Genomic DNA, 103611 nt, shown 5'->3' on the forward strand with positions numbered 1-103611 from the left:
TATCAAGCTTTTTACGTAGTTTTTTTTTTTTTTTTTTTTTTTGCATTGAATGACGTGTTGTGTAAAAAGGTGTGATTTATTAACTTAATTAAGCAAAGTAGTGTTATCAAGAAATTGCTAAGCTTTTTATAAAGTATGTTGCTACGTGTGCATAAGAATGTCTGCTGCTTTGTACTATTATTGATTAATTCAATAGAATTGGACGTAGTGTTCGACCGTCTAAGTTACACTGAGATTATGTTTTGGCCGGGGGGTAACGGATAAGAGTATAACACACGAAATTGAATTTCGTTTACATTGCATAATTAGAGTGTCGAACTTAATATGATGCTTTTAAAATTTGCGTTCGATAATTATTACCTATATTATGAGATTGCTTCTAGAGTTCTGGCTAATTATCATCATAGGCCAAGGATTGATTCTTTGCCCATTGGAGGTTGGATTATATTTATTTTCCAGTTATTTCATGGAATGCTACTGAGCAATTGCAAAATTCACCAAATGCTATGAACCTTTTCAAAATTCACCAAATGCCACCAAGTTTTAAAAAAATTCACCGAGTGCCATTAATGACTGATAGCTGTTAGTTGACCCCATCACTTGCCACGTGTCATCTTCTGATTGGTCCGTTTTTTAAAATAAAAAGAAATTAAAAAAATTAAAAATAACAAAAAAATTAAAAAAAAAAGGAACTCAGAGGTGGCCAGCCACCACCTCCTCCCTGCCGTCGAGCCCCCTGCCCACCCCAAAACCCTAGCCACCACCATCCCCTGCCGCTGGGACTAGCACTGGAAGGCGCGCCGGCCGTCAGCGACCCCTCTCTATCCCGTCGCGACCCCCTAACCCCCAAAACCCCACCCCCCCTTCCAGTTTCTACAATTCCACCCAATCAACATCCCAATCTAACAACCCACCAACAAAAACCCACCCTAACCTACCCATAAACCCATCTCAACCCTTTGAATTCCACCCAAAGTCCACCCCTGAATATTCTTGTGAATCTTGTTGATCTCTTTTGCTATTTTGCCCAACCAAAAATAAGTTCTCCTCATAAGTATCTACATAGTCCATTCTAGGTGTTAATTTTGTCTCGAGACTCTGAATTTATTGCAGATTATGATCATAATATAGCCAACCATCACACATAGTTTTTACAACCACTTCATGATTTCGCGGGTTAGGGGGTCGCAACGGGATAGGGGAGGGGTCGCTGGCGGCTGGCGCGCCTTCCGGTGCTAGCCCCGGCGACAGGGGGTGGTGGTGGCTAGGGTTTTGGAGTGGGCAGGGGGCTCGACAGCAGGGACGAGGTGGTGGCTGGCCACCTCTGAGTTCCTTTTTTTTTTGTTTTTTTTTTTGTTTTTTTTAATTTTTTGTTATTTTTTTTAATTTTTTGTTATTTTTTTTATTCTAAAAAACGGACCAATCAGAAGATGCACGTGACAAGTGATATGACAAGTGAATTTTTTTAAAACTTAGTGGCATTTGGTGAATTTTGAAAAGGTTCATGGCATTTGGTGAATAATGCAATTGCTCAGTGGCATTTTATAAAATAACCGATTTATTTTCCTACAATTATAACCCTAGATTAGAAAGCCTCTATTGAGCTTCTATCAAGACTACTCCCTCTCCCCTATTATTTTTTTGTCACATTTGACTTTTCACGATTTTAAGACGCGTTTACAAACGCATATAACTTCATTTCTATATGCGTAAAAATTATAAAAACTTGAAATTAATAAAATATACAATGAGACGAATTTAACAAGACCCCACTTGACTAAATTATCTCTTATAGTTTAATGAGAATTTAAGTAAAATATTTTAAAGTTTGGCCCAATTATTTAGAAGGCAAAAGCTAAGGAACGCCCCGAGGGCGTTGGATAAGATAACTAAAAGTAAAAATATTAAATTAAAATGAACATTAATTAAAAATGAACATTAATTACACCAATTGACTCGTGATTTTGGCATGCGTTCCCAAATTAATACTATTTTAGGAAATATTTTAAATGCTTATCTAACGCCCCGAGGACGTTCGTTAGCAAAATCCTATTTAGAATAGGGCAAAAATTAGGAACATAGGGAGTATTATTTAACCTTGAAAAAAAATATCTCATTATTAGATTTTACTTGGCCTGGGTCATTCAGGATTCAATAAGTGGCTTGTCAAGTTTATATCTCAAGTCGAGTTTTGACCAAATTAAGCTCTAGTAATTTACGAGCTATATCATCTCATATCATCTCTAAGCTAATCTTTGCTTCCTTTCCCCCCCTTGTATGTAGTTTGCCTTACAGTATTACCAACAAGTTTATCAAAAATACATAACAAGTTTACAACAACAATAAAGACTTAATCCTAAAATGATTTAGGGTCGGTTAACATAAAGCATCATCGTCGAATATAAATAGTTTAATTTGCCTCACATTCTTATCAACAAGTTTATCAAATCTTCCTTTTTATACTTGTAAGTAAATTGCTTCATTCATCTAATCTACAAGTTTATCATAAGTATCTGAGAAACCCCACAACAACAAAACAAACTCCCTGAAATGTTGGCTTTTTATTTTTAATTTGATTTCAATTTAATGTACTTCGTATATATAATTTCTATCTTAAAAAATAAAAAGTGAAAAATGTTGATGTGAAGCTTGTGAACCCCACTAAAAATGAGCAGTCTATATCAAACCATAATCGCAACCATCTTTGGTTCCCCCACCTTGCAAGTTGCTAGGAAACCTCTTCCAAATAAAGCAACATACTTTTTCTTGAAAATGTTAGCAATCATAATATCAAGTGTTTTTAAATAATTTTCTAACTAATTTTAATTTTTAACGTAGAGTAACTCTAATGGTTGTTCTGAGAGATTTGATTGCAATTTTATAAAGAATTTATTAGCTTTTATTATGATGAATTTGTGTTGGCCAAAGCAGTTGACGGACACAGTTGATCTAGTGAAAGGTTTCTAATAATTTCAAAAAATAAATAAAATAAAATAAAATTACTCCTACATACAAATTGTGTATTTGTTAGAAATTAATGATGTTTGTAGGGTATGGTAAAAATATGGAGGAATAAAGTTAATAGAGAAGTCTACGTTACATGAGTTGGGTGTAAATTTATCCGTTTAAAGCTAAGTAATAATACTAGGAAGATTTTTTACGGACATTGTAGAAACATATAACTATATACATTTTATACATGAAGATTAACGTGATCGGATGACAAGAAGCTAATCATTGGAGCAAAAATTAGCTAGAAAATGTTGTAGGTTGAGCATATGATGTGGCAATACAAGCTATAAAGTTTATCAATTACTAATACCCTAAAAATGAAATAGGGGTAAGTTTTATCATAAGGTAAATCAGGGTTTGTTTTTTTGTTTTTTGTTTTTTGTTTTTTTTTTTAATTTTTTTCGTAGCTTCAATCCTGAAACAATTAGGAAACAAAAATGCAAAAAAAATGGAGAATATTAAAGTAATTTCTATATGTGATAAGAAATCAAGAATAATTTAAGGACCAATTATAACAACATATACAAGTATGAAAGTAAAATTAAACTTTAAAATTGGCCTCACATAATTACATTTGATCATCATTAATTAGGGGACCCATTTGATCATTACAAGCTACAACCCATATCATTACAAGCTACAACCCATGATTATAGATTTCTAGTGAAAATGGAGTTATTGGACTTGTTAAATGCAAATAAAAATTACTCTATTCATTTCAAATTAATTGCAAATTTAATCTTTTTTTACCTGTTTCAAATTAAGTATTAATTATAGGACGATCATTTTTAATGATTTTTCTCTCTATCTTTTGTCCTAAGGTGGAATTCTTACTCATTTTTACACTCTACTTTTTTTACTTGAATTTTTTGATAAAATGATTTGTATCAATCAAAATACGTTTTTAGGACTAATGCATTAAGAATGATGAATGGCGGGCTCTTTCTTTCTCATGTGTTACTATGTACTAAAACCTTAAATAGGAAAGATTCTTACCTCTTTTTAAAACAGGGAAAAAAGGAAGAATAAAAGGCAAACAAATCCCACTTACTATATATGTCTATAGTGGATTAGTGTTTGTTTAAAAAAAAAAAAGAAAAAAATAAGTAGTGGTTAGTGTTAAAAAATCTTTAAAGAATTGAATTAGATTGCAATGAAATTTTGTTTGCATTTTTAATTATTTTTTATATTGTATGGATTTCTTCACTAATTATAAATAGAGTTGTATATAAAGTAATTGATGCAAAACATTATACGCACAAATGTAATGTTACACTCAAAATTGTATAAGAGTGTAGGAGAGTGTAAGATTACACTAGAGAGAATTATAAACAATACGGTAGAAAAATAGGAGGATTACAATTTCATTTACCTGTTCTTTTTATTTTCTTTTGAAAAAACCTATTTTTCTTAATTAAGTGTCTTTGAGACTTGAATCTACCAATTAAACATAATATTTTTATTCATATAGTATCAGTTCAGATTTACATGACAATATTACGTGTTAATGTCATGTATTATTTTCCTTTTGACTACACAATTGTGAATTTTCTAATTGAAATCATATTTATTAAGATTGTGGAAAAAGTGTTTGACAACCAATTTAGGATTATACTAGTAGATTATTACTCATATAGTCATACTCCTCAAATTTAAAATTTGGAAGCACTACTTGCCAAGATCTAAATTGCTCATATGCCAACATACCATTTGTGGAATAGGCAAGTCAAAACATAATGGAATGGCCCACATAAACAATCAAAAGCATCTTGTTGGATTTGAAGTTATGTGAATCTCAACTTTTTCACCTTTTTCTTGAAATCTTCATCCATTCTTGGTGCATGTAATTTGTAAGCAAGTAATTTGGTGTATTTACATAATTAAATATTTTTATCAAAAAATAAATTAAGCCTAAAAATAATATATACTCTCTCCCATTTGACCTTTTTTTTTTTTGTTTACTCTTTCAATTTTTTTTCTTTGTTTTTTTGGGAGTAGAGTTCATTTTCTCTCTCCTCAATTTCAAACAAACAGCAAACTTCCAAAGCTTACACAAATTATTCCACCGAGTAGTTCTTGGGGTTTTGCTCTGATAAACTTACCCACCCAAAAAATTTGGCATCATACCCATTAAAAACACCCTTTAATACTTCATAGTGGTTTAGGTTTAGCCGATTTGAGGCCTCATTTCATCATCTTTTTTTATAAGTTTCTAATTTCCAAACATTGTTTTTCTTGTTTAATTGCATCTTTTTTTCTGGGTTTCTTCTCACTCATTGATTAATTTCACAAAAAAAAAACCTTTATTTTCACCTTTGTTGCTTGCATTTTAAAAAAAAATTCAAAAAAATTCAATCTTTACTTGGGGGGTAATTCAGAATTTTTTATATAATCGAAAGCTTTTAAAGTGGAAGTTTGATATTTTTTGTGATGTGGGTTTATTATTTTGGAAATGGGTTTTATAGATTATGAGCTGATTATGCTTAGTTTGTTACCAATTTTGGTAAAAACTTAGGGGGAAATTTGTTTTTATGGGTTTTTTGCCTTGCCATTGAATTTCAAGAAGTGAAAGAATTGTCAGCTTCAATGACCTAATTTGTGGGTAATTTAAACCTTTTTTCTTTTGAATTTCGTGCTGTAAAGATTACATTTTAAATTATTCTGTTGAACTTTTGATGTTAAAATGCTATGAACATTGTAATATCACTTATATGTAATTTGGTGTAATTACTTTTTGCAGGGACTGGAAAATTTTGAACAATTGAGGAGAAATTGGTGATGAATGAGAAATGGATAATAAATTTATTCAACCTCCTTTGGTAAGTTGTTTTGTCCTGCATATTCTAGTCAATTTTATGATAGGTAATGTTTTGGTGAATTTCTTGTTTATATGAATTTTGCTGGTTAATTTTAAGTTGCAGTGCTTGTTCAAATGCTAAGAAGTTTCAATCTTTCATAGTGTAGATCTACATTATGGATGATTTTATTCATTTATTTATTCTAATTTATTTGTATTTTTATTTATTTATTTGGTGAAGGGGTGACTGGGTGGGAAAGTGAAAGTTAGCAGTTTAATTGTTCATGTGTGTGAAACTATTTTTTATCGGAAATTAATGTATTCTTTACGCGAGGTGGTGAGGAAAGGAGTGTTAGCAATTTACGCGGGGTGGTAGGGAAAGGAGAGTTGCAGTTTTGTTGTACATGTGTGTGAGACTAATCAATATTGAATGTTACCGTGTATTTTACGTGGAGTAGGGGTGGGGGGCGGGGGGTGCTGAACATTCTTAGTTAACTCTTGGCAAGTCAACAAGTCAAAAACTGATCATTATGGAAAGGTATTCAAGCTGGGGATTCATACCAAGTCGAGTAGTCAATACTGGATGCCAGTTGAGTGAGGGAAAGGAAATTTTGAAATTAATTGTTGAGTAAGATTGTCAATCATATTGTCAGTCAATAGTGGTACTAATTCGGACATAGAAGTTCATTTTGAATCTCGATTTAGAAGATTCAATCATAGAGTAATTGAGATGGTCATGCTGTGTTTATCATTCAATGATTAGATAAGGGAAGTGGTTTTAGGTTGAATTTTTCTGAGGGGGTAAACACATCAATGGTGGGCCTGAATAAGTGTTATACAAGTGAGCGCTTTGTTTTACGCAGTATGCTCAGTTCTTGCTAAACTCTAATGATGGCACAAGAACCAAAATCAGGAACAACTCTTGTTCAGGTTGGCATGATTGATTACTTAATTACTTTCATCTTGAGTCTGATCTTTGACTTTCAATTATATTTGCATTCAGTAACATGATTAGCATTAAGCAGAATAAGTATTGCTAAAATGTCTCCTTTATATAAATCTCTAGTTGATTATTGTGATGCCAAGTCTAGTCTTGAAGTTTACTATAATAGATGGATCATATTCTCTTTTCTTGCCGGATATAGTGGAGAATTGCTTAAGAATATGCTAGGGAATTTATGTATGTATGCTGAATGGTAAGAATGAATAAGAACAGATGATCTTAATTTATAACAATCAGAAAAATTATCTTGTTGCAGGTTGATACAACAGCATGCTTGTGTAGAGTAGATGCTGGTTTAAAATCTGTAGCTGGAGCAAAGAAATATGTCCCTGGAACAAGGTTGTGTCTTCAACCTGACATCAAGCCTTCCATTCATCCTACACGGCAGAAGCCTTCACGTGGTGACAGAAGTCGCAGTCAGTCTCCTCTCCTTCCAGGCCTCCCTGATGATCTGGCCATTGCTTGCTTAATTAGGGTTCCTAGAGTAGAGCACCGAAACCTCCGATTAGTCTGCAAAAGATGGTACCGTCTTCTTGCTGGCAACTTCTTTTATTCATTAAGGAAGAGTCTAGGAATTGCAGAAGAATGGGTATATGTCATTAAGAGAGATCGAGATGGTAAAATATCATGGCATGCATTTGACCCTGCCTACCAACTCTGGCAACCCCTTCCACCTGTTCCCAAAGAGTTCTCTGAAGCTTTAGGATTTGGATGCGCAGTTCTTAGTGGCTGTCATTTATACCTCTTTGGAGGCAGGCATCCCCTTAAGGGCTCAATGAGACGTGTTGTATTTTATAGTGCCCGAACAAATAAATGGCATCGAGCTCCAGATATGTTACGCCGTAGACATTTCTTTGGTGCATGTGTCATTAACAACTGTCTGTATGTAGCAGGTGGAGAGAATGAGGGTATACACCGTTCCTTGAGATCAGCTGAAGTTTATGACCCTAACAAGAATAGGTGGTCCATAATCTCTGATATGAGTACAGCAATGGTGCCTTTCATCGGAGTTGTTTATGAAGGAAAGTGGTTCTTAAAAGGGCTTGGGTCACATCGTCAAGTTTTAAGTGAAGTATATCACCCAGAATCTAACAGCTGGTGTCCAATTTATGATGGAATGGTTGCAGGTTGGAGGAATCCCAGTGCTTCTTTGAACGGGAAGCTCTATGCCTTGGACTGCAAAGATGGATGTAAACTTAGGGTATATGATGAGGCGAGTGATTCCTGGAGTAAACATATCGATAGTAGAGTTCATCTGGGAAACTCCAAGGGTTTGGAGGCAGCAGCCCTTGTTCCTCTTAATGGGAAGTTAAGTATTGTACGTAATAACATGAGTATTTCTTTGGTAGATGTCTCAAGATCTGAGCATGCAGGAAGTTCAGCAACTGCTGATGACCTGTGGGAAACAATCACAGGGAAAGGTCAGTTCAAAACTATGATGTCGAATATCTGGTCAAGTATTGCTGGTAGGAAGCGACTAAAAAGCCATATTGTCCATTGTCAGGTTCTTCAAGCTTGAAACTAGGGTATACAAAAAAGAAACGGTAATAGGAATTTTGTGTTGTGTTTATGGCGACTTTTGATGTAGCAACTTTTAGGCACATGATGTGCCTTAGTATTGCTATATTAGAGCGAGTAATGTAGCCTATTAGCGTTGTGTTTTTATTATATTGTAGCTCAGCACCAAATAGATCTTCTGTCTATTGCACATAGCTTATATAGTGAATCATGCTCTTCATGGTTTATGCCTTGTAGAAGATGTTATTATGAAAGTTATTGATCACAAACTTAACATTTTGATGCAATGATTTGGTGCATGTTACGATTGAATGATCTTGATTAGCATTATAACTTTTAAATAAGGTGAACTAAACATAGCTTAAACAATCCATTTTTAAAACAGGTTAATCAAATGATGGAGAGATGACAAATAATTCAACTATTATACATGAATAATTTGTAAGATCATGTCATATCCTGTACAATGTGATTTTCTTCTAATCCTGGATGGACCAACATTTTTGAAACAAACTTCCAATTAGTTATTGCAACGATTGAATTGCTGTTTATAGTTAAATAATTATGATAATCATCGTGCTACATCAGGCTAGAAAGGAACAAGAGCATTCCAGGATTACAACTACCTAAAAGAGTTCGTAAACAAAATAGCTGCTGTAGTTTGTGGCTGACACACAAGGATGTTTCAACCACATCTTCAACTCGTTAACGCAGACATTTTCTGTAAATAGTTAAATACTCCATAATAGCAGTAGTTAGCCACAAAAATCAAACTGGTAAACTTATTTGTTGAAACAGACACAAAAGTACAGGTTTTCGGGAATCAGATCCAGAAAAATCTCAGTTCCTGGGAACGTTACAAGAAGTGGTGCTAAGATTTTAAAAACCAGACAACCAGGTACCAGGAGCATTTCAAGGGGGAGAATTGAATCAGCCTCATTTATTAATTATTATGATAAACCAATGTTACAACAAAACCAGAGACACGTACATTATTCATCTTTGTATATAATGTTCTACAACACAGTACAAGACCAAACCATACAACCCCATATACCCTCTAGGTGCTTGAAAAATACCTTCAGCACTTCGTTACCTGGCTAGAAAGAACATCTTCAAACAGGGTGAGAGACGCAGGAGGGGGGAAATTGAGAAAAGACAACTTTGGAAAAGAATAGCCAAAAAACACACTAACAGCTGAGAATTCAAGGCTTCTGTTGCTGCACTACATTAATATTGAGTGACCTGCAAGCGGAACTCTCAGGAACTTCTCCCTGAAGCACACATTGAGCTGACCATACCAACTCAGAACATAAAAGAATACAGCACCTGTACACAATCTAGGCCTGAGACTTGCTGAGGTAAGATTTTGCTGAAGAGAAGACATCTTCTTTCTGCTTTTTGTATTCGTTGTACCGCAGGAAGAAGTAACTGAGATAATCAAAGTCGATAGGAGACATCTTTGCCTGTCCATTAATTAACAAGGAGGAATTAATAGAAAATATAAAAGTTCCAATGAATCTTCCAGTAGGTGCCTTTGCATTAAAATACCTGTATCAGAGCCCATAATGCCCAACTCAAATGCGAAGCTAACATGAAAGCATTTGCCTCAACATAAAGTGCTTCTAGATCACAGTCAGGTACCTATAGCAATAAAAGAACCATATAAAAATGCTAATCATGTTCAAATTGTAGTTCTTTCTGAGAAAGATCAAAATAGAATACTTACATTTAACTAGGAAGTTCTCCTTTAAATAAACAAAGAAACGGAAATGGTGGGTGATATTAGATAAATGAAATGCTCTTTCTGTTTCCTTTAGTTCTTCCCTATTACTATTGCAACTAAAACCAACAAAATGAGGAAGTACAGGGAAAGTGAGTCCCTTATTCTATTTTTTTTGGTAGGAAAATGAAAGTTGTTTAGAGATGTGGGTAATATTTAAAAATATAATAGGTGGAACCATGTGGTGGAGTAGAGGAGGGTAGAAGAGAGATTTTTTCTAGCCATAAAAAGATAAAGTGAAATATGAAATAATTCAAAGGAACTGATTTAAATGGATAGAAGCAAGAACTAGAAGGAATGAAAAGAGTGGACAAATTTATGCCCAAAACAAAGGACGTAATTTATTTGTGGGTTTGTTCTGAAAATTGTGGCACTGCATGTTCAGCATATCTTTCAATAAATAGGTTTCACAACAGCCATCTGATAATTTCTATATCAACTAGCAGACTCTGACTGCATCTGGTGTCAATATATTCAGGTCTTTTGCCTACCATTTCAGTAGTTTCAATCAGAGAACCTATACTCCTAAAAGAAGAGAACATGGGAACACTACTGTTCAAGATCCTCAAGAACTTTCCTTTCATTTCCTTACATTAAAACCCTAACCACTTTCCATAACCACCATGAAAAGCCTGCTTTTGAAACAAATGTCTGTTTCATGTGCTGCAATGAGACAGGACAGATTAAATTTCAGATCCCCGCAGACCACATAGGGAGACCGAAAATGACTTGGTTGGAAAGGAGTTAGGAAGGATATGAAGCATATGGATTTACGTGAGAATGAGGTATTTGACCGTAAGGGATGGAGGAAGATTTTTATGGATGACTATACAGAATAATCACTTTTGGTTCGTGTAGCCGACCCCACTTATGGGATTAAGGCTTTGATTAATTGATTAAGCAGACCACATAAGACATTGGACCGAAAAAATGACTCTGGTGGAGCAACACAAAATGCCTAAAATAATGATTATCTCCACTATTGGTTTCTAGTGGAGATAATACATGAAGCAGAGAATCTTCTTTGACGGAGGCTGAATTTCACTAATATCACTAAAGTTGAAAGAAAGCATCATAATATACCTTTTCTACATGATGTATGATAGATATCTTCATCTTCTATATTTCATGTCAAGTGGCACAGTACGCATACAAAAGATTTCACTAAACTCCCAAAAGTCAAAACCCTTGAAACCATTAAGGCTACCCATATGCATACTCAAAAGGAGCAAATGTGACTATAGGAGAGAACATGGGGGGTGCAAGGAAAGAGGTTAACAATGAGGGTAATACTGCTATTGCATTAAGACATGGACACAGATGGGGAGAAGTGCACACAGGAAAACATAGCACATTTCATTTTATAACAAAACCTATATACCTTTTTTTTTTGGGGGGGGGGGGGGAGATTAGGCTAGAGAGACATAATCATCCTTGGGCAGTGCAAATGCCAAAAATTCCACTAAAAGAGAAAAACAAACATAAAAAAAATACAAATTATCATGGAGGAGATGATCAAGATGTGTGGAAGCACAAAACACCCACGGCTAATGGCATCTTGCCATCTGTACATACCTCTGCTGGTGCATTTGGACACAAGTAGTGCCTGAAGAAGTGGTACTGTTCATCCTTGCTAGGGTATCTACAGGAACACCAAATTCGAATATTAGCTGTCCACATAGAAAGGCATCAAGATGCTAGTCTACTACATGCCTTAATGGTAGTTTACAAAAACAGATATGTTACGTACAGGGTGTAATCGCAGTCATAGCCTGCATATTCATTGAAATGATTTCCAATATCAAAACCTCTGTAATTATAGGAGCCATACTCAAAGTCTATTATGTACAGCTTCCCTGCCAATCAGAAATAAAAGTATTAAAACAAGTAAATAAGGCGCATAAAATATAATATATTTTGGGATACGGAGTATATTACTAAGTACCTTCCTCTTCGTTCAACATTAAGTTCCCAGAAAGCAGGTCATTATGAGAAAATACCACCGGGGCATCAAGACAGTCTGTTAGTGCCTGGTATAGATCTAGAAAGTATTACTAGCAATATTTTGCACATTAAAAGAAAATGGATAAATAAGGAAATAGGTTACAGCCTAAGATTGATAAAGAATCCTCAAAAAAGGCAGAGTACATTGTAGCCCAGAATTTTAGATCTTAAATGGAAGTTGTATGTGAAAACAAACTTAATCACATCTTTAAAGGAAGCTAGCCAGCAACACTAAATCCCGAAGTCAGTCAATTGAAAGAGGGACCCTCTTGGCATGTTTAGCTTTTTATAACTACACCTTTTCAAGCAGCCAAGAATATAGTTAAGCCAAATAATATATAGGAGGTAGATAAGGAAGAAGAAGGTGAAAAGCTGAATAGGGTTTAAATTTCGTTCTAATTTGGCTTCATCTGTATCTACTAAATCAGATGATAGCACAGAGATTTAAGTTTCATAGAACTGCACAAATGCTTTTGTTTAAAACAGGAAGGCCTATAAAGTTCAGTGAGAACAAGACCAAAGACCTAGAACCAGTAAAGATTGGCGGAGAAAATTAGGGAGCCACTCTGACTAATTCCATGAATAATATAGAGAAACGAGCATATCTGCTACTGGGCTGCCAAAAAATTTCCATTAAGTTACTTATTTCATGGTCTTCACCCATTCAACCAGGAGATAAAACAAGTGGATGTTGAAAAAAAGGTTTTGGTAAATTAGGCCTGTAAGATCAAATGTGCACAAAGCCGTTCCAAGAAAAAGTAGTGTACCATTAGTGATTAATCAATATTATCGGATGCACAAAATGAAAGCAAAACTCCATACAGGCCTTGAGCTGAGGGAAGGAACATATCCCATTTCCTAATTATGAGACAGTGTTGAGACTGTCAACCTTAACAATGAAGAACAGCATTTTGATAGGCAGGTTGCATTTCAAGAACACCTTATTACATCTTAATATTTTTCACTTCAGCAACTCAAAAGGTTTATAGACATCTATATCCTAAGCATGAAGCAGATAGTCTGCAATATAACATACGTGGATGACCATATAAAAAATTTTAGGAGCATATATTGTTCTGTATGAAATTCTCCAGGTTGGTTCACTATAATTCTAAATGGGTTTCGGAAAAAAGTATCAAGTTAATGAATGTAACATGGAGAGATTAGGTTACCTTAAGCTCATTAACCTCACTCTGAAGTTCTTCAAATGAGATGGTTTGATATTTCTCCTGCTTCTCATTGTCGTCAAATTTGAGTTTAGATGCTGCAACAAACAGCTGAAGATTAGACATGGGGTTTAAAAGCTAATGTCACAAGAAAGCTAAGTGCACCAGAATTGGCGACCACTCCATCAGAAATCTATACACTAGCAATCCAGCTTCAAACAAGGGACTTTAAGACTTCTGTTTTGAGAGAGAGGGGGGGGGGGGGGGAAGGGGTTAAGGTATAAAGTTATAAACAGAGCAGTTCAAACTTCAGATGTAGAGAAGGCTACTTATACAAAATGAAAGGGAAAGCAGGGCAAGGAAAGCATATGTCATATTGACATGAACCCTTCAAGACCTCCATATAGTTAATTTAACATAGCCATATTTGAAACTTGAAAGTGAAGTAAATGAAAGCAATTTAGACGTGGATTAGCACAAAGATTAAGTGCCAAAGAATTATATAGAGAAGTGAGTAATAGGGACATCAAAACAACAGAGGAAAAAATTGTTCCTTCCTAATCTTTTTGCCCATCGGAGCACCGGCAGACAAGCCTGGATACCAGCTACATCAAGTATAAAACAAGTTTTAGTAGTGAACCAGTCAAGAACAAACCTTTCTCAAAGAACTTCGACAAGTCAATCCACAGTTGGGACTCTTTAGAACCAGGGATTTCCACTTCATGAAACTTACTAAGCTCCCTAGCTATCATAGCTGCCAACTTTGGATCCCTCATGTCTGCCAATTATTTGAACCAAAAAAAAAAGAAAAAAAAAATATCAGAGAGAGAGAGAGAGAATTTAGAAAAAAGTTAATTACACAAGCATAAACATTATGCATTTCCAATCTCCCCATACCCAAGGGAAGAAGCAATTGGCAGTACAGATACACCAATGCCCACCAAAACCCAGAATCTCTACAAATAAACTTGGTATGGTACCCAGACAATGACAAGATCTAACATTCAGAACCACAATCTACCATTTGTTTCCTACAAAAGTACAAAGAACTTTAAGGAACAATACACCCAGCAACATGTTAGGATTTGTAGCAGAAGAGCCTATATTCAACAAAGTACAAACCTATGTCACTATTACACTTCTTTCCCTGTTCTTCATCAAACTAGTAAAAACTTTTGTAGACAGGATGATGGAAAAATCAGTAAGCTATGGTTGAGAGCCTTTGTATGCTTTCAAGCCACTTTTGTTCTAAGATGTTGGGGTGCAAGAAACCATAATTGTAGAGATCCCCAAAAATTGGCTCATACAAATGAGCAATAGAATTAAAGAGAATTAAGGAGTCTATACTTAAACTGACATGATACATACCTGGTGGTGTAAGAGTCCTTGCATTGATGAAAGATTGAACCATGCCATTCCCAAAAAGTGCAAGCAATTTGGCCCCAAATCCTGCAGCTGAGAGGTATCTAATGGCCTACAACCAATATGTATTAATGAATCAGTTACCGAACATGCAATGCGACACAACAAAAAGAGCTTAAGATAAAGTAATCATATCAGCACAAAGTAGCTTTTCCAGAGAGAAGATGAGATGTATGATAATGCATGAAAGAAAATTGTATCAGCTAAAAAATAACTCAAAATAGATGCTGCATTCAAGTCAAACTGTTCCTAAAATTCTTTTCAAAATTGGACAAAAACGATGCATTTTACAACCCATAAAATTCCATGTTTTTTGCCCTACAAACCAAGTAAGATTAGACTTCCCAAAAATAATACTTGACCAGCAGAAAATGTTTATCCTTCAGTGCACAGAAAAGACACTAGGGACACAATTATAAAGAGAGGGATATAATACACCCATGATACTTATAATCGAAGTAGTGAAACCTGCCTCTAAGAGCACCTTAATACTGAAAAGTGTGAAATCCTTCCCAAAAATCACTAAGACAAAATTTATTTGTCAACTGTTAACCCATGTTTATTTGCGGCTACCTTCACCCAAGTTATAAATTCAATAAACATCATGCTTCAAAGTACACAAATAATCCATCAGGAAATTATGTAAAATAAAGTGAACTCGGATAAGGCAGCTTATTCTCTCTGCACTCTGCAGTTCCTAGATTCATGTTTTGCATCACTATAAGTGATCTGCTAAACAATCAACGCTTACTAAAATTAAGTTTCACTAGAAGCAATAAGGGAAAATAGTACAACACCTACCAGTAGTTCCCTCTCCCGATTGACAACATAGTCGGTGTTTGGCCCATACAACCTAACCGTAATGGACACCTCATTGCCATCCTCCTCCTTGACCGTAACCTTCAACACTAAAACAAATGTTAGACAAAAGGATATCTTTCACTGCATCAACTCAAAATCTACTCCAACAAATGAGCCAATCTAGTGTGATACTCCCCCTTACAACCTTGTTCCAAACTCCTTATAATTAGAGATATGCCACAATATGACTAAAATTAACCCTTTATAATTGTTGTGTCATTGTCAAATCGTCATATTCTCCCCATCCATAATATAATTAAGGGTATCTTGAAGATTCAATCACAAATCATTACTATTTCACAGCTTTTTTTCTAGATTTCCAAAATAAGCTTCTTTCCACAGAACATGTAGCCTATCAGGCAAGAATTCAAATTCATCACATCAACCTTTGACCAATTGCTTTACAAATACTTGTATATACTTCCGTATTTACAAATAGAAATGTCATTATACTAATAATTTATAATAAATCTCGATACATATTTTTCAAAATTCGAAATTACAATTTTTACTAATAATTTAGAATAACACATACAGTAATAAAGTTCAAATGTTAGCACTGTAGTCTAATTCAGCAGCTAAAAAGTAAGTATTCCGTATATACTAAAACAAGATAAGTTCTGCCACTTACAAAGATTGGTGATGCCTCCAGCAACAGTATCTACTGAAAAGCATGAATCATCCAAATTCGACCATTTCTCGAAAATATCCTTACACAATTCTCTGAATCAAATCATATTAAATCAAATCAAACCACAATTTACCAGTCAAATAAAATCAAAATCATACTTAATCAGTCATACATCAAACTAAATTTCATCTTCCAGATTCCAGAAATCACATTACATTACTCAAAAGTAGCAGCAACGTTCAATTATTAAGCTCTCGAAAAAGAAAATCAAAGATTTCTCAATCATTAAAACCCTAATTTAACAGGTGAAAAAACGAAAAACAAAGAAGAGAAAGAAGAGTTACATGATGCGAGGTTTCATGGCGGGAAGAGGAAGAGAAGTATCAACGGAGAGAGAAGAAGAGAGAACATCAGAGCTTCCATTAACTGGAGCTTGAGAAGCTACTTCCATGGCGTCCGAGATAGTCGCAGTTCCCATGGGGTATTCCAAAGGTTTAGGAGAGAGAAAATAGAGAAGATTTAACAATGGCGGAAAATTTGTTAAGGACGTGTTTGGATACCGGGAAGTTTGTTAAAGGCGTGTTTGGATACATATTGGGAAGTTTTTACCGAGTTTTTTAGAAAGTTTAAAGTTTCTTAACGCAATTAAATAATATATTTGTAAATTCTAATAAAATTAAATAATTCAAATGAATAATATTCGGTAAAATTGGCAAATGAGATTTCAAAGTTTAAATTAATTAAATATAAAATATTATCTTTTGAGATTAAAAATTTTATCTAAATATATAAAAAGGAGAGGAATTTCACAATTTATTTTAAGATAAAAATATTAAATGATATACGTACAACGAATAAACTAACAAATTTTATCACATAAATACAAAAATTATCTGTTTTTAAAAAATACAAATAAACCATGCATTGTACGGGCTTCGTTTGATAATTGTATATATGAAGCTTTTTAATGTGGGATTTTTTGTGGACAAATAAACGGTTGTGGCCCTTATTTTATTTGGAATGCCAAACGTGTCCTTCTAATTGGAAATTGACATTGACTTATTTTGTTTCGCTATATTATAAAGTACACGAAAATAAAATTTTATAAGTTTTTGTATGTAAAAATATGTGAATTTGGTTGATTGGTTAAGGATTTATGGCTTGTAATGAAAAAGGGCCCTTATAAAAAGAAATATGAAAGGTGACAATTTGTAATGTAAAAGAAATATGGAAAGTATTTTGTTGCTATTGTAGCACTAGAGTGATTTATTATTGGTTGGGTGTTATTTGAAATTTTGGGATTGTCCAAAATTTTCAAGAGTCAAAATGTACTGTACTAATTTGGTCTTGTAATTGGCAAGTCTTGTAATAAGTAACTAAGTAATAACATATTTCGTATTACATACTATTATAGTAAATTACTCCTTCCGTCTCTAAAAGATTATTCATATATTAAATATATTAGTAAAAAGTTGCACCATGTCTTAACTGATAAATTCTCATTTACAATCTCACTTACTCATCTATCTATTCTCGAATTCTTGACAATAATTATGCTCACTTATATGCATAAATTGTAATACTTGCTTCTTAAATAAGTGAAACAAAAATATTAGATAATCTTTTAGTAACGGATGGAGTAGTAATTTAGTTTATTCACGAAAGTAAATAGTAGTATTTGGTCAATGTAGAGACTAAAAGTGATATATACGTCAACATTTGTTCATCTTTCGTATTTTCTTCTTATTATCCATTGAACAATGGACTTGCTTATTTATCTATCTTGCCGATTTAGAATCAACGTATTAATTTAGTTGCTTGTACAAGTATATAATAGTAGACCACCTTGTCTCTGACGTAATTAAGCTGCTTGGTCACCCTATATTTTGTGTAGTACTACAACTTCATCATATTCAAAGGTTATTTAATAAAATTAATGTGAACATCAATATTTCTATGGAGTATATAAAATACGGAGTATGTGGTTATTGGACAACACATGACTTTGGACTGCAAAGCTTTCTAAAACGACCTACATAACATTATGCAATAGAACATAGAAGAACATTGAGAATTGAGATTACAAATCATTTTAATTACTCCATACATTACTGTCATTTTATTTTAAAAGGACGAATTAAATAAGATATATTTCCTATGTTTTAAGATAAAGGTCGACGGAACTTTAATCAATTATATCAATAAAGCATAAATAGAGGTCAATATATACAAATAGAGCAAAAGTCAAAGTACGACATTTAATTGAAAAAAATACTTCCTCCATTTATTTTTAGTTGACACGTTTCTTTAGTCACGTTTGTCAATGCACAACTTCAACCATTAATATCTCTAATTACCGATAAACAAAAATTATAAAAAGTTGATATTTTGAAAATATATATTGCGACGAATCTAACAAAATCTCACATGACTATATTTTTCATTAAGTATAAAGCACAAAACACAATCGAAAGGGAGTCAGTGAATAGTGCTAAAGTCAAAACGTGTCGACTAAAAAAACGGAGGTAGTAGATAAATAAGCCGACATCTATTGATCCACGTACCATAATCATCTATGTCCTTAAATTCTTGGCATATAAACGTGTATTGAACTAGTGATCCATAGTCCAAGTTTATTTAAGTTTTAATCAAACAAAGTCCAAAATTCAAGAATGTACTAATAAAATAAGTATGGACTATACAACAAATTCAAGTGAAAAAAAAAAAAAAACTAATCGAGATTAGAGAGCAAGGGCATACATCTTCCCTTTAAAGACGACTTTTAAAAATTGGCAAAAATAGAACATAAGATGTAACTAAATAAGCCAATATCCACTCGATCAGGTACCATTACCATATCCATATTCCATACCTCTATAAAATGTTCAACAAATCAATTGATACAAGTAAAAAAATGTGTAATTGTGAGATTTGTGACTTGTGTCTAGAGGTATCAAAACCACACCGATCTGATTCGAAACCGACTCATAAAATATTCGATTCAGATTTCGACTCGCGTAAACATAATAATTTAACATGACTTTAACTTTAAAAATTAACTCGATCCGATCTCATCAGACCCAATCCGAATATCCGAATTGACAACCCTACTTGTGTACTCCAAGTTAAGTCCAAGTTAATCACCTCCATTCAGGTGTGTACAAATACAACAAATTCACAAAACTAATTCTCAGACACAACCGTTTTTGCCATTTACCTATTTTTGTGCTCTGCTTCTCTCACTAAACCCACAACAATGGCGTTTCTTCCAATGGAGTTAATCACCTCCATTCTCACCCGTTTACCTGCAAAATCACTAGCTCGCTTCAAATGCGTTTCCAAAGATTGGAATTCTCTACTCAGAAAACCCCATTTCCTCAAACTTTACCTTGCTCAATTTCTCTCCTCCAACAATCGTCTCCTTATTCTCAACTATGGCAGTCACTTGGAATCAACGCCATTAAAGCTGAACTCCGAGCTCGACCCTTCACCTAATGCTACTACTTACTCCAGGTTTGATCTACCCACTTCATTTTCTGGTTACGAGTTCTCGATTTTGGGTCTTGTAATGGATTAGTAGCTTTGAGTTGTAGAAATGTTGATGATCCTCAATTGTTTGAGATTATGTTATGGAACCCATCTACTAATACCCATATCATACTTCCTCATCCCCCTCATAATGATGAATTGGCTCCGGATTTTATGAATATTAATTTTGGTTTTGGGTATGTTTTTGAGTTGGAAGATTATAGGATTGTGACTAGTGCTGACTATTTTCATCCTGATAATTCTGATTGTGAGGATGGTTGTAATTGTGGTGGTGATGGTAGTGGTGGTGATGATGGTGGTATCGATAACGGTGATGACGGCGGTGGTGGTGATAATGGTGGTATTGGTACTGGCTTCGGCAATGGTGGTGGTGGTGATGATAACAGTGGTGAAGATAACAGTGGTGAAGTGCAGCGATAATGGTAATGGTGGTGGTAATGATGGTGATAGTGATGGTACTAATGGTGATAATAATGGTGATGGGAGTGGTCATAGGTGCAACTTTGGTTATATATTCAGGGAAGTTAGGATTTATAGCTTGAGAGCGAATCAATGGTATATAGGTCATATTTTAGGTTGTACTGATGATAAGATGATGTGAGATAGCCCTGGTGCAGTGATTAACAACAATGTAGTTCATTGGATGTTCTGGAAATGTGCTGAGAGAAAGCCTCGGGTCAGAGGGTTTAATCTCTCGGCCTTAGAATGGACTGATTATTTGGCATTGCCTGATCTCACAGGATCAGGGAAAAAGGGTTATAACTCTGATGATGATTCGCGGTCTAGTTATGGCTTTACACCTGATGATTTCGTTGTTTTAGGGGTTCTAGATGATTGTTTATGCCTAGTGACTCGAATTTGCCCTGAGTTCGATAATGTCTATGTTTGGGTCATGAAAGAGTATGGTGTTGAAGAGTCTTGGACTAAGTTGTTTAATATCACTGAGGCCAGCATTGTCGGACCTTTGTTGAGTGCTCCACTTGCTTGTTCTGAAGGAGGAGAGGAAGTTCTGTTGAGAAGAGAAAATGAGGGTGACCTTTGCTGCTATAATCTGAGGGAAAAAACTATCAAAGCTGCTCCTACTATTCCCAACAGCCTTAAGCTTCATGATGTCAGCCTTTGTGTCGAAAGCCTTGTTCCTATTGCGATGAAAATAGCAATGAAAGCTCTTCAGCGAATGAGGCAAAAGAGTGAGTGATATCTTCTTATTTCATCGGGTGCTAATCTAGTTTGATAATTTATTTGGAAGATAATCATGTTTATGTCATAGCTAGCTGAGTTGCTTCTAAGATTAGATGGATCCTAATGCATGAGATCTTGTTTGGTTGCCTCTTTTTATTATCTTTTATGCTTTCTTTTGCTCTGAATCTTCATTATATAGTCTTATGTAGTTTGGTTGAGAACTCGTGGTTGTGATGTGTAGTAGTATTCCTAAACCTTCTCTTTATTTTGAGGAGCTTCTCTCTTGGAATGATATAGGATAAAATTTTAATTGTTTTGCCTCAGTGTGAATTTTTATTCTAACATATGTTTGTTGTCAAGTTATGTATATTACCTTTAATTTGTTTCTTATGGTACGAGTCCATATACTCTCGTGTGCCATCATGAAGCAGGGAAGTTATTCTTGGTATGAGTCTATATACACTCAATATGATAGATACTATACGACACTGTCACATTTATAGTTAGTACTCTATGTTAGTATGGCTCCATGCCGTGCAAATTGTGTTCTGTGAAATTTTGAAGAAGCAGGACATATAAGGAGCTATTAGATACTTCTCCATATTTCATCCTTACTCCCGTGTCTTACATATATTTGTTGAGGCTGCCTTCCTAAGTTTTCATACCGTCCTAAGACTACTCCTAACTGAGACTACGTGGCTTCATATCATCCAGTCTGACTTATAGCTAAATCTGAAATTCCTAGAGTCATATTTATAACTATTTTATGGCAATCATGCCTTTTATAAACCTCAGGGTAGATTCAGAAGCGCTTCCATATGCATAAGGAAGCCTTATATATGTTTTTGATGTGAGCTGAAACTCTTGGACGCGCTATAGATCTTTCTTTTCAGTATAATGCGGTTCTGTATGTGCTTAGAGCCTTATATTAAATCCTGCATTAGGTGCATGACTGTAATAGAGTAGGTTCACTGGTGCCTGGTGGTTACCATGGCCGTCTTGCTGGGTTGGAAACAACTTCATGTGTTCCTTTATTCCTAGATCTTGTGAACAGAATACAAATAAGCTGACTAGCTGAATTTAGAAGAGGGGGGAGGGAAATGTGTTACTAGATACTTAGATAGTATTTATTGATGTTTTTGGCAGTACAATCACAATTTTTTTCCAGCTTTGTTGCTTGAGCAATGAGCATGCTATTAGATTGAATGCCTTCAGATTCCCCTGTATCGTTTCCTCTGAAGTTTAATCATAAACTTCTGTTTTTATCCAGCTACATCTGTTTTCAATTTTGTCTTTCTGATTAAGGTAAGCTAATCGCAAACCTCAAGTGGCTTAATCAAAGCTTGACAATATATATAGACATACATGAATGAGCAAAAAAAAAAGAGTTCAGTTTACAAGCTTAAGCAAATAAATAAATAGATAGAAAGCAAAATTCTTTCTTACTTGTATTTCATTTCCCTAGATCTGCCATTATAGCTTGCTTACCACCGGGAACGCTAACTAGGGTTTTGTTACAGAAGTATGCTAATGATTGACTACTCATAAGCGGATAGTAAGAGTAACCAGAGACTCCATTGATATTAGTTATTTTTGTTGTTTTATATCTAACGTTGTATAAGACGAGGTTACATTTGTTCATGTCCCAAAGCAACATCTCTCTCGATCCTTTGGAATAACCAAGTGGTGTACAGTCTTGGAGTTTAAAAGCACTACAATTGTCGAGAATCTTCGTCCATGACTCTTTCACTCCATACTCTTTCATGACCCATAGTTCACTCTTATATCAAGAGTGGTGAGTAAATACAAGCAACCATCGAAAATTCCAAACTTGGGTATGTATCGATAGACATCAGGTTTGATGGAGTCAGGTACCTTTAGTACGCTCCATTGTTCAGTGCGAATATCAAAACAACCAATCCCGGTCATGTTTTCATAAGAGAAAGTCAGGTGTAATAGATGGTTGTCAATAACAACAGCCGGTTTAACGCCGGTGTATCTCCAAGAATTGGCATTCAAGCTGTAAACGTATATTTGCCAGTAATAGGAATCTGTATCGTAAACTGGTTTGAACATGACAAGCTTGTAATCATCATTTACATCGTCGTACCCAAATCCAGAGATTATTGTTGTTTGCCAGCCTCGGCCAATTATTTTAGGTAAGGATATTTCATTGTAACTTCCAGTAATTGGATTGAACACTACATAACTTGCAGTCTCGCTCTTTGCAACACAATGTAAGCCGTTACAGCATCCTATCCAAGTGTAGTTATCGCCGACGATTATACCATTAGATATTTCGACATAACAAGGGAGTTTGACGGTAGAAGAGTCAGAAGATGCCAAGTCCAATGCGCGAGGAGACCTTGTTTGCCATAGAGTTGAATGAAGAGATAGTCCGATTCGAGTGAAGGGTTATGAATTTGTGACTTGAAATTCAGGTTTTGAAAGATTTTGTAACACACTTAAATCGACATAGTGATTCAATTGGTAATCTAATGAGTATTTCTGATTCTAATATATCTATGGGAATGTTGGCCATTGATCAATGTTGTTTTTCAAGTTTTTCTTCTAAGGAATTGATTATGGATGATTAGGGTTTATATCTTTAGGTTAAAGTATGACGGGGTTTTTAAATTTTTTGACGAAAGGAAGGAAAATTTCTGTTAAAAAAAAAATAGTATGAGGGAAATTTAATAAACTATGTTTAATAAAAAAAATTAAAAAAAAAAAAATCAAGGTGCAATTTACAGGAGTCACATATTCACAAGGCGGCTAAGGTTCCTATATGATATAATTTATTTATTTATTTTTTTTTTTAATAAAGATTGATTTATAAATAAAAAGTCATACGATAACTACAAAGAGATTCAAATTTAATAAATATATAACAATTAAATCAAATAAAAGCTTCCTTTCCACATAGCTACGATCGTTGTTGCAAATCGTACATTCTTCATACCCTTTTTTGTATCGTCGTGATTTACAGCCTCTTTTGACAAGGGGATCTATCGATCTGTTGTAGTCGTGAATTGAAGAAATTTTTCGTCTGATTTATCTGATTGTAATTGAAGGATTAACCTCTTTTTCGATCTCGCACAAATCTTTACTCATGAAACAATTTGTATCATATTAAACTCAAAAAACAAAAACACTTTCTACTATACACTCAAACCCACTACAGGGATACTTACTAGTTACTGCCTTCAAAGAGTGTAGATTTATTGAATTCAATTATAACAACATAAAGAAACTAAAGGGAAAGGGTCGGAAATAGCCAAATTTTCGGAGAAATTTGACTATTTCTGACCTATGAAACACTTTTTTTTTTTTTTGAAGAACCTTAGAGAGAAAAATTATAAAATTGTTACTTATATTACTCTCTTTTTATTTTTTTAAAAAATATTGATAAAAAGAGTTTTTTTTTTTTTTATATATATATATATATAAATAATTTAAAAATTTATTAAAGTGAATAAACAAAATTTGTTAAAATTAATTAATTAAAATAAAATGTGTTGATACGAATATAATGATCAATCATGCTTCCTAAACAAGGTAGCATTTCGAAGTATCGAGTACGGACTATCGAGTATATCGGCTATACCCGTATAATAATTCATATACGATTAAAATAGTGGATTGCCATGCTGGTACAAGTATAATATATTTCATGTTGGTACGAGTATGATGATCAACCAATCAACCACACCTCCTAAAGCGAGGTAGCATTACGGGACTACATAGACTACATCCATCCGACCATCTCTCGCCAATTTTTTTTGCAAAAAGGCCCAAATTACCCAATTTCCCTACATTTTAGGGGTTTTTCAAATTTGAGGGGTAGTTAAGCCGTGATACCCAAGGCAAATAAAACTAACCCATTTCAATCTCTCCTCCATAAAAACACCTCCTTTTTCTCTCCATTTTCCACCTTTTTTTTTTAATTTATTTTTGCTCTGTTTTCTCGAAATCCACAACAATGGCGTCCCTTCCAATGGAGTTAATCACCTCCATTCTTACCCGATTACCCACAAAATCACTACTGCGCTTCAAATGCGTTTCCAAGGCTTGGAATTCCTTAATCAGCAGCACCCATTTAATCGGACTTCACCTCGCTCACTCTCTCTCCTCTGACCGTCGTCTTCTTATTCTCAACTATGGAAGTCACCTGGAATCGACGCCTTTGAAGTGGGGTTATGAGCTTGATGTTGATAACGATTTGATGAGGTTTGATTTACCCAGTTCCTTTTCTGGTTTTGAGGTTTCGATTTGTGGGTGTTGTAATGGATTAATTGCTTTGGTTTGTAGAAATGTTGATGATCCTCGATTGTTTAAGTTTATTTTATGGAACCCTTCTATGAATTCGTATTTTGTACTGCCTTGTATTCCCGTTGTTGGTGATTTGTCTTCTGAGTTTATGGGTGTTAGTTTTGGTTTTGGGTATGATTGTGGAAATGATGATTATAAGATTGTTAGGATTGTTGATTATTTTCATCACAGGGATGATAGTAGTAGTGGCGGTGGCAGTGACAATGATGTGGATTTCGATGTCAATGGTGGTGGCACTGACCTTGCCGAAGATGAGGATGGTAGTGATGGTGATAATGAGGATGACGGTGGCGGTGTCGATGTCGATGGTGATAATGATGCTGATGGAAGTGATGGTGATAGCAGTGACGAATGTAGTATTGGTTTCATATACAAGGAAGTTATGGTGTATAGTTTGAAAGAGAATTGTTGGAAAATGATTCATGTTGCATATTTTGGTGATGAGATGAAATGGTTTTGCTCTGGTGCAGTCCTTAATAACTGTATAGTTCATTGGATTTTCTGGAAGTATAGGAAAAGAGAGCCTCGGCTTCGCGGGTTTGATTTGTCCTCCTTTAAGTGGACTAAATTGGCCTTGCCGGATTTCAGAGGAAAGGAGAAGATAGACTGTTCTGATGATGATGATACATTGTCTAAGGCTGAGTTCGAAAGTAGTGATATCGTTGCCTTAGGTGTTTTGGATGAATGTTTGAGTATAGTGACTCGATTTTGCCCTGAATTTGACAATGCTTATGTTTGGGTTATGAAAGAGTATGGTGTCGAAGATTCTTGGACTAAATTGTTTAATGTCACAGAGGCTAGCTTAGTTGGTCCATTGCTGAGTTCTCCACTAGCTTCTTTCAAAGGAGGAGATGAAGTTCTGTTGAGAAAAGCTGATGAGGATGGCCTTTGCTGGTATGATTTGAGGAGGAAAAGTATTAAGGCTGAACGAAATATTCCGAGCAGCCTCAAGCTTCGCGATGTTAAGCTTTGTGTCGAAAGCCTTGTTCCTGTTCCGGAGGTAATTGATGGAAGTGATGAAGGCTCTTAGATGGAATGGAGGGTGAGGCAAATGATTGATTGTTAATCTTACAGTGTTAAATTTGGCAGGATAATCATGTTTCTCATGCTAATGAATCTTTTTCATATATTGGTCATCTATAGGTTGGTTAAGAACTCCTGGTTGTAGTGTTATCCACTTATCATGCATAATTGCATATATAAAGCTTTAATAGAAATTATCTTTGTATATGAGCAAGATTTTAAGTTTGCTGTCATACGTGTATGTTAATCTGGGATTTTTGCAGAAAATCCAAAAAAGAAAGATGACTTTGTAGTGTGCACAATGATGCAGGGAAATAGTTCATCGCGTCCATATGTTTCTAGCTGGTGCCTACATCGTGTTTGCCTCCCTTGTCATTTACAGAGTAATTTCTAACCGGTAACCATTTCATTTACCTACGTACTGATCAGTGAGGAATTAAGAATGCCAAAATAATATTTCGTTAGATAACCTTAATTTTCATGCGTTAAATTAAACATCAGTTGAGTTCATAGCCTAAACTTCTTAATATGAAAACAAGTTCTTAAACACAAAATATTAACAAGAAAAGCAGAAATTTAAATTAAAAGTGCTCCTTCAAACTTGCTACTTCTTAACAATAACATTCTGCAATATGTTCATCTCTCTTTGTAATAATTGCTGAGTCCTGAGTCCTGACCTTCTGCCTGCTTTTTATCGGCTTTCTGCTTGCAATCACTCAAGATAACCAGAATTAAACTCGAGCTCTAGTAGTAGCATAATATACAATACACTTGAAACAAAATAAATACGTGCTTACCTTCTTTCTTGTTATGGTTGCTCTTCCTTCCAGATTTGGATACTGCCGGGAATAGTAACAAGACTTCCATTACATACATAAACCTCAAGAATACGCATATGGTCTACCTCATGGATGGTATGTATTTCAGCAATTCGAGATAGTTTATCTTTGGCCTTGTACCACCGACTCTTGAAAAATAAGCCGTGTTCACCACCAATGCCTAGCAAAATTTCATCTCTTGATCCATCACAATAACAAAGAGGATAAGTATGTAGAGTCATAGTACAAGGTGGATCTGAAACTCCCACCAACTTCACCCTAGACTCTTTCATACCATATTCTTTCATGACCCACACATTAACTGTATTAAGGCACGAAACAACCTCGATTAGTAAGCACAAGCACCCTTCAAAGACCCCTGAATGCACCAAATTATCTTGTTTGTCATCCTCAAAACAGCCTAAGACAGGAACATCTTTCTTTCCTAAGATCAAAACAAGCAATCCGGCGAGAGAAAGAGGGGAACATCCAATGAAGTAGATGGTTGTTTATGAGAGCACCGGTTTCACTGTATTTCAATGTAGCCTTAGGAGGAGACGTACTTTCGACAACTCTCCAAGAATTCGATATCAAGCTATAAACCAAGGTGTCCCTTATTCGTAACCCAAAGAAATCATATTCAACAATTTCAACAATTTTGTAATCAGTTGTTTGACTCTCATAACCAAACCCAATGATATTAACAGAACGAACGCCAAGCATATGGTTCTTCGAAGCATGGTTTAAAGGCGGCGGAACTGAGAAAGAGGTACCAGTAGATGGGTTGATCAACAAGAAGCGCTCAAAAGAGTTCCTCCACATAAAATTTGATCCAATACAAAGTAACCCATTGCAACATCCAAAGCATCGAATGTTGACAGAATCTTTATCAAATGATTCAGGTAAGATGAGACGGTATAATGCTGGTGATTCCGGGGAGTCTAAGTTGAAGTAGTGTAGGGCACTTTGGCTGTTTCCGTTGTTGAGTAGGTTGAGGATGAGAAGGCGATTAGTGTATGAGGAGAGCGAGTAGCGAAAGTGAAGGTTGATGAATTCAGGACTAGAAATCTTTGCTTTAAATGATTTGGAAACACATTTGAAGCGAATAAGTGATTTTACAGGCAATCTATGGAGTATATTGTTGAACAAAATGTCTATAAAAAACCTCGTTGGTGTTAAGGTTTTGTAGGATTTGGAAACACATTTGAAGCGAAATGTATACTTGCTTGGTAACTTTGGGAGAATTTCTGCAAGTATTTATATCTGTAGGAAGCGTTGACATTTGGAGCAAATTATTTTTTGTGAGATTTCTTGGTTATTCATATGTTAAAGATATATGAATGAATAATGTTATATTTATAGGAAGATCAATCACAAGATAGGTAATGGTTAGTCATTTGACCGTCGAGAGATGATCCTATTTCCAATTACTAGGGAATTTATGCATAATTTATTGGGGATTTGAAGAGTCTATTAATTATTGGTCTTCTCTGACCATCATCAACATTTTCAAACTTTGTTCACCAAAATTACGTGGGGTTCGGAATATTAACATTATTTCATCCGTCCAAAAATATTATTCTTGTTATTCATGAGTATGAAGGAAAGTGTTGTATACTTGTATAAGGGTGCATTCCTTAATTTGCAATCGATGATGTATAAGTATTGCGAGTAATACAAGACAAATACGATGAAATTTTACTATCAATGATCCACATGTGTTACGAAGAACTAAACCTTGTCTACCCGGCCTACCATATTAATACTCGAGTCGAACACTTGAACCACTTGGTAGTCCACAATCCTAAATAACTTTGTAAACTACACTTAAATGACACTTGAGTAACATTATATCTCGATATAATTTAAAATTTATAATGATATTCAGGCCAACCACATATGAGCAAAATGTATAGTAATGATGCCGATTGTCACAATCTTACTAAATAAGAAACTTTCTGATGGTTTTTAATTAATTAAGCTACAAATAACAGATCAAAATCAAAACTAAAAGCTTTCTTGCTTGTTTTGATAAAGAATTAGCACACATTTGTTCATCAATATCATTTGTGAATGTAGATTAGCTTCCCTGGCCTTCTTCCTTGTTTTGCAACAGCATCAGCGCGTCCATTTGTTCATCAATATTTTCCCTTGTCGTCCATGAAGATTAGTTTCCCTTTGTTGTTACGTCAAAGCATTAGGGCGAACCTTATTACACTTTCGACTAGCTAATCTAAATACCTCTTTCAAAGTAAAAAGGAGTCCCTGAATAAAAAATTATAATTTGTGTTAGCTAGATTTTTTACAGCTGAACCCTCAATAGATCAATTCAACTTCATCAAATATGAAAAAATTTCTTATAAATTACTATAGCAACGAGCCAACAAACATCTGTTACATGGATATTTGAGGCTTGACTTTCGACCGAGTGCCTACAATCTGTTACAATGAACATCTATCGTCACACTTGGTCGAAATTCGAGTTTCTACTGTTGATGAGAACAATTGTTTCAACACACTCCACAAACTCAATCAAGTGTTAGTTTACAATCCTTCAACCCATTTAATCGTTTAATGCTAAAAGTACACATTGATTATCATGCTTCTACAATTTATATTTGTAATCTTGTAGAATATGTACATAAACTACCAAGTAGTTTACTTCGGTATATGTTCCTAATTGCATCAATTTATTCCTAGCTAAATGTACCAAATTATTGGATCTGTTAATCTGTTCTGTTTATGGAGATTTAATCACTACTCCGTACTTCGTAAAACATATCCTATGATTTTTCAATAATTATGCGGATGATTGCTTTTTTAAATATTAGAAACCAGACACTAAATAACAATCTCTTCAATATAAAAATAAAAAATGACAACCAGGGTATAATGATATATACAAAGAGTGAGGAAGAGAATATTCTACTGATATTCTCTATCAAAGAGAAAATAAATTGTAGCAAATCTCTCTCTTAATTGCATGTATGAAGGCTTTGAAGCATACCTTGTTGATTTGTAAAGGTCGACCACCAGGAATGTTAACAAGGTTTCCATCAAATAAATAAACCGCGGTGATATCTCTAGGAACCCCATCTATCACCCTTTCACTTTTCACGTTTTTATTTTATAAGTCAAACCAGATAAGATAAGATAATTCATTATCCCAAATCAAAATCTCGTCCTTTGATTTATTGGTGTAACCAAGAAGCCTCAAACGCCAAGGAGTATCGTAGATGGTATGTACGGATAGTGCCAAACATTGATTTGATATTTCCAACAACTTCACCCATGATTTATTCACTCTGTACTCTTTCAGCACCCATATATCGAATTTATTTTCACTTGGAATCTTAAAAATCACGTACAAACACCCGTCTAAAACTCCTAATTGTGGATTTGAACGCGATGCAATTACTAAAGAGTAAGGCCACACGATATCTTCCCTCCACACCTAATTACAAATATCGAAACAAGCAATCTCCAATTTTCCTGGGGGTGTCATTATAATCCAGTGAAGTAAATGGTTGTCTATTACGCTAGCCTCATTAGGACGGTACCCCTTCAATGATGCACTCGTACGACTACTCTTAGCTTGTCTCCAAGAATTTGTCTTTAAACTATAAACCATAACATTCATTGTTATATGATTTAAATCCTCATCGCGTCTAACTCTTACAACCTTGTAATCATCATTAATATCATCAAATCCGAACCCAAAATTTGTTGAACTCGGTCCATGGAAGGCCAAATCCGTGACTTCTACATGCTTGTAAATCCTTGTAGATGGATCAAATACAATGATATCTAAACAATTTGACGACATCCTTACAATACAATGCAAGCCATTGCACGAGCCAACAAAAATGAATTGATTTTTCTGATTTTTTCTTATAGGAAGATGTACTTTCTTCAGTTTATTGAATGTACGTGTAAAGCAGTCGTATAAGCTCAAGGTGTAGAGACGACATAATTTATTTCTGTCATAGAAGTTATGGGAAAAAAAAAGAAGAGGTGATCAACGTCATCTAAGGCGAAACAGAGGTGAAAAATGATGAATTCGGGACTTGAAATTAAGGTGTTCAAATGTTTACAAACACACTTAAATCGGCAAAGTGATTTCATGGGTAATCTGTGGAGTATTTCGGAGATTAGTATATGATATCTATTGGTTCGATGTGTAGTATTCATCGAAAAAAAAAATTTAGTTTTCTCTTCTGCTTACCTAGAAGAAAAATAAATTAGGGTTTTGATGGAGAATATAGAAATATGGAAGAGTTTAGGTTACAGGCGATGCATGTTTTACAATTTTGCTTTTTTTAATTACTTTTTTTTTTTTTTTTGGAAGGGAAGATTTAATTACTTCATTAGTCTTATTTGGGTTTGGATTATTTTACAACTTTAGATAAAAACTGGTATAACTATCAAGAGTTTTAGATTTTTTTTATTTTTTTTTTCTTTGAGAAAATCAATAGTTTTAGTTAGATTGGGATTATTTAGTGTTTTAGATTATCTAGAATTTATTTGTTAGATATAACTTACGAAGTACATGTTACCATTACCATTATCTAAGGGTATTGGTGTAATGGTTAAATAATTCATTTTCTTCTCCTTATTTACTTCCTTTCCACTCCATTTTTTATACTCATACCAAATGCCCTTTAACTCTTTAAGTATGATCACATTACAAGAGTAACAAGACTCGAGACACATAGCAATAATCGTAACAAAGTTGCATTACTATACATTAATGAAGCAAAAATAAAGATGACCAAATTAAATACTCCATAATTTGCAAAACTAAAGACCAGATTCTTCAGATTACAGTGAGGATACTAATATATGTTTTTCATAATAATAAGAAACTTAGCTTTCTAATGGTTTTTATTTAAGCTACATATAATTAAAAAAATAATTATCATAAAATCAAAATTAAAAAACTTTCTTGCTTGTTTTGATAAAGAATTAGCACACATTTGCTCATCAATATCATTTGTGAATGTAGATTAGCTTCCCTTCTTCCTTGTTTTGCAACAGCATCAGCGCGTCCATTTATTGTTCATCAATCTTTTCCCTTGTCGTCCATTAAGATTAGTTTCCCTTTGTTGTTGTTTGGCTAAAGCATTGGGGCAACCAAACCTTAGTCCTTCGACTAGCTATTCTAAATGCCTCTTTCAAAGAAAAACTGAATCCCTGAATGAAAAATATACAATCCGTGTTAGCTAGAATTTTTACAGCTAAAGTTCAATAGATCAATCCAACTTCATAAAATATGAAGAAAAAAAAATCTTATTAATTACTATAGCAACAAGCCAACAAACATCTGTTACATGAAAATAAATGTATATAATTGCAAATCACAAATTTCAATTAAAAAAAATAAAAAAGAAAAAAAGAAAAAAGACCCCATAAATATCAAATACATAGAATCACAAAGTTTAGTTAAAGTAACAATTTGATGCATCACTCGGATTACACACTAGTTTTAGAATGTAATCTTGTAAAATATGTATATAAACTACAAGTATTTTACTTCAGTACATCATGATAAGATATGTTCCTAATTGCATCAATTTATTCCTAGCTAAATTAAATGTACTAAATTATTGGATCTACTCTGTTTATGTAGATTTAATTAATCACTTACATTGCATTGTACTAAAACATATCCTATGATTTTTCAAAACTTTCGCAGAGGATCGGATTACTTCTTAAATATTAGAAACCAGCCACTAAATAACAACCAGGATATAATGATATATACAAGAGTAAAAATAAATTGTACATAGCAAATCGATCTCACTCTCTTGCATGAGAGATCGTTATATACATCGGGTGCACTATACACCTATGATTTTTGTTTTCTCATTTTAAAGATGGTTTTTCATTTAATCATCAAATGAGAGCAAAAACTAACCTTGGATGTACGGTGTACCAAAGTGTATATAACAAATTCAGTGCATATATGAATTAGGGTTTGAAGCATACCTTGTTGATTTGTAGTGGTCGACCACCAGGAATGTTAACAAGGCTTCCATTGCATAAATAAACCGCGGTTATAAGTCTAGGAAATTCAAATCCACGATTCATCGTTATTATTTTTACCTTGTTGTTTTTTAGATCAAACCGGATCAGACTAGATATGCGATCATCCCAAATCAAAATCTCGTCCTTTGATTTATTGGTGTAACAAAGAAGCTTCAAACGCCAAGGACTATCATAGGTGATATCTACCGGTAGTTCCAAACATTGATTTGATATTTCAAACAACTTTACCCATGATTCATTCACTCTGTACTCTTTCATCACCCATATATCCAATTTATTTTCACTTGGAATCTTAAAAATCACATACAAACACCCGTCTATAACTCCTAATTGTGGTTTTACACGCGATCCAATTACTAAAGAGTAAGGCCAAACGATGTCTTCCCTCCATATCTCATTACAAATATCGAAACAAGCAATCTCCAATTGACCCGGGGGTGTCTCTATAATCCAGTGAAGTAAATGGTTGTCTATTACGCTAGCCTCCTTACGCTGGTGATAATGAAATGATACAGTCGTACGACTATTCTTAGCTTGTCTCCAAGAATTTGTCTTTAAACTATAAACCATAACATTGATTGCTTTTATTTGATTTAAACTATCGCGTATAACTCTTACTACCTTGTAATCATCATTAACATCATCAAACCCGAACCCAAAAGTATTTGAAGTCATCGGTGAGGCCAAATCCGCTACTTCAACATGCTTGTAAATCCCTGTCGATGGATTACATACTATGATATCTAAACAATCCAACGGCATCCTTACAGTACAATGCAAGCCATTGCACGAGCCAACAAAAGAGAAGAAAGAATGACCCTTATATGATCTTATGGGAAGAGGTACTTTATTCATTTTAGCGTATGGACGTGTCAAACAGTCGTGTAAGTTCGAGGTGTAGAGACATAATTTACTTGTGATGTCGAGGTCAATGGAAAAAATGAAAAGGTGATCAACGTCGTCTAAGGCTTGACGAGGTTGATTTAGGTGAAAATAGATGAATTCGGGACTCGAAATTAAGGAGTTCAAATGTTTAGAAACACACTTAAATCGGCAAAGTGATTTTACGGGTAATCTGTGGAGTATTTCGTTGATTAGTATATGATATCGATTGGTTCGACGTGTAGTCGTCATCGAAGAGTTTTCTCTTCTGCTTACCAAGAAGAAAAAACAAAATTAGGGTTTTGATGGAGAATATAGAAATATGGAAGAGTTTAGGTTAGAGGCGATGCATAGTATGTTATACAGTTTTGCTATCCACAATATTCTCTGCTTGTATAGTCACAAACTCAAGATTTAATTACTTCATTAGTCTTATTTGGGTTTGGATTTTTTTGAGGAAATCAAGAGTTTTTGTTAGGTTGGGATTATTTAGAGTTTTAGTTAGATCGGGATTATTTAGAGTTTTATTAGATTATCTAGGATTTATTTGTTAGATATAACTTACTAAGTACACGTTCAGATAGTTTATCTCTTACTATTGTGATCTATATGTCATGAATAAGATTAGGAATAATTAGTTTATTATCTTTATATATATATATATATATATATATATATATATATATATATATATATATATATATATATATATATATCGTTTCAGTCCGTCTTGTGTGTGGTTGGCCACACCTTGTGGCCACTTATAAAAGAATAAAGTAATCACTATAACACTGACCGAGTAACCCCTATAATACTGATCACTGAGTAACCCTATACTCTATTATCAAGCCCCATATTCATCTATCATACTTTTAATTATAAAGACCGATCGTAAATCAAAAGAAGTAATGGTACAAACTAAGAACATGTTTGGTAAGAATATTTATAGAGTTGGAAAAATTGAAACGGATTCAATTAAATTAAACCATTACGTACTGTTATCAAGTGTTTGGTTATAAGGCTTGGGTAACAATAATTACCATTATATAAGGGTACTGGTTTCCACCTATTTGTTAGGCCTCTAAAAGCTAAGGTAACAATTACCCTTACTCTCCTCAAACAAAATTAAAGAGAGTTAGGTTTAAATGATTCCTTTTCATGTCGTTTTAAATGAAAAGATAATGGTTAAATGATTTATTTCCTTCTCCTTATTTATTTCATTTCCATTTCTTTTTCAATACTCATACCAAACGCCCTTTTATCTCTTTAAGTATGATCATATTACAAGAGTAACAAGACTCGAGACTCATAGCAATAATCGTAACAAAGTTGCATCACTATACATAAATGAAGCAAAAATAAAGATGACCAATTAAATACTGCATAATTTGCAAAACTAAAGACCAGATTCTTCAGGTTACAATAAGGATACTAATGTATGTTTTTCATAATAATAAGAAACTTAGCTTTCTAATGGTTTTTATTTTAAGCTACATATAATTAAAAAAAATAATTATCATAATCAAAATCAAAATCAAAATTAAAAAACTTTCTTGCTTGTTTTGATAAAGAATTAGCACACATTTGTTCATCAATATTATTTGTGAACGTAGATTAGCCTCCCTTCTTCCTTGTTTTGCAACAGCGTCAGTGCGTCCATTTATTCATCAATCTTTTCCCTTGTCGTCCAGGAAGATTAAAATCCCTTTGTTGTTGTTGTTTAGACAAAGCATTATTAGGGCGACCCTTAGTACACTTTCGACTAGCTAATCTAAATACCTCTTTTAAAGTTAAACGGAATCCCTGAATAAAAATTATAATCCGTGTTAGCTAGAATTATTATAGCTGAGGCTCAGCAGATCAATCCAACTTCGTAAAATATGAAATTTCTTATAAATTATTATAGCAACGAACATCTGCTACATAAAATCATTAGGACAAATCTCTTTTTATATAAAATTACAAAGGCAATGAGGCATACCTTGTTGACGTGTAGTGGTCGACCACCTGGAATGTTAACAAGGGTTCCATTGCATAGATAACCCATGGTTGAACAAGGAATCACGTACCCCATGGCGTTAGCCGCGGTTGTACTTGTAGGAATCCCGTCTATCATCACCCTTTTCACATTGTTATTTTTTATGTCAAACCAGGTAATACAAGATTGTGTTCCATCCCAAATCAAAATCTCATCTTCTGATTTATTGGTGTAACCAAGAAGCCTCAAATGCCAACTTCTATCATAAATCTTATTCACCAAAACACGATAGTCAATTTCAAACAACTTCACCCATGATTCTTTCACCCCGTACTCTTTCATCACCCATACATCGAATTTATTTGTACTTAAAATCTCAAAAAACAAATACAAACACCCGTCTAAAACTCCTAATTGTGGACTTGAACAAGATCCAGTTACTAAAGAGTTAGGCCACACGATTTCTTCCCTCCATGTCTCGTTACATATGTCGAAACAAGCAATCTCCAATTGACCTAGGGGTGAATTTATAAGCCAATGAAGTAAATGGTTGTCTATTACGGTTGCCTCAGTAAGAGGGTCCGCGTACCAATTCAATGATCTAGGAAAATTCTGAGCTCGTCTCCAAGAATTTGTGTATAAACTATAGGTAAACAAACATTTTAAAGATATAGTTGTCCTCACACTATTTATAAGTCTCGTATAAAAGGTAGGGATTGATTTATGTGCGGTTTTTACCGTTAATTATTATTCATCCCGTAATAAATGATTATGAAAGTTATATATTAATAAAATATACGTAGTACATTGATAATTTGATATAAATCTAATAAGATTCCATTTAATATATTTTTCCTCACCTATAGATAAATGTACATATAAGCTTAGCTTTAGTCAAATCAAACCATAAGTTCATATCAAATTAGATAAAAGTTAATATAAAATTATGTTCAAGTCAGATTAAAAAAAAAGTCCAGATAAAATAAACAAAACTAAGGTGAACTAAACATAAACATAGCCTTAATAGCCCCATATAACAAAAGGCACCAATGAAGTAATGAATGGAGGCTCAGATTTTTGCTACTAATTGTGGTGTGTGCTCGAACACCAAGGCTGAGTTGCTGGGCGTTTTGCGTGGGCCGGGCTTGTTGTAGCCTGGAATGGAGGCCATCGATTTGTTCAACTTTCTGTCGACTCGGAGATTGTGGTCCGTATGTTAGTTGAGCCATGTCCGACTAACTCTCCTTTCATCAATATCATTCGGAAGTGTGAAGCCATTATTTTGCGTCAGGGTTGGAAGGTGATTATTAGTCATTGCTATAGGGAAGCAAACCAAGCTGCGGATTGGTTGGCTAATTATGGTGTCAACTCTCCTCAAAAAATGGCGATTTTTGAAGCGGTCCCCCGGGACCTTCGGGCCGTTTTATTAGAGGATTTGAGTGGAGGAGCTAGATCTAGGCTTGTTTTGAGAGGAAAAACTTAGCATTAGTTTGGGGGTTTTTACTATTTTGTGTTTTCTTTTTTTTCGTTTTCTTTTTGCTTTTAGTTGTGTGTTTGTTTTCTGTTTCGGGGCTTGCCCCTCTCTTGCACCCAAAAAAAAAAAAAGTTAAAAAAGGTAATGAATGGCTACAAAATAAAGCCACTTGGTGTAAACTTAGTTTATTTTAAGATTTTTTTTTCCTAATTCTTGATTTATCTAACTTTTGACCTTCTTCTACTACTACTACTAAAAGAATTAACATAACTTTCATAATCAAAACATTTAATTTTAAGCATGCTCGATCGAGCACAAGTCCATCTTCACTGCTTTAACCTTGATTCAAACAGTGTCCTTCGATGTATTTGCATCTTTCTAGTTAGAGGACTTCACCTTCTAATATCGTGTTATAATTATTCGGATAGAAAAATTGATGAAAAACCCTAAACCAGTCTGAATCCAAATCATCTTCTTTACAAGAACAATCTAATTTTTTTTTTTTAAATCCTAGATATATTAAATACTTCTCTCATTTCTTTTTAGTTTATATGCTCCTTAAGTCACATAAGGCAATGCACAAATGCACATAGTCAAAAGAAAGTGTGTCTAACTAAAAAAACGAAGGTAATAAAGAAGAACAATCTTTGATATGGAGAGAAGAAAACCCTGTCTTTCAAGGAAGAATAATATCCTCGCAAAAGGCATATAGCTTGAAATCTATTAAGTACACCCTCCGTTTCTTTTATTTGCATCACTTGGTGATGCGCAGAGTTTTAAGAGAGTAATATAATATTGTGAGTGGGTGAATAATTTATTATAGTAAAAGTTAGATGGGGACCCTGAAAGAGAAAGAATGTGAGGGAGAGTAAATATTGTTATTATATAAGTGGGGACCAGGAAGAGAGAGAAATGATAAAATAATTTAAGTGGGGTTTAAAGTAAGGGATAAAAATGATAAAATGTAGTATAAAGTTAACAAATAAAGAAGTGATGCATTTAAAAAAAAAACACCCATAAGAAAAAAAGTGATGTATTTAAAAAAAATGGAGGAAGTAGTATACAATATTGTCCAAAAATAAAATCGGATCAAACTAAATCATATAATTTGTACCAAAAAACAACATATTCCATTTCCAAAAAATATCAGAAGGGCAATACGGTCATTTGATAGAGATTCAGCCAATACATCGCTCTAGATTCTAGACGGGTATAGCCGTATAGGTAGAGGTGTCCACCGTGCGAGTCGTGCGAGCTGGGTTAGGGTTAGGTGGGTCGCGGGTTGGGGTTTCATGACACACGGCACGACACACGTAGGGTAGGGTGGGCCGGGTCGTGGGTTGGGTCGGAGAAGTTGGACACACCAGGGTTAGGTTCGTGGGTTAGACGAGTCGTGGGTGGGTCGAGCTGGGTTTGTGGGTTAGACGGATCGTGGGTGGGTCGAGCTGGGTTTGTGGGTTAGACGGGTCATGGGTGGGTCGAGCTAGGTTCGTGGGTTAGACGGGTCAAGGTGGGTTAGTGAGTTAGGGTGGGTCGAAGGGTGGGTTAGTGGGTTAGGGTCGGGTGGGTTTGTGGGTTAGGTGGGTTAGGGTCGGGTGGGTTAGTGGGTTAGGGTCGGGTGGGTTTGTGGGTTAGGTGGGTTAGGGTCGGGTGGGTTTGTGGGTTAGGGTCGGGTGGGTTCGTGGGTTAGGGTCGGGTGGGTTGTGTGGTGTTTTAATTTTTACAAAATTAACAATTTGATGGCTTGCTCTTAATTAAGATGCCTACGTATCCTTATATTATAAAATAAGGAATCAAAGCCAGCGTAGTTCTTATATTGTACTTCTTTTGAAATTTGGGGGGGGGGGCTTGGACCTATCTTTAGAAAACTAAAATTTAATTTTGCAATTAAATTGTAATTTTCGAAAAATAAGTTGCCTACGTATCCCGAAAGAATCAAAGCCCACGTAGTTCTTAGCGTACCTGATTTAGACTTTTCTAGCCACCCATGTTTGTTGCATCATCATCCCCGGAAGCTGCATCATCCGTTGACGACTCCAATATCATCACAGGATCATCTTCATCGTCTTCGTCTTCCTTTAAACCTTGAGTTCTTCTTTCAGCTTGATCCCAATCTTTCTTACAAACACAAATTTGAATGCTTTCCGGAGTTAAGCGAGATCTTTTTTCATCTAACACTCTTCTACCTGCACTAAAAGCAGACTCGGAAGCAACAGATGAAGCGGGAACTGCAAGTATATCTTTTGCAATTCTCGCCAATATAGGAAAACTTTTTTTATGTTCTTGCCACCATTTTATAATTTGAAAGTTGTTGTTGGTCTCATGTTGATATGACAAATAATCATTAATAGCAAGTGTTGAAGAAGATGATGATGAGAATGATGTAGATGCTTTGTGTTTTTTTTTCATAACTTTATCAAGAAAACCAAATCTAGAATCGGAAGTGCTAGTAGTAGTTGGTGTTGCCAAATCAAAACCATAAATAGATGCATAATGATCATAAAGGTCTCCCAAAATAGATTTGCATTTGTTAATATATTCACTAACATCATAATCGATACTTAAACTTGTATAATAAAATTCTAAAAGATTTTCCAAACCTTCAGCTTTGACACCGGGGTCAAGAATAGCAGCAATTCCATAAATGATTGGAAATTCACTAAAATAAGTATGCCACTTACGTTTCATGCTATCAAGAACGGGACGAAGTCCATCAATCTTCATATGCTCTTCGATGGTGTGAACAACTTTAACACACTCAATTATGACTAAATGAACGTTAAGCTCATAAATATAAGAGAAAATATGAGTTGCACTATCAAAAGCATTTAAAACATCACGAACAAAAGAAGCATTAGTCCAATGACTTTCGGTTATTAACTCAGTAGGATCAACACGAGTCTCATTGTAAAGTTGGGTCAAAATATCACGATACTTTATAGCATCACTCAACAACTTGAAAGTAGAATTCCAACGGGTAGGGGTATCAATAGACCATTGTCTTTTCTTAAGACCTCTCTCTTTACACATAGCTATGTACTTTCTTCTAACTGACTGAGTAATCCTAATCCATTTTATAACTGTTCTAATTGGGTTTAGCAATGGTTGCAACTCAGCGAGACCCTCTTGAACAGACAAATTCAAAATATGAGCACAACATCTAACATGCAAGAGACTACCACCCAACAACAAATTCAACTCGGAGTCATTTTTCAAATAGTCAATACACTTTGTGTTTGCAGTTGCATTATCAAGAGACAAAGAAAAAACTTTATTATTCAAGTGAAATTCTTTTAAACAATCCAAAATACGAACTTTGATGTTAAAACCGGTATGCCTTTCTTCCATAGCTTGAAAACATAGTATACGTTTTTGAATAAACCAATCATCATCCACCCAATGAGCAGTAATGCAAAGAAAAGGTTCGCCAAAACTAGAAGTCCATGTATCACTTGTAAAACTAACACGACCATCAAAAGTACGAAATAATTCAATCAAACCACTCCTATACTTATAATAAGAAGTTTGTGTATAACGTCTTAGGGTATTTCGGGGGACACGAGTAAATGCAGGTTGTAATGCAACTTTATTAAAATGCTCAACGTTTGCATTTTCACCGTAACTAAAAGGGTATTCATTAGCAATAACTAAAGTACTCATTTCATCAATCATTCTATCTTTATTATAAATGAAAGGTGTACCTCCGCCGGGTTGGTTCATGTATCCACCCAATTGTGTTTGGACGCCACCCCCCGAAGGACGGGGGCCATTTTCGAACAAGTCGTGTTTATTTTGCAAATGCCGACTCAAGGTTCCGGTTCCATCTCCCGTTTTCCAATTATATGACTTGACATTTGCACCTAGCGCCTTGCAAACTAGGCATGTACACGTGAACCTCTTTGGTTGACCAGGTTGCCATCCCGGGGGTGTGACCTCAACTCGTTCAAAATGTTTCCACACCCAAGAAAAATGTGCTCGACCTCTACTTTCACCGCCACCACCTTTCATAAATCAAATTATTAAAATTAATTTTCAAATGCTATTCATGAAAATAAGCTTTTAAATTTTAAATATTTTAATTATACTTATTTAAACGCATTTTTCATGGTAATTAACTAATTGTAAATCATAGAAAATTGGAAACTAAACTAACTTTATAATCATTAATAATAGTTTTTTTAAATATTCATAACAATAAAAATTTAATTAGAAATTACCTTGAGATGAAGGTTGAGATGTTGGTTGCGATGGAGGTGGCATAGCTGAACTTGATGATTGGTGGGACTCGTGGGAGAAATGTTGTGGTGGAGACGTTTGAATATTTTGCCTATCTCCTAAACCATAATCTCCATATTCATTGACAAATTGGTTTAAATTTTCCGTATTAATTTCATACGAAAAATTTGCACCACCACTCCTTTGGCTACCACTTCGACCACCACTTTGACTCCTTCCCATTCCTCCTCTTGAGCTCATTTTTTTTTTTGTATGATTACTAATTATAATATGGAGAAGAACTTTTTTTTTTTAGAATCTTAAGAATACTAATAATAATATTAAGGAGATTTTTTTTAACAAAAATATAACTCTATATAACACTTGAGAATTTGAGAACAATAAGAATTTTTAAGTAAGAGAGAAAGAAAGCTTGAATTTGTGTGGAAATTTGAGTGAAATGGAATTGGTATTTATAGGAAAAATAGAATGGATGATCATACACTTAAAAAACTAGCCGTTAGATACAAAAAACTAGCCGTTTTTTTTTTTAAAATGGATGTTAGGCCGTGCGGGTCGTGCGAATTGTGCGGGCTGTGCGGGCCGTGCGGGTTGTGCCGGCCGTGCGGGTTGTGCCGGCCGTGCGGGTTGGGTGGGTCATGCGTGCGGGTTGGGTGGGTCATGCGTGCGGGTTAGGTGGGTTGGCTCGTGCGGGTTGGGTGGGTCATTCGTGCGGGTGGGCCGTGCGGGCTGGGTTGTGCCAGGTGGGTCGGGTTAGGTGGGTTCACGGGCTAGGTGTGTCGAATTAAATGAGTCAAAACGGGTTGTGCGATTTGGGTCGAATCAAACGGGTTAAACTGAGCTGGGTTGAAATGAGTTGTGTCGAAAATTTTGGACCCACGACACAACCCGGATTAAATCCGAGCTGTGCCGGGCTGTGCCGGATTGAAACCGGGTCGGACCCACGTGACCCACCAGCCGTGCGAGTTAGGGTGGGCTGGGTCCAACCCGGCCCACTGGCCACCTCTCGGTATAGGGGAATAGTATAGTACTGTCCTTTCCACTTCCAACTTCACACTCTTTCTCTCTCCTCCTTTTCTCAACAACAACCAAAGCTCTTGCTTTCATGGCGGATTTTTCTCTTCCCCATTTTTCCATTTTTACCCCTTCATTATTCCCCTCTAATATTACATCTTACTAGGTGGGTTCTTCATATTCCATGTTCCCTTATAAAAAAAAAAACCCGAAAAGTTTGCTTTTTAGTACAATCTCTCTCTTCTAATGTACTGAAATTAACTGATATTTTCACTACATTTTCCCAGAAAAATTAATCTCTTTTCCCAAAAATCCGTCGTTAAATGAACCGCCAAAATCCTTCCAATTCTTCACTTTTGTGTTGATTCATCGCTCGAAAAGTGGTGGATTTCTCAGTACTATATTAATTTCTAGTTTTTTTAGGGTTCTTCATTGTAATTTTTTTGGGGTTTTTTTGGGTTTTCTTTGTTTGATGTTCTGGGTTTTTAATTTTATTGCCATTTTTAGTAGGTAAGAAAGGTGTTTGCGTTGTATACAAGTTTCCTAAAAAGGTAAAAAAATTTGAAAGCGACAAACCCAGAAACTATGGCACCTTGGACCAGCTCTGATTTCCCTTCAATCAATTCCCAAACTCGTTCTTCATCCGGGTCAACTCGCCCTCTATTCGGGTCGACCCGACCTCCTACGGGGTCGTCGGGTCAGACCCCACATGGCTTCGGTGGGTCCCACCGCCGTGGCCGAGGTGGGTCTGGTGGATCCTACCGCGGCGGTGGTGGTGGGGGCGGTCGGATTAACGAAGACCCGAATTCATCATCCGGGTTCGGTGGGTCCCACTGCCGTGGAAGAGGTGGTGGTGCACCCTTTCGCCGCGGTATCGGGTACCTCGGCAGTCGAGGCGATAAAAAGGTTCATGAGAATGCTGATTATCCAAACCCATTTGATGATGACGATGTTAATGAGAGATTTGATGAGCTTGAGGTTATTGAAGAAAGCAATGAATTAGTTAAGAATCTTGATAATCTTAACATTAATAATCCCAATATGATTAACTTTGATGCTTACGAGGATATCCCTGTTGAAGTTAGTGGGGAAAATGTGCCAAATCCAGTGACTACATTTGCTGAGATTGATTTAGGGAAAGCTTTAAATGAGAATATTAGAAGGTGTAAGTATGTTAAGCCAACCCCAATTCAACGCCATGCTATTCCTATTGCTGTGAATGGCAGGGATTTGATGGCTTGTGCTCAAACCGGGTCCGGGAAAACTGCCGCCTTTTGTTTTCCGATCATTGCCGGTATTTTGAAGCGGGTTCCGCGTTATCGGCCCCCGTTGTCTCGTGGTGGGGGTGGTGGTGGTGGTGATGGTAGGATGGCTTGTCCTGTTGCTCTTATTATGTCTCCTACTAGGGAGCTTTCTTCTCAGGTGATAATTTGGTTGATTATGTGGTTTTGTATTGGGTTTTGAATTTGTTTTTTTGGTTTATGATTGTGTTATTTGTGTGCTTATTTTTAGATACATGATGAGGCTACAAAGTTTGCTTATGAGACAAGAGTTAAGGTGGCTGTAGCATATGGAGGCACACCCATGGCTGAGCAGGTATATTAATCCCAAGATCTTGAATTGTTTAATGTTCTGTTTATTGGAAATTGCATGTTCTGTTTTCATGTTCCAAGAAGATCATAGTTTATTACTTGTTAATGTGGGGTCTACATAATTATTTATATGTGTTTGCTGCTTTAGATTTGGGACATTTTCAGTTGTTGTTTGTAATCTATTAAAAAATTTGTTAAAAGTACATGCTCTACTTTTCCCCCTGTTTCTATTGTGCTTTGTTGAGCGAGCAATGTTATGTATATGTTTCCCTGGCCATGGAAAGAGGGATCTCTTTTGTGCTTCTATACTTGTTAAGGATTACTATTCCCTAGCTCACTTTCCTTTTTCTTCTTGATTTTACGAGTTCCTTTCTCGCATGTTGTTTAAATTTTAAGCATCTGCTTTTTAGCTACGAAGTAATTACTTAATCTCTTTGCCTTTCTTGTATATAATAAGCATTGTAGTACTAGGGGTAGTAGAAAGTGTCAATAATGTCACAATTATGTCTACATAAGCATGTATCTTGAGCGTTCCTATTTTTTATATGGAAGATTATGCTCTTTTCCCGCCTTGTTTCCCTTTTGCTTTATTGAGTGAACTATGGGATGGATTTGTTTCCTTGGCTGTGAAAATGAAGATCTTATTGTTAAAAGCGATTTCTTTCCTTGGCTGCTTTGCTATAACACTTGTTTTTATCAGTTCCTTTCTCACATGTTTAAATATTTGCATTAGAGATAAGATTTTTGTGCCGTAACTTGCATTTAAAGAAACATTAAAAAAGTAGATATCATTGACTAGTAGAATAGTGCAACTGTTCACGTTAGCATGTCTAAATATTATAGTATCAAACTATCATAAGCGTACCAAAAAAGAACTCTAGTAACTTATATGTTACCCATTAACATTATGTTATTATGTAACTACCGCTGGAGCCTGTTATTTCCATTTTGAAGTGCCATTGAATGTCATTTCATGCTTATATATTTATTTGTGATTCAGATTCAAACTTGCTGTTAAATAATGCTAGTCATTAGTTCTTGTAGTCTGTTTCCCCTTGTGGGCAGTTAAGATTGCATGCTCCTCTAGTATTGCTGTTTGGTAAATTCTTTTTTGAAGCTTGATCTGGTTTAAGATATTTAAAGCAATTTGTACAAATTTGTCACTGATAAAGTTAATATGTTTTATTCCATATACAGCTTCACAGGTTGGCAAAGGGCGTTGATATTCTTGTGGCCACACCTGGTCGCCTGGTTGATATGGTTGAGAGAGGCAAAGTGTCTCTTCGTATGATCAGGTATTTGGCTTTAGATGAGGCGGATAGAATGCTGGATATGGGTTTTGGGCCTCAGATACGTAAGATTGTCCAGCAGATGGATATGCCTCCGCCAGGTTCAAGACAGACTATGCTTTTCAGTGCCACATTTCCTACTGAAATACAGGTTAACTCTTATAAAATTCTCTTTACTCCCCCCCCCCCTCCTCATCTTTTAATTTTAATGATCTGGTAAGCCACATTACCCTGTTTATGTTTTTGGTTGCTGACAGTTGCAGTAGATTGTTTTATTTATTTAAATGTTTGAGTAACTATTTACATGCTAATCTTAAAACAAAGTACTATGTATCAAGTACCAAGAAGTATCACATAACACATTGTTTGACCAAAAAATTCATGTGTTTGTATGAAGTAAAAGTAGATATCCAACAGAATGCTGCTTAGTTAATTAGATCTTGCCTTTGTGGCTGAATAGCTGAGAGCCTGAGAGTGTTCAAAGTGATTTTTATTTTTCTTCATATACGTCTTGTTCTTTAATAGTTTAATGTGTAAGGTTATGTAAGAAAGTGGCTAGATCTCCGAAACAAGAAACAGATGGTGCTGTGTTAGTATATAGACTAAGTTGTTTGATTTGACTTCAATTGTCCTAACCACGATAACGGTTGATGACTCACTGTGAGGCATAAGGAAAGAAACTTTGAGTTGGCTATTGATAGAGATGTGGCAGAATTTGGTCAGCTGAATAGGCTGAACTTTTTCATTGACCTTCATTAGTTGTCATGATCTCATGAACATCAGCATAACCCCAATGTCTCTAGATTCTCATGCTGAAGGTGGGATACGGGAAAATCGGCTCTATGCTGTTATGCTGATGCAACAAGGGCCAACAACGGCCAACAACAAAGATGCCTGAGATTTATGCTATTATTTTTCTTCATTAAATTTTCATGCCTAATGCTTAATGAAGCTTTTTTTTTTTTTAATTTTTTATTTTTAATGTTTGGCATGTGTCATGCATACAACATTACAACCTGTATCTTGACCATATTATTTTCTTTCTACATATATGGTCTAGAATGTACTAATATTGATTGGAATGTTGTGCAGAAGCTTGCGGCTGATTTCCTGACAAATTACATATTTCTTACTGTTGGAAAAGTTGGTTCAAGCACTGATCTCATCAAACAAAACATAGAGTTTGTTAGGGATTTCGACAAGAGACAGCATTTGAAGAATCTTCTCATGTCTCAGAAGCTGAATGGAACTAATGGAAAGGTTAGCATTTATGCTTACGGAACTAGTCAATTCAAAAATTACCTTTATTTTTTTTGTAGTAAATTGAGAAATATGATTTACATTGTCTGTTGCAGCATGCTTTGACCATTGTTTTTGCTGAAACAAAGAGGGGAGTTGATGATCTTGAGTACTGGTTGTCTGGCAATGGCTTCCCAGCAACAGCAATACACGGTGACAAAGCACAATGGGTCAGTATTCAATCTTAGCTCTGTGTTATACTAGTTCTTTTTAATTGTTCTGTTGTTGCCCACTTGTACTAGCATTAGGAAAACTCTTCTGAAATTTGGTTTTTTCGTTCCTTAATGTGTTAATGACCATGAATCCTGATAGCTTACTAGCTTGCGTGCTGTAGTTTCATAGTCTCCTCTAACAGCCTACTAGAATTTTCTGCAATTATGATTAATGTTTAAATAAAAAACTTGTACGGAGTATTAAGTAATTAGCTTTGCATACTGAAAAACTCCCTTGATTATGTTTCGAACTTCCCAACCATTCTTGCAACTTCAAATTTTATCATTTGATAAATTGTGTTTAGGATTTCACAACTGCAATTATATCTTTGGATGAAGTGTGTGTAAAAAATTTCACTACTATGTATTTTGCAGCTTTATAATAGTTCTTTGTGTCTTATGTTGTACTAAAATTTGCTGCTAAATGGTCTTTAGTTTTTTATGATTGTGTAATGACCATTTTTTGCCATTGTTGGTTCTATTTAGTTATCTTTTCACTTGTTATCTAAGTATTCTAATATCTATTAAGACACTAACTGTCTGCATGCGTTTGCTGTTCTTTAATTTTGGAAGTTTATTACGAAGTATATATCTTGATTTGTTCCTTCAATGTGACACTGTTTATTTCCTTTAATCTATTGTCTCATAAAGGAAAGAGAAAAGGCCTTGCGATCTTTCAGGAGCGGAACCACTCCAATTATTGTCGCAACTGATGTTGCAGCACGAGGGTTGGACATTCCATGTGTGGCTCACGTCATCAACTTCGACCTGCCTCGTGACATTGATGACTATGTTCATCGCATAGGTCGAACAGGACGTGCTGGTAATTCGGGTCTTGCAACTGCTTTCTTCAATGACAAGAACATGTCAATCTCCAAGGCACTCATTGAGGTTATGGAGGACAGTAACCAAGAAGTACCTTCGTGGCTTGCTGAATATGCTGAGACATCCTCATCTTATGGATATGGAGGTGGCAGCAGTAGTCGCCGTTCCAGAAGTGGCAAGTTTGGTGGTCGTGATTACCGAAGTTTTAATCAAGCTTCTAATGGCTACTCTGGTTATTCTGATTACTCCAACAACTACTCTGACCATGTTCCAAGTGCTAATACTTTTGTTGATGCTACATCTGCTGCTGCTGATCCTTACAACTCTCCAGAATATGGATTTACTCATGGTTACGACAATATTGTACCCAGTGGCTGGGATTGATCCAGTACTGATTAGCTAATCTATCTTTTGGCAGACCTCTTAAGACTGTTACTGCATAGCATCGTTACGTGCTCTTAAGACTGATATGCATAGCTAATGATAAATAGGATGTAAATGCAACTTTGGCATGGAGCTTCGTTCAAATTAACCGCGGTTGTGAGGCAAAGTTATAGTTAACTTTCACTAGGTTTTGGGTGGGGTGGACTACTAATTGGAGCTTTTTGTACAGGTGGTTGGTATATCTATGTTTTGACTATTGCTCATTGGCTTGGAACAATATTATGAAGCTTCGTTAGATCATCTAATTGTCTGTTGACTGCTTATTTTATAGGAATAGTATGTATGAAATTCGAGTGCGTGCTTATAAAACATCCAGAGTAATGTGCATCCAATCCCTCTAACTGAGCCATTGTTTGGTAGTCTATAATCCATGTCCTTAAATGATATGCAGAAATTTTTGGTGGTCTTAGTTTTAAGGAATTAGCTATATGATTTATATATCTAAGTATAAAAGAATTATGACCTCAGAATGTGAATAAATATGGTGAAACCTACTCTTTTTTTTCAACTACTCCGTATATACTTTCTGTTAGCTGGCATTTTTTGCGATAGGAAGAAAACACCAGAATCCCAACAAATGATTAGGAGAAAGGGACTCAGAAGTCGACGAGGAATGAGACGGTTTTGGAGAAGGAGGAGGAGATGGGGTTGGCTCCGGTGAAGGAGGGATAGGTTGACGTTCCCTCACCGTGATCATTCCACCCTTCCTCGCACTTTTTGAATTTTTCCCGCTCTTATTCATTTTTGTCATTAGGAACGTAGGATTGCTTTTTGACGTGATTTTTTGTAAGGTTCCCCACAGACGGCGCCAAATTGTTTCGGTACGAAATCAATAGGACCTTGTAAGGCCCAAACTAGAGGGGAAAGTCTGTCTCGGTCCAATTAGCTGCGGAGCCGAGGATTTCCTGCACAGCAAATACACGTGAACTAGCCCCGGGGGTGTAGCCGAGGAAGGCCCCTCCGATGCTAAAGTCAGTATATTTTAGAGAGAGAAAGCTATGCAAGATATTAGTTGCTTGAGGCTTTGTTTGCATGAGAGAGAATGGACCAAATGAATGGCTTTTATACCTTGGCATTGTGGAGTATGGATTGGGCCGAAAGTCACTTGGGCTTGCCAAATGGACTGGACCGTTGACTGACCTTAGCATGATTGGGAGGATGTTGACCTTTGCTTTGGGCTTGCAATTTGAGTTATTTGGACTAGGCCCAATTGATTAATGAAATTGGACCCAAACAGCTTGAAAATCGTTGCGAAATTGGGGTTGCGGTTTTGGTTGATGTGTATTTTTTTGATTGAAATAGAGTTTGTTTGGCTGCGGCTGGGGTGGATGTGGTGTGGCCAGAATCTTAAAGGGGAGAGAAGAGGTAGGAGGCCGCCGGCCGCCGGCGCGTCTGCCGGTTCTGGCCTCGGCGGCAAGGGGTTTTGGCGGTAGGGTGGCCGGAATGGGCTGGTGGCAGCAGGTTTTGTTTTTTTTTTAAATTATTTTTTTATTATTTTTTTTATTTTTTGGTTTTTATTTTTTTTTATTTGATAATTAATTAAATAATTTAGAAAGGAACCAATCACAAGCTGTTACGTGGCATAATTAGCCTTAATGACTAACGGTGTTAATGTCCGTTAGTCATTAAAGGCATGTTGTGACATTTACCAAAAACTCAGTGGTATTTGGTGTATTAGAAAATTTTGTGTGGTATATGGTGAATTACGAAATAACTCAGTGCTATACGGTGAAAAATCCGTAAAATAAAATTGAAACGTTTAAAGGAAAGTGTATTTTATGAAAGTTTGTACGCAGTAATTTTTCTTGTGAAGGGACTTGTAAAAAAGTGGATTGATACGAGAAAAGTGGAGACTTGTTAATCATCGCCCGCATTTTTCTACTTAAAGCCCACATTTTGTAAAATTTTGACAAATTTGCCCTTATTCTAATTTTAACCGAAAATAAAATTTTCCCGGTTTTTTTTTAAAAAAAGAAAGTAGTTGTAAGGAGATAAGTTTATTACTCTCGTACATAGGAATAGAAGTGAGGTATGGTTCAAGTGGTTAGGGATCCTTTCCCGGTTTCAAGAGATCTTAGGATCGATTCTCATCACCCGCCATTGTGGCTCTTTAAACACCAAAAAAAGTGGATTGATACGAGAAAAGAAGGGACTTGTTATTCATCGCCCGCATTTTTCTACTTAAAGCCCACATTTTGTAAAATTTTGACAAATTTGCCCTTATTCTAATTTTAACCGAAAACAAAATTTTCTCTCACCAAAAATATGGAGCAACACTGAATCGTCGAGGGACACCGAAGAGCCGTCATCGTCGGCGATATGCACCGGAGAGCCGCCGTCGTCGCCGGAAAACGAGGTACGTAGCCTATTTAAAGTACGAAATGGTGGCTGGCGTTAAGCCGGGAAGCCGCTGCCGTGGGTGGGGCGCCTGGCCAAGACGCCGCCACCGTGGCGGTGGCGTCTGGTAGGGTTGCCAACCCCATGGCAGTGGCGTTTGGCCAGGATGCCGGAACCACGGCTGGGCGCCTGGCCAGGACGCCGCCGCCATGGAACGGCGTCCCGGTGATGGCGTCCCGCCCAGACGCCACTCCTAAGTGGCGCGCCCGCGCTTCTTTGTTTTTTTTGTTAATATATGTTTTAGTTTGACATTACGTGTTAGTTTTGTGTTAATTATGTGTAAATTTAGACATTAAATGTATTATGCGTTAAATATGGAAATGATATTTAAAAATTGCTTTTGTGTTAATTATGTGTCAAATGTATTATTTTAATCCTTATGTAATTATATTTATATGTTATTGTTACAGGATTATGGTGGAGACGGAAATGATTATAGTGACATTTTTGTACATGATGGTCTGTTCGAAGATGCTCAACAAGCGATTGATTGGGCAAAACAGGTTGTAATTAGATCAGGTTTTTATTTAGTAGTAGCAAGTCATAAATCTCAACGGGATGGTAGAATGGATCGCATTTTGAGATGCGACCGTTATCGCAAAAAGGAGGAACGAGATTTCAGTCAAGCGATTCGGTTTGATACAAAGCGGAAAGGTTGTGGGTGTCAGTTCAGAGTAAAGGTTCGACAACAGCAAAGGCGTGACGCTTGGGAAGTGAAGGGTTACGGTAAATGGGGGTATCACAGCCATGAGATGATAGTATATGAAGTGGGGCATCGACAGTTAAGCGGCCTAAGTCTTGCTGCGAAACTAGTTGTAAAGGAAATGAGTGATGCTCAAGCGAAGCCTGCTAAAATATTGTTATTGCCATTCCATTTCCATTTATTTATTTTTCCCGTGTACACCTACCTTTTCTATGTGACCTTGTATTTTTATTGCTATTCCATTTCCATTTATTTATTTTTCGTATTCTAATTTATATCTTGCATGCACACTAATTAGAACTTGCGCGTTACAAACTAAAAAGATAATGTCAAATTTTAAAAACTTAAAATAATAATTTCAAATATTATAAACTAAAAAGATAATGTCAACTTTTACAAACAACTATGATAATGTACAAAATGTTATATAAATGCACTGCCCAGAATAGTGCACCCGTTCTCAAAATAGTGCACCCGTTCTCTGTGAGCCGAAGCCGAAATACCACGGGATCTAACGTGTCTGGGCCTCGAGCTCTCCATTGAGTAGATTGTACTTCTCATAATGTACAAAAACATTAAAATATAAACAACAAACAAAAAAATGAAAAAGATAAACAAAAACAAAAATAAAAAATACAAAGAAAAAACCAAAAAAACAAAAAAAGAATAACGAAAAAACTTCAAACAACACCATAATAAAAAATAAATATAATAATAACTTAAAAAATAAACAAAAAAAATAAAAATGGAAAAAAAATTTCAAAAAAAAATTCAAAAAAAACTGGAAAAAAATAATGAAAAAAAACAAATATAAAATATTTTTAAAAAAAATAAAAAAATTAGGAGATGGCGCCGGGGTAAGGCGCCGCCACCGTCTCCGGGTTTTTTTTTTTTTTAAAAAAAAATAAATTAAAAAGTACCTTTCCGCCGCCAACCGCCTTCCTCCCGCCACCGGTGCCGTCACTTCCTTGCCTTGCCGCCTCAACATCGCTCGTAAAAAATTTTAGAGGGAGAAAGTGAAAGTAGAGAGTAGAGAGAAGATGAGAGTGTGTTTTTTACTTTGAGGGCAAAATTGTCATTTTATTTCAAATTTGTGGGCTTTAGGTAGAGATTTGCGGGCAATGTTTAGCAGTTCACGAAATGAAACCGTGAACATGATATAATATATCATTATATCGTGACATTGCTACAAAAATTATACTCCTTATATAATCATATAATTAAGTTACTATAATAATATTACTTTTTTTCGAAGGAAATATAGTGATCAATTAATTAAGGGATAAAATGTCTAAGAGTATATACAAAGAGAAATTTTCTCGATACAAAAATTTTCCAAACTTTTAAATTTTCGAACAGCACTTAGTCCAGCGAAGCGGTGAGCTAAATAACAACTCTCCCTTTTAACATAAAAGCACAAGATAAAAATCAAAGTAAAAATTTAGAGCCGCTCCAAGTCCAAAAGCCTATCCAGTTTGAGAAGAAAATATCATCTTAAATGTTATCGAGGTCTTTGAAGAAAGTAAAAGCTTTGTCGAGAATCGAGACAATCCATAGTAAGGAGATGAAGGCACCATAGTGAGTAGAGGTGGCCCTCATTAGGGAGTTATCATGTATTCCGTTCACTTTACTATCCAACTCCAGTATCACTTGTTAAATATTTCGTTAGCACATTGATACACTCGGCAATGTCGGGAGATACGAACTTTACTGATGAATAATCCAATGAAAATCTCATACATTTATATTATTATTTCTAAGGAAAATGCGTTTTTACTAAAAAATTACGGAAAAATATAACACAAATTTGACATACTAAAATTTCAATTATTTATTAATTCCACACTCTTACTAGCTCAATACATGTACCCTATTCCCTTAAATTTTGTCCAAAATTGAACAAAATGTATAAACTAATTATATAAAATATAAATTAAAGGTTAAAGTTATACGAAGTATAAATTAAAGCTTTAAAACAAATTATAAATTTAAGCTAAAGACTATACACAAACACCAAAAGATTATTGCAATATATAATTTAATTCATTATAACTAATCACATATACTTTGCAAGAATTGCAACATAAGATATGCACTACAAGAAAATTACAATGATAATACCTAAGGGTTTTTTTTCCATTGAATTGATATAACTTTTATTTGTAGGAAGAAATTCACGAAGTAATAGAAGAAAATTATTGTCACGCCCAAGAAAATATAGCATTTCCTTGGAACAAAATCCCCAAAAAAAAATACAAAAAAAAAAAGAAGCAGCAGATTTTAAATAAACGAAAGAGAAAATCTAAGAGACCAGCTATCAATAGCAACAGGTCTTTTCAATTTTTAAGATTGTACAAGTACATATTACCGCTAGAAGCCTAGAATGTAGTTAAGACATGCAGCACTAAAGAGACCAGTTATACGATAACAGGTCTCTTTCAATTTCGATTGTACAGCACGCTGGATTGTTATAAACTGATAATGACAGTACCTAAGAGACCCATTATTTGAATTATTGTCTCTTTTTACAACAGATTTTTTTTTTGTTTGTGGGAATGGGGGTACAGCTGTACCTCTGTGTACCCCTCGATCCGCCACTGGTATTTGTTTGAATAATTGCAATTTTTTTTTAAAAAAAATCAATTATGATAAATGATAATTAGTGCAAAAAAAAAGGTTGTTAAATACCGCTCTCAAATCTCCGAGTAACGCCCACAAAATAAATTTACGAACTTACCCTTATTTATAAACAAAAACTACCATCTCCAATCACTTTCACCGCCACCTATTTCACTCCACTCCATAAACAGAGAAGACCACTATCAAGAGGCATATCAATTGTTTTTTCCACTTTTATGACAAAATTGCTTGTTTTTCCTCGTAACAAATCAGAGCTTTGTTTAAAATCAAGCCCATAACAAGAAAATTGCATAAAATTACCAAAATTAAAAGGAAGATTGAAATGGAGCCCTATTTCTATTCAATTTGAAATTGCCAATGAATATTGAAATTGAACCACCACCACCTCCCTTTACATACAAATCACCACAACCCACACCACAAAAACATCCCGAAGTTTAGATCTACGGATCACCATCACACGAAAATGCCGAGGAAGGACAGGGGAAGGCTGTCGTGGACGATGTCGGCGCATCAAAGGTACTCTATCGGAGTAAATTTTTTTTTTTTCTTGAAATGGGTAGAAACACCCAATTTTTTCGAAATCTATGGGTGAAAACGCCCAGAATTTTCGAATCTTCGAAAGAGGATCGTAATTTCTAGGCATTTCATGTGGAATCGCCCAAATATTTCGAACCGCCGTCCAAGAATCGAAATTTCTGGGCGTTTCCTTCTCGGCTGTGCGAAAACAATGGGCATTTTTGCCCAGAATGTAATTTTTGTATACATCCAAAATTTATGTTATTTTGTAGTTTTATAGGCAAAATTCTATACGAAGTGTCTACAAATTATTGTTATGAAAAGATTAGCAAGACCATTCTATTTTACTATAATGGTGACTTGTTCTTAAGATTAAGGATAAATATCTTTGCCAAAATTTGCAAAAATCAGAAGGGAAACCATGAAACTAGGAGAGAAATCAGAGAATATATAAACCTAGTCACTGAAGAGTAGTATTTCCTTCACTCGATGTAATAATAAGATCATGTTGTTGACTTGTAAACCATCATACTCATAGAAGCTTATCAATTATTCCTAAAATTATATTTATGAACTTGTGCGTGATGCAAAATCAGCAAATTATGAATCAACCTCATGTATAGCTTTGATTATTCATCGATAGTTAAAATATTTGAGGTAAATTTAATTGGTTTATAACAAGGGTAGGAACGTATTTTTAAGTTATAAATGTGGGCGTTGGTTGGAGATTTGAGGACGACGCGTTTTAAAAAAAAATTCTTCAAAAAAAAAAAAAAAATTAGTGTAAAAAAACCCGATTTGTATTGAAACAAATATCCAGTAACCCGTACCCGACTAAAAGAAAAGGTCTTGAGAATGAACGAAGCCTCCCTATATAATCTCCCAAAACAGAAGTTTCGAAATTTCCTCCATTAAATTAAAGCTTCAATTTTTCAATCTTTAATCTCTTTTTCTTGCTCCTCAAATTAGTTACTGAACCTTTACTTTGAGAAAATTTGATTGGTATTTTCGGGTTTCCCCAAATTCTTGTATTTATTAGGGTTAGGGTTTGGGAGAAATTAAACAATGGCTGCCGTCGAACAAATTACTGAGGGCGTAAACAATTTGAGCGTTGTCGATTCTGGAAAGAAGAATCGAATTCAAGTTTCCAACACCAAAAAACCCCTTTTCTTCTACGTTAATCTCGCCAAGGTAATTGTTTTCGCCTTCAGAATTACTTTTTTTTTTTTAAAAAAGAAAATTATAATTTGGGATTTTTTTTTTTGATGTTGATGTTTGATGATGTTTTTGCAGAGGTATATGCAGCAACACAATGAGGTTGAGCTTTCTGCTTTGGGAATGGGTAATTTTCCCTCTTTCTATAATTTTTGATTTTTTTTCTGGCAAATGTAATGTAGCTGGATGTTTAGGGTGTGTTTGATTTAATTTGTAATACATTGCATTTTTTGATTGATTGTGATTTGTACTTGATGATTTATTTGGTGGGTTGGTAAAATATTGTGTTAAAAAGATATAATCAGGGCTTAATTCATCTGTAAATTGAAATTAGCTCAAGATACTTGCTTTAGAGTAGGTGTCAAATTATTTTTGGTAGTCCTTTAAAATTTATAATTAAGTGTTTAAAATTCAAGTGATGGGAGCTTGAGTTTTGGAATTTCCTCTCCTCGTCCCCCAATCTACGAGGTACACTGAATGATGTTTGCTTGTGGATATAGCTTTAATGTGAAATGTAATTATCCTTAATTGTAATATATTTCAGATATAATCCTTGGTATGAATTCTTCTCAATTAGATTGGGTTCTTTGCAAATCAGTATGATGCTCTTCTTCTTGATGTCTCTTCATTCACACAGAAGTGTTATCATACATTGTTATTAATCTATGTTCTGTACCATGTCCTGAGTCAAGTGCTATCGTTGTGTTTATTGTACCAAATTTCTTTCAGAAATAGGAATTTCTGTTGGTATGGAGACTCAAATGAATTGTATTTTCAGTCTTCTGTTGGAAGTGTCATCAGTAAAAACTTATTGTTTTCAAGTTGCTTGGCTGATTTGATATGTAAAGTTCTCTACTGATGAATGTCCTCATCTATAAAGTAAGTGGCCTTCATAGTCCATTGTTTTACCTTGAGAGTTGGGATATTGTTTTGATTGGTAGCGAATGGAGCATGCCTTTTTTTTTTTTTTTTTTTTTTTTGGTGCTTCAGATAGTCATGAATATCCCTTGCTCTTGTTTTCATGATTTTTCTATGTGATGTTTGAGATAGTGAACTTCTTAGGTGCTGTAGGGGACTACCGATGTGGTTTCTTTATTGTAGCATAAGCGACACAATATTTCTCTGTATTGCTGATATAATTTTATTAAATCACATCTGCATTTACTGATTACTTGCTCTACTAGATATTGAGTTTGGTTGGCACCATATTTTTGTTTGGGGAGGGTTGGGAGGTGGGGGTGGAGTGAAGCAAAGCCTTTCATGTAGAAAGATCCTGTTTCTCCTCTTTGTTTGTTCATGCAATCTTTGACTGACTCATTGTGTAGCTTTTTCTAGGAATATGATGGTTATATAGTTCAGGCTAGTGAGCTTGCATTATCATTGACTATCAGGTTCTCTTTCCTAGGGTGCTTAACTTACAAAACTGTTTTGATTGAATTTTTATATCTGATATCCGTGTTTCCTTGTTGGTGTTTGTTGCTTTGACTATTTCTACCATTCTTTTTGTTAAATAAAATTTGCAGCTATTGCTACAGTTGTAAGTGTTGCAGAAATTCTCAAAAATGGTGGGCTGGCTGTTGAGAAGAGTAAGAACTTTCTTTCTTTTGTTGAGAGCTGATGTTATACACATGTTTTAGCTCATGATAATCTAGATTGGTTGATTTGCAGAGATCATGACATCTACTGTTGATATAAAGGATGATTCGAGAGGTCGTCCAGTACAGAAGGCAAAGGTATGCCTGGTTTATGCTAGCCTTCTTTTCTATGAACTATATTCCTTTCATATGCATTGTTGTGCATGAACTCAAATTTTTTGGTCCTGTTGAACTAAGGGCTTGTTTCACCAAACTCCTTTTGTCCCCTTTATAAATTTAAGCTTATCTTAACATAATTGGCTCCGTTCATTACTCTGTATTTATTTTTTGCTTAGAACTGAATATGATAGACATTATTTGAACTTATAATGCTTTAAACTCATTTTATTGAGACGAAAAGAAAAAGGCCTAATCATAGCTTGTACTCTGATTTTCTGATGATTGTGGGTGTCTCTGTTTTTCAGATAGAGATTTTACTGGAGAAGTCAGAGGACTTCGACGAAATCATGGCAGCTGCTGCTGAGGAAGCCGAGGTTGCTGCTGTTGAAGAGCAGAGTTGAAGCAGAGGTTTTTCTTGTTTCATAGGGATTTGTTTTGGTAGTAACCAAGATTCTAAGTAGTCGTGTTCTTTCATTATATATGTCTAGGAATTTAATTTTCAAGTAAGCATGTTGTCAAGTATTTTTCCCCCATTAGTGTAGGTTCTTAGAAAAGTTGTGATCCTGAAATTTGTTGGTCATGTCAGAACACTCTAAATTCAGTTGCTGGATGTAATTTTTTTCTTGGGTCAATGATATTGTGGGATATAATTCGTGTTTATTTATTTCTAATGTTGTTGCCTGGCATCTAATCATGGTATATGGATGGAGCTTGTTGATCTGTGTTTCTGATTTCTAAAATGCTTTTGCTATCATCAATCAGAGAGACAGACAAAAGAACTGATGCTGCCTCGAATGTTACGTCCAGGTCATTAGATACCGAAGAGTGATATTATGCTTTACCCTCTAACAGTAGCTGAATGGCTCACCCCAGCTGCCATTGTTGTTTCAGCACACTTCAGTAACATAGCATTTATATTAAACACTTCATCAAAAGGTTTTAACATACTGTCCAAATTCCTGTTCTATTTCAAAATTTTCAATAGAATGTTGTAGTTTCGCAGCATATGTTGTGCAATTGGTTGTCTCGGTCCACAATTAAAGAGCGAAGAGTGCCATGAAAACCCTAATTCCGAGTGTATACTATTTTTGCATCAGAAACAACACTCTTTTGCCATCTCAAAAGCCAGAGGATTTTTGAAAGTTAGAATAGCTGGCTTCTTGCAGATTGAAGATGAGAAGAAATATGCAGCAAATCCGTTGGCATTCTTTATTCCTGAAACTGCAGCAACAGCCTGCTGCTTCTGTAGCTTCTCATCATCTCATGGCATTCAATAAGCTACATCGTTTACAAGCACCTTAATTTGTGTATCCAATTTCAGTTCATTCCGGCCCCTTTCCATGGGAATCCATTTTTACTTTGCAGGACAACGTATTATGCTATCAGTTTTTTCTCACTCCCCTCCCCCCCTTCCCTCCCTCTAATTTATGCTTGGTATGAGAGCGCTATCCATTCTGAATTTAACTTAGCTTCGAGTAACAAATATAAATTGATTATGTAAAGTGTAGCGTAGCTTAAAGGCGGAAGATGATTGTAAATTGGATCTAATTGCTTGATTTTTAATCCCTCTACGGTAGAATGAGAGGATGAGTTCCATCTTTCAAAGCATATGGTGGTTCAAAGAACACTCTGTATCTGTAAGACTTTTGGATGGATGTCTATGCCTAGATAATTATCATAGGGGTTTAAGTATTGGAGATGTCTGGATAACAAATGAACACGGAAATGAAGAATCATGGACCAATTTGTTAAGACTTCGGGAGGCAAATGTATGATCTACGTACATATTAAAAGGCAACCAGAAGTTGTACGGCTCAATTCACTCGATAATACACGCCTCTCTTCATTTTTATGTAGTAATTGAAAACCTCCACGGGTGCACGTGACTGACTAATTGTCATATGGTTTTAACACCCAAGTGGCCTCATGGGGTTTTGGAAAGCTCATGGGAACCACCTCGTCCTCTTTCCTTTTAGAGTTCGGAATAGTTGAAAATTATCCAGTATTGAAGGCTATGTCATGTGGAGGGTATTTTCCGAGTCATAAAAGATGGTTTGGAACCATAAAAAGCCTGCTAATGGGTTTATAAAGTCCCAAAAATGCATTTCATTGAATTATTTGAGTTGATCCAAGAGTTGCAAGAAACGGTACTGATCTGATACTTTAGTAGCATTACCCATCTTATAGGCAAATTGATTTCCAAATTTTGGAAGTATTGGCTCCTTACAATTAGAAGATCCCGCATGTTGCTGCATAATGTTACTGTTTCCTTGTTTGCCAGTATCTCAAGTTTTTATAGGAGAAAGCAGAGGAGAGCACGAGAATTAACAAACAAACTTAAGTTCTAATTGCCCAAGTTGCCAAAATTTTGATGTCTCATACTAAATATGTATGATATTACACTCAGAGTAGGAACCTAATGAGATAACTTTGTGGCTAGAAAAGATCAATCAGCTCTAAGCCTCTAAGATGATTTTGACTTTGATTTTGATTTGGATGAGAATGATGATCCCTTCTTTGACGCTCCTTTGTACGGTGATTTCTTGAAAGATTTTTTCTTTGCGTCCAACTTGCTCGAGGATGATCCCTTGTCTCGTTTATTCTTCTGCTGCTTCTTCTCATTCTGCAAATTAATGTTTCTAACAGCCTGTACATGTATGAAAAACCAAGTCAATACTAATTCTTAGTTAAATGACGTATCCTACTTAGCATTGATTGCGAATTCATAACATACCCTGTTGACATTAAGTGAGTCATGAGAATGCTTTGACATAAGCTTGTTCAAAATCTTATCAGTTTGTTCTCTTTCCTGTGAGCCCATACCCTTTCCTTGGGCGACAGGTAGAAACTGAAAGAACAGCAAATTAAAGGGCAATGAGCCAATGACATAATGAAGATATGAATTTAAGGAATTTGAAAAGAATATTAACAAAGAGAACTACGGAGAGACAAACCTTCCTATGTTTCCCTTTGCTTTTTAAAGGCTTTTCTCCAGGTAACTTTTTGTCAAATTTCCCGATACTAGCTGTAGAAGTTGCTGCAGCACCAGCAATCTCCTCAAGTTCATTCTTGGTGAGTTTCTTTGGAGCTGCCTGACTTCCACTTATGGGCAATGCTGTAGCAGCTAGTTGAACATGGCTGGAAAAAAATTCACTATAAGCATCTTCTTTCTAAAGGTACTAAAGATAAGACGCACCTTGCAAATAGTGTCAAGCAGAAACCAAAATTCGAAAGGTAGTGTAGGAGGTAAAGATTTCACTTAAAGATAAAAATTGCCAAGGGCTCTTCTACTATAGAAAGAGTCCTACACTTCACAAATAAACCCATTGTATTCTCTACAAAGCAACAATGTAATTAAACGTAAACACTGAGTTAAGCTCAGCAATGAGAATTCCAATAGTCTGCACATGTTGCAATCTGTTCCAGACTAGAAAAAAAAAGACAGAAACATAATTTTTTTTTTTTTTTTTTTTTTTTTTTTTAACATACGGAGTTTTAGATTACAGCTGGAGGACGTTAAACATGAACTAAGATGTCTGGTCAATCACAAAGTTCAAGCAGATACTATTTATATACTGTCAGACCATAAACTCTGCTCCACAAAAGTGAGTGAGTGGGAACTGAAAAAAAGATCAACTGTAATACTTGGACTCATTCCAGAAGGATACTTTTGAACATTTGTCTACTGTAATACTTAGACAGATCTTGTTCCTAGGAAGGAAACAGACACAGCAAGTATAAGATCAAAGGAATGTACCTCGGCAGGGCACCACTCTTTGCTGCTTCTTTTAGATTCTTCACACGATTCTTCTGGTTATTATCTACTCGCTGCTTCTTCTCAGCTTTTCGCTTTGCAAAAGGATCCACTCCAGGCTCTGCAATTAGACAAGACACATCAATGGTCACAGGACACGCAGATTTTCAAGGCATCCAAAAAATAATTGCATGTTTCACATCAGTTATCACAGACAATTTAATGAATAAAACAAAAGCATATCCAGAAAAAGTGCAACATCAGTAGGCTTGCAATATACCATCATTTGGCTTGGCATCAATGATGGGCACATCATCTGCATCATTTGCACGATCATACCCATAGGTGCGCTTCCAATCACCAGTCCTTTCATCATATGCAATTTTATCTTTCTTGCGCTTCTTTATGCCTGAAACATTGTTGCAGATCAAGGTAAATTAAGTGATGCTAAGTCATGAAAGAATCCCAATGAATTAATTATAAATAAACTCTTTAATTTACCCTTCTTCTGTGCAAACGCCTCCCACTTTGTTGGAGGCTTTGGTCTTGGGAGCTGAACAAAAAAATGACATATTCTTAGTCAGGGTATAATATAACATTTGAACTGCAGTTTATACCAATCACATACTTAGGGGCCGTTTGGTTCGCAGTAATAATCAAAGGGTATGGTATTCCATGGGAATCATTCCCTTTGTTTTTTTTTTTTTTTCATTTCTATCATTCCCTTTCCTATTTGATTACCCAAAAACCTTCTACTCCCATTCCCCACCCCCCTAGCCTTTCCCATTCCCTTTCCCCAACCACCACCGTACCCACATCAGCCACCCTCACCCACTTCTCGCCGGAACGTCGCCGCCCCTCACCGGAATGTCGCCGTCATGCCCCGACCCTCGCAGCCCCTCACCGGAACCTCGCCGCCCCTACTCTCACCTGAAAATCATTCCCTCACCCACATATAACCTTCCCCCTCACAGTAAAACGGCCGGCCGGCCCTCCCCCACCCTCGAAACCCTAGGCGCTAGGGTTTCGAGGGTGGGGGAGGGCCGGACGACGGGTTTTACGGGGAGTGAGGGATGTTTTCCGGGGGAGGGGAGAGCTGCGCGGCTGCCGGCGAGGGGCAGTGGAGGGCCGGCGAATGGTTAGGGAGGTGTGACGAGCGGTTTGGTGGATGGATAGTGGATGGATGGTGGCCGGAAAAGGTGGAAAGTGAATTAATTGGTGGTTCTGTGGTGGTGGGATTGTTTCCCTTTATTTTTAAAACAAACAACATAAAGAATATAAGGTATTTTCATTCCATTCTTTTCCATTCCCTTTGTGCATTCCATTCGTTTTACCCCGTGCAAACCAAACGGCCCCTTATATTAAGCAAAAGAAAGAGTGATGTTATTGTGAGCACTACCCAATGTTGACCATCATCAATTTAAAACCAAAATATGCCACAAACAAGTTCATTAACATGTAATTCCTAATGCTAAAAGCTGCATCCTAATGGCCTAATGAACAAATCCTCTCTAGCCAGTGGCCACACACAGCTAAGTCTTTCAAAAAGGAGACTCATTTCAGAGAGGTTTGAACAGACTAACTCAATACTTTTGGTAGCATAAGTAATCAATCAATCATTTAAAGCCTTAATCCCATACGTGGTAACATAACTAATAAAACTTAAAAAAGAAGCCAGTTTTTAGAAATCAAGGTCAGGCATACCACATCTCCTGATAAATCCAGGTATCACTAAATACATGATTTCAGATTTCCAAGGGTTAGGTATTTGATACTTATGGTTGCAGCCATATTTTATTCAACAGGTTGTAATAAAAATGTAGCTCTTGAAGGATCATATGGCCACTTCTCATTAAACCAAGAGCAACAACATTTAACTCTGGTTGACAAAACCAGTAAATTAATTTGATATCTTGTAGTTCACAGATTGAGTTAGGAAGGATATGAAGTATATGGATTTGCATGAGGACGAGACATTGGATCTTAAGGGATGGAAGAGGAAGATTTTTGTCAATAAACATGGAATAATCAAATGTAGCCAACTCCACTTATGGGATTAAGGCTTTGATTGATTGTAGTTCACAGATAAACAGAAAAATTAATTACAAGATATAGCACTCAGTACTAATTATTTAAGTTCATACACATACACGAAATAATCAAATTTGGTTCATGTAGCCGACCCCACATATGGGATTAAGGCTTTGATTGATTGATTGTAGTTTACAAATAAACAGAAAAATTAATTACAAGATATAGCACTACTAATTATTTAAGCTCATACACAAGCAATAAGTCCATCTTCAATATTAAAAAAACTCATATATAATCGACACCGAATAAGACCTAGGCCCAAAAAAGCTATGCTCATATAATCGACACCGAATAAGAGTATAAGACCAGGAACATTAAAAATCCCTCATATTATACCAAATCACAAGACAAAGATAGAACATTTACATGTTTCTGCCTGGGAAGTCTCGTAGTTGGTGGTGGCAAAGTGACGATGGGACCATCCACATCTTCATTAGCAGGCAAGGTGAAAAGGGCATCAGCAATTGCTTGTGCTAACTCTGTTCCCTTCTCCAGGCATTGTTTCACCAATTCTTCCCTTCATTTTACAGAAAACTATTAGTTTTTCTGTCCATCATTTTCAACAAATACCTAATAAACTTTAATAGGGGCGAGATTTGATTGTCAAATTCAACAAATTCACAACTTTATTTTAAACAAATTGAGCAAAAATAGAATAAAAAACAATCTCAATATAAGAAAAACTAACAAATAAATACATGAATATACTAAATAATACAGATTTCTCAGGATTACAGAATGAATATCAGCAAAACCCCACAAATTTAATTCAAAGAAATTGATCAAAAACTGAATAATAAACAACTCAGATAGATAGAAATCAAGAAATTTGAACATGGGTTCATATAAAAAATGCAAATTTCTAACAATATTTCAAACAATTTCCGAAAATAATAGATAAAAATCTTACCTTGAAGAAGGGATAGAAGGGAAATGGTGATTAGGGTTAAATGCCAAAAGATTTCCCAAATCTATTTGAAATCCGTTATGGGTTTCAATCTCCGACATATTTTCTCTCTCTTCTAAACTCCGAAGCTGAAAAAATGGCGGAAGTGAGCTTCTACTTTACTCTTTCTTGACTTCAAAAAAACCAAGCCCTAAAAACGAAAACAGAGGAAGGGTAAAAGGGGCAATTAAAACGGCATCGTGTCAAAGAAATAAAACCTAAAACGTTGTCGTATTATAACCCCACCAAAGAAAAATCTTCCCTATAAATTCTTACTCATGTTTTCTTTCTCTTAAACCCTTACCTCATTTTGCGCATTTGGAGAAAAACCCTAGCCCCCAATTTTCTCTCTCCTCTTCCTCGGTTATTCTTCAGCCACCATGGTAACTTTCTCTCTTCCAATTTCTGGGTTTTTTAGGGTTTTGGGTTTTGGGTTTTGATTATTAGTGGTTAATTATATGATTACGTTCATGATTAAAGAATTAATCTTTTTTGTTTTATTTTTTCTGGGTTTTTTGTGATTTTTTGCAGACAGGGGAAATTGTTAATCCAAAAGCATACCCTTTGGCTGATGCCCAATTGACAATTACAATCATGGACCTTGTTCAGCAAGCTGCTAATTACAAGCAGCTTAAGAAGGGTGCAAATGAAGGTATAATTTTTTTTCTTAAGCTTTAATTAATTGGAGTTTAGGGTTTTGGATTATTCATGATTTTTTAGAGTTTTTGGTTTGTGGGTTTTTCTGATTTTGTTGAATATTTGGAATTGCAGCGACTAAAACTTTGAACAGAGGTATTGCTGAATTTGTAGTCATGGCTGCTGATACTGAGCCCTTGGAGATTCTTCTCCATCTTCCATTGTTGGCTGAGGATAAGGTATTCCTAACGTATATTGAACATTATCATTTTGTATATGCTTGAATGTTTTTAATGTTTTAGTTGTTTATTTTGTGAAAATGTGAAATGGGTTTGTGAGAAATGAACATGATATGTTTTTCTTAACTATGTTATGTGGGGAAGGTTTAAAAATCGTGTTGCGGCGGCGGGTGTTTGTTTAGTGGCACTTAAGATGTGGAATTTGGTGGCTATAATGTGGTGGGGTTTGGTTGTTTAATTGGATTTATTTCGATTAATGCTAGCTAGAATTGTGTTGCGAGTTGAGTTGTCTTGTAATTATATCAGAACTTGACGTATATGTAATGCTTATAAAGGTTGACCATTGTTGCTGTGGCATTGTGAGACCAGCAAGAGGAATAGAGTTTCTTCTTGCTATAGTATTTGCAGTGACCTGTATTTCTTAATAATGGAGTGAAGTAGATTGCTCCATTTTGCATAGTAAATACTGGATTGATGCGAGTCATGTGACTATGCAACTGGGTAGATTGTTGGGGGCGATTGAAGGCGTATAAAAAGCAGAACACTTTAACCAGAACATTCTAATTATGTAGTATGTGAACACTTCAGGAGCCTGAGCATGTTAGAAGTAAGAAAAGCTGTTACTTCGAAAATTTACCTGTGGCGTTACCCTGTGAATGATGTTGTGCTCTTGGTAACTTCTGTGTTTTGTGTACTTGTTCTTTAATTGATGACTCTTTATCTAGGTATCAGCTCTTTAATGTAGTGTATAGCTCCAACTGTATAGCGTACTGTAGCAAGTTTTTCGGGATCATATATAAAGATTTACATTGTAACAGAATTTCTCGTGAATATGCACTTCTCCTGGCCTTTTGTTACTTGCTGCTGTTTGCTATTTACTATGTTGAATCTTTGAAATCTGCTATAATGATTAATGAATTTAGCTTTGCAAATTGATTTATATGCCTTTTGAATAATTATTTACCTTGCTTCTTATTCGCAGAATGTTCCCTATGTGTTTGTGCCCTCAAAATCAGCCCTTGGCCGTGCTTGTGGTGTTACAAGACCAGTTATTGCTTGCTCAGTGACCTCCAACGAAGGAAGCCAATTGAAATCACAAATCCAACAACTCAAGGTTAGCTCTTCATTTGATAACCATCTGCTACTAATGCCGATTGCTTACAATCAATTTGAATTTGTTTCCTGATATCTGCTGTTGTATACAAATGCAGGATGCAATTGAGAAGCTTTTAATTTGAGAAGTAGTAGCTAAATGCCTGTTCGGAGTGATAGGCCTCTTGGATTGTAAACGAGTGCTCCTTGGAGGCTTTGACTGATGAAGTTGTGCCACTAGGGGAAGAGTTTTTTTTTTTTTTTTCTTTCTTTTTTGGTAATTTTCGTAATGGATCACTGTTTTTGAGAGTTGAATTAGAACTTTGAATTCTGATGTGAGCTAAATCAAATTAATAGTTGGTAATCTATAAAAACTTGGTGACTTTACTTACTGGTTTGTTCGTTTTGTTGGATCACTTTTTTGTTAGTGTGTTTTTTTAGATCAAGGTTTTATTGAATCAAGGTATCTTGTCTAATTTACTTCCTACGCTCAATGTAGTCCCTTTATCCACTGATCCTACTTCTTCTGCCACTTTGCAATTTAAACTTCTGTCGTGAGACTTGTGACCTTGCTGTCGATTTAAGATTATAGATCAAGAGAGTATTAATATTGCGCTAAAAGCGGCATGACAACTATTGGAGGTGGAAAAAGACATTGGAAGGAAATTCAACCTCAAATTTGTTTCTCATGTAGCAGACATCTCACTCTTTTGTAGGCATTTCGCAGCATCAATGCTTCTAAATAAAAGTCCTGCAAACATGGGGTTACATAAAATAATTTTCTTCCTTTGTTCTGGATTCGACTGATGGTAACGAATGAACCGTTACACTGACATGTGTTGTGGTGTTGAATTTCTTGTGCATCATATATGTACCACTGAATAAACACTGATTGGTAATTGAATATGCTTTTCATGTCATTGCAGATTACATTATAAGAGTCTATTTTTAGAAGTCTAATTTGGACAAAATGCTAGACAATGTCTATGAATCTATGATGTATCATTTTATCCAAACTTGGAGCCACAAAGACATCGATTGTCTATGATAACTAATGAAGGTGGAAAAAGACATCGATTGCAAGCACAAGCTAGTAAGAAAAATCCAACAGCCTAGAAGCAAACTTTGCCTCGTTTTAACCTCATGGCTCATCACGTCGGCTCACACAACATCATCTCTGTTGTAACTTGTATTATGGTCAATAGGAGTTGTTTGGGTCCAATTTAGTCCAATTGGGCCTGGTCACTGAATGATCCAATTAAAAGCCCAAGGTTAAGGTTCAACTCTCCAAATGTGCTAAAGTCAAAAATCAACATCCTCAAAGCCATGTCAAGGTCAGTCAACGGCCCAATCAGCTTGGCCCAGCCCAACTGACTTCCGGGCCCAATCCGCCTCCTTCATTAGCCAAGGTATAAAAGCCAACAATTTGGTCAATTCTTGGTAAGACAATAAAGCCTCAAGCAACTAAACTCTTGCACAGCTTTCTCTCTCTAATATACTGACTTAAGCATCGGAGGGGCCTTCCTCGGCGTCCCCCCCGAGGCTAGTTTACGTGTATTTGTTGTGCAGGAAACCCTCGGCTCCTGCGTCGTTCGGACCGAGACCAAGTTCCCTCAAGATAAAAGGATCTTCCGAGATTCGATTGTTTTCATCCGAAACAATTTGGCGCCGTCTGTGGGGAACGCTACTAAATTTCGCGTCAGTCATCAAACACTCCGGCAGTCGCCATGACTAAGAGTGGAAAGAGTTCCAAGAAGGCTAAGAAGGGAGGAGGCCGGATTACGGTGAGGGAACGCCAGCCGGTTTATCCCTCCCCGGAGCAAGCCTCTTCCGAATCGGAGGCCCCCATTTCTCCGGAAAGGGAAGCCTCAAGAGGTCCTAGCCTCCAGGAGGAGAACACCTCGCACCACACTCGGCAGCCGGGGCCATCCCCGAGACCGAGTGGCTCAGGTGCGAGGAACTCCCCGCCGCGCCATAGCGTGCAATCCAGGTCACATCCGCGGGAGACTCCTCCCTCCGGACCCTCCACCGAGGAAGTGGCCAGAGCAGTGGCCATCTGCATGGAGTTCCTTAAAGCTCAAGGGGCTCCAATCCAGATGCCTGATGATCACCAGCCGAGAAACCTGAAAAGGAGGATCGGTCAGGATGATGGTGGACAAGTTCCACCACATAGACAGCTCGGCCAGAGGTGGCGAGGGGACACCCGAAACTCCAGTAAGGAGAGGAGGAGGAACCCTCAACCCTCTGACCACTCCGAAGCTCAGAATTCCATGGGGCCCTCCAAGGACCCGGAATTCGCCCGCCAAAGCGTTCATGAACGCTTGGGTTCGAGGGAGGTGAGTGTGCATAGCCGCCTCACCTTCCCAGAGGATACCGGACCCCACCCAACCTTGTCTCAGCCGGGGACGAAAACCACTTCCACCTCTGAGAGAGGAGGGAGCGAGGTCCCTGAGGCCGGGTACAAGGGGAAGGCGGTCATGGTTCCATCGAACTCGCCCTTCCAGAAGTGGATTCTGGAAGAGCATGTGCCAACGGTCAAAATCCCGGCACATATTACTTACGATGGTACCTCAGATCCTAAGGATCACATTGCCTCTTACGAGGGGCACATGTATCTGAACCCGAGGTCTGAGGCTACCTGGTGTAAATACTTTCCTACGACCCTCAAAGGTGTTGCCCAATCCTGGATCACCAAAGGGCTCAAGGAAGGCTCCATAACCGGTTGGAACGACCTCTCCAACAAGTTCAAGAGCAAATTCTCTACGGCCAACCGCCGAGAGAAGACCACTGCAGAGCTAATGAGTCTGCAGCAGGCGGAGGACGAGAGCCTCCGCGACTATCTGACTCGCTTCAGCAACGAGTCATCCGGAATCACAAGCCTGGATCAAGGCCTGGCCGTGTTCGCGCTACGGAACGGCCTCCAAGCTGGAAAGTTCCTGGACTTCATGGTCATGCATCCCCCGCAGACCCTGGAGGAAGCCTTGGAAGCATCGGATAGGTTCATCCGAGCCGAGGAGTGGAACAGATCCAGGTCTCAGTCTCGTCCGAGAATTGAGAAGCCGAAAGGGCAGCAGCCCGAAGTCTCGGCGCAGAGGAAAGGGAAGGCTAAGGCCTCAGAACCGTCCTCTGCTGCCGAGCCGAAGAAGGAAAGACACTTTCCCTACACGGGAAGGTACGATTCATACACTCCACTCTCCCTTCCCCGTGCTAAGATTTTCAGCACGACGAAGGACGAGGGGAGATTCAAAAAACCTCGTCCGTTGCCTCCCTGGCATCAGACGAGGGGAAAGGACCAGTGGTGCGAGTTCCATGACTCACCCGGACATCGCACCGAGGACTGCGTCCAGCTGAAGGACCAGATTGAGGATCTGGTCCGCAAGGGGTACCTGAGCCAATACCTCGCGGACAGGCGCGAGGAGAAAAAAGCTGAAAAAGATTCTCGGCAGGACCTCAACTTCGCTCGGAAGAAGGATAAGGGACCTCAGGGCAAGGAGTCCCTCGACATCCTGGTTATTTCCGGGGGAATCTCGCGAGGCACAGCCAAACGCCAACTGAGGGGTCTAACCCATCAGATTCATCAGGCTGAGCTTCGGCAGTCCCAGTCACCGGCGCCGAACATCCTGTTCACAGCCGAAGACTGTGAGGGGGTGGTATACCCCCACGATGACCCACTAGTAATCATTCTGGGCATCGCCAACCGCAACGTCTGGCGGACCCTCGTCGACGGCGGTAGCGGGGCGAACATCCTCTTCCGAGGAGCGTTCGACCAGCTGAGGATGGGAGCCGAGCACCTGGCCCCCGCACCCTACCCGGTGTCTGGATTCAACGGCTCTTCCTCGTATCCTGACGGGAAGATTACACTTCCTGTCACCATCGGCGAAGGCCGAGCAGCTAGGAATATCATGGCCGAATTTTTGGTCGTAGATGCTCCATCTGCATACAACGTGATCATGGGGAGACCCCTCATTCACGGCATTCAAGGAGTCGTCTCCACGTATCATCAAATCATGATATACGTTTCAGACGAGGGACGCTCCGAGAAAATAAAGGGCAGTCAAAAAGAAGCCCGCCGATGCAATCACCTCAAGCCATCCACGTCTCGCCGAGGCGACCGTGGCGATGGGGAGGAAAAGCACCGGGACCGAAACGCCAAAAAGCCGAGAGGCTCAGACGTTTCGGCTAATGAAGCCCCAGACAACGAGAAATCTGATGGGGGCCAAAAGGCTGACTCCGCCTCAGAGCCGAACGACTCTGATGGCCAGCCGCGGTCAGGAAAGTCTGCTAATATTGATAGCAGGCCGGAATTCGAGGAATCCAACTCTAAGAGCATGGAAACGGATGACCTGACCGAGTCAATAGAACTGACCGTAGGAGATCCGAACAGATGTGTTAGCATCGGGTCGTCACTGGAGCCAAACACCCGTGCGGCACTCGTTCAACTCCTACGGGCCAGTGGAGACGTGTTCGCCTTCTCAGCCGCAGAAATGCCCGGGATTGATCCGGACTTCGTCTCCCATAGGCTTAATGTCGACCCCTCCAGTCGACCCATTAAGCAGAAAAAGCGGAACTACTCCGCCGAAAAGAACCAGAACATCGCAGCTGAGGTCGATAAGCTCCTAGATGCTGGGTTCATTGAACCCTGTCAGTATCCGGAGTGGTTGGCCAATGTTGTAATGGTTCAGAAGGCAAATGGTAACTGGAGGATGTGCGTTGACTTCACGGACCTGAATAGGGCATGTCCCAAGGACTCCTATCCGCTGCCGAGGATCGACCAACTGGTCGACTCGACAAGCGGGCATGCTCTGCTCAGTTTCATGGACGCATTCTCGGGATACCATCAGATCTTCATGCACCCCGAGGACCGAGCTAAAACAGCGTTCATAACAAGTTCCGGGTTGTACAATTACAGAATGATGCCCTTCGGATTGAAAAATGCGGGGGCAACATATCAGAGGTTGGTTGATCAGGTTTTCGCCGAGCAAAAAGGCCGAAACATGGAGGTTTATGTTGACGACTCAATCGTTAAAAGCATAAAAGAAAAAGATCATGTCACGGACCTAGCCGAAACCTTCGCCACCCTCAGAAAATACAAAATGAAGCTGAATCCGAAGAAATGTGTCTTCGGCGTGAAGTCAGGCAAGTTCCTCGGCTTCATGGTCAGCAAGAGGGGGATTGATGCAAACCCCGCCAAAGTACAAGCTGCTTTAGACCTCCCCGAGCCGAAGACAAAAAGGGATATTCAGCGTCTAGCCGGGAGAATGGCTGCCTTGTCCAGGTTCATCTCACGAGCCTCAGACAAAGGGCTCCCTTTCTTCAAGGCGCTGAAGCTCCAAAATTCAAAAGGCATTGAATGGGGAGACGAACAAAAGTCAGCCTTTCAGCAGCTCCGTGAACACCTGGCTCAACTCCCAACACTGGCAAGGCCAGTCGTAGGAGACATCCTATACTTATACGTGGCGGTCAGTCCAGCCACGGTAAGCGCGGTGCTGCTAAGGGAAGAAGAAAAAGTTCAACAGCCGATCTATTTCGTCAGCCACACCCTGACGGATGCCGAGACGCGCTACCCATTGTTAGAAAAAGTGGCTTATGCAGTGGTGGTGGCTGCTCGGAAGTTGCGACCCTATTTTGATTCTCATCAAATAGCGGTTCTAACTGATCAGCCGTTAGAGAAAGTCCTCGGCAAGGTTGAAAAATCCGGTAGACTAGCAAAGTGGGCTTTCGAGCTCACCGAGTTCAGTATCGGTTATCAGCCGAGAACAGCCATCAAGGCGCAAGCCTTGGCAGACTTCTTGGCCGAGTGCTCCTATCAGGAGACTCTGGATGCAAGGAGGAAAATCTGGACCGTCTTCACGGATGGGTCCTCCACCGTGAACGGTTCGGGGGCAGGGGTCGTCATCACCTCTCCCGAAGGCAAAACCTTCGAGTATGCACTAAAATTTTCATTCAAAGCCTCTAACAACGAGGCCGAATATGAAGCAGCCATTGCTGGCTTAGACCTGTGCATATCGTTGGAAGCCGAGCATGTCTACCTCAAGACAGATTCTCAGCTGGTCGCCAATCAGATCCGGGGGGAGTATGAGGCTAAAGAGCCTTCAATGGCAGCTTACCTCACAAGGATCAAATCGACAATTGCGAAGCTGAGATCTTTCGAAGTAGAGCTGATCCCAAGGGGTCAAAATGCTCAAGCGGACGCACTCTCCAAACTTGCAAGCTCAACTCTGACTGAGTTAAGCCGTTCTGTCTATGTGGAGGTGCGCCGAGAAAAGAGTGTAGCCGAAGCAATATCAATCTGCTGCGCTGCACTCGAGCCGAGCTGGATGGATGACATCCTGGCTTATAAACTCAGGGACGAGCTCCCCGAGGATAGGAATTCGGCCTCCAAGATAAAGCGGATCAGTTCACGATTCCTCGTCTTCGGCGGCCAACTCCTCAGAAAATCCTTCTCCGCTCCATTATTGAAATGCGTGGGTCCAACGGATGCCGACTATATTCTCCGAGAGATTCACCTCGGCATCTGCGGAAACCACATAGGAGGGAGAACCTTAGCCCACAAAGCTCTCAGGGCAGGGTATTTTTGGCCTACAATGATCTCGGATGCAAAGAACATGGTCAGAAAATGCGAGAAATGCCAAAAATTTGCACCGGTAATCCATCGGCCATGCCTAGATCTCCAGCCAATTCTTAATCCTCTTCCATTTGCACAATGGGGGTTGGATATTCTGGGACCCTTTCCCGAGGCCCCATACAAAAGAAAGTGGCTGATAGTCGGAATCGACTATTTCAGCAAATGGATTGAAGCGGAAGCTGCTTCAAGCATATCTGAGCAAACTGTCAGACAGTTCATCTGGCAGAACATAATAACTCGGTTCGGCATCCCAAAAGTTTTTGTGTTCGACCACGGCAGACAGTTTGACAACCTGCCCTTGCGCCGATACACTGATCAATTCGGGATAAAATTGGCTTACTCCGCGGTTTGCCACCCTCAGAGTAATGGCCAAGCCGAAGCCGCAAATAAACAGATCCTTAACGCTCTCAGAAAAAGAGTAGAGGATCAAAAGTCCAAGTGGGTAGAGGAACTTCCGGGAACCCTCTGGTCACTCCGGACAACCGAGAAGGAGGCAACGGGGCATTCACCTTTTCAGCTGGTGTATGGATCCGAAGCAGTGCTTCCAGTGGAAGTGGGCTCAGAAAGCCTACGAGTGAATCTCTTCTCAGCCGAGGAAAATGAGCAGCTCATGAAAGAGTCCCTCGACTTCCTTGACGAGATTAGAGATCTAGCCCGAGAAAGGATGGCTGCACACAAGCTCAGAATGAGCAAGTCCTACAACCGAAGAGTCTATCAACGACCTCTCAGAGTTGGGGATTTAGTTTTGAGGAATGCTGCAGCTGTTCAAAAAAGTCGCATTCATGGCAAACTCTCAGCATCTTGGGAGGGACCTTATGAAATTTATCAAGAGCTTCAGCCCGGTACCTTCAGACTCAAACAAATGGATGGCACCGAGCTGAAAAACCATTGGAATGCCGATGTGCTCAAAAAATACTATGTGTAAATCCTTCGGATAGTACAATCTATGTAAGTACACTGATTTTGTTTATAAAAAGGCCATCGAGCCAGTGTTCATTCAGATTGCGTGTATTCTTTAAGTCTTTATGCTTTCTACGGTTTTTCAAAAATTCAAGGTTTCATTCGGCGCTGTCCGGGGTATTGCATAATGATGCCTTGTACCTCGGCAAGCCGTAAAACCTGCCAAAAAAAGATACAAGCCCGAAGTATTGCATAGTGATGCCTTGTACTTCGGAGAATCTGTTCCTTTGGGCAAAAAGGCCATAGACTTATCCGAAACATAGCCTAAAAAATAGGAACTGATAAAGCCCCGAAGTATTGCATAGTGATGCCTTGTACTTCGGATGAATCAGTTCCGGGTGGTAGTTGCAACTCTGAAGTATTGCATGATGATGCCTCGTACTTCAGATAAACTGCTGCCCCGGCATGGTGTTTCGGATAGTTGTTCCCTTGGATGAATTGAAGAAAGTGTCACAAGAGTACCATCTCTAGAGTGAAAACTCTCAGGTGGGAAATCAGTACTTTAAAAACAGATGTAGAAAATAAAGCAAAGTGTTCAAAGATCCTCGGCTTAGCCGAGAAAAATTATCAGCCATTCCAGAATTCAGAAGACCTCATCTTCAGATTTCTGGGGGGCAGAGGGAAATAGAGAAATGGCACAACTGATCTAATACCCTTCAGCTCAGCCGAAGTTTGATACTTATGTCAGTTTTTTCACAAGATGAAAACATCCGAGTACAAACGGCAAAAAGAAGTCTCAGCAGAAATGATTCTCGCTAGCCGAAGTTCTGCACTTAGCAAATATTTGAAAGATCATTCAAAGAAAGCAGTAAAGTGCGAAGACTGGTAAAGCGAAGAAAAAAAAAAATACACAAGAAAGCTGAGAAAGTGAACTTCTTTGAAATAAAAATGTTGAATTACAAAAATAGTCGGCAGCCGCCCACAAGCGGAAAGTAACAGCTGCCGAAATACGTACAGGCAAACTAAAAATATAATAAGCTGTTGTACGATAAGGCAAGCTGAAGCAAAAAAAAACAAAAGGCAAAAATTCAGAAAGCGGCAAGTCTAAAGTTGAGCGCATGATGAACCGCAAGATTCTGAAGACGACTGCCCGAGTTCCTATGCTTCAGCCTGAGGATCAGACTGATCAGCTTCATTGGGCCCAATGGTGGTCTCAGCTCCAGCAGCAGAAGAAGCAGGCTTTGCACTCTGCCGAGCCTCCCTTTCCCTCTGCTCAGCCTCCAACTCCATCCTCTCAGCTTCTTCCGTTGCTTCCTCAGCCTTAAGGATTTCAGCTTCGATTGGAGTGGCATACTTCATGTGAGGGTCTTCGGGATCTTGGACCCATTCAGCACATTTGGACCAGTCCAGCTTCGGCTCAGCATGAAGGCAGACCCTTCGGCACACTCTGAACCCGTTTCTAAAACCCATTTCATACTCTTCTTGGGTATAGATACGGACTTTGAGTAGAGCCTCAGCATCGGCCAACTTCTTCTTCGTCTCCTCCAAGTCTTCCTCGGATCTCTTCAGCTCATCGACGAGCTTGGAGGAGGAGCCTTTCAGCTCGGTAAACTCTTGCTGAACCCGGGAAGCCTCGGCCTGAACTTGGACCATTTCTTCCTTCTTGGCAGTGAGCTGATCCTCAGCCTCTTGTAGCTTAGCTCTTTGAGCTTCAGCAGCAGCAGCAGCCCTTGAGAGTTGGACATCCCTAGCTTGGAGCATCTCTTCAGCAGCCATTCTGCTGGCTTCAAGAGATTCTAGCTGATGCTGCACTTCAGCTTGTGCAGCAGCTCCTTCTTGGATTCGGCTCTCGATAGCAGCCTTGAACTTGGAGATGTCCACCCCCAGGTGCTCTTGGAGGAATTTTTCCCCTTCCATCAGTGGGGGAAAAACTTCCTTCTCCATAGCGTCGCAGAAGGTCTGGAGGGCTTCAGCAGCCTCTTTCTCGTACTCCTCAGCCTTCTGCTGCTTCTCTTCAGCTGCTGCCTGCTTCAGCTTAGCAAGCTTTAGCTCTTCCTCGGCTACCCTTTGATCGTGCTCGGCAGCGTCCACCCTATCTTGTAGGGAATCTATCAGCTCTACAGTGAGAGTCTGATTGTGCACGAACTGAAAACAGGGGCACAAGTTAAAAAAGTAAAAAATAATAGCTGAAAGGTTGAGTTCAGAAAGAAATCAAGGCAAGGAGAATTACCTGCATCATCAGCAGTTGGTTGGACCTGGCAGGGTCAGGAACTGATCTGCTGGATTCGCCCATCCCAGCAGTGGCCTTCAGCGACCAAATCCTTGCCCTATCTACTTCGGACAGGCCAGCAAAATCGCCGAAGTAGGCTGCAGCACCTTCTCGGTTCTGACCCCATATGAGGTCCCAGATGTGGTCTGGGACTGGAATTCGGGGGGCCGAGAAACCCATTTCTCCAGACTGCAGCGTCTGGAAGGAAGGGAAGGATGACGATGGAGCCTCTTTAGCTTTGGGTGGCTCAACGTCCTCCTCCTTCTCAGAAGAGTCAATTATTGTGACCTCTTCTTCTTCAGGTGTGAGGACGAAGGCCCCAACCTCTCTGGCAATGTCCGCCGTGAAACCCTCAGCACTGGGCATCACGGCGTCTCCATCCTTGTCCTCGGCGGCACTCTCTCGAGCTTCTTCCAGAACCTCTCCCTTAGGTTTGGGAGTTCTCTGATCCACCTCCATCTCGGGGGGTGGCGGAGAGGCCCTTGGGGGTGATTGAGGCGGTGGCCGGGGAACCCTCGGCGATCCATTGCCTTCCTCGGGTTCCCTTATTTCAACGCCGATGGTCATCGGCCTCCGCTGAAAGTCATGCGGGCCGATGATGGCCATTCTTCGGCGCCTCTTCTGAAGCGGCTGCTCGTCCATACCCGAGTCTGAAGACTCTTCTTGTACTTGGTCTTCGGGACGAACAGGGGCTCTCCCTTCCCTGTGTCTGCTGCTCTCTTCAGACTGTAAAGGGCAGGCAGGGGGAAGAATGTGAAAAAAAAAAAAAAAAAAAAAAAAAAAAAGAAGAAGAAAGACAAAGTTAAGTCTAAAGGCTCACCGAGGTCTTCAGCAAAGCCTCGTCTTCTTCAGCTGCCCTAGCCGCAGCTTCTTCAGCAACTCTGGAGGACCCTTCTCCACCTTCACAAGCTTCAATAACCCGTGCAACCTCTTCGGCTGTACGGGCAGCTTCAGCTTCTTCTTCCAGCAGCTGAAACAAGGGATCTCTCTTCTTCCACCAAGGCTTCTGCCTCTGATACAGAGCAACAACCTCAATTTGGAAGTGGGAAGAGTCTAGGTGAACCTCTCGGCGCCTTGGTTCAGTGATAGGGGGAGCCCGATCAGTTACGACTCGTTCTCGGTTGACGCCAAGGCGAGCGTAATCAATGCCGACGTTGGTCTCGTCCCGTTCTGAAAAAGAAAAGGGGAGAAGTCAATTCAGTTAGTTCGGCACATCACAAGAAAGCAAAATGAAAGAAGAAAAGAGATAATTAAAAGGCCTCGGCCCCAGCCGAAGAAGATTACCATCCCTAAACTTTCGGCTGAGGCCGACAGCTGCCAGCATATTCTCTTGGAAAACATAGTGCGTATCGGGGAGCCAAGTCTCCGGGATATGCTGCATTCGGCCGCTGCCTCCCCGGTTCGGCAGCTTGCCGAAGATGTTCTGCTGATTAAGGTTCGGGTCTGGCCCGCTATCTTCGGGAGGACCTAAACTTCCCATATCAGGATCCGGCTCGGCAAGATACCGGGGAGCGCTGAAAACGTAAGGGTGGCTCGGCTCCGTGGGTGCCCTAACCCAAATCCATTGACCTCTCCAGTCCTTGTCTGAAGAGTCGTTCGGCCACATGGTTAGGAACGGGGGCCGAGACTCAATCCGATACCACCCAGAGCCATGGCATCCGTGCCCACTTTGAATGTTTGGCACTAGCCGATGGAGCCTTTTGAAGCAATGCAGGTTCGGCACGTACCTGAAGAATTTGCAGACCCATAAGTACGTCATTACCCTTCGGATGCTGGTGGGGGTCAGCTGGCACAGGGAAATGTTGTAATGGATCAGCAAGTCTCGGACGAATACGTCCAAAGGGAACCTCAGCCCATACTGAAGCTGTCTCGTGTACACCCCCACATACCCCGGGGGTGGACGATGGATTCTATCGGATGCTGAGGGCATTCGGCACCAATATCCATCAGCTTCAAAAATGCCGTAGTGCAACTCAATTTGCTCGGCAAATCGATATTGATCGGCGTTCTCTACCCACCATGAGTAGGGGCGGTTCTTTATCATGGCCGAAGCGACTTCGGCATTCTCCCACTCTGAAAACCCAGGGAGGATATCCCAAAGGACAGCGGGAATTTCATCGTCCCGTCCAGAAGCACTCGGCTCATCCGTTCTTTGAGGAGGAGCCGAGGAAAGGGGAGTCGCCCTAATCCCATCAGCAGGGTCAGACTCTGTCCTTCGTCCATTCCAGGTCCCAATCCTGTCCCTGGGATCGGGGATTAGCCTTGCTCTTCTTGGAGCACGGGCTCCACCTCTAACTCCCCTCACCATTGACGAATTTCGAAGGAAAAAGTCGAAAAAGGGGAAAGAGTGCAAAGTCGAAGAAAAATGAAATAAAATCAAAGGAATTTACCTTGATCTGAAGCAAAAGCCGCCGATTTACGAATTGGTAGTGACAAGTCTCAGCTTCTAAGCTTAATGCTCGGGGAATTTGCGAAGTTTTGATGCGGGCTCTTGAGCGCTCTTGAGAATTCTGGGTTTGTGTTGATGAATGAGTGGGGAGAGAAGACGCGCCTCTATTTATATCTCCAGAAATGGGAATTCAAGGAGTCTGCGTTTCAATTTCTCTCAAGCACCCCACTAAGTAACCGTTAAACACACGACCTTGCAGTTAAATCGCCCACTACCCGTCCAACTTCCGCAATTATCCACATTAACTGTTGTTATCTCATTAATCATGGGTTAATTACGGTTTAAATTCACATTTTTGGATTAACAAATCATTCACTTCCCTCCTTTTCTGATTAAATCAAACCCGACCCGTCATCCTTCCAAATCGGGTCTGGGGGGCAAGTTGTTTGGGTCCAATTTAGTCCAATTGGGCCTGGTCACTGAATGATCCAATTAAAAGCCCAAGGTTAAGGTTCAACTCTCCAAATGTGCTAAAGTCAAAAATCAACATCCTCAAAGCCATGTCAAGGTCAGTCAACGGCCCAATCAGCTTGGCCCAGCCCAACTGACTTCCGGGCCCAATCCGCCTCCTTCATTAGCCAAGGTATAAAAGCCAACAATTTGGTCAATTCTTGGTAAGACAATAAAGCCTCAAGCAACTAAACTCTTGCACAGCTTTCTCTCTCTAATATACTGACTTAAGCATCGGAGGGGCCTTCCTCGGCGTCCCCCCCGAGGCTAGTTTACGTGTATTTGTTGTGCAGGAAACCCTCGGCTCCTGCGTCGTTCGGACCGAGACCAAGTTCCCTCAAGATAAAAGGATCTTCCGAGATTCGATTGTTTTCATCCGAAACAGGAGTTAAAAATATAGCTCAATTTACTTGTTTTTGGTCTTGAGAGTTATGTATGATTGTACGTCATATGAATACATTTTAACAAGTAGTGTTAATGTGTTATTGATTTAGTTACGTAAAATTAAGCATTTTTCCATTAAACCAGTCTTAATGATTGATTTGTGTGGGATTAGTTATTCATAGAAATATAAGAATGATTAATATCATAGCTAATTAATTGTTATACATCAGCAAAGTGAGCGTGCCGGAGTGGTTATCGGGCATGACTAGAAATCATGTGGGCTTTGCCCGCGCAGGTTCGAATCCTGCCGCTCACGTTTTTTTTAATATATTTTTCCCCTTTTTTGTTCCTGATAATCTAATATCATTATGGTTTAAATCTGTCATGCAGTGGTAACTGATATAGGTTCTTTCCTGTATTTCTGACAGAGGAAATTCATTATCTGGATAATAGATTTCTCTTGGATTTCAACGCTTTCGTGCCAATCTTCCAGCTTTGCTGATAAATTTCTGTATATCAAAGGGTTAATTTGATGTACAGCAGCTCAGTGGCAAACAGTTCAAACTACATGTGATGTGTTTCAGGCACTTACGTACGAAACTTCTCATGTGTAGAGAATTCGGAGACATAAGTGTGTAATAGCTATCTTAACATCCTGCAAAATTTTATGTTTTCAGCTTCAGTTGAGATCAAAGAAGCTCTTCATCTTTCTCAAACACTTTCATTTCGAGTCCTAACCATCCTGCCATATAGCAGATTTCCTCCGACCTTGGATGAGATGTATCATCTGAGGAGAAACCATGCATACTCAATGAACCATCAGTATTACCTACATCAGCCCAGCTCAATCCAACTTCTTTTTTAACTCTGCTATCTCTCATCTTCCTCCTCAGTATAGCCACCTTCTCCCAGTCTCCATTTAAAGCATACAAATTTGACATTAGAACATAAGAACCCGATTCTGTAGGCTCCATTTCTATCAAAGCATTGGCCATTCTCTGACCCATCTCTATATCCCCATGAGTTCTGCATGACCCTAACAAGCTCTGCAAGGCCGAAAATGATGGCCCTTCAGGAATTTGATGAAGCAATTCCTCTGCCTCTTTTAATCTTCCTGAACGGCCCAACATATCCACCATACAAGAATAATGCTCGGCTGATAGCTCAATCACACTATCTTTGATCATCAAGTCCCAAATCTGTTGGCCCATATCAACCATGCCCTTTCTCCCACATGCTGTCAACATCGAAAGGAAAGTGATAGAATCAGATTTTACACCTTGGTTTCCCATCTCATTGAATATTTGCATAACAGAATCATAGTCCCCATGTCTTGCGTGGGCTGATATTATTGCTGTCCAAGCGAATTGTGTTCTTTGAACGGTTTCTCTAAAAATCCTCTTGGACTCATATAGGCTGCCTCGCTTTCCATACATATCAAGGAGAGCAGCTGAAACAATTGCATCGGAATTCAGTCCAAGTTTCAACAAGTGAGAGTGGCTTGCTTGACCATGCCTGAGTGAAATTGCTTCAGCAGATCCAATTGCACTCAAAACACTGCCAAATGTATACTCATTTGGCAGGGTTTCAGATAATGCTGAGCAGAATACCTCAAGAGCTTCTTGGTACATCTTGTTTTGGTCATATCCAGATATCAAAGTATTCCAAGACACAGTATCTCGGCACTGAAGCTCCTCAAAAACCTTCTGTGAATCCCCCATTGACTCAAACTTCGCATACATGGTGATCAGACTGTTAGACACATTCAATTTTGACACAAAGCCAGTCTTTAGACAAAACCCATGGATCATTCGACCTTCATTGAACAAATCCCCATGTGTAATGGCATGCAGTAATCCAATAAAGGTCACTTCATTCGGGTAGACTTCATCTATCCTCATATCATGAAAAAGGGAAAGTGCATGCTCTTGAAAGACAGAAATCATTGTAGTCCAAGAAACCACATTTCTTTCAGACATGGTTTGAAATACTAGCTTGGCATCTTCATTTTCCTCGCACTTTGTGTAAGTTGACATTAAAATATTACAAACAGCACAATGTGCTCCATATCCAGCCTTTATACTCAAACCATGTAGCAGCCTACCCATTTCCAAAAGTCTATCATATCCACAAACAGAAATTGCAGCAGTTATTGAGACATTATCTGGTCTCACATTATCTCTCAACATTGCACAAAATGTACATATCATTTCCAAACCATATCTTCCATCTTGGCTATACCCACATAGTATCGCATTCCAAGATACTGAATCCTTGGTGGGCATCTCATGAAACACTCTTTCAGCTTCGATTATTCGACCCCATCTTGAGTACAATGTGATAAGCGCATTGCCAATGAAAACCTCACATTTAAACCCCGATTTCACTATGTTTGTGTGTAATTGGAATCCAAATAAAAACCCTTTATCATCCAAACAAAATGACAGCGAGGTAGTGTAAGTAACAGGGTCAAAAACAACGCCTTTTGCATTCATATCAGCTGCAAAACACAAAGCATCATCTGTATTCTGAAACCCCAACAGAACTGTGTTATAAGAAACAGTATCAGGGTCATTCATGCTGCTAAATATACAAAGAGCGCGATCAAATTGCCCTGATTTACAGTAAAAACTCATCAAAGAATTTGACACTGATCGATATTGAATAAACCCAGATGACACAGCAAAGCTGTGAAGCATTGCACCCGCTTTCGGATCCCCACGACAAGCTTTAAAGGCGATAGCAACCGCGTCTTCATCAATCCCATTAAGATAATTATTCTGCAGTTCTGCGTTGAACACATTTAGAGCTCTGTAACCAAGGTTTTGACGTATGCAAGTAAGCATGTAGTTGCTGATAGAAGTAGAATTCCGTTGAGGACTTTTGTCGAACACATGGTGTGCATGGTGGTTGATTGAATAATATTTGCCAACGCACAGTAGCCATTGAGGGGTTGATGTAAGGTGGGTTTTGAAAAATAATTGACGGGCTAACATTAGACTCTACGGTCAGTGTTACCTGACTCGCAACGAGGTTTTAATACAGGTAATAGGTACGGTATCACAATTCGTTACCTAATTTTGTTATATAACTCAATATACGTATTACAATATCGTATCAGAATAAGTTTGTGGGGGAGATTAGTGAACTAAGTATCACAATCAATTTGCTAATTTCACTCTGTTTTTGAAAACTAAGTTTATGATTTTGAGATGAATTTCGCTAGGAAATAATTTCATGTGAAAAACAGGAAAGTGATTTACAAGGAAACAGTCCACATCTAATTATCTATTTAGGTTGGTACGATCAATTGACAGCAATTGTAACATGTTTAGTGCATGAGCTACAAGGCCAACAACCATAATGCTAATGCTAAACTTATTCATGTGGACACGGCTAACTTAGGGGCATATGGTCTATATGGTCGCACAAGTTTCGGGATATTTGAGACCTTATTATATTTGAAAATGTGGAGAATGAATTAAAATGATTAAATGTACTAAATAAAGTAATGTAACCAATTTAGCTAAGACATCAATGTAGAAATCAAGATATTCGACAATACTATCTGATTCATGATACGCATGACGAATAGTCGAAAATGAAAAGATTTCTATCTTGACTTTCTGGACTAAGAACAAAATTACATGAAGGTCAAATTCATCGGATTGCCACACTTGACTTCTATCCTTAGCTTGAACAGCTTGAAATATCTTGATTTAGAATAAGTAAATCATAAATTTATAGGACAAACTCAGACTACGCTTTGGACTTAACTAGAAAATATTAAATATATATGAAAAAATATAGCATGAGATGGTTTAATGCCAAGGTCACATACAAGGATACACCCCTACATATTGTGAATAATGTAACATCCTCAACTCTCAAGACCTCAACCCTAATTGGGCTTGAGTCAATCGTCTCAAAATGCCATATATCTAGGAGTAATCTAGATACTTTTGTTAGTCAAAGCGTTACAATGAAAGTCACTTATTTTATCATACAATCGTTTTGTACAAGAAATACTTTCATAAATTTCCTAGCTTAGGACAAATAATGTAGCTTCCTCTATTTGATTTTTAACTTGTTTTTTGTAAGAAGGGTGACTTTTTTTCACTCAACCAAACATGGAACCACTAAAAACCTACTAGAGTACATTATTGGCAATAAAAATAATTGCTTCTGCACAAAGCTCAAAAGCAAAAAAGATAAAGATATAATCTAAGATCTTCATATCTCATTTAGACACGATCGAAGATGCTAAAGGGGAGAAAAGTGGGTGAAAAAAAAGGCTTATATACAAACTATAAAATTTTATACTTAAACATATCTTTTGTATTTGGATAAGAATTTATGTTTGTTTCGATAAAAGCACTAGTTTGAGAAGAACATAGACAATGATACATATAAAACAATCATAAATACAATATCAGGTCGAATGTGAGCGATTTAATCCTTGTATATTAATCGTATCGAAGTTAATTTACTCATGACGACTATGAGGTATAAAATTTATATTTTGTATTGTATTTACATTAATATTGGCTACTGTCTCATTAAGAAAATTAATTTTGAGACCTCTATTTTACAAGGATTAACGTCAAAATCATGCACCCTCAAATCTATGTACCAAATATATATAGAAATATGTTGTACATCAACATCATATCTTTTAAGAGCTTAAGAAATAATTGTAATTAAAAATGGTTAAGGGGATAACTATAGGGCATATGACTCATATATATCGTTTATCCAATTAACCAGCTGGGCAACACAATCTTAGAACACCAAATCCTAATTAATTAAAATGTTAATGTAGTTTAGCGACTATTTTATTTACATGAACTTTGGTAACTTATTACATGTAATATTTTTATTATATTATATCTTATCTTAAGCCTAAGGATCAATATCAATATACTTATATTAGATCCTAGCTTTAGGTAGATTTGACACGATTAATTATTTTATAATTTGAGCTAAACATGCATTTTGAATAGCTAATAATGTGAGATTCACTTTACAGAATATAATTATCCAATGGAATTGTCGTCTAAATAAACAAACAAAAATAGTATCTCATTTAGATGTTTCCCCAAATTATGAGGAGATCAATAATTAATAGGAAAAACTTTTGATCATGAGCTCCATTATATATAATTAAAGCTTTTGGAATCCCTTTTTATGGTTAGGATGAGAGATTAGGAACTTAATTAAGTGCTGCACTTTTAAGATGTTATTGTATATGGGTGAACTCCCTTGTGAAATCACTCTCATCTCTAAAATCATGTAAGACTCCCTCCGTTCTATAAGATAGTACATATATTATATAAAATAATTAGTACATATATTTAGAGTATAGGCCACGCACTTTGAATCTTTAACGTCCTTGATTTCAATCAGTGTTACACATTATACACAAATGAAATAAACATGCTCGCTCTAAGACTTCTTGAGCATATTGCCTTTATGAGAGCGAGGGAGAAAAAAACCCCTTAGGGTTTAAACATGGACATATGAATTGCACCAAAATTAACCCTCAATCATACTTGTACATAATAAACTCGTCGCTATCTTGAGTTCAGTGATAAATAAAGTAAAGAATTTAAAGAGATAGTGATATTCATATAATCAACAATGTAAGTAAGGAATAAGTGTTGCATGGATTATTGATCTTATAAAAATTTATATTAAACGTATTTAGACTTCTCCCCAAAATCAATTCGAAGACATTATGACTCTGTATCATCTAGTCTAGTAATGTTAACCTCATCTAGTCTTTTAGGCCTTATTTGGTTGACATTGTAAAATGGAGGAATTGGAAATTCATGGGAATTAATAAAATAAGTAATTGTTTGGTTGACATAAAAAAACAAAAATGGGGGAAGTGAGAATTCACGAGAATTTCAACTTCCCACAAAATATGAGAAGTAAATTACCTAGTTCCTCCTAAGTAAACCAAAATTCATGGGAATTCAATCTCCCTTATTATCAACCAAAAATATTTAAGAAATTCCTAGGTATTTCATTAAGGAATTAACTTCCCATAAAATAATATAAAAATTAAATTCCCACATTAAGCAAACAACACCTTAGCTAGGATTAATTAATTTTGTATATTACTCTAGTAAAAAGTCTTGTTATTATTGAATCTAAAACATGTTGTTTGTCGTTTTCTTGTAACTTTGTAAGGAATCACTACAAGTCATTAGATTTAGTGAAAGTGCGTGGTATACAGCCTATAAGGTCAGAATCATCCTAGGAATAATAATTAGGTAGCTTTATAATTGGTGGATTAGATTGAATGTACTTCAATAATTCCGATGCTAAAGTATTTTTGCATAGTAACGAATATTCATATTGTTTATAAAGAACCAACTCGCATTATAGTATAAATTTCTTGTAAATAATGTTATCATTAGATCGATCTTTGTTATTCAAATTTCCCACAATTTTCCATAACTTTATTTGAAAGAACTAATTTGAAAAAGTATAAACATAAACTATTAGTACAAAATTAGGTTAAAATTCGTGTAATGTACAATTTATACAAAATCTATTTTATAATTGTATATTTTAAAAAAAATGGATAAATGTAAATAAGAATTATGCACCTTATACAAAAATATTTATAATTTTATAGTTTTAGATTTTCATCAAAATTATAATATAACACCTGTTCAACATCTCCTAATACATATTTCAATGTAGGATTCCATTTATTAGTGTGGTATTTACAATTGTTTCATTTTTTAAAGATAAATTGATAGGTTGTGTTTGTAATGTAGAAGCTTCTAATATCAGATGACATCATTTTTGCATTTAGGCGAGAAAAAATTTATTATGTGAGTGACATGTGAACAGTGACGACGTCATCAACGTTTTATTTTAATAATAGTTAATAGATTTGAATTGTATACTAAGTATATATATATATATATTGTTGAAAATACTAAGTATATTGATTGATGTTGGTTTGTACATACATTTTTCTTGTATTTGTCAAATTATTTAAGAATTATATGCATATGACTAATTGTTACATGATTAAAATTTTTGACACAAATAATTATAGTCTCCTTTATTGTTTCTTTATTTCAACATCTAAACATCTAAAATGGGATGAAGAAAATCAATCTAGACTTAAACCAATTAAGCATTTTGAACTAGACATATGCATGCATACATGTAATGACCGAATATATCTGAACGGATCATTTGGATGCCCAAGGGTCGGGGGTACTAGTGCACCTCTAGTGCCAGATGGCATTTCAAGGAACTTTAGAGCAAGAGTCAAGAGATCATACACAAATGCTACTAGTGAATTCCTATAAAGGAATGCAATTGTTGAATATTAGTTGAATTATTGCCAATTTAATTTCAAGAAACAACATATCAATTGTACATTAGTACTATTGCAATTTGCCACTCAGCCACCCAAAAAAACTGGGTTAGTTCCTGAAGTAGTGCCATTTCACATTTGTCCACCATAAAAAAAGTAAGGACTACATGCTATATAGTAAATAAAATAGGAGTACATGCAAAGTGGTCGTGGTATAATTATCTTTATTATCCAAATATATTAAATGATCGATTATTGCATACTTTGTATTACTTTTTAATTTAATATTTCACAGTCATTAGCTGGCACTAATATGAGAAAGTTCATCAATAATCCGATAACTCAAATAATTTGCTTGCACTTTTCTACTAATAATGCAAAATTCTTCCAGATCACATACGTGGAGCTTTAAGGACTGATGATCATGTATCAAATCGTTTTAAATTAATACTAAAAAAAGAATTTTCCAATCCATTCATAACATCTTCAAAAATTTAGCTTAGCTATTATTAGACCATTAAAATATATTAATTCTTAATTAAAAATACATTTCTTATATTTTAGTTAACACGTTTCTTTTATCACTTATGTTAATTCACAATTCAAGTTCAAAGATTATATATCTTCTTATCGAAAAGTAAAATTACAAAAAGTTAAAATTATGAAAAAATACAATGAGATGATAACAAACTCCCAAATGACGAAGTATATCTATTATCATAACTACAAATTGCAAAAGTTAATCAAAGTTAAATAGTGAAATAGCATAGTATAGGAAGTATGTCGAAAATCATCTTAGATCCTAGTCAATGTGAGATAAATTAAATACTGCACTATGACAACTATTGCATGTCGTCACCCTATTTTATTTGCCCTAGTAATTATTTTATAATTTACATGGTCAAAACCACCTACTATTAAAATATGTATGTTTAGAATTTGGATGTGTAAGAATCATAATGAGGAACCTAGTAAATGGGTTGTCTAGTTATGGGCATAGACAAAAAAAGTGAATAGAAGAACATCTTTTTGATATACAATCTACTCCATAAATTTGAGTGGAGCACTTTCATTGATCAATTCAAGTTATTTGTTATGTTGTCTGTTTCTCTTATTATAGTATGGCCGGTGCACATAATAATCTTAGTACTTCGGATCATTCTCAATCTTCATCCATCAGATTTTTTTGCGCCGATTGATAGATCGATCAAACTTTATTCCTTTTTGAAATTTACAATCATGTCAATTGTAATCTATCGTGGCACATCCCAGACGCAAGAACTTGATCTTGATAAATGATTGTTATCCGCATTGTGTAAATACAACGAATGTCAACTAATTAAGTTGATAAAAAGAATCATAAGACAACAATCACTCGATCAAGAACTGGCCTAGATCCAATTACACCTACATTATTGAGTCTTACATAATATACTCCTACGAGCAAAACCTTATCCTAATAAACATATACTTGGAATAATAAAATTTGCCAACAATGTGTAATGCATTGAATTGCTCTCCATACTGCTATCCGCCTATCCACAACAAAAAAAAATGACATATCCTTAGAAATGTTAATGGATATAATTATATCATATACTATACAGGTTGTTACATACTTCGTACATAATAATTTATTATTACTCTCTCCGTGTTTTAATAAGTGTTATACTTATCAAATGTGGTCGTGTTTAAATAAATGTTATACTTTTTTTCTTGGTAAAAAACAACATTTTAATATTATATCTCTATTCCCTCATGGTCCCACCTAAACCCACTACTATTTTTTTTTATTATTATTTCTCTCCTCTTACATTCATTACTTTTCAATAAACTATTAACCCTATTATCTTTCTTTTACAATTTTTAATACTTTTACTACCCCACTTACCTCTTATTTTATTTAAGTCAATTAATTAGCTAAAATTATGTGTCGGTCAAAGTGTAACACTTATTAAAACACGGAGAGAGTAGTTAGACTTTATTGCATTTTGTAGTGATTTCAATCAATTATGAAATTTATAATATAAACAAAAACACATAGTATCAATTATAGTACTATACATGCATCTTAATCTTATCTTAAACAGTAGGAAATTATTTTCCCAACAATTTGTAATGCGTTGAACTGTTCTTGCTCCTGTTTTGATTATTAAGTAGGCACTTTCCAATTCGATTGGGGATAAATGTAGTTACTTTCTTCTCTCCTTCAATGAATAAATTTAATTAATGATAGTCACTTTGACCTTTGCTTCTAGCACGTGCAGGACACATGTATAGAGTTCCTTTACACATACACAAAATTTTAATAGGTAAATATTGGTTCGGTGAAGGGATCTGTTGACCTAATATAACCTTGAAGAAAATTCTCATCTAATTCATATGATTGTAATCGAATGATTAATTTTTATTCATCTAGTATAAATCTTTATCCATAAAACAACTTGTATTATAACAATCTAAAAAATTACATTTGAACAAAATCCACCAAAAAAGAACTTACTAGACTCAAAGAATATAGTTTTGTTTAAATTAACACTTCGTAACAAGAGTATATATATGGGGAAAAAAAAAAAGAGATAAATGGATAGAAATAACCAAATTTTCAAATAAATTCGGCTATTTCCAGCGTAGAAGGTTATACTCTGCCATTAAGCAAAAAGTATTATTTTTCCGTTTTACACAAATAGTATAGGTTAAAAAATCAACAAAAAGCCATCTATAGTTTAACATGCCTCAATTTGTCCTGATTTGATCACAAAAAATATTCTCTCTATATTATATAATCATACAAAAATTGAATTATATTTGAGATAAGTCAAGACTCAAGAGTAGATGAAGATTTATGTGGGCTAGAAATAATCTTCAAATACATGTCAACTACTCCCAACTTTCAAGTTCTTGCAATTATTTCATGCAATTGACCCCACCCCACTCTATATTTGACCTATCATCGTTCATGATTTTTGTTGAAATCTTTTTCAATTCTCCTCATCCCATCAATTGCTAAACAAATAGAAAAAAATAAAAGTATAAGTTCATAAATCTCTTTCAATTCTCTCTCTAAAATCTCGATCATAATATTCTTTATTTGCTTTAATTTGGGCTCCACTAATAGTGCTTGAGTGAGTGAGTGTTTGTAGATATGAATGTTGCTAAGCTCTAAATCTTTTCTACGAAATAAGACACCAAAATCATGCTTGTGGCTCCAAGGGTTTGTTAGCCACTTTCGGTATTGATTTTGATTTGATTGGGTGCAATTCAATTTCTTGCAATGCTTACCTGTTTGCGTCGAGTAAGCTAATGGATGAGATTGTCTCGCAGTAATTCAGTATACGATAGTGGAAATAAATAAAGCTAACTGACCTCTCTCTCGTGAATGTAAGGCCATCTTTGATATAGAAATAGTTATTACAATTTCGTTACACATTGATGACAAAATCATATCATACATATATAATAGACACAAGATGTTATACATATTGTAATTTTGAAATATTATCTAATTTTTTCACTAATATATACTCTTTGATGCGTATTACATTACTCTCATATTTTTATTTACTAGATGAAAGCCCGTACGATGTACGGTTTTTTCATTTAAGATTTTTAATTATTTGATTTATTATATTTAATAATTTCAGACAAAATTACAACAGTTTAATATTTATTTTTTTACTATAATTTATAATGAATTTATTATATTAATAAATTAAAAATATGACATTTTTTCCATTATATAAAATCTTTAATGTGAAATGATAAATTTTTAATAATTTAAATCCTAATCATTATTCATTGTTTTACCATATCTTTTATTTCGATAGAATCACCAACCTCAGCCACAACCAACCTACTACATCAATGGATAAATTGAACCGTGAAATGTTAGCCAAACTGAAATTGATATAAATTAAATCTTTACATTTATATAAAATAAATCAATATATTTATCAGTAAATTAAAAAATTGTTGCGATATAAAATAAAATCTATGCATTGGAATTTTTTCATCATCTCTAGAAATAACCAAAGTCATCCATATATTAAGTATACAACATCTAATTGTATGTCATTACATAAACAATAATCTTTAAGTGTCCTAAATAAATAGGATGTAACTAATAATTACAAATATAAATTTAAACATAAAATTTTAAAAATTACCCGGACATTGATGACCTAAAACTAACACAAAATTCGCTTGATGGGGTTTTGTATTGATAAGAAATTTTATTTGTGTCGTATGATGTGTTAGATCTGCATGTAAAAAAACATTTAGTAAATAAAACATAAACATATAATTGTTGAGTATCCCAAATTAATACAATGTAAGTAATAATTAGAAAAACTAATTAAACATAGGATTTTAAAAATTAAGCTAAAAATTACCCGGCCATTGATGACCAAAAATTAACACAAAATTACTAACACAAAATTCGCTTGACGGGGTTTTTTATTGATACGAAATTTTGTTTGTGTCGTATGATGTGTCAATTTATAATGGTAGGTATCATAAATTTTAATTTAATTATAAATAACGAACAATTTATATTTCTTATCATAAATACTATCAAAATTTATCTTCTAATGATAGGTATCAAACTTTATTATAAGCCTTTATCATTTAAATATTTTTTAGTATAGTTTTTTTGGATTTCTTATACTCGTAGTATTGAATTAATAAATTTATCTTTTCCTATATTTTTACTTTATTTTTTTCATTAAAATAATTTAATTCGTGGATTATAATCTACGTGGCATTAAAATTTTAGATATATCAAATCTAATTCGTTACTTTTATCAAGGTGGCGACATAATTTTTTAATTCAAAAATAAAATAAAAAATTTTCTTCTTATTGGTCGAAATAAGTATATTTCTTACGTGACGCTCCAAATGCTCTCCAAAAATGCCTACTTTATTTTTATAATAATATATATTAGATTTTAATTTTATTGTCGTTGTAATATTATTAGCCAACTTATAATACAAGTACATATGACATATACGTCTTGTATATACTAAGACTGAGTACTAGTTTTAGAGACCAACTAATTAATGATTGACTAGCTAGCTGCATACTCTTTAAAGTAATATACTTATATGGGAATAGAGAGATTATAAACAAAATTAGTACTTAGTAGAAATACTTAGTACTAAAGAAAGAAGATATTTAATCGAGATAAAAGGAAAAAAAAAAAAAAAAAGCACCGATAATATAAGACAATGTGAATACGCGACAAACAATTTGAGAAAGAAGCTAAGATAATTAATCAAGAGCAAGAAATTAAACAAACCCTTTGCTTCAAATGAATCATTTATTAGCCTTACGGTCTAATAAGAATCAAACCTACAATCTCATGGCTATTAGGAGATTGAGACGTATATGTGACAAGATCTTTAGTACTAAATTATGTAGGTACATGAGAGGAATAAAATAAACTAATAGGAGTATATATGAATTATTACTATGATTCGAGATTGATCTAAGATTTGACAAACTTCTTAATAATAATGCATGTATACTAACGCGTTCCATGCATCCAATCAAAGTGTATGGTGCTACTATTATATGTTATTGATTACACGCAGCAACTTTCATAATACCACGAATGAGTGATATCTAAAATTAATTTGGTCGTCTATAATATTATCCTTTTATGTCGTTTTAAATCAACAAACAAAAAACGAAGAATGAAACTATAACTAATATACTTGTTGAAAACCCTTAGTGTGACTTGTCCCGCGTTTAAACTGATCAGATGAAGATTAAAAAGTTACTCCTTCTATTACGAATTGATTCAAAACTACAACATACATCCTTTACGCTTGTTAGTGAAATGCATTAACCTAGCCTCCTTAGACTTACTGACTTAAACATTGAAATACTAAAATGTTATTCCATAATATTTTAAATAGATGAAAACGGAAAATAAGAAGAGTACTCCGGATTATGGGACGGATGAAATTTCAAAATGAAGCTAGTTCATGGAAGAGAAGACCCGTGTACAGATGATTCGATACCTAAGCTAGCAAGTTAAAACTAGGATCAACCATAGCCTTTTGTATTGAAGTCAAAAAGGTTATGATTATCGTACCTACTAGATAGTCAATTGTTTAACGTAAATATGTGACAATAATTCACTAAAACTTAATTTATGTACGATATTAATTTGGTAGTTCGTTCTAATAGTCAATGGTGCTTGTCCATTTCGTAAATCTTATTAAACTAATGACGTTCTTACGTTTTGAACTAAGAAACTGATTAATTTTGCCAATGTTAGGATATAATTATGTTGAGAAATATTTTGTGAATATATTTGTATATATCTTGTTAGGAGTTTTTGGCATGTTAGCTTAATGTTGTAAGCCTATAAATATGTGTTTAATGGTAAATTTAAAGGCTCGTTAAGCCGTTTTTTCCTAATTGTTTTAATTGAAGTTTAACATGGTATCAAGAGCCCTCTAAATTAGAGTTTTTTTTTGTTCTTCTTGAGTTGTGATGATGTTTCGCCCCTTAAGAGCCCTCGCTACGAACCGTTTTCAGCCTACTATCTCCATCCGAGTGAAGGTACAGGGGCTGTGATAAGCCCTATTATGTTGAAAGGAGACAACTATGAGGAGTGGTCTCGTTCTTTACGCAATAACATCCGTGCGAAGAACAAACTCGGTTATATTGATGGTACTATTAAGGTGCCGGAGTCTAAGTCTCCTGATTTTGATCAATGGGGCATTGTTTGCTTGTTGCTTGGATTGTTAATACATTGGATGTTTCTGTGCGATCGACTGATTGATTTCCAGACCATGTCAAGTCTTTGTGGGATGATCTACGTGATAGATATTCCCTTGGCAATGGCCCTCGTATTCTAGAGTTAAAGGCTCAAATTGTAGATTGCAAGCAACGTGTTAGGCCGGTGGGGGTGTATTTTGGTGAGTTACGTAAATTACAAGATGAGTTGGGTAGTTATGTCAAAATTCCCTAGTGTACGTGTACAACTGCTCCTGAATATACTAAAATTGTTGAGAGTGAATTCCCAAAGAAATTTGGCCCTATTCCTTCTCTCAATGTGGCGTATGCAAAGGTTGTGTCGGACGAACGCAAGCAAACCGTCTCGGATGCTCACGGTAATCGTCCAGATGGTGGTGTTGGGTTTGCTGCGTTTGGTACGGCTCGGGTCGGACTACTTGGTGGAGTAGTGGTGAATCTCGGGTATGTGATCATTGTGGCAAAAAGGGTCATGTGAAGGAGAAGTGTTTTGATCTACATGGCTGGCCCCAATCTTTTAGTTCTAGTGGTTGTGGTGGTCGTGCGCAAGATTCCAGTGGTCGTGGGTTTGCTGGCAGTGTGAGTAGTAGCTCAAACCAAAATAATGGTGATGATATTAATCATGCTGACCGTACAAGTGCTCCAACTTTGAGTAATTAATGAACAGTGGGTTCAATTTATGAGTGCTATTAAGGGTGTAAAAACTCCTCCTTCAACTGACAATAATTCTCACGGTATGTATAATTCGGATGAGTGGATAATTGATACCGGAGCATCAAATCACATGTCGGATGACTTAAATTTGTTTTATTATTTGCGTGATATTTTATGTTCCATTGGTTTGTCTAATGGGAAAAGTATTACGGCCACTAAAGAAGGGAAAATAAAATTGAGTGATGGTTTAATATTAGACGATATTTTATTTGTTCCCGGATTAAATTGTAATCTATTGTCTGTGTCTCAATTATTAGAAAAAAAAATATATCGTTCTTTTCACTAACAAGCTACGTACTATCCAGGACCGCACTTTGGAGAACCTGATTGGAGCAAGGGTGCAGTATAATGGGGTCTATCTCTTCCGGTCGGTCCGTGCTCATAGTTTTCAAGTCAATTCTGTGGTGGTTCCAGATGCAAGTATGTTATGGCATAAGCGTTTAGGTCATCCTTCTATGAAAGTAGTTTCTTCTTTACTTGGAGTAGCTAGTAGTAGTATGAATAAAAAGTGTGGTGTGTTTGATTGTCATATTTATTTTATCGGTAAACAACCCCGAAACTCTTTTTGATGATCGTACTAAGCATATAGAGGCTGATTGTCACTTTGTTCGTGATGAGTTGGTGAATGGTAATCTAGCTACTGCGTATGTTCCTACAGGTCATCAGTTAGCAGATATTTTGACGAAGGCACTTGGGAAACGTCAATTTGGTTTTCTTCTTAACAATTAAGTTGGACATTCGTGATTTACATGCTCCAACTTAAGGGGGAGTGTTAGGATATAATTATGTTGAGATATATTTTGGGAACATATTTGTATATATCTTGTTAGGAGTTTTTGGCATGTTAGGTTAATGTTGTAAGCCTATATATATGTGTTTAATGGTAAAGGCTCATTAAGCCGTTTTCTCCTAATTGTTTTTATTGAAGTTTAACAGCCAATGCTTTAATTTGGTACATATTTGATATCTACAAATGAATTATAGAAGCGTATTAATTGTCTCTTAGTTAAGGAATCTCTTAACTAGGACAAATTAATTGCAAAATAAGAAACTTATTATGAAAAAATACAGTATGCAGTCGTAATGACTCTATACTTATTAAAGGTCAACTTTACCTGTTTTAAATATATGTGATACCTTACCCTCGTTAGAGTATGAGGAGTTGAGGACCCCAATCCATCAGAGGAGCAAACAGTACGTAGTAATAAGACTAACAACAATAATAGGTTCTACAATCCAATCAAAAAAAACGTGTGGCTTCCTCAGTGGCGTCACCAGGATTTTCGAAGTGTGGGTTCGAAACTTCCGAAATTTGAAATCATAATTAACAAAGGAATAAAAATACAATAATTAAATATTCAGTACATAAATAATTTCAAACTATGGATTACAAATAGATTACACATAGAAAAATGAAAAAAAAAAAAAAAAAGCTATAACCGATAAAATCTGATCAAGCTAATACAATGGCAGAGAAGCAACACATTAAATAAATTACAAGTTAACATTAAAAAAAAAGCTACAATATTCTAATTAGCAAGTAAGCATTACATTGCACATATACTATTTAAACTGAATAAGCTACATACTATCATTGTTATAGAGTTAAAATATGGATTCAACTAGTCAAAGAGGCCAACAATCAGCACATATTAACTTAATGACGGAAAAATAATGATAATGGCCATGATATTTCATTGTATCCTTTCACGCATCGCTAGAGCTTAAGGACTTAACCCAATACATGGATCAACATCCCACCTTACATTTATTTCTCATTTGATAAGTTGCCAAACTAACCAAATAGGGATATTAAGTTCAAGTAGCTAAATATTATCGTTTCACTATCGAAGCTTTTCTCATTCTGATTGCTCACTTAGATTATTGTAGCAGATTACTGTCGTTAGCTATGGCTTGACAGAATTCTTATGTGCCGACAATAAAAATGTTCAATTCAATGTAGCTTAGTTAGAGTTAAATTGTGTAGTAGATTCATGTCACAGGATTAATTTCAATTTTTTATATATAATTAATCAGCAATACAAAACCATCACTGAACTCAAAATTATACAAATAAAATTATCAAAGAGTGTTCGCCAAACATCACTTAACTCAAAATCATGCTTCAAACACAGAATAATTAAAGGCCAAATTTTCACGATTGAATTAAAAATTAGCATATATTAAACATAACAATGTAAATAAATTATCTCTAAGATCTATAATATTCATCAATCAAACCCATATCAACGAAATAGCAAATGAAATTATGAAAACTAGAAGGCAGAAACGAAATACAGAAAATAGCATATGAATTGGCAGAAACGAAAGGCAGAAAATAGCATAGCATATGAAAATAGCATACGAAATACAAAAAAATCCCCAAATTGAGAACTTGAGAAGTAAATTAGATAATTATATCCAAACTTCAGCAATTTACAAAACATTGGCAATTCGTAAATCGTAATGTATATTAGCAATTGAATTTAGCATATGAATTTCAATTTTCAAGTATTCAATGATTTAGCAAAAAAAATCCCCAAATTGAGAAGTAAATTACATTTGCAAAAAAAAAAAATCCCCAAATTCACTTACCCCTACATACACCGATACACCATACACGGCTGTGAGGCTGGGTCTGGGTGAGTGGCTGGTGCGCTGCCGGCCTGCCGCTGCCGCCGTGTTCTGCTGACTCTGCTGCCGTGCTGCGCCGGGAAGAGAAGGAGGAAGAACGGGAAGAGATTAAGAGAAGGAGGATTGGAGGAAGAAGTTAGGGTTTTGCAATTTGGGGGAATGAGGAAGAGGAAAGCGAACTCTGGAAGCAGGAAAGCTCAGTGCTCAGGAAACAAAATTAAAAAAAAAAAGTGTGAGTTATGGGTTTTGAACCCACAAACTCTTGTGTGATGGGAGGTAAAAATAACCACTGGGCTACAACTTTACTTGTTGCCATATAATACACAAATATTCTATTTAAACCTATTTTGATTTTTTTTTTTTTTTTTAAAAAAAAATTTAAATTTTTTTCAAAAAATCAGTGGGTTCAATGAACCCACTTGAACCCACCCTAGTTCCGCCCCTGGGCTTCCTTGTCCAAATACAATGCCTACCCTATATGGCTATACTTGCCATTCATGAATCATCAATAATATTCATTGAAGATTCTTTGGGACAAATTCAGTAAATAATAATGGACACTAAAATTTTAGCTTTTCTAGCTAGTGTTTTTTTTTCTTTTTTTTTTTTAAATAGTAGACGAAATATGACTAGTATAAGTATATATTTCCAAATTTCCATAATTTATATTTCAATATTGGAATCTAATTGTATGGTTTGTATGTAACGGAATCTAACCCTAACTAAAATAGTTAGGTTGTAGTCAGTCGATAGGGTTCAAACACATGATTAAAATAATTATGATCCTCCTTTTTCTTTAAAGGTCATTTTTCAACCTAGAGACTAAGGGGTTGTAAGTTGTTATATCACTCTTTGTGCGTTGACTTTTGTAGCACTATTATAAGTTTATAACCCTAAGTTGAGGGAACTTTTGAATATTTGTAAACCTAAAAAATCACAAAGTAAATAGGGTAGTTGTTTGTCATGTTATATCCTCTAGGTCATTTGGGATCACTATTTGCAATGTTTTTTTTTTTCCTCACTTTATTTATATATCTGTGTTGTTGTGATGAGAAAGCATAAAAATTAAACTTTTTTTATAAAATTGTAGATACGGTAAATCTACAGTTATTATGTACTCAATAGTTATTATGAAATAAATTAAAGGTAAATCTACATACATATATACAAACCCTCGACTCCTTTCTTATGATCCTAAGCTTTCTTCATAAAGCTCGAGGTGGGTTGGTATGTGCTAATTGCATAAGAGAAAAGATACAGAGTAGAATGTTATGCCTAAGTAATTGACTAATTGGTAAGGATCGCTTAGGTATATTTGATTGTAGAGTATTCACTATATTATGCGTGTATTACGAGTTTTGTTATTAATCTTATAGATAATTCGTGACTAATATAATGGGTAAAATAGGATAAGGGTTCCAAACTTAAAACTTAAAGTGTTTTAAGTGCCATATTAGCTTCATATAGATAATTAAACCTATTAAAAGGGACATGATGACTAGAGCTGTCAATTCGGGTAAACAGGTCGGGTTTGGGTCGGGTTAGTGTGGGTCAGGTCAACTCGGGTCGGGTTAATGTCGTGACCTATACGGTTCGGGTTGGGTCATATGCTTGATATGGGTAACGTCGGGTCATACATTTTATTGGGTTAAGGTCGGGTTTAAGTCGGGTTAATAACAGGTCGGGTTACATTCGGGTCGAGTGAATAATAGGTCGGGTTTAATTCGGGTTTTCACGGGTTAAAACGGGTTAGGGTCATTCTCAGGTTCGAGTCGGGTTCGGTTCAAGTCAATAATTTGCGGGTTATAATCAGGTCGGGTCGTTCTCGGGTTTGAGTCGGGTTCGGTTCAAGTCAATAATTTGCGGGTTATAATCAGGTCGGGTCATTTCCAAGTCGGGTCATTCTCGGGTTCAAGTCGGGTTTGGTTCAAGTCAATTATTTGCAGGTTACAATCAGATCGGGTCATTTACAAGTCGTGTCATGTTCGGGTTCAAGTCCGGTTTGGTTCAAGTCAAAAAATTGCAGGTTATAATCAGGTCGGATCATTCCGAGTGAGGTCATGTTCGGGTCTTAATCTGAGTATGGGGTTGATTTCAGGTCGGGTCATATCAGGTTCGAGTACATATTTTGGGTCGGTTTGTTAACAGTTCATGTAATGACATTCACGTTTAATCATTATCAATTACTTCATTTATTGTAAGAGAAATAATATCAGATAAATTTAAATTCGAGGTAATAAGTTCTAATAAGTTTAGATAAGATATACATAATAAGTTCATATTAATTCCAATAAGATAGGTTTAGTTTAGATTTTTAGAAGATAAGTTCAAACCCTGTTCTAATCTATTCACATTGATTCCACTCATTTTAGGGATAACAATTTCAGATAAGTTCATATTCGAGATGATATGTTTAGATAAAATACAATAAGTTCATATAAATTCGAATAAAATAGGTTTAGCTTAGATAAGTTAAAATACAATTTTTTTTTCTAAACTTATTTTATTTAAAATTATCTAAACTTGTTTATTTTTTATAAGTTCATATCCGAGTTCACGTTTTTTTTAATGGCATGTTTTTTAAAATATTTAAATGGCATTATTCAAAACATTTAAATAAGATTAAATGGGCAAATGAATAATAAAATTAAAAAATAAAAGACCGATAAAAGCCTTTTAACAGCTCTAGTTTGGGTCACCACTTTCTTGAGTCTAGACAAGTCAAGTCATGATCGGGTACAGGTAAATTATTTGGGCCAGATTATCATCGGGTTATTGTCATATACTCATGCTCGCATTCAGTCATTATCACGTTCAATTCAATCATTATCCGAAATTATTATCTTTTTTTAACTTTTTTTTATTTGAATTTTTTTTATATAAAATATAATACAAAACAAACAAGCCTAAGGTCAAATAGTATTTGTAAACCGTAATTGACTACATTAATGCACATGCACCTACAAAGTAGTAGTATTCGTAAACCATGATTGCTTAATTGAAATATAGAATGAACTTGCACCTAAAAAGTAGTAGTATTCGTAAATCGTAATTACTAAATTTAAATAAAGAATGCACATGCATCCAAAAAGTAGTGGTATTCATAAATATTTATAGGTTTTTTGAGACATATAAATTGTAATACATTTGATAATAGAGAATTTTATTGAAAATATTTGAATAAGCTTAAATAGGAAAATAACTCATAGAATTAGGGGGAAAAAAAGAAGATATGACGTAATCCTAGATTGCTAGTTAATTTCGGGTCAATAACAAGTCGGGTTGATTTTGGGTCGGGTTAGTGACAGATCGGGTTGAATTTCGGGTCGAGTTCGTAATAGGTGGGGTTAAATTCAATTCGGGTCGGCTTAGTAATAGGTTGGGTTAAATTCGGGTCGGCTTAGGAATAGGTCGGGTTGAATTCAGGTCGGGTTAAATTCGGGTTTTGACGGGATAAAACGGGTTTGGGTCAATTTCAGTTCAGGTCGGGTTCGGTTCAAGTCAATATTTTGCTGGTTATGTTCGGGTCGGGTCATCTCAAGGTCGGTTCATGTTCGGGTTCGGGTCTCAAATACTCGGGTTAACTCGGGTCTAGGGTTGGTTTCAGGTCGGGTCATCATTTTTTCGGGTTTAGACGGGTCGGTTAATAATCGGGTTCGGGTCGGTATTTCGGGTCGGGTCAGCTTTTGACAGCTCTAATGATGACATAGTAATAGTAATAGTATTAAGATACATTTAGGAAATATTTAGGAGGATATTTGAAGATATTTGATTTGGTGAATATTTATATTCACTAGGATAAATTTACTAAGAATTATCTTTAGTTTCCTTAGCTTAGCAGTACACGTTTTTGGTGTAGGCTTAGGAAACTTGTGCTTGTATTATATATATTCTGATGACTTGTGTTAATGAAAGCTAAGCCAAAGTTTACGGTTTTACAAATAGTAATATTCTTATTAGATAGGGTGGGAGGGGAAATGCAAAAGTACCCCATTCGATCTTATAATGTGTTATTACTTTTTTTTTATATATATATATATATATATATATATAAGTAAATAAATTCTTCTATCTCTATTCTAAATATGCCACTTAGCTTTTCTCACTCTCTTTCTAATTTCTACTTTTTATGTACATGTATTAATGATTTAATTTTCGTGCAAAATCAAGTGTGAAGAACATTTAATTACATATGAAAACTAGGTAGTAGGGCACATACATACAGGGGCGGACTTGGCCTTGTGCCTGGTGGGTCAAATGACTCACCAGGGCCCAAATTTCTAAGTCTTTTTTTTTTTTAAAAAAAAATAAAAATTATTAGTTTGTTAATTTTAGTCTTGTCAATTCTAAGCTTGTTAAATGTTAGTTAGTATTGTAATCTTGTCAATTTTCTATTTGGATGATCTTTGTAAATAATTTTTTTTGGGAATTTTGGTAAAAAAAATTTTTTTTACATATTTGGTTATCGATTGTGAGTTTGTGACTCACCGGTCAGAAATTCCTGGGTCCGCCACTGCATACATATCCCATTATTTTAATGAAATAACAAATTTAGAAAATTCATCATCAAAATTACTGAACAAATAGAATTTACAAACAAAAGACAAGTATAAATTGTATAATGGCAACTAACCAACAACAAATTAAAGAGAATTGAACATTTAAATGCACTTCATGTGAAGAGCTCAGTCAGCCTCCTATTTCTACTTTACACCTATGTATAATCCAACACTATACACTTTTAACAAATGGCAAACTAACCTTACTGATAGAAACTAATTTCTTCCAAACTTATTAACATGTGAATGACATTTTTTCCACCTATTTTTTCTTCTAAATTTCTAAAATTAGAGTCTTAACTTTTTTATCATGATTTCTAAAAACCAATATTTTTTAGTAGTATTTTTACAAAGAAATACAACTTCTAAAAAACCAAATATTTAAAGCTCTTTGAAGTTTGAATGGTGGGGTATCAAAAGCACTTAGTTAATGAGAAGAGGAGATGCTATGTGTGTATATACTGGGGTTCACAATCTTCTTGTCCAGTAACTATCCTTCACCTTTAAATCAACATCAATAATTGACCATTAATTTGGTATTGGAATTTGTATGCTAAAGATTTTCTTTTTTCATTTAATTCCTTTTTTCCATAATTTTTACCTTTTAATTTTCAACCTAAAATCCTAAATTACCTTCCTCCACAAACAATCACGTCAAGATTTACTTTACTATAACCTTGTCGTATTTTTTTTACTTTTAAGAATATTTTTTTTCTGTTACAGTTAACATTGTTGATGTGGTGTTACCTAAACTGAATCAACAATCACAATATAAATTGTTACACTTCCACACATAAGAAATACCAGAGGGTACATGATAGATTATTCTTGTTAGTGGTGTTACTACAACACCCAAAAAAGATGTCAAAATAATAAATAAAACACATTTTTGTAAACCTAGAACTTTCCCATGAGAAGGTGCAAAAATGGGATTGGCCTAATCTCTCCCTGCCAAATACTAGCTGTTGTTTGTGTCAACCACTAGTGGAGGGCCACTTCATTAATATTATTTAATTTCCCTTTTCTTTTATTTCCTCATTACAACATAAATTACGTTGAAAACTTTGCCTATATAAGAGAAACTTCACAAGCTATCTTTATTGTGAGTACAAACATATTCAAGCAATCATCTAATATTGTCTCATACAAATAATATTAGCTTCCATCTTCAACTTCAACTCCTTTTTGGCTGCTTCTTCTAAGGCTTCTAAAAATGGTTAGCATTTTTGTCATACTTATTACAAGTATTGTTTTGCAATTGTTCCAAGTATATTTCATCAATTTTGTGAAACTCTCCTAGGGTATTTACATTAATTTCATTAATAATCGCGTTACCATATTTGTTTGTTCATGGCTCAGGATGGAAAGATGAGTTGGGCTGTTGCTGATGCCCTTGACTATAAGGGTGCCCCTGCAGACCGCTCGAAAACCGGTGGCTGGGTGCCTGCTGCTCTTATTCTAGGTATGATTTACCCTTCTTTTAGCCTAGTGTTTATGCGTTTATGACTAATTAGTTGCATTAAGCATCATGTAGTAGGTTATTCATGCAAAATAAAAGTTCATTAGAATATTCAGGATAACAAAAATGAAGGGCTAACAATGTTGATGCAAAGTGTTGCACTTGTAAACCTTAAAAATATTGTTCAAAATATTCTCATATCCACAAACTTTTTATTCCACCTGGCCCACTCCATTCGAGCATTTTGATCATCTTTAAACATCAATAGATTATATACTAGGTCCGAGATTCTCTCTAATAATTAGACGGTCTGAGGGGTTTTGAGAAAGTTGCACGGTAACTTATGAGGATCCACTTTCATTACACTGATACTAATGGTGTCTCTAATTATGTTGCAATGATAAAATCAGGCATCGAAATGTGTGAAAGGCTCTCGACGATGGGGATAGCAGTGAACCTTGTGACATACCTTGTTGGAACTATGCACTTACCTAGTTCAACCTCGGCGAATGTTGTCACTGATTTCATGGGAACTTCCTTCCTCCTCTGCTTACTCGGCGGCTTTTTGGCTGATTCCTTCCTAGGAAGATTCAAGACTGTTGCTATTTTTGCAGTGGTACAAGTATTGGTAAGTACTAATAAAGTAACACGCCTTACAATAATTTTATGAATGC

At 36.4% G+C, this 103611-nt stretch overlaps 10 protein-coding genes, 1 non-coding gene and 1 pseudogene across 14 annotated transcripts in view; 8 read left to right on the forward strand and 4 right to left on the reverse strand.

Moving 5' to 3' along the window:
• Positions 1 to 4955: 4955 nt before the first annotated feature.
• On the forward strand, positions 4956 to 8617 carry LOC110707928 (F-box/kelch-repeat protein At1g55270-like). 2 transcript variants are annotated; one of them, XM_021886012.1, is made up of 3 exons: positions 4956 to 5614; positions 5753 to 5831; positions 7069 to 8617. In XM_021886012.1, exons 2-3 carry the CDS (start codon positions 5802 to 5804, stop codon positions 8329 to 8331), a joined length of 1293 nt encoding a protein of 430 aa, XP_021741704.1. In that variant the 5' UTR covers positions 4956 to 5614; positions 5753 to 5801; the 3' UTR covers positions 8332 to 8617. The 2 variants fall into 2 exon arrangements, with proteins under 2 accessions (XP_021741704.1, XP_021741703.1); XM_021886011.1 differs by having other exon boundaries at positions 4956 to 5610.
• A 623-nt stretch (positions 8618 to 9240) lies between these two features.
• Positions 9241 to 16815, reverse strand: LOC110707929 (probable ethanolamine kinase). The gene is made up of 11 exons (XM_021886013.1): positions 16542 to 16815; positions 16198 to 16289; positions 15507 to 15613; positions 14652 to 14757; positions 13939 to 14061; positions 13290 to 13381; positions 12059 to 12143; positions 11864 to 11969; positions 11689 to 11755; positions 9882 to 9974; positions 9241 to 9796 (listed from the first exon to the last, which is right to left on the reverse strand). The coding sequence occupies exons 1-11, from the start codon at positions 16673 to 16675 to the stop codon at positions 9671 to 9673; spliced, it is 1131 nt and encodes a 376-aa protein (XP_021741705.1). The 5' UTR covers positions 16676 to 16815; the 3' UTR covers positions 9241 to 9670.
• A 1867-nt stretch (positions 16816 to 18682) lies between these two features.
• LOC110707644 lies at positions 18683 to 21313 on the forward strand (annotated as a pseudogene).
• Positions 21314 to 22689: 1376 nt separating this feature from the next.
• On the reverse strand, positions 22690 to 23470 carry LOC110708140 (F-box/kelch-repeat protein At3g06240-like). Its single transcript, XM_021886246.1, has 2 exons — positions 23394 to 23470; positions 22690 to 23293 (listed from the first exon to the last, which is right to left on the reverse strand). The coding sequence occupies exons 1-2, from the start codon at positions 23468 to 23470 to the stop codon at positions 22690 to 22692; spliced, it is 681 nt and encodes a 226-aa protein (XP_021741938.1).
• Positions 23471 to 24663: 1193 nt separating this feature from the next.
• LOC110707645 (F-box protein At4g22390-like) lies at positions 24664 to 26494 on the forward strand. The gene has a single exon (XM_021885668.1). The coding sequence runs from the start codon at positions 24911 to 24913 to the stop codon at positions 26288 to 26290; it is 1380 nt and encodes a 459-aa protein (XP_021741360.1). The 5' UTR covers positions 24664 to 24910; the 3' UTR covers positions 26291 to 26494.
• A 16219-nt stretch (positions 26495 to 42713) lies between these two features.
• Positions 42714 to 48639, forward strand: LOC110707931 (DEAD-box ATP-dependent RNA helicase 37-like). The gene is made up of 6 exons (XM_021886014.1): positions 42714 to 44155; positions 44246 to 44329; positions 45523 to 45765; positions 46707 to 46874; positions 46970 to 47083; positions 47777 to 48639. Exons 1-6 carry the CDS (start codon positions 43319 to 43321, stop codon positions 48332 to 48334), a joined length of 2004 nt encoding a protein of 667 aa, XP_021741706.1. The 5' UTR covers positions 42714 to 43318; the 3' UTR covers positions 48335 to 48639.
• Positions 48640 to 54316: 5677 nt separating this feature from the next.
• LOC110707932 (uncharacterized protein At2g34160-like) lies at positions 54317 to 58286 on the forward strand. Of its 3 annotated transcripts, XM_021886016.1 has the most exons (6): positions 54317 to 54653; positions 55693 to 55844; positions 55947 to 55995; positions 57392 to 57454; positions 57537 to 57601; positions 57928 to 58286. In XM_021886016.1, exons 2-6 carry the CDS (start codon positions 55719 to 55721, stop codon positions 58021 to 58023), a joined length of 399 nt encoding a protein of 132 aa, XP_021741708.1. In that variant the 5' UTR covers positions 54317 to 54653; positions 55693 to 55718; the 3' UTR covers positions 58024 to 58286. The 3 variants fall into 3 exon arrangements, with proteins under 3 accessions (XP_021741708.1, XP_021741709.1, XP_021741707.1); XM_021886017.1 differs by lacking the exon at positions 54317 to 54653 and having other exon boundaries at positions 54698 to 55844; positions 57404 to 57454; XM_021886015.1 differs by lacking the exon at positions 54317 to 54653 and having other exon boundaries at positions 55032 to 55844.
• Positions 58287 to 59946: 1660 nt separating this feature from the next.
• LOC110707933 (ribosome biogenesis regulatory protein homolog) lies at positions 59947 to 64580 on the reverse strand. Its single transcript, XM_021886019.1, has 8 exons — positions 64381 to 64580; positions 63837 to 63987; positions 61878 to 61929; positions 61657 to 61785; positions 61380 to 61497; positions 60577 to 60760; positions 60357 to 60470; positions 59947 to 60269 (listed from the first exon to the last, which is right to left on the reverse strand). Exons 1-8 carry the CDS (start codon positions 64476 to 64478, stop codon positions 60087 to 60089), a joined length of 1029 nt encoding a protein of 342 aa, XP_021741711.1. The 5' UTR covers positions 64479 to 64580; the 3' UTR covers positions 59947 to 60086.
• Positions 64581 to 64691: 111 nt separating this feature from the next.
• Positions 64692 to 66781, forward strand: LOC110707934 (NHP2-like protein 1). The gene is made up of 5 exons (XM_021886020.1): positions 64692 to 64799; positions 64948 to 65068; positions 65188 to 65291; positions 66274 to 66405; positions 66503 to 66781. Exons 1-5 carry the CDS (start codon positions 64797 to 64799, stop codon positions 66527 to 66529), a joined length of 387 nt encoding a protein of 128 aa, XP_021741712.1. The 5' UTR covers positions 64692 to 64796; the 3' UTR covers positions 66530 to 66781.
• Positions 66782 to 79694: 12913 nt separating this feature from the next.
• Positions 79695 to 79776, forward strand: TRNAS-AGA. Its single transcript has one exon. It is a non-coding gene; the product is annotated as a tRNA-Ser (tRNA).
• LOC110707646 (pentatricopeptide repeat-containing protein At4g32430, mitochondrial-like) lies at positions 79709 to 82614 on the reverse strand. The gene has a single exon (XM_021885670.1). It carries the CDS (start codon positions 82454 to 82456, stop codon positions 80150 to 80152), a length of 2307 nt encoding a protein of 768 aa, XP_021741362.1. The 5' UTR covers positions 82457 to 82614; the 3' UTR covers positions 79709 to 80149.
• A 19921-nt stretch (positions 82615 to 102535) lies between these two features.
• Positions 102536 to 103611, forward strand: part of LOC110707935 (protein NRT1/ PTR FAMILY 6.2-like) — a 4796-nt gene continuing 3720 nt past the window's right edge. Inside the window, exons 1-3 of the mRNA XM_021886021.1 lie at positions 102536 to 102694; positions 102838 to 102940; positions 103348 to 103565. Coding sequence (XP_021741713.1) covers positions 102692 to 102694; positions 102838 to 102940; positions 103348 to 103565 — 324 coding nt within the window. The 5' untranslated portion in view covers positions 102536 to 102691. The remainder of the gene's footprint in view (positions 102695 to 102837; positions 102941 to 103347; positions 103566 to 103611) is intronic.

Source organism: Chenopodium quinoa, unplaced genomic scaffold (assembly GCF_001683475.1).
Source record: "Chenopodium quinoa cultivar QQ74 unplaced genomic scaffold, ASM168347v1, whole genome shotgun sequence".
In the NCBI taxonomy this organism is placed as follows: domain Eukaryota; kingdom Viridiplantae; phylum Streptophyta; class Magnoliopsida; order Caryophyllales; family Amaranthaceae; genus Chenopodium; species Chenopodium quinoa.

What these genes read in the sequence shown, in the direction of transcription:
- LOC110707928 (XM_021886012.1), top strand. Translation starts at nt 5,802, where the DNA reads ATGGATAATAAATTTATTCAACCTCCTTTG. An exon ending in AATTTATTCAACCTCCTTTG is followed by an intron (nt 5,832 to 7,068) that starts GTAAGTTGTTTT and finishes ATCTTGTTGCAG; the next exon opens with GTTGATACAACAGCATGCTT.
- LOC110707929 (XM_021886013.1), bottom strand. Translation starts at nt 16,675, where the DNA reads ATGGGAACTGCGACTATCTCGGACGCCATGGAAGTAGCTTCTCAAGCT. An exon ending in TGGAGGCATCACCAATCTTT is followed by an intron (nt 15,614 to 16,197) that starts GTAAGTGGCAGA and finishes CATTTGTTTTAG; the next exon opens with TGTTGAAGGTTACGGTCAAG. An exon ending in CATTATGGGCTCTGATACAG is followed by an intron (nt 9,797 to 9,881) that starts GTATTTTAATGC and finishes ATTAATGGACAG; the next exon opens with GCAAAGATGTCTCCTATCGA.
- LOC110708140 (XM_021886246.1), bottom strand. Translation starts at nt 23,470, where the DNA reads ATGGCCAACATTCCCATAGATATATTAGAATCAGAAATACTCATTAGA. An exon ending in GAATCACTATGTCGATTTAA is followed by an intron (nt 23,294 to 23,393) that starts GTGTGTTACAAA and finishes ATGGCAAACAAG; the next exon opens with GTCTCCTCGCGCATTGGACT.
- LOC110707645 (XM_021885668.1), top strand. Translation starts at nt 24,911, where the DNA reads ATGGCGTCCCTTCCAATGGAGTTAATCACCTCCATTCTTACCCGATTA.
- LOC110707931 (XM_021886014.1), top strand. Translation starts at nt 43,319, where the DNA reads ATGGCACCTTGGACCAGCTCTGATTTCCCTTCAATCAATTCCCAAACT. An exon ending in CATTTCCTACTGAAATACAG is followed by an intron (nt 45,766 to 46,706) that starts GTTAACTCTTAT and finishes AATGTTGTGCAG; the next exon opens with AAGCTTGCGGCTGATTTCCT. An exon ending in TGAATGGAACTAATGGAAAG is followed by an intron (nt 46,875 to 46,969) that starts GTTAGCATTTAT and finishes TGTCTGTTGCAG; the next exon opens with CATGCTTTGACCATTGTTTT.
- LOC110707932 (XM_021886016.1), top strand. Translation starts at nt 55,719, where the DNA reads ATGGCTGCCGTCGAACAAATTACTGAGGGCGTAAACAATTTGAGCGTT. An exon ending in TCTACGTTAATCTCGCCAAG is followed by an intron (nt 55,845 to 55,946) that starts GTAATTGTTTTC and finishes ATGTTTTTGCAG; the next exon opens with AGGTATATGCAGCAACACAA. An exon ending in GCTTTCTGCTTTGGGAATGG is followed by an intron (nt 55,996 to 57,391) that starts GTAATTTTCCCT and finishes TAAAATTTGCAG; the next exon opens with CTATTGCTACAGTTGTAAGT.
- LOC110707933 (XM_021886019.1), bottom strand. Translation starts at nt 64,478, where the DNA reads ATGTCGGAGATTGAAACCCATAACGGATTTCAAATAGATTTGGGAAAT. An exon ending in GACTTCCCAGGCAGAAACAT is followed by an intron (nt 61,930 to 63,836) that starts GTAAATGTTCTA and finishes TTTTTTGTTCAG; the next exon opens with CTCCCAAGACCAAAGCCTCC. An exon ending in AAGAGTGGTGCCCTGCCGAG is followed by an intron (nt 60,761 to 61,379) that starts GTACATTCCTTT and finishes ATTTTTTTCCAG; the next exon opens with CCATGTTCAACTAGCTGCTA.
- LOC110707934 (XM_021886020.1), top strand. An exon ending in TAAGAAGGGTGCAAATGAAG is followed by an intron (nt 65,069 to 65,187) that starts GTATAATTTTTT and finishes TTGGAATTGCAG; the next exon opens with CGACTAAAACTTTGAACAGA. An exon ending in CATTGTTGGCTGAGGATAAG is followed by an intron (nt 65,292 to 66,273) that starts GTATTCCTAACG and finishes TCTTATTCGCAG; the next exon opens with AATGTTCCCTATGTGTTTGT.
- LOC110707646 (XM_021885670.1), bottom strand. Translation starts at nt 82,456, where the DNA reads ATGTTAGCCCGTCAATTATTTTTCAAAACCCACCTTACATCAACCCCT.